General features: G+C 40.4%; 7 protein-coding genes across 13 annotated transcripts; 3 read left to right on the top strand and 4 right to left on the bottom strand.

Annotated features, from left to right (window-relative positions):
- Positions 1-1,929: 1,929 nt before the first annotated feature.
- Positions 1,930-11,851, bottom strand: LOC306976586 (guanine nucleotide-binding protein subunit beta-4). 3 transcript variants are annotated; one of them, XM_079574563.1, is made up of 12 exons: positions 11,716-11,851; positions 8,827-8,891; positions 5,614-5,738; positions 5,468-5,506; positions 5,261-5,367; positions 5,098-5,112; positions 4,148-4,211; positions 3,884-4,046; positions 3,723-3,789; positions 3,430-3,631; positions 3,115-3,331; positions 1,930-2,894 (listed from the first exon to the last, which is right to left on the bottom strand). In XM_079574563.1, exons 3-12 carry the CDS (start codon positions 5,668-5,670, stop codon positions 2,788-2,790), a joined length of 1,038 nt encoding a protein of 345 aa, XP_079430689.1. In that variant the 5' UTR covers positions 5,671-5,738; positions 8,827-8,891; positions 11,716-11,851; the 3' UTR covers positions 1,930-2,787. The 3 variants fall into 3 exon arrangements, with proteins under 3 accessions (XP_079430689.1, XP_079430688.1, XP_079430690.1); XM_079574562.1 differs by lacking the exon at positions 11,716-11,851 and having other exon boundaries at positions 1,931-2,894; positions 8,827-9,040; XM_079574564.1 differs by lacking the exons at positions 5,098-5,112; positions 11,716-11,851 and having other exon boundaries at positions 1,934-2,894; positions 8,827-9,038.
- A 392-nt stretch (positions 11,852-12,243) lies between these two features.
- Positions 12,244-14,732, bottom strand: aldh7a1 (aldehyde dehydrogenase 7 family, member A1). Its single transcript, XM_079574798.1, has 2 exons — positions 14,646-14,732; positions 12,244-14,049 (listed from the first exon to the last, which is right to left on the bottom strand). Exon 2 carries the CDS (start codon positions 14,042-14,044, stop codon positions 12,416-12,418), a length of 1,629 nt encoding a protein of 542 aa, XP_079430924.1. The 5' UTR covers positions 14,045-14,049; positions 14,646-14,732; the 3' UTR covers positions 12,244-12,415.
- A 40-nt stretch (positions 14,733-14,772) lies between these two features.
- On the top strand, positions 14,773-52,454 carry actl6a (actin-like 6A). Its single transcript, XM_079575143.1, has 15 exons — positions 14,773-14,924; positions 15,492-15,568; positions 15,746-15,920; positions 16,467-16,567; positions 16,637-16,734; positions 16,823-16,917; positions 17,027-17,133; positions 17,281-17,370; positions 17,506-17,567; positions 17,664-17,778; positions 17,872-17,952; positions 18,026-18,121; positions 18,204-18,290; positions 18,365-18,451; positions 52,445-52,454. The coding sequence occupies exons 1-14, from the start codon at positions 14,900-14,902 to the stop codon at positions 18,443-18,445; spliced, it is 1,290 nt and encodes a 429-aa protein (XP_079431269.1). The 5' UTR covers positions 14,773-14,899; the 3' UTR covers positions 18,446-18,451; positions 52,445-52,454.
- On the bottom strand, positions 18,613-20,230 carry mrpl47 (mitochondrial ribosomal protein L47; the record flags this gene model as incomplete). The annotated part of the gene is given in 8 exon segments (XM_079575144.1): positions 18,613-18,990; positions 19,061-19,156; positions 19,259-19,389; positions 19,471-19,567; positions 19,632-19,692; positions 19,770-19,915; positions 20,064-20,203; positions 20,207-20,230. Coding segments are annotated over 8 exon segments (807 nt in total). The 3' UTR covers positions 18,613-18,878.
- ndufb5 (NADH:ubiquinone oxidoreductase subunit B5) lies at positions 20,390-26,350 on the top strand. The gene is made up of 6 exons (XM_079575264.1): positions 20,390-20,539; positions 20,791-20,873; positions 20,983-21,049; positions 21,130-21,191; positions 25,975-26,081; positions 26,157-26,350. The coding sequence occupies exons 1-6, from the start codon at positions 20,422-20,424 to the stop codon at positions 26,275-26,277; spliced, it is 558 nt and encodes a 185-aa protein (XP_079431390.1). The 5' UTR covers positions 20,390-20,421; the 3' UTR covers positions 26,278-26,350.
- Positions 27,257-46,028, top strand: usp13 (ubiquitin specific peptidase 13). 3 transcript variants are annotated; one of them, XM_079575099.1, is made up of 21 exons: positions 27,257-27,638; positions 29,115-29,240; positions 30,189-30,249; positions 31,600-31,721; positions 32,049-32,191; positions 32,296-32,480; positions 32,552-32,649; positions 32,755-32,945; positions 33,042-33,113; positions 33,260-33,332; positions 33,821-33,946; positions 34,989-35,142; positions 35,689-35,863; positions 35,954-36,042; positions 36,312-36,434; positions 39,968-39,991; positions 40,877-41,020; positions 41,548-41,717; positions 43,742-43,934; positions 44,123-44,207; positions 44,280-46,028. In XM_079575099.1, the coding sequence occupies exons 1-21, from the start codon at positions 27,528-27,530 to the stop codon at positions 44,374-44,376; spliced, it is 2,562 nt and encodes an 853-aa protein (XP_079431225.1). In that variant the 5' UTR covers positions 27,257-27,527; the 3' UTR covers positions 44,377-46,028. The 3 variants fall into 3 exon arrangements, with proteins under 3 accessions (XP_079431225.1, XP_079431224.1, XP_079431223.1); XM_079575098.1 differs by having other exon boundaries at positions 33,260-33,353; XM_079575097.1 differs by having other exon boundaries at positions 33,260-33,365.
- On the bottom strand, positions 47,441-107,338 carry pex5la (peroxisomal biogenesis factor 5-like a). 3 transcript variants are annotated; one of them, XM_079575140.1, is made up of 15 exons: positions 106,924-107,338; positions 73,445-73,549; positions 66,791-66,902; positions 63,571-63,780; positions 62,866-62,989; positions 62,065-62,158; positions 61,884-61,913; positions 60,528-60,623; positions 54,957-55,073; positions 54,279-54,422; positions 53,464-53,534; positions 52,779-52,994; positions 51,626-51,791; positions 49,372-49,529; positions 47,441-49,121 (listed from the first exon to the last, which is right to left on the bottom strand). In XM_079575140.1, exons 1-15 carry the CDS (start codon positions 106,942-106,944, stop codon positions 48,920-48,922), a joined length of 1,866 nt encoding a protein of 621 aa, XP_079431266.1. In that variant the 5' UTR covers positions 106,945-107,338; the 3' UTR covers positions 47,441-48,919. The 3 variants fall into 3 exon arrangements, with proteins under 3 accessions (XP_079431266.1, XP_079431267.1, XP_079431268.1); XM_079575141.1 differs by lacking the exon at positions 61,884-61,913; XM_079575142.1 differs by lacking the exon at positions 73,445-73,549 and having other exon boundaries at positions 106,924-107,337.
- Between the last annotated feature and the right edge of the window lie 3,809 nt (positions 107,339-111,147).

Genomic DNA, 111,147 nt, shown 5'->3' with positions numbered 1-111,147 from the left:
CAAACTATCTAGTTATCTTAATGGATGGCCTTTTTTTTTAAACCACAACTTAAACTAGACACATATGGTTAGAAGCTTTTTATTGGTTACAATAACTCATGGCAACATATCAGTATCACCAAGCCACTGTACAAATACAAAAAGGGTCTGGTGTGAAAAAGACTATAAAAATTATTCCATAACAAGTGATTACACTTTCACACAATAGCACTGTAAGATTATTATCATGGCATCAAGTCCCTGGTCTTTACTGGCGTAATACATAAAATAAATAAAACACAAAATGTAGACAAAAAAATGGCAGTGCTTTTAATTTTTGTGACGGTGTTAAGGTGGTAAAATATACTGATAATACTTAGTCCTCACACATCAAATCCTAAAAAAACAAACCCCAAAACACTTAGGTGACTACTGACAGAAACAGACCTGAAAAGTGTTTGACTTAATTTAAGCACCTTTCTGCTGTGCATGGTGAAAATGACAGCACAGTTGATAAGTTCTAACAGCTAATACTTGTTTTAATGATAGTACAGTCAAAAGATCAGAGCCACTGTGTGCGTTAAGGACTAGGGTGTACATAATGAGTTTTACAATTGGTAAAGCTATTAGTCTTCCTCCCCCATTTATCTTAAATCTTGGGATAAGCGTTCCAGTATTACTCCTTGACCATGTTCTCAGAATATTGTTCACAATGTAAACAGGGATTTTTGATGCATCTTTGAATTAATATGATTCGTGCTGACTTACAATGTTGATATTGGTATATAAACAATTTTGAAGGTTTATGGCACACTAACACATTTGGTTAGGGATAAGTGCATGTGACAGACCTAGATTTTTTAGTTGCAGATACTCAAGACAATACATGTATTGACTTTAAAACACCGATGTGAAATTAATACTAATTGTTACTATTTGATATTGTGTAAAACAAAATAAAGTCAAGCATACTTTGTTAAAATAACATTTAAAAGTTCACTGCTCAGGTCTGTGGACAGTTTTGGCACAAATGAAAACACCTAGATTTGTTTAAAAACATTGCACACTTAAACACTTGTCAATACATTTGAAGTATTGCATCTCAATCAGGTTGAGGTCAACACAGCATTCTCTCATGGGACTTTATTCTAGGTGAGGCAGGATAAAAACAGGCTCAAAGATTTAAGTTAATTTTAAAGTCTCTGTGCCAACCATTGAGAGCAAATTGTATATATATATTTAAAAAAAAAGTGTAGTATGTTAATCTTTGATGCAGCTCGCACTGCAAACCTTTTCTTCTAGCATATGTTTAGTGTTCATTACTACATGTGCTTCTAAAGAACTTGATAGCACGTTTCTGTCTTATTTCCGTATGGGTTTGTAAGGCAAAATGGAAACACCGCAGTGCCACATCTTAGGAGTACAAAAGCTCCACATACAAGCAAGATCAGATAGGCACCTTAGACAGAGGGTGTTTAGGTCCAACTCACACACAACAGGTATTACAAGATTCATTTAAAAATTTGAATAACTAGAATCAATAATTCTTGAGAAAACGGAAAATCTAAATTCGAAGTAACACAAGTGTTTGATGAATTCCTCTTTCTAGAAAGGAAGAGCATCTCTAGCTCTACCGAGTGTACATTTCTGTCAACTAAGTGATCATCTTTCTGATAAGTAGAAAATAAAAATCCTCCTTCAATGCTTTAGGGAGAATCAAGTGATTTTAGAAGCTAGTATGATAATAACAGTTCATATTTTACTGAAAAGAAATCTTTACGCATCAATACTCTAAAATGACATGACATTTGGCAAGTCCATCTTTCGACTTTATCCTGTTCACAGCTACTGCTTTTACATGCAGTGAGAACTCCTACTTTATTTGTCAATGTATTGAACTAAGAATGTGGATTTGCAAATTACAGCAAATCCGAATAACATTTCTGAAGATGGCACGATGTAATGCACTTTGTGTTACATTTTATGCATGAAAAGCGCTTTATAAATGAACTTTGATCTTATTTGATCCACTTGACCCTCGTTTTTCTGAAAATGTTATGACATAAACCGAGTAGAATTATTCAGCAAAAAATTTTCATGTCTATGTAATAGAAAAATAAAATAAAATAGTTAAACTTAAACAAAAACCATCAAATCAATGTGTGATTCCCAGGTTTGATTATCAACAGTACCAGAACATTAAGTCATCGCTGTGTTAAAGGTTGTTCTGGTACACACACTGATAAATTACTATTTTAGAATCTTTCATAATTATTCATTTCTGAAACAATGCTCTACATTAATGTGAATATATACATTTAAACTAAACCTCCCAAATCATAAAAAATATGGGGGGAAAAACTACAAAAATATATACATACACATTATATATGCATATATGATGCATATATGATGCATATATACACATATAATGCTATATATACTGTCTTTATATATACAAATACATACACTCTGACAGTCAACACATTTGTCGTTAGTCTCCGTAACAAAGGTTTGTTTTGTCCGAGAAAAAAAAAAAAAAAAAAAGATCAAAAGGGCACATTTATGTTTTACTTCTGATTGAGCAAGTTATCAAAATGTTCTAATCTGTGTTGTTTCATAATTGACAGGTGAAAAAGAATGTAATATTTAGAAAGTTAGAGTGAGTTTGTGTCTCACAGGTTGCCAGCAGCAAAGTGAATCTCTGCTGTGGGACAGAGGATGTAAGCTGACACAGTGAATGGCCCAAGAGTCTAGGCCAGAGGTGGAGGAGGGAGGATGCAGTGATTGAGTACATCTGGACAGACACTAGTTCCAGATCCGGAGGAAACTGTCCCAGGAACCAGTGGCTACGGCCATGCCGTCCTCTGTCACCCCTAAGCAGCTTACTCTGTTGTCATGGCCAGCTAACACACCTGCAAGACAAGCCAAAACAGGTCAATTGTTGTTTGTATTAAAGTTCTTATTACTAGTTTGGAACTCCAAATTGAAAGTCCAATGAGAGTATGTTTCAGATACTGATAGAAAGGGCTTGGGATGAGTAAAGAAAGATTATCTTGATTATCAACAACTTTATTAATAGGCGTAGGCAATGGTACATTTTCAATATGCTTTCAGTTGTTTCTTTTGTCATACCTGCGCGCTCTCCTTTCAAGGTGTCCCAGACATTGCAGTTAAAATCATCATAGCCAGCCAATAACAAACGGCCACTTTTGGAAAAAGCCACAGAAGTGATGCCACAGATAATGTTGTCATGACTGTACATCATAAGCTCCTGATCAGCACGGAGATCGAACAGCCTGCAGGTTGCGTCATCTGAGCCTGTCCCAAAGGCGTTTCCATTGGGAAAAAACTGCACAAATAGTTCAATAGCGGCAGTTTAGTCATTAAGTAGGTAAATGAATGTATATGTAGTATATGTAACCATATAGAGAAAGGGCCAGTACTCACAGTGACAGCGTTAATGTCGGACACGTGGCCAGTGAAGGACTGCCTGCACATGCCGTCACGAATGTCCCACAGCTTTGATGTAGCATCACAGGCTCCGGACACAAAGGTTTTATAATCTGGGCTTAAAGACAGACTCATCACATCACCTGTGTGGCCTGTAAATGAGGTGGCCTGTTGGCCCGTTTCAATATCCCACAATGCACTGAAACAAAATAAGTGCTGATCAGAAAAAGGTTTGACAAAATAACTTATGCCGTCAATTCAGTATAATAAATAATGAAACACGTGCTCACCAGGTTGTGTCTCCAGAGCTCGTCAGTATTTGGTTATCATCCAAAAAGCGACAACAGGATAAATAACCTGACCAACAATAACTTATTAGATTTACTCCAACAATAAACATACCTAAAATTCCATTATTCCATTATACATTTTTTTTCCAGTTTTATGTTACCTGTGTGTCCAGGTAACTCTCTGGTGACGCGCACATTTCCCTCACGAGTCTTCAGGCTGTATATGGAGCAGATATTGTCTAGACCTCCACAGGCTACATAGTTCCCAGAAGGGGCATAGGCACACGTCATCACCCAGGAAGAGCGCAGAGGAATGGCATGCATCTGAGGACAGTCAGGTTAATAGAAGTTAGTCTTTGAACAAACTAGTAAATAACGGATGACAACAATTATGTACTTTCATATTGAATTTGGCATCGTCTAACCTTATTTGTTGTGTAGCTGTCCCAAATAATTAGCTTTCCATCTTGGGAGGCACTAACAAGTAACCTGGGTACAATAGATAAAAATGTTAAGTTACATGTTTGAAAAACTGGTGAAAATGTCAAGACTGCATTCACAAAGCAAGTCTAAAGCAGTGACAGCAGGTAGCCTGAATGAGTATAAAGCAGTGAAGTTTTCTCAGTCATGCCGACAGCTGGATGGCACCCACATCAGTCTTTTAATGAACCACTCATGTTATTACCCAGTTTTGTTTAAACTTTTGTTGCTGGGAATGGAGGGAAGAGTCATACTAGTCAAACTACCCAATATTTCACTCTGAGGAACAAAAAAGTCAATACATGTGCTGTGCATTGATCATACATTGCCATGGGTCAGTGGGAGCTTGAAGGTGCACAGATGCAAAAACAGCTGGATTTACTCACACCCACCCTCACAGGTTGTTTCTGTGTCTCTGAGGACAGGAAGTAGTTTGACAGTGTATAATCAAGGGGAGAGCCACCAAACCCAAATGTCAGCGGCTGTATACAAAATAAACACTGACCTCCCGCAGGGTCACCCACACAGTGCTAAGCACTTATTGAAACCATGCAAATTTAATAAATCTGAAGACCGAGACCCCGCATGTCATTAGTGGCACACATTAGTGAACACTCAACAAACAGGTGTTTCACCATACTGTCAAGGAGATGTCTACTTTGAAAACTTTGAACATTGACAGTCCTCATAATGACAATTGTTATGTTACTAAAATACATCTTTTATCTAGAACTTAAGTAAATAAAAAACAAAGTGATATGAAAGATGTAGCAGTGAAAGTGGCAGTAGTAGCAGGTGGCAGTAGTAGCAGTTGTGGCAAGACTGAGGTAGTGGTATTAGTATATTAGTACAAGTAGAATCAAGTGATACTGGTGGAAACGGTATAGTCCCACACCTGGGACTGCCGTCACTGTCCCAGTGCATTGCATTAACAAGGAGGGAGAAGAAAACATTTACATAACACAAAAGCTTTGTGTAGACTAGAAGCTGTATCAAGTTGCTTCTTTTGACAAAATATGCAATTACCCAAGTACATGGAGAAGGATATAGCACAGTACCTGGAGTCGCTGCCCCAGTGCATTGCATAGATTTTGGCCAAGTGTCCCCTGAGAGTGCGTCGTGTCCTCATCTGTATCCGGCCAACGGAGTCCAGACCAGCTGTAATCTGCCAAAACAAAGGAAGAGTATTTGTCTATAAACTTCAGGCAAGATTATTTGCACATTGTTACTACTGTAGCCGTTTTATCCTTTTAAGAAAATTGCACCTGTGACAAAGTGGAATCACTGCAAGCTTTTCTGGCATCCTAGAAACAGAAGACACAATTATTGCACCCCAACTTACTGCATCTTTGCATGTGACAACTTTTGGCCATTATTACATCAGACAACACAATTGTCAAAAGAGCCTCACTCGGATCTGATTACGTAGCTGTTCCGCTTCCTGCCGCAACTGCTCCAGTTCACTCATTGTCACTGTGATATGTCTTGGCCACTCTTGTCCAAATAGTGACTGGGGAAACACGTACCCCCCAACACCTGAAACACAAGCAAAGTGAGTGCACAGGTAGACAGAGACAGAATACAATAAAAAAATAAGTAAAGGAAAATAAAGCTGAAGGATAAAGCCACTTCTATTTAACAAACACTGGCATCCTGTTTGGGATGAGAGCAGACGGAGCACGCAGGGAAGGGTAGGGTGGGGCTTGGGTTGAGGCCTGGAGGGTGGTCCAAGTCTTCAAACAACCCCAGTCTAGTTCAAAAGGCCATCTGAGCCAGACCCTGACATTTCTGAACTCTAACTGCCTTTGTGTTGTTAAACGGCTCCATTGATAGTGCTTCAGATGTACCGCACATACAGTCCCCATCAAAAGTTTTGGACCAGTTGGAAAAATTGCAAAAAATGTACATTTTGCATAGTTGGATCTAAACAAGGTTCCAAGTAGAACTTCAAAATAAAGCTTTTATTGAAAACAACAATGAATTGTAGTTTTCGATAAAAGGTTTATTCAAATTGTTTTTGTCTCACTCTCATTTCTTCTTGCTTGTTTATTGAAGTTGCCATTTTTAACTGGTCTTAAACTTTTGATTGGGACTGTAGGACAATCATGAGAGAGTCCAGACATACGGTTTTAGGCACCACCACTTCATGTGTTTGGGAAGCTAAAATGTGGGTCACAGAGCACTTAACAATTCCCAGTAGGTCATGTTTGGACTATGTCTTCTTCTTTCAGCTGTTGTACAGAAAATCATTCATAAGTCAAGAAAATTGCAAATATTTTTTTTAGCATTGTCTAAATATAAATAATCAACTGAATTCTTGCCTCTAATTATATTTTTTTCTTCTTGTGTCAAGTGTGTCACTGTCTAGCGATGTCACATGGATTTGCGCAGATTGGGCTAATGCAGAATAAAATTAATGGACTGAAAATTACCAGAATGCCGGCGTTTACAGGTATATGGTGGTACACATTTTCTAGTTTCCACTCAGTTGCAAAAATGTAATAACATGAATCAAGCGTATCCTTAACCGTAACTAGGTCTGGGGTTTGTATGTTCTTCCTGCGTCTACGTAGGTTTCCTATGGGTGCTCCATTTCCTCCTACCACTAAAAACATGTACAAAAGGGTCCCTCCTCTGGGCCAGTACTCTCTGAAAAAGACATTCTGAATCTCAGAGGCACTGTCCTGGTTAAATAAATGCAACAAACTATCTGAAAGTGGCAGTGATGTGACAAGACATCATCACAAGGACATTCAGAGGGAGGCAATCAACACTTTTTATACACAACAAGCACTTCATCGTTCTACTATATCTACCACCAAGATTCTGTGAGACAATTAATGGGTTACTGACCAAGTTTGACTCGATATTATTTATTTTCATTTAACCTTAACAGGAAGTCCCTTCACATAAATCCCTTTTTCGAGGGAGACCTGACCAAGAGGCACTGGTGACATATATAAAACAACAAATACACACACAACATGTTTACAATCAGTTCAAGAATAACATGTACAGTGTATGCTCAGACAGTACACATTAAATAAAGGAGCTCAGGGGAACGTGTTCCTGAAGCTGGAGAGAGTTCTGAATATCTAAAGCCAGAAGCCACTCTTTGTGCCAGTGTATAGTGTGTAAAAAACTGTCCACAGCATGGTGGCTCAGGGTGCCCGGATCAATTTTTACACTGACATTATAATCCAGGTACATTGTATTGTGGCTTACAAGCTTTCTCAAAGTCCCGCTGTTGTTATTATTCATTCATTCACTCACTCACTCACTCACTCTCCACGCGCTAGTGGTGGTGAACTACTACTGTAGCCACAGCTGCCATGGGGTCGACTGACAACAAGGCTGCAAATCTGCGGCATCGGCCCCTTCGATTAACACTCACTCACACTGGAAATGTGAGGGCAGCATCTTGTCCAACTCAGACAACAGTCATAGTCATAGAGTCATTCATCCATCAACCTAAAACATGTAGAGCAAGCAAATCCTTCAGCTGGATGTTTTTTTGTTTGTTTTCCTACCATGATTACCCCTGAAAATGTGGACACGTGTCCCTGAAGTCTGCACTGAAATGGCCCGCTGCTCTTAACAGGTCTTAGCCCGGCGGCACAGGTTGAAGGAGGGGTCAATTGTGCAAGACATCTATGCAAGAACAATAAAGTCGAAAAGAGTCAAAGACAAATACAGGGCAGTTTGCCTGAATACAGAAAGAAACCTGACAATGAAACGATGAAATAATGAAATTGACAAGGGAGAAGAAAAACATCGAAGTTCCTTGTTAGTTCGGCTTATTTTCGCTTCCACAGCAGAGCAAACGGGCATTGTTACAAGTGTCAGTGGCTGTTAATATAAGACTGTGACGCTTGCGCATGAATAAAGCTGCTCTACCATGTGTGAACCTGTTGAAGCCTGACTGTTAACTATTACAAATATCTTCAGAATGGAGGAAATACCTGGTAGGTTTCCTTTTGAAGAAACCCAACCTCATTGCGGGTTTTGCACACCACTTACAGTACATAGAAGCAATAAGAATTCCTAACTACAATTATAAATGTGTGTTAACATAGTAATAGGCACAAGACTGAGCGATCGAGACCAGACATCCGACGCTGAGTGTGAAGCCTGTTTAAGGATGCTAGCAGCTCTTCACTGCACACATGCAAAGCCCAGTGCTAAGTAGCTCGCCCTGCACAATAGATAGGGTTTTGGGGAGTCTATAATAAAAATGGAACTTAAGACAGAGACGCGCTGACCAAGAGGAGCCACATAAATCCTCAAAGACACCACGGCGCTGGGAGTCGTGCACATTAAATCTAGAAAGTATGAAAAGCAGACGTGATTTGAGTTTGCAGGTGAACTGGTTTGACCCAAAATGTCACTGTTGTTTGACAGCCCGCCGCGTTTGTAGCTGTAACTTTACATTTTCACCAGCTGGCTCGTCACGCAAAAAAATACTTAACGCTGATTGTAGAGGCTAAAATGTAACGTCAAAGGGTATGGTGCACGATGACGCTGCAAAACACATCATGTGTCTTTGGTCAACACGAACAATCCACAAATGCAACGGGAAACAGCGATAGGAGACCAACATATGAAGACATCTACGCGTCTTTACCTGAATCAGGCTTTCTCCAATCCGTGCCACACCGCTCCGGTTTCACACGACAACCATGACCCCAACTGTGAAGCAAACCGTAGATAAAAGTTCAATGAAATTCAGGGCAATTATGGCAGTTTGAATGTTCCTATTTACGACTAGCCCGGATGGATTTGACTAAATTTTTCACCAAGCAAGCTAATCACCACACCCATGAAAGTGGGAACATGGCAACAGCCTACACAGAGGGGTGCGCGCGACGCTGGGTACGCCAATATTTCTCAGTTCTATGCACATTTCGTGTTTTTGATAAAAACAAAACAAGGTACAGTGCTTTGTATAGTTATGCCCGTACGTGTCTTTAGTGCAATATCATCTGAAAACGTTAAAAAATAGTTTTAAGGCGGCGAAGTCCCCCTGCGAGCAGAATGGTACTGACTGTCAGCCCCCTCAACAAAAAGGAACCGAATAGGACACAGGAAGCTCATAGTACTGTGCCAGTTATTGCAAAAATGAACTGACACATTGTTGTTCTTTTGGGTTGTACACATTTAATCGACCAACAGTATTCATAATTTGCACACATAGAAGTATAGGTCGGCCAGCTTCTTATATAGAGCAAGAGTCAAGTACACTAGACTAAGGAAATTGTATTGGCAAAAATACAGTTTGCATTTGTATTTGTATAAATGTACAAACATCTGGATATCATGGCATGATCAAAATAGTGTAAATCCAAAACCAAGTGTAAAATGGCCTTAATTAATTTAACATGTAGCCTATAAAAAAAAAAGACAGACACACAGGGGCAGCTGTGCATAGATTCACTCCAGCACACCACAGTTGGCTTGCAGTGGGTTCATTGAAAGGGATCTCTCCCCATTAGGACAGGATGAATTTTTAATGTGCCCAATGAAAGGGAGCAGTGGGATAGGCTTTTCCATCTCTCTGCACGAGCCACAATCGATGATGGCAAGATGAAAGTTACCAGGGCCTGGTTTCCTTTCGGGGGATGCATGGGGTCAGATTAAGCCTAATTGAATTCATGCACAGCAGTAGTTTAGGTGTGTCAAACAAACTCATTTTTGCCACAGATACATGAGTGGCAAACACATTAGCCTGTCTCAGTCATATCTTTTATGACATGGGAGGGAAAAGTTATAAACTACAATCAAATATATGTGTCATTATTATCATTATTTGCAACAACAACAACAAAAAGCCATCAGCAGAGAATCAATAGTCCAAAAGCATGATCTCTACCAATCAGGTCCCTCTCCTCATTGCCTGGCAACAAAAGCGAAGGGAGGGAGAAAATTGTCACTGTAAAAATAGCCCATCAATAGCCTGGTGCCTGAAAAAACCAAAGGCACACATTTTTGCGACTATAAATAGCACCTTGGGGCCCGAAAAGTTATCGGTGTTGCCAAATGGGAGAAATATTTGCATGGATGTAAAACAGGTGCAGGTTGCAGTCATGGAGCGGATATTAACCACTTCATGCAAACCAGCTAGAAAAGTTTGTTTCTGCAGTGTTACAGAAGACAACCTAATTCATAATGTATCTTTTAGGCGTAGATTTAATAAAAAAAAGGCTACAGTTTCAGAGGACACGGCTACATTTTTAATTCATGTGAATCCTTGAACCTTTTTGCTCAATATTAATAAAATGATAGGCTTTTACACAGTTGGATATAGCCCATAGGCCTATATTAAAACGTTGAACGCAATTATAGCATATCAAGAATATGGAGAATATTTAAGGACGCATGTGTGGTACATTATGGCCCATAGACGTTTGTGATGTCATCTGAAAGCCGGCAATTGGTGATCTTATGTGATAATAGTTGGATGCCGCTTTGAATCTCCTAATGGTTATTTTATCTTTTTCAGCCCCGTGTTGAGCTCATCATGTGGCAACTCATCCTGATAACCTGTAATACTGTATCAAAGATAATTAAAGTTGTAGCAACAGTACAGCCTTAAAAGGCTTTATCAGGGCCGTCTTATCCACCAGACATCTCCCGGGGAGGCTGGCCGTTGCCTGGGCAACCCTCACAAATGGCAACTGACGTCAAGAAGGTAGGAGAAATACCAGGGAGAGCCAGAGCTTCAGCGCATAATGGATTATTGAAAAGGGGCCCTTTTGGAGGGTCCAAAGTGACTGAGATATCGGTATACAGGACTCGTGCCTTCTGGTTGGTAAAAATCTGCCCTGAGGAATCTGTGTAGATTCAGGGTTTATGTTACAAATTAGGGTTGAATAGTCCAAAAATAGCCTACCAGTTTACCTAATTATGAAATACAATCAATTATTTGATTCCATAATATTCATATCTGAAAGAATGCAATAAGTTTAAAGAATAAAACTTCTACTGAAAATGCAAACTTTGTTAAAAGAAAAATTGTGTCCACCCTTTTCACATGCTCCAGTTTATCATCCCTTATGCTATTGTTGGCTCAGAGACTGGCCTTTCTATGAAAAGCTCTCCTTGTTTCTGTAAAATATCCTTCATGTTGTGGTTAGAGTCACGGTATCACGAGTCACACAATGTAGAGTCAAGTTTGATGATGCCAATTAAGTACAATAGATAGTAAACAAAAAGCAATACATGTATTTTTTCATATCAGAGAAATTAAGACAAAACCATAAGGATTAACACTTGTTTTCTGAGGATATGCAATATTAAGCAGTATTGTTAATAGTTGGGATTTTGTTGTAAATCAGATCAGTTAGAATAAATCTAAAACAAGAATTACCATGCTGTGACCTAATGAAGCTCCAAAAACCCAGATGTGCCAATGCTTTTCTAATTTAGCAGTTGTGACTTTGTAGTAGTGTCTGTATTTGCATCATACCCTTTTAACATACAACTTAAAAAAATATAAACAGGATTGAGAAAGTACCTGACTCAAGTGGTGATGCTTGTAAGAGGAAGTAAAATTTCCCAGTGTACGTCCTGAATGAAAAATGGGTGGTGTAGCAGGCTGTGGTATCCTTTCTCCACTTGAGCGTAAATGCTGCTTGGATAATCACTAAAAAGAGAGGCAGAGCTGGTGTATGAGCAGCAGAATGGGAGGGTGAGCATGTTTTGTACACGAGTAGTATTTCCGTTAAAGAGATAGTGTGCATTTATTTAGACACTATTTAGATTTTGTGTTTGAAATGGGTGAACTTTTTCTATGAAGTAGTATTGGAAGAAAAGGCCACCATATGAATATAAACATGGTCTTTTTATTGATTATAATGTTACACGACACAAAGTTGTGTAAATTCAAACATGCAGCACAGCTTATGCCATGAATCATTGCTGCCCAGTTTGTGGTTTGACATACTATAAACTATGACAAATAGAAAAATAAACTTATTTTCTTTACTATTTATCACTACATATTGCTCAGAAACACTTACAGTTTGACCCTTTTAGAAAATACATCATATTAGATTATTCCCCTTCCACATATTCTTAAAAACTCACAGCCAAAACCAAAGACACAAGAGCCCTTCTTTTTGTTAATTCAATCAAACCATGTTTTGTATTTTTCAGACCTTGAATTTACAGAAATATTGTGTGTTGTCCATTTGATTAAGGTTTACCGTTAATGTTTACTCAAACTTTATTCCCTGGGCGAGAGGAAGATCCTTGCTGTAGTTGATTGTGCACGTTGAGCGCCTCATGTACTGCTTCCAAGAGTCACTGCCTGACTCTCTTCCTCCTCCTGTGTGTTTCTCCCCTCCGAAGGCTCCTCCAATCTCTGCTCCACTGGTAGGAATGTTGACATTCACAATGCCGCAGTCAGATCCTTTGGGTCCCAGCCAACGAAAAACTCGTCCCATGTCTTTGGTAAAGATGCTGCTGGAAAGACCTTGCTTGACCTCATTGTTCCAGGCAAAAGCCTCCTCTTCAGTGTTAAACTTTAGAACATAAAGAATGGGAACAAAGGTTTCTGTGTGGACAATAGGCGCATCATGAGCCAGCCCTGTTATTATAGTAGGCTCCACATAGTTACCAGGACGATCCATCACCTTTCCTCCACAAACCACAGTGCCTCCTTGCTTCTTGGCCTGCTCTACAGCTTGCAGATACTGCTCTACAGCTTGTTTGGTATGTAGAGGCCCATAGAGTGTGCTGGGGTCCCATGGATCTCCAATGCGAACTTGTTTGTAGGCTTTGGCAACTCTTTCAACCACTGTGTCATGAAGACTCTCATGCAGCATTAGTCTTCTGGTTGTGGTGCAGCGCTGTCCAGCAGTTCCAACTGAGGCGAATACAGCAGAGGGAACCACAAGGTTCAGATCGGCATCTTCAAACACTATGATGGCGTTGTTTCCTCCCAGCTCCAGAAGGTTGCGACCAAATCGTTCCTGCACCATCATGGACACGAGTTTGCCCACATGAGTGCTGCCAGTAAATGACAACAGATCCACACGCTCATCCTTGGCCATTGCTGTGCCGATATCAGCTCCTCCACACGTCATGGCGCAGATGGCACCTGGAAGATTGTTCTGCTCCAAAACTTCTGCCACAATCTTGGTAACTGCAACACTGGTTAAAGGGGTGGTTGGGGCTCCTTTCCAAAGGCAGACATTTCCGCAGATCAATGCAATGGCATTGTTCCATCCATATACAGCCACAGGAAAGTTGAAGGCAGTGATGATGCCGACAAGACCAACTGGGTTCCACTGTTCAATTAAAGCATGCCCTGGCCTTTCTGAGGGCAGAATGGGACCTCCAATCATTCTAGATAGACCTACAGCATAATCACAGACATCTACATATTCCTGAACCTCCCCAACCCCTTCAACATAGATTTTTCCCATTTCTAGAGATACCAGACTGCCAAGTGTGTTAATCTTTTTTCTCAAAGCATCACCAATCTGCCTTACAATCTCTCCTCTCTTTGGAGCTGGAATATCTGCCCACATCTTCCAAGCCTCTCTTGTCTTTTGAATGGTTTCTTCATACTCTGCCAAAGTTGCCTGGGTGACTCTTGCAATTGGTTCATTGTTGGCAGGGCAATATGATGTTACGACTTCTCCACTTCCACCCCAGCTGCCATTGTACACTCCAGGGTTGTCCTCTGACAAGCCTAACTCTTTAAGCCAGGCGTATTTTGGCTGATTTATCAGAAGACCTGACATAGCTGCTGAAGACTGGTAGTGGACAGATGCAAATTTGTTTCTGAGAAGAAGCCTGCTGTTACGGGCGATGGTCACTGTGAAGCAGCGCTGCATGAGTGCTGGGGACAAACACAGTTAAAAATTAATTTCACACAAGTTTAAAAGGACACTTTCCCATAAATTGACCGACCATGTAAATAAGGGACTCTGATGTGCTAATCACAATACTAAAGCAATTTCACAAAAGCAAAGATTGATCAAAAAGAACATCGGTCGCTCGAGTACTGAGTGACATAATTCAGAAAGCTGCTCGAGTTTGTTCCGAGTTTGCGCCTGCGCAGGTACAGCTGAAATACAACACGAGGTTGCTCCCCGAACTTGGAAGTAGGTTACCCTGGAAAATTATATCAGCTCCGCGTGCGACACACTAATATCAACACTCAGTTATTCACCGTGAGGGAGACTGTAGTCCCGTGCTACGTACACTGCGCATGGCACGGGGCAAATACAGACACAGGCCTACGCTGAGCGGAGCTGACTGCTGCGACTAGTCTTAAGTTTAATCGACCAGTTTTCAAGGTCCTAGAGTTCAAACTCGTGTATTTTATTGATCCGACATGCACCATGTATTGCAAACTGTGCATCGCCGTAGAAGAGACCAGAGTCGATATTAATGTTGTTTGTAATCATAAAATAATGTGCAAACCCAACTTACGTAGATATCTAGTCCGCAGGCAGGCCCACGTCCACTTGGATCAGGAGGAGAACGAGTTGCTGTCGGTGGTGGGTGCGTCACGGGGGAAGCGGAAATGTAGCGGTGGTGCTACTTTCTGATTGGATAGCTCTCCAGACGCACAGTGGCGCCTGCTTTGTCCAAATATCTATGCTAAAAATATTCCTTGTTGTGATTTGTTCGAGGATATTATTTTGTTCCTTTGGTTCTTGATATCATTAGTCTAGGATAGAAGGATGAGTGGTGGCGTATACGGTGGTGGTGAGTATAATGTGTTTCTTTCAGCTGCAAACTGTCCACGCTCTCTCTTTAGCTTTAGCGGGCTACATAGTTAGCTATAAGCTACAATATAGCTTTTGTAATTGGTCTTACATTATTGTCACTTTGAATTGAAATGCAAAGTCAGACACTTACTCTTCACACTTTCTTGGCCCATTCATGATGCCAAACTTTACACATTGTTTCATTATTTTTCACCGTTTCCGTTTGCCAATAAACAAACAAAAATGAATGGAAGTGGACATTTACGCACCGCTATAACGGATAGGAACCAGGAGACACATATATTTTGATGCTGACCGCAGTGAGTGATAAGAATGAAATAAGTAATGTGGTAACCAAAACACCCTTTTTCTCGATCACTTCTGTGTTCTCAAACGGATTGCCTTCATTCAGAAACGCTCACACCTCTAGATAGATTTCAGTGCATCTCAGTTTTGCTTTACTGCAGTCTGTATAGACTGTATTTCACTTTCAATTTGACCTTATAGTGTGGGATGAATATCCTAATGATGATGATTAAAAGGCAGCACTGTCCTCTTTTTGTAGATGAGGTGGGAGCCTTGGTGTTTGACATTGGTTCATATTCTGTCCGAGCTGGCTATGCTGGAGAAGACTGTCCCAAGGTGAAGTTGTTTTCTGCTTATTTTTGTGCGAATATCACAATTGGAGAAGTATTATCTCTGGATATTGATTAGATCAATGCAGTTTCAGATGATTCAATGTGTGTGTTCTGTGAACTATGCCACAAAAGTAAACATTCACTTTAGACTAAGTGTAAAAAATGCTTTATATAACCACAGGCTGATTTCCCCACTGTTATCGGGATAACACTGGACAGGGAAGATGGCAGCACACCAATGGAGACAGATGGTGACAAAGGGAAGCAGAGTGGCACCACTTACTTCATTGACACAAATCAACTGCGAGTGCCCAGGGAGAATATGGAGGTCATGTCTCCGTTGAAGAATGGAATGAGTATGTTATTTTATGTATTGTTTGACAGTTACCAATGAAAAGGATCAATCATTGCAGACATTTTAAACTTAAACGTTGACCATGTTCAAACCTTCTGATGTAGCTGACCCATTTAATAAATCTCATCAGAACTGGTCTGGTTTAAACTGATGCCAGAGTTATTTCAAGAAACCATCCTTAATTGCCGTGGAAATGCACAATTGGACCAGAGTCCCTAAGTGGCCAGACCTGGAACACTAAGGCCCTTGTCAAATTATTATTTTAAAATAACTCATTATTGCTCTATTTTCTCTCACTATCTGACCCAGCTCTGATAAAATCTGCTCATCATTCATGTGTGTCAAACACAGGCATACATACCCTGAACAAGTAGCAATTGTCACTAACCAGACAAATGGGCTTCTTTTGTGACTTCTACTCTGTATTGCACTTATACTTGTTTGTGGGTGTGAGAATTATGTCAATTTAAAACAATAAAATGCAAATTGCTACTGAACTGATACTAATTACTTGCATACTTCTGAATGTTGTGTGTTTTGTATACAGTTGAAGACTGGGACAGTTTTCAGGCCATTCTGGATCATACCTATAAGATGCACTTCAAGTCCGAACCAAGCATGCACCCAGTGCTCATGTCGGAGGCTTCAGTAAGCTTCTACTTCTTAAAGTTAAATACTAAGTCTCTTAGCATTTAATTTTGCACTTTTTTGTCATAGTGGAACACAAGAGCCAAGAGGGAAAAACTGACAGAGCTGATGTTTGAGCATTACAACATTCCTGCCTTCTTCCTCTGCAAGTCTGCTGTTTTGTCTGCGTATCCTTAAATAAAATGTAGACAATTTTGCACTCGACTTCTACTATTATGTTTTGTCATGTATTTTTTCCTTTAATCAGCAAAATAGTTTTGCAAATGGCCGATCAACAGGCTTGGTTTTAGACAGTGGAGCCACACATACCACAGCGATACCAGTACATGATGGCTATGTTTTACAACAAGGTAAATACAGTGTCAACAATCAAGAAGGATGTAGTTATTAAACTTGCACTTTTATATCTTTTGATATTCCTTATAATATTCATTTGCAATATTCTGCTTTCTCTAACAGGAATTGTTAAATCGCCTCTTGCTGGGGACTTTATGAGCATGCAGTGTCGAGAGCTATTTCAAGAATTAAATGTTGAAATAATTCCTCCTTACATGATATCAACCAAGGTGTGACTCTGCTCAGTCGCAGTCCGATTTTGAAATATTAACATGCGTGCATGCTTGTGTTGGCTTTTTCATTGTTGAACTAATCCACTGTTTTTATATTGATCATTGCTTGCTGAAACATTTATTGATTATTTTTTTTTATCTCAGGAACCAGTTAGGGAGGGAGCTCCAGCTAACTGGAAGAAGAAGGAAAAACTACCTCAAGTCACTCGCTCATGGCACAACTATATGTGCAATGTAAGTTGCAACTTTTCTGTGGAGATACCATTTGTATCAAATATCAACTATTTGATACAAATGGTATCAACTATTTTTTCCTCTGTTGTAGGTGATTTTTTTTTTTTACATCACAGTATGCTTTGTTATTTACAGTGTGTTATCCAAGACTTTCAAGCTTCTGTGCTGCAGGTTTCAGACTCCCCTTATGATGAGCAGTAAGCAAATATATTTTATGTAATATAGTTTATAGTAGTTGTAGTACTATGTATGTAATACAAAGCCTTGTGGCCAATTGCCTTCTTTTCCACTAGGGTTGCAGCCCAAATGCCAACAGTGCACTATGAGCTCCCAAATGGGTACAACTGTGACTTTGGGGCAGAGAGACTTAAGATTCCTGAAGGACTATTTGACCCCTCGAACGCAAAGGTGTGTTGAAATATATTTACATTGATCATGTGTTTTAACATTTTCAAACAGGCTGTTATTTGTTTCATGTCTATATCATGGTTATTTTTTCAGGGCTTGTCTGGAAATACAATGTTGGGAGTTGGTCATGTTGTAACAACCAGTGTAGGAATGTGTGACATTGACATTCGTCCGGTAATGTTTAAAACAATTTTTTCCACTGTATTGATTAATGCGTCATGCGTTTAACAATAATACTGCATTGTAGGGTTTGTATGGCAGTGTTGTTGTTACTGGAGGTAACACATTAATTCAAGGCTTCACAGATAGACTGAACCGAGAACTCTCCCAGAAAACCCCTCCTGTAAGTATTTTTTTATGCTGCCCATTCATAAATGTTTTGACATTTGAAGCTGAACTCCAATGTTTTGTGCTGTGATTGACAGAGCATGAGATTGAAGCTGATTGCCAATAACACTACAGTCGAACGCCGTTTCAGTGCCTGGATAGGAGGCTCCATTTTGGCATCGCTTGTAAGATACTATAGAATCACACTACAAATTGTTACATTTAATTTTAAAACGTCATGTGTTTTTATCTGTGGTAGGGGACCTTCCAGCAGATGTGGATCTCCAAACAAGAGTATGAGGAAGGAGGAAAGCAGTGCGTCGACAGAAAATGCCCATAAATTACTTTACTCTGACACTCATCGCCCCCCCACCCCGGATCTGTCTCAGGGGCATATAGATAGTTTTCTGTGTTCTCAAAAGACAAAAAATACATAACTACAAAAACTCTGGTCGATTACCTTATTTAGATTTTGTGTACTAGTAGTCAGTTCTCATAAACAAAACTATACAACCAATTTTATCTCTAAACTTTTGTATTGAAATATACATTAATTTCCCAATGTTTGTAAAGTCCACAGCCAAACCAGTATTTTCTGGTGTTAGCTCATATACATGTATTTAATTTTGTTGCCATTTTAATAAAGTAACTTAAAAAATAATTTCAGTATGTTGTAACATTTTCCAGCAATGGCATTTTATTATTTTACAGAGAAATCATAATTAAGCCAAGTCATATAAGTGTGATTCTTGAATTCAGAAAAACTGTCTCATTCAAGATGCAGACACCTTCATATGTGGAAACCTTTCTTTGAGTTTTCTTTCAGTTTCTTTATGTAAGTTTATCTTCCTGGCTCTGCCTCTTAGGTGCTTCTCTATACGTAATCTGCAAAAACAGGTCATTTAGGATTAGAAATGGGTTAACAGTTCCTAAACAACCACTGTAGCTCTGTTACCTTATATGCGGCTCAACAAACTTCCGAGTGTAGAACTGCTTCCTCTTATACCGAGTATTCATGTACCAAGGGATTGCATATTCTTTGAAGCGATACCTGAAGGAAGAATTGAAGGTCAAATTTTAATGTGTGCAAATTTGTTTGATGGTCTAACTTTTCCAGGAATTGTTTACTGTCGAGCACTATTTTATTTTTTACCAGTAGATGAATCCAAATCTGCTCTTTCTCCAGTCTCCTGGTCTGCCCTTCTCTTGTCCCGTCTGCAGCAGCCGCAAAGCAGTCTCTCGTTCATTTACCACAGTCTCCAGTCTAATCATTGATCTTTCAACCTGGCACAAAAACAATTACTGACTTAAAACAAAAGGCTTTCTTATGAAAAATGAATAAACACAATTGCGAATGACACAAACCTTTCGTATTCTCTCTGGACTTGGCATTGGAACCCGCTGTCTTTTTGCTTCCTGCTCAAGTGTCAGCAGCATGTTCTTTTCTTTTAGGAGCACATACCTGAGATAAAATGTAGTCGTAAAATGCCAAGCTAAATCAAACAGCACCTCTATAAAGGACTTACCAAAGTTTGTGCAAATCTTCATTGCTCTTTGTTCTCAACTGTTTAGCTGTCCATGGCGCGCCTTCAAGAAGAACAATACGTGAATGAGTCCGACAGACCACTGATTAATCGTTATCTGAGATGGGTAGGGTACTTTACCTGACTTGACAGACGTTTCACCCCTATTTTCAGGAAAGTCAAAGAAATCATCAAGCCCCCTCCTGCTGATGGTTGTGTGTAGAGTGCGGCAGTGCTGAACAGAGCTGGCACGAAGGGACCACAGAGAAGCCAAAGAAAACGTCCCTCTAAAGAAGTGTTAACACAACGCAATACATTAATTCAGAAAGGTCCAAACAAATCTTAAAAGCAGGCGACCTTATTTGTAAGTAGCATGTCACATGTTACATAAAGGTAAGGTCGACAAACGACAACAGTGCAGTGCATATATCATACCCGTAAAGACCAACGCAGTGTTTGTTAAAGGTGAAAACTGAACGCTGTGGATTAGCGGCCGGAGATACCTTCAAAATATTTTGAAAATGTTTGCAAAGATTAAAAATTCGTCCAGCGGCCGAGGACGTCGCCATTTTTACTCAAGTACTTCCCACATTACCCAGCATGCACTACTTGCAAAACTATTTCTTTAAAAAAATATTTCTAGAAATATATTGTTGAAAACAATTTGTTAGAGGAAAAAACAATAATAATTTGTGACTTTTTATATATATATTTGTTTTTATTGTTATTTCCCCCCCTCGTCAGTAACAACATCCAATCAACACACCGCTTGTTGGACTGTCCTCTTGCAGCGATGGTGGGCATGAGCGTTCTCAGGTCTGCTGCTGCGTTAGCAGCTAGACTGAGTCCTCTCAAACCTGGAAATAATGTGGCCAATTTGCTCAGTCGTTCAGTGGCAAGGACGGATAAAGGTTAGACACATTTCGATGGTTGGTTTTGTATAATGCCATAAGGTTAACGTGTCGGTCTTGTCTAGTGACCTTGTGGCGGTCTGTTAGCATGCTAACAACTATGCTAACTTGCTACTGTCAATAAAGCCACTAGTTTTTCTTTGTGGATCTATTTCCCCTCGATATCTACCTGCTAAAACGTTGTAAAATGCACATGGGTTGCTTTTTTAGTAATGCTTTATTAATAACAATTTCCCCTCGCATATTTTTAGTGGCAGTACGTTGGGGTCATGGAAAGAAGATGTTTATTATCAAGCCGACTGATTACTATGACAGGAGGTTTCTGCGCTTGTTGGTAAGCACTAAATTGTGTCAATTGAGTGTACATGCATCAAAAACCTATTAAGAGAAGCATCAAAAGAATTTCCAACCTGACCATTTTCTTGTTGTGTTATTTATTTCAGCAATTTTATATTCTGTTGACGGGCATTCCCGTGGCTGTTATTGTCACATGCGTGAATGTTTTTGTTGGTAAGTTTTCAGGAATATGTGTTATTTTCTTGTTGGCGAGCCTTCATTAGTTAAGTATCTTCACTATTTTGCCCAATTAGGTGATGCAGAACTGGCGGAGATTCCTGAGGGCTATGTACCAGACCACTGGGAGTACCACAAGGTTTGGTGACATCACTCTCTTGTCTCCGAGTTGAAATGCACTTTGAAAAGACGTCATATATGGGCATAGTTATTTACAGTACATTTACATATAGTTGAAGCTGATAGAGATATTTCAAAAAGGCGTCATGTATGATCATGTACATGCAATAATACGACCATCGCGACATCACAATGCCTCAGCAGCGTTCACCCACCCAACTATTTCACAGGGTGACATCATAAAACAAAAAAATACACATACCTACATGGTAATACCATAATAATAATTCAAATCATTATGGGTATTATTATCAGGTGAGAGCATTGGAGTGTTATAGAGTAATATCTTGTTGAACTGCAGTGATGTGAGCTGTATATGACGCTTCTCTTGAAAAATCTATGTCAACCTCAACTATACAGTGCCTCTCGAAAGTACTAATACACCTTGAAGTTTTGCACATTTTGTCATGTTTACAACCATAAACATGAAGATTTTATTCAGATTTTTTTTACTGAATGTTCACACACAAGTAACAGACAACTGTGAAGTGAAAGCAAAATGATACATGATTCTGTTATTTTTTCAAAAAATAGAAAACCGAAAAATCAGGCGTGCACAAGTATTCATACAGCATGAATTAATGCTATGTGGAACCCGCTTTGCAGCAAGTCTTTTGGGGTATGACTCTACAAGATTTGCACATCCAGACACTGACCTCATAGCCCATTCCTCTTTATAAAACAACTCGAGCTCTGTCAAATTACAAGGGGAGCGTTTGTGAACAGCAGTTTTCAGGTCTTTCTACAGATTATCAATAGGATTTAGGTCAGGACTTTGACTGGGCCATTCTAGCACATTAATATGTTTTTGCTTAAACCATTTCATTGTAAATTTAGCTTTGTGTTTAGGGTCATTGTCCTGCTTGACTCCAGCAGGTTTTCAAAATGTCCCTGTATTTGGCTCCATTCATCTTCCCAAATATTCTTCCAACTTCCCAGTCCCTGCCGGGGAAAAGCAGCCCCACAGCATGATGCTCAATTGCTCCCCCCACCATATTTTACACTGGGGATGGTGCACTCAGAACGATGAGCAGTGTTAGGTTTGCGCTAGGGCTGAACGATATGGACAAAATTTCATATCTCAATATTCATGCCAGATATCTCGATATCGATACGATATAACTATGGGTTAGGTGAAAACAAGCATTTTCCAGAAAAAATAAAAACATAATAATAAAGAGTGCAGTTTTATTTATGAAAATTATTGTTTATATCTTGCTTTTTTCGATATTAATATCTTAAATGTTCATATCTCGATATCGATACGATAAAGATATATTTCAGCCCTAGTATGCACCATACATATCGTTTTGCATTTGGGCCAAAAAGTTACATTATTGTCTCACCTGACCACATGGTAGCTGTGTCCTCCATATGACTTCTAGCAAACTTCAAACGGGATTTCTTATGGCCTCCTTTCAATAATGGCTTTCTTCTTCCACTCATCCATGAAGGCCAGATTTGTGTAGATACGACTTATAGTTGTCCAATGTACAGATTCCTCCAGCTCAGCGGCAGTACTTTGCAGCTCCTTCAGAATTATCTTGGGGCATTTGGTTGGATTTCTTACCAGTGCTCTCCTTGTTCTGTTGGTTTAGGTGGAGGTGGGGGGAACTGTACAAAGGACAACTATTAGTCATACACTGCACAAATATGGCCTTAATGGCAGAGTGGCTAGAATAAGCCATTTTTAAAAGAAGTCCTGTTTTCTGTTTGCCAGGAGTCACCATGTGGCCTCCATGTGGCTTCTGGCAAACGGCACTTCTAATGGTTTTCTTTCAAAAATGGCTGGTTCTAGCCACTCTGCCATAAAGGCCATATTTGTGCAGTGTACGACTAATAGTTGTCCTGTGTACAGTTTCCCCCACCTGAGCTGTAGCTCTCTGCAGTTCATCCAGGGTCCTCAAAGGCTTCTTGGTAACAGCTCTGGGGCCTCATTTATCAAACTGTGCGTGAGACTCTGACTTTGAAAGTGCGTAGGAAAGTAACAAAAAAAATCATACGCAAAGTTTGTTTCCGATCTATAAAACCTTGCGTATGCGCCGGTACGCACACCTGACCGCAATCTTTCCTTCGCTGATTCCACCTGGAGCAGAAAGCTGCGGAGCTCACGCCACGCCCTCTGCCCGCCTCCATTTGACCATAAAAGGCAATGCAAAGTGACTTATGAATGAGATTTGCCTAAACATGAGGCGATAATGAGTGGGTTTTACCGAAGGCGAGGGGCAGAGAGGGAGGGGCCTGATGCTGCCGCAGCTCGGGCAGAGACGACACGGGCTCGAGGAGATTTACTGAAGAGTGAACTCTGCTTCTCTGATCACACGTATTGGCATCTTTCTACATAGAAATATCAATAAAACTTTTCAAAACAAATGTTTACAACGTAGAGAAGAGCCTTAAGTGTCGGCTAGATTTGCCAATAGCAAGATTTGGATTTGCCAATAAAACACGATAAACTGTGGAGCATTTCAGTCAAACTCCAAACTGCACACGCTGTACATTAGGTCATGTTCTGTGTAGGATGAAGCAGCGGTTCGGTCCGGGTGGAGTGAGTGAGGAGCGGTCAGTGTCCGGGGTGAGTGAGTGAGGAGCGGTCAGTGTCCGGGGTGAGTGAGTGAGGAGCGGTCAGTGTCCGGGGTGAGTGAGTGAGGAGCGGTCAGTGTCCGGGGTGAGTGAGTGAGGAGCGGTCAGTGTCCGGGGTGAGTGAGTGAGGAGCGGTCAGTGTCCGGGGTGAGTGAGTGAGGAGCGGTCAGTGTCCGGGGTGAGTGAGTGAGGAGCGGTCAGTGTCCGGGGTGAGTGAGTGAGGAGCGGTCAGTGTCCGGGGTGAGTGAGTGAGGAGCGGTCAGTGTCCGGGGTGAGTGAGTGAGGAGCGGTCAGTGTCCGGGGTGAGTGAGTGAGGAGCGGTCAGTGTCCGGGGTGAGTGAGTGAGGAGCGGTCAGTGTCCGGGGTGAGTGAGTGAGGAGAGGTCAGTGTCCGGGGTGAGTGAGTGAGGAGCGGTCAGTGTCCGGGGTGAGTGAGTGAGGAGAGGTCAGTGTCCGGGTGGTGTGAGTGAGGAGAGGTCAGTGGTGGTGTCTCAGGAGGGCGCGCAGTGGAGCCGCGGTGCCCGTGCGCACTGCGTAAAGACGGCCTCGTCTGAAGGTCATGTGACCCGAGCTTTGGACCTAAACCCAGTTGGTCAGACTTATGTCCAGAGATGACTCAACGCACAGGACAGCGGGGTCATTCCTGCTTCCCGTTTAAAAGGCTTTAGCGCCAGTGCGCATACGTGCACGGGTACGAGCGTGCACGTATGTGCGCACCAATATTCACAAACATCGTGATAAGTTGCTTATTTCATTCTAATCTTTGTCATTGCTGAAGAAAGTCAATTCAAACCATTTCAAACCTAACCAAACGAAACCTGACTTCCTCAAACCAGTGTGTCGCTGCTCTCCCGTCTCTCTGCAGTGTTTCTGAAAAGTGCGGACCTCGTACGGGAGCTCTTTAGTTTGCGTGGAGCAGCGCAATGTTTCACGTTCAGTTTGTTTTCTATAAATACCAACTTTGGCGCAGAGGAGCGCAAAGTTTTGGCCTCATTTTGTGCGCAGCAAGCTTGATAAATGAGGCCCCTGGTCAGTGCTGTCCTTGTTCGGTCAGTAAGTTTTAGAAGGACGGCTGGGTCTTGGTAGGTTTGCAGTGATGCTAGACTCTTTCCATTCCTGGATGATGTATTTACTGTACTTTGAGAGATTTTCTAAGCTATGGAAATCTTTTTATAACCTAACCCAGGTTTATACTTCTCAATTTTACTATACACTTTATCCCGGGCCTGTCTGGTGTGTTCTTGGACTTCATGATGCAATCTGCTCCACAATAGTCTCTTGACAGACCTCTGAGACCATCACAGAGTAGCTGTATTTGAACTGACATTAGATTACACACAGGTGGACAATATTTAGTCTTTGGGTCAACATGTGATCATTCAGAAAACATCAGGGAACTTCTGAAGGAAATTTGTTGCACTAAAAGGAAAGAGGCCTGAACTTTTGCACATCACACTTTTCAGTTTATTATTCATAAAAAAATACAAATAAATCATGTATCCATTTCTCTTCACGATTGTGTGTCACTTAGTGTGTGTCTTTCACATAAAATTTCAATTGAATATATTTATGTTTATGGTCCATAGTATGGCAAAATGTTATCATTTATTAACTGCATTTCAAGATTTATTGCATAATGAGTCAGTTAAAAAAAAAAATCAAGACACATTGTTTTGAAAAGACTCAAAAATTAGTCTTTTTTTTTTAGTGCTTTTTTTAAATTATTTTTTTCATTCCTAAAATATTATTGTTATTCATCTTCATGGTTTAATTATACAACTGTGCGAGGTTGCGTCATGAGTAATGTCCCTGGGAGTTTTTTGGTCGCGCCCAGGTGGCCCATTTGAGATTGGTTCCATTCGGCATTACTGACAAAACGGTACATTCATGGGTTTGCTGTTTTTCACTTAAGCACTTTGCAACAACTCATTGGCAGACCAAAGTGCTTTACATAAAACACAGAGGTTGGTAGAGTAGGTGCATTATCCCAAGTCAGTGATGTCACGCTGTTGTGTGACTATGATTGTAATAATTGTTTATTAGCAACCTGTTCATTATTTAAGACTATGAAATGTGCATTCCCCAAAACTTAAACTGCACAAGGCAGTGACGTAATGCATTTTGGATTGTGCCCTAATCATTTCTTTTCTAAATTTACAGCACCCTATCACCAGATGGATTGCCCGGGCAGTGTTTGACCCCCCTGAGAAAGAGTATGAAAAGATGATGGCGCTCATTCAAATTGAGAAAGAGAAGGAAGATTTGAGGTGAGCCACCCTTCAGCTCGGCATCACTCATGTCAGATCTTTTATTATCTTTTAAGTTTTGTTTTTTATTGTTAGATTGATGCAGTCAGAAGTTCGACGGCAGATGAGGCAAAAAGGAGATGGGCCATGGTACTACGTGGGGACACCTGACAAGGGGCTGATTGACTACAGCCACAAATCCAGTCCAGACAATTAAATAACACTGGAGGGCAATCCTTACATGTTCACTGTTTGTACAGTTTCTCGCATAAATAAAGTGTATATATATATATTTGTGTGTGTGTGCATTTATCTTTTTAATGTGGGTAGAGGTGGGTAGAACTCACATTTAGTACTCCCAGTTCACATGTAAAATTTTCTCCAAGTACTTTTTTACTTTTGAAAAAAGCTTGAGGAAGCGCTCACCAGGATCTCAGTTTGTAACAAGACCGGTGCCCATCGAGGTTCCAGAGTGGGTCAAAAATATGTAGAATAGAAAAATGGGGCCGTGGCACATAAAATGTATTAGGCCAACGCGTTTCAAGGTTTCAACTCAAACGTCTTCATTAGGGCACGTGTCCCATTTATGTATTCTCCTTTTTTCCCTTGAGTATATTTTGGCTACTCTACCCACCTTTGGTTACTGAGCTATGTGGGGCAAAATAGTCCTAAGAGCCTATTTTTATTTGGTCATCATTTCAGAGGATTTGATTTGATATTTCTACAAATTAGACCAGGTACATTATCTAATGACTGGATTAAGATACCGATGAAGGTCGTATGTTTGGTTTATGTCGAACTACAATTGCAATGTGTGTTATTGTCCGCCTGATGGCAGAACAGTGCAGTGCAGATTTGCTAAACAAAGGACTTCCTTTTCACCTGCGTAGTCAGTGTGTATTCTTGCGATTAAAAAAGTACTTAATCGTGGTGATATCTCCATTCCATAAGCAAGCATCCTATTGTTCTGTGTTACTCACTTCCGTCCCATTGAAGTGTCCCAACTAATCTTGTTACAAAATTAGCAATCTCACTTAAAAGTCTGGGTGTGCTAGAGTTATAATTTGTATTTGTTTTAATTTTATTTCTGTAGACAGTCGCAATGTAGATGCTTGCGCGCCATTGCTTTATTGGCTTTATGAATCGCCCAAACATAAGTGGGCGGGGCTGGGTGATAACACAGAGCGCGTCTTTACGTGAGGAGAAGGAATGCAATTTCTGCGCAGGTCAAACGATTTTTACAGGAAAAAAACAAAAACAAAAGATCAACATTAGCTTAGCTCTACTGCCAGTGGCACTGCTTTTATACTCCACCCCTTCGCCATTTATTTTTATGTTTTTTCGCGTCACGTCCCCCTGGCTGGAGGAATGTAGAGAGACCGAGCGCTTTAAAAATAGCATCCTCTCCTCTGTCAGCGCTGCTTCGGTGGCTCGCGGCACTGTGGTGGGAGAAGCAGGAATGCGAAGATGGCTACAGACCTCGGAGAGCTTCTTGTCCCGTACATGCCCACTGTCAGGGTCCCCAAAACAGGAGACAGGGTTTTTAAGAGCGAGTGTGCCTTTTCCTTCGACTCCCCCGTAAGTGTCGATGTGTGCTGATCTCTAACACGGCGAGGCATGAGCGCGTTGTTTGCGGTTTCAATGTGCGTGTGTCTGACAAAACACGTGAATAATACACTGTCATGCGGTGTGTGCATCCTCACAGTGCCAGGCGTCCAGTCCACATGCCTCCTGTTACAGGGAGGAAAATAACACATTAATCGCTGCTTAATTAAAGATGTTCTATATGGGAGAAATGTAGGATAATACACGTGGTTTGGGGGTTAAAATGAAATCTGTTTTTAGGAGTGAAATATTCTGATGCTATTTAAAATATTGCCTCTGGAGCTAATGCAGTATTGCTCTGTTTGTTGTATAGAGGTTAGGCCTACAAAATGTTATCAGCTGACATAGGGCTAGGTTTTAATTGGCAAGTAATTCCACTTCCATATTTATAAATCTGACAAGAGAAACATTTTCTTAGATAAATTGCCTCCCCATTATTTATCCTAGCATATACCTATTGTAAATTAGGCTACCAGGCCACATTGTTGCTTTGTAAAGCTATATTTTCAGGCCCTGTTGACTAACTGGTCCATACACACCTGCTCCAAGTCTTTATCAGCTCTGTCATTATAAACAGCTGCTGTTTGTGACTTTACTGTAAGCTTCTATTTGTCTATTTGTGTTGTGATAAACACTCAGTATCTACTTTATTGTTCCAAATAATGTGTTTAACCATAAATATTGTGAAGATGCAGCAGTAATGTGTTTCAAATGGCTCTTCGTTGCCTTTTCTCAGCACTACGTAGTTTTTTCATATTTACATGATCATATTATTGTGTTTACCACTCTTATAAACGGCCCTAAACCAGTTGGAATCAAAGACATTTCTCCACTGAAACTGTTTAAAGGTGACTCAGCTGTCTGGAGTCCATCTTTTTGGCCTGAGGTCCGGCTTATTTTTATCTCTGCACTGTTGAAGCTCAAATGACACTTTGGGCCACTTAAGTTTATCACGTGGCTTTATAGAGTTTGTGTGGTCCATGCTAATTGCAAATTTCGTGTGCCGTTTATTTATTTGACCTATTCACACTAGTTCATTTGGAAATAAAATGCTAAACCATTTCCCCAATATTACGTTGATTTTATTCCTTTATTGTAAATTACTCTCAAGCAGTCCAATATTTTCAATAAAGGCTATGCATGTGAAGTCAAAACATAGCAACAGCATGGCAGTTAGAATGCCATACTAACTGAGTATAAAAACACCACTAGCTATTTAAATGACTGGTACTAGGTTGTTTTGATTGTAATTTCATCTTTATAGGTTTTTTAATGCTTAAACCAACAAGACGAAGGATCTGTAGGAAAATAGATTAGATTAGATTTTTCCACAGTATTTTACACAAACAAATACGATTATTATTTGGGTCTTGCCATGTCAAATCTAAGGTGATGGTGGGTTTAAATCTCAGGTTGATCTGATTGTCTTCTTGTTTGTTTTGGTGGCAGGAGTCAGAGGGAGGTCTGTATGTGTGTATGAACACGTTCCTGGGCTTCGGGCGTGAGCATGTGGAGAGGCATTATCGCAAAACAGGGCAGAGTGTGTACATGCACCTCAAGCGGCACGTCAAAGAGGTGAGTGCTGCCTGTACACTGCACTGAGTTACTTATTTACATAATGTAGATGTGTTTTTCTTCACTATTATGCTTTATATTTGACCTGCCGGTTAATCTCGCCTCTAAATGGGAGACTTGTCATATCATACTTACCTGCATTTCACCTTAACTTGGGGAAAGAACAGAGGGTATGCAGGTGATGTCACAACGTGGCAAAAGCACTGCAACAGAAGCCAAATAAGTGTAAATTCTGCATTTTTCTGTCACTCCAGAATGCTAGTAAGTAAGTTCACCCCCTTTTATAGACTTTCCTTGTTTCCTTTATAAAACAAAAATGTTCTCAATGTATTTGTAAGGATATGTAATTTGATGTCATAAAATAAGTCGACTTCATAGTTATTTGGGGGAACTTATGGTGAAGATTGGTGTTCGGCTGCGGAGAAATGTGACTTTCTTTTTTCTAAACAGCAACTTGTCTTCACATTGATTCTAACAGACCTAATAGCTCTGTCTGCTATTTCAATTACTGGATCTGCTCAAATTCAGCTGTCACTTTCTGCTGTCTCCTGTGTCTACTGCCTTTTAACCTGGGGGTCCCCACAGTCCCTCAAGTGTCTGCAAACATCCTTTTTCCCCCATTTGTGTCAACTTTAAGGCCTTCTATGTCCAAAACTGTCCACATTTCATTAAGATAAATGGGAACACACAAAGATTATACAATATTACTTTGCTATTTCTATACAATTACTAAGACATTTTGGATACTTGCTCTCAGCCAAGTCTGATGATCTAATGGTTATCTATGGCAGGGGTTTTCCCAATGCCCTGTAATCTGACCTGTGACATAGCAAGTTCGGCAGATATTTTCAAAAATACCAGTCACTTGTAAGATTGATCCATTGATTTGTTGATGTATGTGTTATATTAATCTCTTTCCCATTCTTTTCATGTTAATTGTTTACCCAGAAAGCCACAGGAGCTGCTGGAGGTGCCATCCCTAGAAGAAGAAATGGAAAAGTCTTTCTAGGTAGGTTCCTTTTTTAGGTCCTCTTTTTATCAGATATATCAGTCTACTACTGAATTTTTTTTTTTTTATCAAAGTGAGTTTAGTTTCTGTTTTTATTTATCAGATGTAGTTGTATGTCTTGAATCTGCCTCTGTTATTGTTTTGAAGACAGTAGCTCCCCACCAGTTGTTCTGGTCTTTACCCAAAGTGCCAGATATTTCCCATGACAAGACCTCTTCACCCCTTGTGCTCTAAATATAGCCCATTTATTTGTATGTGTGGTTAGTAACTGTTCTAAATCAAAGTTGGCACATTCGTGGCCCAGCCTATGCACTGGTGTTTGGGGCGGTAGGGGCGCATTCTGTCACTCGCCGGTCTCACAGCTGCCACCACCTGTCAGCCTCCATGAAGGGGCGACACACTTCTACAGGCTGTGACGCTACTGTGGGCACACCAGGTGCCTCTCTCTCACACTGCTCAGGAGAGGACTTTCTTCCACTCATTTTGAATATGAGTGAGTGAGTTTTATCTATTTACATGACACAATTTGTCCTTAAATAAAATCTGGTTCAATCATACTAAGTCCTTTTCTTTTATTGACGGGAATCTCTTCTTATGTGATATGATCTATGATGCAGTGACGTGTTTGTTTGATCTATGTGCATCTCTATTAAAGCCCTCTGATCTAAGTGCTACATCAGATGTCACTGCGAAACAAAGGGACATAGTAACACCATCAGAGATAGTCCTGAGTCATAGTACAACTTTAGGCTGGTAACTTGGTACAAGCCACTCTCTCGACTTTTTGTGTCAAAGCTCTTGTATTACTCTCACTCAAGCATTTTTTATTTGACCTTTACTTAACCAGGAAAGTTCCACTGAGTTTAAGAATCTCTTTTTCAGGAGAGTCCTGGACCCAGTGTGGAACCTATTGTACATATTTTTAGTGGTAGGAGAGCGCTAACCACTGTGCCACTGTGCCGCCCAATATTAAAGTTATTTCTTATATTGGGGGAAAAAGTCTTTACAGCTGTGTGGCTGTTGCAATCCATGATACATTTCTATATATAGCTAAACTATTTGTGTCACCAGAAGCAATGCTGTCAACACCAACACACATTTTCTCATTAAATGATAACAGAATGTTTCACTATAAATCCAGAAATTATTTTCTGAATAAAAGTCAAATAAACTGCTTCAAAAAATGTAAAAAAGCAGTAATCTGGACTGGGTTATTTCTTAACCAAGTTCAGATTACTTTTTAAATATATATATATATTTATTTATTTCAAATTTCAAACAGGTCTGAAGCTTACACAAATAAATTGGTCATGATTTGGTCCACCTGACTCTGTGTGTTTCCTCTCCCAGATTTAGAACTAAATCGTGATTTTAACGGGGAGGACTATGAATATGAAGATGAGGCCAAACTTGTCATTTTCCCAGACCACTTCGAAATCCCTTTACCAAATATTGAGGAGTTGCCTGCTCTGGTCAGTGAGTTGGTGGCATGGGGGGGTCTGTGTGTTCATTTGCATGACAATAAAAAGGCTTGTAGCATTTTAAATTTCTGTAATTATTCAAGGGGGGGAAATCCTGTCTGGATGTCTTTTTTTTCCTGCATGTTTTTGGCTTGTACTCTGTGTATCCATAAACTCAGAATAGTGATTGTTATAAAAAGCCTATTTTTCAGCACTATTTTGCTTTTTCTTGATCAGTCTAGTGTGTTTTTTTTATTTTTTATTAATCTTTATTATTAATTATCTTCTTTATGTACTGTTACATATTCTGATTTTATTTTTAATTCTAATTTTGTGTAGGTAACCATTGCATGCGATGCAGTGCTAAATGCATCATCACCTTACAAGAAACAGGAGCCTGAGTCCTGGGATGAAGAGATCCAAGTTTCGAGACATGCCAGAAGCCTCAGACAGCTGGACAACGGAGTTAAAATCCCACCAAGGTACGACAGACACGATCGATTGTTCCTTTTTCCTGTTAAGTCTGCAGTTCTGTCTCCTGGACCTCAGATGTCTTGTTTAATCTGTCCTGTGCTCTTGCTTCTAGCGGGTGGAAATGTCAAAGATGCGAGATGAGAGAAAACTTGTGGCTGAACCTCACGGATGGAGCCATTTTCTGTGGAAAGTGGTTCTTTGACGGCAGCGGAGGGAACGGACATGCTCTGGACCACTACAAACAGACCAAACACCCCCTGGCGGTCAAACTCGATACCATCACCCCCGATGGAGCAGGTGTGACAGAAGCTCTTAGGATAAACATTATAACATGAAGTAATCTATTTCTGTGACTATTTTTGATTTAGATATATATTCATTTGAAGAAGAGGAAGCCGTGTTGGATCCTCATATATCGGAGCATTTATCACATTTTGGTATAGATATGCTTCAAATGCAGCAACGGGTATGTTGATATGCTCTTTTCTTACCTCTCTTACCTTTGGATTTCATTTATAAACAGTATCTGTTACCCAAAGTTGGTTGATATTTTACTCTTTTGCTTGCGCAGACAGAAAATGGGCATCACACAGACAACAATCCTAGGCCGCGGGTTAGTGAATGGGAGGTGATCCAGGAGTCGGGCATGAAGCTGAAGGCAGTCTATGGTCCAGGTTACACAGGCATCAAAAACCTGGGCAACACCTGCTACATGGGCTCTGTGCTGCAGGTCCTCTTCAGCATCCCAGACTTTCAGAGAATGTGCGGTTTGTTTTTACTTGTCTCGTACTATGGTTATTAGTAATTATGTTCATCATCCTTTGTCTGCTTCACAACCACTTGTATTTTGATCTTTAGGTATGTGGGAAATCTTCAGAGGATATTCGACTACTCACCTCTTGACCCAACACAGGACTTTGCTACACAAATGTAAGTACCTGTGTTGTGTAACGCGATGTTACACGTTTTAAAAAAGTAGTTTAGGACATGTTTATCACAATGTTATCAGAAACAGGATTTGTCAAAACATTAGAACAAGCATGAAAACAACCTTTTTTTTCGTTTTTGTCTGCAAGGGCTAAGCTGGGACATGGGCTCCTCTCAGGCCAGTACTCCAAACCGCCAATGAAATCTGAGCTCATTGAACAGGTGATGAAAGAAGAATACAAGGTATTAAACTGGGTATGTCCTGCGCCTGCCTGGGGGTCATTGTCAAACAAAATGTTTGATGCAAATAGAGTTGTTACATGCAGTGCTTTTACAGTATGCTCTCTCCATCTCACTTCTGATTTTTCCATTTTTTCAGCACTGCTCTCTTTGATTTCTGTAAAGCCACAAAAAAACTGCTAAGAAAAGGTTTAACCAACACGTTTTTTAAGCTCTAAACCAACTAAAGTAACTGATAGAGATGTGATTCTGCCTTAAGACACAATAGCATTAAGACATGGTGTTGGTCTCTTCCGCAGGGTCGCTGTGTCCCATTTGCAAGTTCTCATTTAAAATGCTTACACAGTGTATCCTCTCCTTAAGATTGTGTGTGATTCACGTACATTGATATCTCTTGGTTTGTGCTTGGGAATTTTGTGTGAACTTAACATGCTTTGGCCATATTATTGTGATCTCATCTTTTATCACAGCAACAGCAGAAAGGCGTCTCACCCCGGATGCTCAAATCACTGGTCAGTCGGGGTCATCCAGAGTTCTCCTCCAACAGGCAACAAGATGCGCATGAGCTCTTTGTGCACCTCATCAATATTGTAGAGGTCAGTGAAGCTGCTGTATCTTAATTTAAAAACAGAGCTGCATCAACTCATAATCAATCATTTAAATAAGTATGACAGATAAAGTTTCATTCAGACACAGCAATCCAAACGTTACCTTAATCTAGTTAAAATGTTGATATAGAATAGACCAGTATATATATCAAATTCATCTTGCCCAGGCACAGGTGGCTGGGAAGGGAAGTTCTCCTTGTCCACTGTGCTATCTTTCCGAATGTATTTTTAGCTCAGTGCTATCTGTTACACAGCGAGACCAGATAATGCTTCCTCTTCTGTTTGAGCCGCAACAGTCATGCACTGACCCCAACTGCCACTGGAAATCATCCACAAATCTTTATATTTCCCGTGGATTCACTTTCACAGCTTTATTCTTGGTGGTGGAAACTACAAATCCCCCAAAACACAGTGTAATACTTCTGTTTACTTGCGCCTCTCTGCAGCTGTCTTCAGTCTCACATATTTAGTAATGCTGTTAAAGACTGAGCATGTCTGAAGCCAGAAGCATCAGCAACATTTTCGTCTGTCTGTGTCAGCGTGCATACTTTTCAGAGTAAAATTATAACTTGTGTATATTTGTGTCACCGCTTAGAATAGAAAGTCGGGTAGCAGAGGGGCTGAGGGGCATAGCAGTCTAATGACAGCACTAAATAGACACAGACAATGTTTTGTTGATTTTGTTGATAATCTGTAAACAAACAAAGAAATATATATATATTTTTTAAATGTATTTTTTACCTTTAATTAACCAGGAAAGTACCATTGAGATTAGGAATCTCATTTCCAGGGGAGCCTGGCCCCAGAGGGAGACCTATTGTACATGTTTTAGCGGTAGGGGAAACCGGAGTACCCGGAGGAAACCTACACAGACACGGGGAGAACAAACTGCACACAGAAATGCCCCGTGCGGCCGGGATTTGAACTGTTGTCTTATTTTACTCAAACTATATGTAATTTCTCTTAAACAAAGGCCAAAATGTATTGCAAATTACTGAACTCTCTACGTTTAATCTTTCGATCTCTACAGAGAAATAGCGGTGGCTCAGAGAATCCCAGTGACGTCTTCCGTTTCCTGGTTGAGGACCGTGTCCAATGTTGCCAAACGCGGCGTGTGCGTTACACTCAGCGGGTCGACTACTGCATCCAGCTGCCGGCCCCGATCGAAGCTGCCACAAACCGAGGTAACAAGCCAACTGTCACAGAGGAGGCAGAAAGAGCCACAGCTGCCACAGGGGTGTGCAGCTGGCAGCACACAGGTCTCAGGTGGTCGCCTCAGGGAGAACCAGTGGGGTCTGAACATCCTGAGGCTCCAGGCTGAGAACAGAGAGGAACAAGAGAAACTCCCGCTGATCTCAGATACAGTATGACGTCAGTGTGTGACATTTATCTTAGTCAATTATAATCATCATCATTTTTGATCAATTAAATAATAACAATGACAGAAATATCACATGTTAAAATCTGTTTAAACCCACAAAATATTGCCAGTACAATTTTTATAAACCAAATAGGATTTATTTTTGTGTGACTCATGTTGACTGCGTCAGTTGCCGAAATAAAACCACCTCTCTATTACTAAATTAATCAGGAGATTATTAGAGTTGATTTTACTTATTTTGCTTCACTTTCACAGCTTCATTCTTGGTGGTGAAACTACAAATCCCCCAAAACACAGTGTAATACTTCTGTTTACTTACACCTACTTTATGTTTTATGTCCATTTCCAGAGGAGCTGTTAGCTTATGAAGCCAAGCGAAAGGAAGCAGAGGAAAATACACGTGCTCCTCCTGAGCCAGTGCGAGCGCGGATCCCCTTCACGGCCTGTCTGCAGGCTTTCACAGAACCAGAGAATGTCCCAGACTTCTGGAGCTCAGCACTGCAGGCCAAGTCAGCTGGTGTCAAGTAGGAAATGTTTATAGATTCATGTTGGCAAGAAATAAAGCATGCAAGTCTGTCCTGTTCATGCTAAATTTTTGTTCATTTTCTTTTCAGAACCTCTCGCTTTGCTTCTTTCCCAGAGTATTTGGTTGTTCAAATTAAGAAGTTCACATTCGGTGTCGACTGGGTACCGAAGAAGCTAGGTACAGTATCCACAATCTAGTCCCTGTGCATGAAGAAGTCCCATCTGAAATCTGAAATAACGAGCATGTGTCCCTGTAGTACCAGAAATGTCCATAGGAGGGCAACATTCACCCACAGCTTACTTGCATGCTGACTGCCCTTACTGTACGTATGATGCTTTGTTTGCTGCTGAGTCAGTTTTTCTTGCCTTGCAGAGGTTTTTCCCTTTATTTTACTTGTCACAGGTATTTGATCAGTGTGTTTACAGTTTGGTTTGTATTGTGTGTAGACTTGGCCATAGACGTACCTGATTTCTTGGACTTGAGTCGACTGCGGGCCTCAGGGCTACAGGCCGGAGAGGAGGAGCTTCCTGACCTCATGCCTCCCATCGTTCTTCCAGAAGACACTAGAGGTTTGTCAGGAGGCTGATGTTGTATGTGCTTTGTGTTATGCATTGAATCGGTTGGACTTTGACGAGAAAAAAAAGTGTTTGCTCCTCTATACTTGTTAATTGAACAAGCAAGATAATGAAACACTGGCCCTTTTGTCTGCACCACTGAAATTAAATTGGCTGTTATAGTGGGTTCACAAAATTGTCAACTCTCTTTTAATTATTTCTATTCATTGTGAAGCAGGCTGTTTCCAAAAATAATTAAAATACTCTATTAATAAGAATTCTACACTGATAACCCTATGATAATGTAATAGAAATAGACTTCTGAAATGTTTTGGACAAAAAGGAAAGAAAGAAGGATGATCTATTCCCTTGCTCTCAATCATAGTGTGATTTTTAAAGCATTTATAAAGCTTTAGATCTGTGATAAAATCCTTTCATTGCCCATAAGAATTAGCACAGAATATTTGTACATTTATGGTGAGACTGGAGAGCGCTGTATCCGGTCTCAGCAATGACTCACCTGCAGTCGCCCATAGGAATGTTTGCATCCATGCACAGTGGAAGAAACCATGAACTGGCATTTGTGGGGGATTTTTGGACCTTCATTTAGGAGCGCAGGTCTGTAATTACATTTAAAGGTCAATGGCTACCTCAAGCTCCAGACATGACTTTATATCATGCATTTCAATTAACAATTTGAAACGTGCGTCACAATATGATTATGGCATTATTCATTTTGCACTGCAGCAAAGCTTGTTATAGATAGAAATGTGCGTTTTTAAAGCAGTTATCATCGGTAGGTGTAGTGGTTTGTGAGTGTTAAATGGTCTGTGAAATTGTCTCTAGTATGATATCAGGCTCACAGACGTCACACTTTTCTCTTAAAACCACATCGGATCAGAGCTCAGTACAAAGACAGTCTCACTCACTTACCGAAAACAGTATTACACAGTATTTAGGCAACAATCAACAAAGTGCCTTGTTAGTTGGTTTAGGCTGGTAACCTCAGTTGGACCCAAATGGGAGAGAGTTTTGCGGTAATTCAAGGGTTCCCTGTCTCACGTTACCCTTTGGTTTTTCGTTAATACTTCAAGCCCCTCCGACATTGTGGGTGTTGCCAATTATATCGAAAGTGATCAAATTTAAGTAATTGTGTTATGCTTTCAAATCAAAGCTAAAATACTGAAAAACATATGTTCCACCGTCTTGATATTTCTTTATCTACAACACAATATTTGTTTTTTCTTCTTTTTAAATCTTAAATGATTTGTGTTGTTGATATGAAGTATGTAAACAGTAGCTTGGTGGGATGAGCTGCAACTACAGCTCATTTAAGTGACGTTTTAGATCAGATTATACATTTCAGGATGAATTAAGTCAGGGGTGTCAAACATACGGCCCGCGGGCCTGATCCGGCCCGCGAGATGATTTAATCCGGCCCCTGCCCTGTAGAGCATAAATTCCAGAGTATGTAAAGTCTCTAGCCCATTCCTGTGCGGAGTTATGAATTTTTAAAGAATAACCAGAATACTCATTCTAGCCACTAGGGGGGATTAAATTTAAAAAAAGGATAGAGTTCCACACGTGTCCAGCAGAGGGCACTGACATAATAAGAGCTCAGCATATGAACAACACATTATATAGCCATGTGGTAAATGGACAGTCTGCCCCAGGGCGGCTGTGGCTTCAATAACAGTTTACCACCACCAAGTGAATGAATAATGACTACTGCACTTTCAGGAACTTGTGACACAGGCTTGTAAAGTGCAATACAAGTGTAAGCCGTTGTTATTAATGAAGCTACAGTCAAGTTGGGGCTTTGATCAAATCACAGCTTATTATTATTCATTTATTGGAAACATTTTCTCTATTATATGTGGCCCGCGACCCGCCGTGGGAGCTGAATTTCGGCCCGCGACCCAAAATGAGTTTGACACCCCTGAATTAAGTGAACTTCATGGCCAAAATCCAGAGTTCTCTTTGTTCAACTCAATAACGTCCTCAGATGAACCTTGACCAAAACAATATTAAAAAAGTAAACAAAACGGCAACAACTCGATAAAGGATCAGGTCATGAGTGATAGAAGCATTTAACCCACAAATGCACCAGAATACTTTATTTTAAACACTGAATTGACTGTTTTACATTTCAAACGTAAATCAATCAAAATTGCATTATTGATGCTCACAATTAGTAAGTCGCCGTTATTCAGGTAAATGATGTAATGTGCTCTGTCTCTACTTGGATGTATTATGCACCATGGCGACAATCATGAATGATGTGTGTACATGTACAGGTGAAACTCGGAAAATTAGAATATCGTTAAAAAGTGCATTCATTTTTGATATTCAACTTAAACTGTCAAACTAATATATGATAGCCTCATTACATGCAAAGTGAGATATTTATTTGTTATAATTTTGATTGTTATGGCTCAGCTTGTACAAAATCCAAATAAGGAGTTCAGCTTCCCCATGGCCTTGTGTATGAAACTGTTCTTCAGTCAACTGGAACTGGCCCGTAGTTTCCGCAGTCTCCTCCCTAAAGGCATTACCTTGAAGAGACTGTGTGATGGGTGTAAAGGGTCCCTGATGATTCTGATGGCTTTGCGGGTGAGACGGGTGGAGTACATGTCCTTAATAGAGGGGAGAGGGGCTCCGCAGATCTTCTCCGCTGCTCTCACGAGGCGCTGGAGGCTCCCTTGGCAGGAGGCAGTGCCACACTGTGATGGAGCTGGTCAGGATGCTCTCTATAGTCCCTCTGTAGAAGTTGCACATAACGGAGGCTGGGACTCTGGCTCTTCTCAACTTGCGGAGAAAGTAGAGACGCTGATTACTTTGAACAATATTCAAATTTTCCAAGTTTCACCTGTATGTGTGTGTTCATTAACATGAACTGTCCTGAACAGATACACAAAGAAAGAAATTCAATTTTAATATGTCTTACCATTGAATTTGCTCGAATAATGTCTCTTTTGACCTGACCCTCTGACCAGACAACCAGACAAGGCTCCAGGGACCCCCTTCCAATCTCAGGTGCCGCCCCAAGGGAATCCATCCCCCAGAGTGGGGACCTTCGACCTTTGAGTCTTGTATTATTCGTTTTGCAGTTCTTATTCCAACTATTCAGAACTGATTTTAAAATGATTGCATTCATAGTTAGTGTAAGTGTTTTTTCTAAAAATAGTGCAGCCCTACATTATATTAAATGTTATATTGACATCAAAGTGAACTGCACTGACTTAAGGTCCCCCGTTCTGCCCTACCCAGTGATATCCAGTGATTTGTACCCACACTGTGCTGCTTTCTGATGCCACATTTTACTTTTCGAAGCTTGATGAGTTGTTCTTTTGGCGTGAGTGTTCAGGTTTACAAGTTTAAAAAATCAGGCCTGCTGGTTCAAACAGAAGTGTGGTTGTGATTGCTGAACAGCGAGGACCACTTGTGTCGCAGCAGGGTGGTGACGAGGCACCAGCAATTTGTTTTCCTCTGCAGAAAGAGAGAGACTTCTGTACAAGTGGGTGACGCTCATATTTCTTCTTTTTCAGATAACTCCATGAGCTCCTCCGACTGTAAGTGCATTTCTATGTTATGTTTTGTCTTAGTTTTTAACTTGTGCAAACAGAGCATTCATAAAGTTTTCTGAATACTTTCATTTAGTTTTCTGGCATGTTTCGACTGTGTCAGTGCAGTATTAAAATTCTATTGATTTATTTTCTATTTTTGATGAATAAAAAAGTTAGTCTATTAAAACATTTTTAGTATTAGACTTCAACATGATAGCAAAGGAATAAATGGTACATTTTAGAACTTGCGCTTAAAGGGACTATACAGAGTTTAAAAATTGTATTTTCCGCCCCCTATATGTTCCAGCCATGTCCTTATGAGCTCAGACCTGTTCACCACAACTGCCTCTAAAATCCTGCACTGTCACTCAAAAAGGTGTTAATTCAAGTCTGAAGTGTCGTCAAAGGTTTATCTTATCTTATCTTATGCACGAGCTTAATGTGGAAGGTGCAGTTACACATATGACCTGAGGGGGCAGTAGTGAGTAAAAATTAGCAAACTTGCATCCAGCCCCTTTAAATGACAAAGCAGAAGCGTATTTCAGATACATGGGAGAGTTAATGAATGCAGCAGACCGAGGCCCCCTGACTGTGTGTTCGTACTTGAGCAGGTGCTGCAGCTGCTCTCCAATTTCAAGATGCCTACTTCCAAACAAACTTTACTTTTCCGTGCAGCTCCGCTTGTTTTCCCCGCACTCATTTCTCTCCTTGATAAATCATGCCTCGGTAAAGTAAAGCTCCCCAGGGTTCATCCTTGTGCCAGCCTCTCTGTCTAATGAGGCCCAAAGCGGGACAGATACAGTAAAGTCTAGTGGCTGTGTTAAGCGGAGGTATTGGTGGAGCTGTATCAGCGCGATTTCTCTTATTGATGTCGGTTTGTTACATCCCCAGCTCCTGAAATAGATGAAGCGGCGGCAATGCAGCTGGCAGAAATGGGTTTTCCACTGGAGGCCTGCAGAAAGGCTGTCTACTATACCGGGAACATGGGACCGGAGATGGCGTTTAACTGGATCATAGCCCACATGGAAGAGCCTGGTAACCGTACACGGAAACAACAAATAATATACAAACTAGAAAAACTTTGGTAACACATTTTTCAAAGTTTTACATATTGTTGCCCTACTACCTGCAACATCCCTCGACCTCATATGACCTCTTTGAAGTGGAGTTGTTCCCCTGAGGCCTTTATTTTGTCACACTTCCCCTGCTTTTCGGTGAAGTGCCGCTACAGTACAAGAAAAGTAGAGGAGCACCTTGCCTCTCGATTTCAGAGGGCTCCCAACACCTCCGCTAAATGGGTTGCCTTCAGCTGTGATCGCATCAAGAACAGTCTGTGCCTAAAGTGACACACACTTATTTTTCAATTATATACCGTCCATTATTGTCAAAGCTCACAGCCCTCTCGTGCCAACCTTTTTGAGCCACGGCACATATTTTACAGTCAAGGCACAGCACACAACTAGTCTCAATATTAACACTAAAGACTGCTCTAGCCGACTGCGTATCCATAACCTTTGCATGCTTAATGTTTGTTGCAATCAGTAATGTTTCATGTTTTTCAGATTTTGCTGAGCCGCTGACGTTGCCCTCAATGATAGACCCCAGTCCCTCCACCAGTGACAGTCCCATGGGCGCTACACCGCTGGACAACTCGCCCCCTGAGGAGAGCGTCTCTATCCTCACGTCTATGGGCTTCCCTCGAGCACACAGTATCCGAGCGCTGAAAAACACGGTGCGCTTCAGACTATCTTCTCTTGATTACATTTTCTTCCCTGTGAAATCCTTGCAAATTATATATTGATTTGAAGAAGGAACAACTTTCTTTAGTTAGTTATTTTTGTCTGTAAAGAGACTTAACTCCTAATATGTTGAACTTTTCTGAACCAAAAGCTCTGTAAGCACTCATCATCATCATCCAACTTTTATTACAGACAAGATGTCCAATTTAAAAACAAACTTACTATTGTGTGGGAATAAATTGAAAAGAGGTCTGAAAACTTTCTGAACCCACTGTAGACAAATGAAAATGACTGAACAAAATGGATTAGTTAAAGTGCATATGACAGGATTTAATGCTTTTGAAAATATGACTTATGGATAGCATCAGTTGCAAGTTCATCAGTTGTATAATTATCATTTTATTTAAGTGAAACTGCTATTTTTTACTTAAGAAAAGTTGGGCAGAAAAGTTATTTTTAATTGATTTTTTAAGCTGTTGACAGGAAGTGGCATAGATAAAGTTCCATAGCAGTTTGACTCATTTCCCATTGACTTAAAGCCGTACTGAAGTAGCTTGTTTACCTTAATAAATCCTTTTCGTAGCCCCTGTGGGGTAATACAAGTGTTAATGGGATGATCGGGGGTACTTTCATCTCCCCCTGGTGTCTCAGAAAGAGAAAACCACAATTGCAACTTTCCTGCCTCCGGGTCGGAGCCACCAATACACACTCATGGAATCACAACGAAGAAGATAACAGGCTAGCAGGCAAAGCTAACTGTGGGCTAGCGCCACCTAAAAAGTATTTACAGCCAAGTTTGAGTGAAAAAAATGATCTCCATTGTGTAACTGGATGTACAATATCCCTCTCTCTCTTTGTCTTTTCTGTCAGTGTAGTATTTACTCTCTCGGACAATTAATGAGTAAAAAGCGCAACATGTTACGACACCTGCAGTGGCGCTTATGGCCTCAAGGGGCATGAGTTACTTAGAACTGCTTTAACATGGTTGCACGGGAACAGTTTAAAATTTAATGTCCTTCGTCTGTGTCGGTGTCCAATAAGTAAGTGAATCTAAAGAAACCTGGGTTCAATCTTCAGCAAAATCTTAAACATAATTGTGTCAACTATGTTTTAGCAAAAAATGTGTCTAATGTGTCGTATGCACTTAAAAGTTTGATTGAAACAGATTTATCAGATGACTCTTGGCCGTGGCTGCGTTTTCGTCCATACATCTGAATCATACCTGCGTCAGTACTGGATTCGCTGGCCCACTTGTATGCGTTCCAAAACCCATATGTCAGGGTGATTAAGGATGTCCGTTCAAGACGCTGTTTACAAATAGTCCTTACAGTACATACATACACACACACACATACACACACACACACACACACACACACACACTGCTGAACTACGGCAGCTCGAGTGACACATTGACTATCCAACAAATTGCCTCTGAATTGTGCTGTAAACATCTTGCTTTTTTTTTATGTGTTAGCTTCGTGTTTTTTTAAATGGCCGGCGATTCTTATCTTCCCACCTGACACTCTGTCAAAATAGCCGTCTGAACTGTTGGTAAGACACCAAAATAGACTTCAGACCTCCTTGTTTATTAGCCATCTCCCTGGCAACTGTGATATTGTTAGACTGAAGAAAAAATTGACACACATATATCTCATGGCGGGGAGGGGGGGAGGTGAATGTGTGAAGCACACAGGGGTCTTGAGGCCAGTTTATTTTAGGTTCAAAATTAAGAACTTTTCAACCTCACTGACCTGACATGAAGAGACAGCATCCTGTAGCTCAAGTGCTGTGTTCTCCACAAATCACATGTTTTGGCATGAAAAGGAGTAATGAAGCACATGTTGCCTCCAATATCGATATAGAACAATAATAACTGTTCCCCATTTTTTCGTTTGACGTTTCTTTGTGCATTTTTTCTTTCTTCTTTCCGTGTTAACGCTCCATTTTACCCCAGAACATGTGTCATTGCTAATCCTTCCTCACTCGTAAATTACGTTTTCTGATTATGTTTCAGAACAATAATCTGGAGCGAGCACTCGACTGGATATTCACCCACCCCGAGGAGGAGGAGGAGAGTGACGCCCTCTCAGACATGGCCGACACAGAGCCTAATGACAATGCCTTCTCCAATGCCAACTCTCACAGTGACTCCACACTCTCCCCAGACCGAGACGCCACCGGCCCCCGGGTCAAAGATGGGCCAGGACGTGAGTCTAGGTTTTATCACTGCTGCAGTCTTATAGGAAACCATATACAGAGATTATTTTATGAAGCACAAAACCCGGGCTCCAAGCTGCTTCAAATGGAAAGAGCATGTTTTAAATTATTGTGCACTCGGAGCCAAATAATTAGATATAGTTTTACAGCTGTTGAATGACTGTGTGTTTGTTTTAAGGGTATGAGCTCTTTGCCTTCATCAGCCACATGGGAGCATCAACAATGTCCGGACATTACATTTGTCACATCAAAAAAGAAGGACGGTGAGCAGCAAGGTTTTGTAAGTTTAAAGAATTTCTTAGTAATGTGTACTCACTGTGGTTTTATTGTTTTAGGTGGGTTATGTACAATGACCACAAAGTGTGTTTGTCAGAAAGGCCGCCAAAAGACTTGGGTTACATCTACTTTTACCGTCGACTGTCGAGCAGTTAAAGAACCTTGATCTTCATGTCTGAGACTGGTGGACGCCTGTAGCAGTGGAAGCAAAGTACAAACAAATTCAACCTGCTCATCTTGATGTCTTTCTGGACAACAGTAACCCTGATCAGAAAGGGAAAGCTATGTGCTTTTTGTGCATTTACGTTTGCTTTAAATGTAAATTTGAGTTTTATGTCAGAACGAAAAGCTACAGAGGGACTTGTGCAATCAATACTGCTGGACAAACCACATATCAACGGTCACTGTTCCTTATATGCCTTGAGCAACTGTGCCCAGGTTTTTTACGATACTTTTTGTAATTTCAATACTGAAAATTGCTTAACTGCCAGTCCTTAAATGGAAACAAAATAATCAATGCAGCTCGTGCTTCATTGTGGGGAATGTTTTTGCATTATACTGGTACATTGGTGTGTTTAGTCACCTGTGAACATATGCAAGGTTTGTCTGAAGGAGAGCACCAGAAGTCCATAAATAGATGTTAAATATACCGATGTAGAGTATACAGTATTACCGCCTGACTAATGGCTATGACCTGCCCCACTTTCAGCTGGCCGTGACGCAAGTAAGAAAAGATTTATTTAGAAATCTTTACAAAGTTATATTTTCATGCAAATCTTTGAGAGCTAAAGCAGCTGAAATCAAGCAGATCCTTCACATAGAAGCAAAGCTTTTGTTGGAAATAATGGACACACTTTGTACCCGAACAAAGTGGACCCCAGTCACCAGCTGTAAGCATATGAATGTGCTTCTGAAACTTAATTACTCTTTAAACAGGGGTGACATTTAAAGTTAGAAAGTTTTTCACTTGCATTGCAAAATGTCACACTATTTTTCAGTCTTTCACAGGTTGCCTTCCTTTTTGCCTCTTCAGTTTTGAAGCCCATTGGCACAATAGAAACCCTTTTATTTTACAATACAGGGCACTTTTAATATAAATGAAACTGCACAGTCATTTTATTTAGTATTATTACCAAGTAAACAAAATCATTCTGAATGTATTTAGAATATGGTGCTCTCTGCAACAAATCCTCCCTCTTGCCTTCAGTCAATACTGAACATTATAACACTTCTGTATAACCTCATGAGTCTGTATCATATTGTGTCATGTACTCAAGTTTATTAGTCCTCCAAATATAACAACACTGTGTAGTTGTCATCCATTAATACCGGCTGCAGACATACTATATCTCTATGCAAGTTTTGTGTTCCAATTCTTCTTCTGACTCAGAAACCAAATGTCCCATTGTTCAGCACCTCAATAACTCTCATGGAATTGTTTATATTGGATATTGAGCTGTTGTCTTTTTGTCCGTGTATTGTCACTCTTTGTAATTCTGTGCAATAGTTCCTGCTTCTCAGCACCTTTTTATTTTTCTCTATTCTCTGAATGTGTCCTTCCTTTGATCTACTCTTTTCCTTCTCAGCTGTTAAATTTGTCAAGCTTCTCACTGTTGGCCCGTGCACTAAACAGACATTTAGATTGTACAATTGTACTGTGTACTATTTGTTTCTTTTTCAATTGACAAAATGTCAGGAAGGTTCTTTCTGTTTTTACTCTGTTGCCTTTTTGCCAAGAAGTTTGTGCCATTTTAGTTTTGATGACCGACAAAGAAATATTTAAGTTGACTTTTGTAATGTACCTGTTTATCTTGTGTTTGTGAATAGAGTCATAAGATGTAATCTATGGCACTGTTTACTTTGTTTGGATAAATAAACAAAAACACTTGTTGGGAATTGTCATTGATTTCAGTTAAAATTTTCACCAAAGCAGAAAATAGAAACAAGAGTTTATTTCAAAAGATTACTTTCTTTAAGTGGATTTAAAGGTGCTAATGCTTTCATAGTGATTACAGACATTATATAATCATTTCATAAATATTTCATCATACAGTATAAAGGGTATCATTAGCCAAAATATTGTTTGTACATAAACAACTTCAATAACCAGTCCACACTTACTTTGATCACATGGCTTGACCAAAAAGAAAAGAAGAAAAAAAATCTGCATCTAAAAAGTTCAGTTGTGGCTGAAAGAATGACAAAAGAAATGCCATTAAAACATACAGCTTATTGAACTCCACCTGTTTATGACCAAAGTACATGGGCGGAAAAAAAGGTTTTGAAATGGGTTTTACCCAAAAGAAAAGTAAAAATGTAAATTCTATTGACCAATAGTAAACGGATAAACAGTAGGTTAATCTCTTTAGCCAGTATATTGTGAAAGTAAAAAATACAACTTTTATAGGCATAATTACAGTTATACAAGGAGATTATGATTTTGCTGTTTGAAAAGCTTGTAACTATTATTTTCTTTTGATCAACAATGTCTCTGTCTGAGAAATATTGCCATTCTTTAAAGCATATGATCAGAGGAAAGAAAACACTTCCATGTTTTTCGTGCACAACTCAAAAACAAGCGTATCGAGCATGCAGTCTGCTTCATTTCTTGGAGCATGCATTTCACCAAGTCTCCTGAGAAGGTTATAGCTACTACAAAAACATCTTTACTGGCCGCCTTGTCTCAAAGTATGTGCCCACTGAGCTCAACATTAAGAGGCCATTTTAAAGGTTTCTTTAAAAAAATAGCTTTTTGTTTGAAACTTTATAGCACTGTAATGTAAATTGCCAAAGGCCCACAGTTGCATATGAACAAAAAAAACAATAAACAAATTATTGTAGACATCAAACTTTCTTTTGAGATGTTGACACAAAGCAAATAAACTATAAGAGTTAATAATAGTAAAAAGTCTCTGTGTAACAGCAGCATTCATCAGCATAATATGGCCGGCCTCAGCAAGTGTAGGTGTGGGATGACATTTGCAGTTGTGGCATTACCATAGACATTCTCGTATTTAGGCTATATGAGTATAATATCTAACTCGGCCGTGGTATATATTGCTGTATATGTTGTTGTAAGTGCAGCATGTCCAATTAAATACAGTAACTTGAGCCAATTAATCTCTATTCATTAAAACATTATAAACTCGTCAATGCCATGAACTGACCTCTATTGGACTCTATGTTTATTGATGTACTTCAGCGAATATTTTATCTTATTTTTTTTTTTACTATTTTAATTTGAAAAAAGTCACTTTTCCCTGCTCTCCCAGTTTCTTTAGAATCATTTGTGTTCAGCTGAACATTCAGGAAGATGAATGGCTCTCGTGCCGGCCTCTGGTTTCACCTGATAGCATTCTTCAAAGCTCTGAAACACCACTTCTATTCGGGCCTTTGAGGCAGACACGAGCACACTGACAATTGGGGATAGCAACAGAATACATGACCTTTGCATAGGTTCAGAGAGAAAGCCTAGTTTCCACGACAGACTCAGGCTGAGTGAATGCCTGTAAAACGCTGAGGTGGAGCAGTGTGGTGGAGATGATCCATCATTTCTCTGCTGCAGAGTGAAGAATAGCCTGTTTACAGCAGAAACCAAAAGCTGATATGTTTCTGCATATATTGCTCATCTCCGTATGTATGTTTACCAACATTAATAATCATAATGCTTTATCAATGAGGCTAGAGCATAAAATAATTGATCGAGCTCTTGTTGCCGTATTGAAATGACACGAATGATTACTTTATCCAGGACCAGCCGCCAGCTGCTTCCTTGGCGAGCAGTTTTATATCACTGACCTGCTGCTGTCGTTCCAAACAAACCAAAACTACAATTAACACAGTTGTGGATCTGAATAAATATTTACTCAAAGTAGATAAAGTAGGCTATATTATAGGATGTACTGTATATTTCTACTGGTTATACAGAGTCATTTAAGAGTGAGGTTAATTCTACAACCGACTTTGTAAAGGGTGCAAAGAGTCAAGGCTAGGATACAAATACAGTAGAAAATAACCCACCAATGTGACAGTTCAAAAGTACCTAAAACATTTGCTAATGGCTCTTTGTGCCATTTCTTATTTTTTCCCATCAAAAACACTTTGTAAGGCTGAACACCAGGCACATTCCATTTGGGAATGATAAAATCATCTTTTTGTCAAAAGTGCAAAATGAAAGAAATCTCCATCCCATTGTAGAGTTAATGGAAATGCTTATAGGTGCAGGTTGTTATGAGCAGGCTTTGAAGCTCCAGATCTTCTCGCACATTGCTTGATGGTTTGGTGATGACAGAAGCCATTCTACAGATTGCTGAGCGTTTTGAGCATTTAGAAATGTTATTGCAGGCCTTTACTCAGCAGCCACTTTAAACCAACAGTGAGGTTTTTCAGTGTCTTCAGTACATGGCGTGTCTGTCAGTCTCTTCTGCTTCAGCTCTGTGCCACTGGATGAGTGGTTTTTAATTGCAGTGTTCTCTAAGGCATTGTTCAATCTGTGCCCATCCTTGTGCTCTTCAGGGAAATTGCAATTTGCAGTGCAAATTCATCATAAAGCAGCCATACAATAATCTTGGAAGAACCTTACATCTGAATATTCATGTTCATACACACTCTGCCTGGAATAGGCCACTCTTCACTGAAGGGTTTTGGACTTTTGGCTGCTGGCTGTTAAGTTCACAAGTAGGTTATCGCCCAATGTCTTTTAAATTTCTAAGTTGAATGCCCGCATGAGAAGATCCAGATCTCCAATGTTAGCTGCCTGGAACAACTCAGGCTGGTCCATCATAGAAAGAGCTATCCTCAGAGCGGCCCATATGTTTCCTGACATCACCTGGTGGGACTGCTGTTGACTTTGACTCTTCCTCTGAAGGCTTAAGGCAGTTAGAAAGTTACTGGCTGCCTCTCTAGGAAAATAAAACAGACATGCACATTAATTGTACTGTAGTCACAAACAGCAGCAGGATTTCATACAAGTCTAGTATAGTTTGTGTTAGTAAATGTGTAACGTAAGACAGAGATAGCGTCGTTTTAGCAACTTTCTGCTAAAGGTGATCTTAAATATGGTATCTTCTATTTTTGTGGATTAAAATACCATCAAGCTAATCAAGTTATTGAACAATTTATTAAACAGAAGAGCTATTTCTGTGTCCTGACCTGTGCGCTCCTAGGTTGATGCAGCTGATGCCCAGGTTGTAGCGGGACCGGATGAAGCCCGGCTGCAGCTCCAGGGCTCGGGTGTAGGCCTCCACCGCCTCCTCGCTACGATCTCCATTTGCCAAAGTCGCACCAAGGCGGTTCCAAAGTAAGTAGTCCTGCCATGTGGTGGTAAGATGATCACAATTATTAGGGTAAACTGCATTCTGTTCAGTACCATGGTTGTTAGAGAGGATTTCAAAGTTGTCAACTAGTTGCGTTTACACAATGATGAAAAAAATCCCGGACGACTGAGGGCATACACAAACATACTGTGTAGTAATTACCCTAAATATCTTTATCCTGAAGGCAACATTGACGTGCTGCTGGAGCCTGACTCAGTAAATTTGTGTCTCCATCGATGCACGGTGGGTATTGCAGACTCAGAGCTGACAGTGAGGGGAAGAACCAGCAGATACCAATACAAGTAAATACTTAGATAGTGTTGGCTGAGGATCATGGCATGATTTGTGATAGTCCTCCTGACTTAGTTTTATACAAGTGACATGCACGCGTTCTCCTTCAAAATGCGGGTTATTTGAGGAGAGTTGATTCATATAGGATATGCGTCCTTGTCAGTGTTACCCACCTGCAGGCAGGGAGACACACACAGAGGTCGCAGTCGGCTGTAGAGTCCTTTCATCTTTGACTAAACCAAGCAGAGGGGTATAATTATCTCCTCTTGTGTTGTTTCCATATTACCAAGTCAAATGTGGAGGGTTGGATCCACCCATGTGAAATGCCGGGTGGCCAGGGACATTGTAGGGAGGACACGCTGACGATTTGCATGAAGGATATATGAATGTTTGTGTTTTGTATAATAGAAAGTACCATGCAGTCATTTTTTGTTGTCAGTTTTACAGTGTATGTTTAGGACCGATTTCAGCTTACTAGATTGACGCAGTGTTTAGTGCGGAGCTGTGACAATTTGTTGCGCTTCAATGTTTCTTTTGCATGAGTTCTCCCTTGACATTTCGTGCTCCACGTCTTCCTGAAAGTGCACATTGAAACCGATTGTTTGCTGCATATGCGTGCACCGATGACTCCCAGATTCCATTATTTAGTCAGTCATGCCTTATTTACACAACCCCTGATACATTGTACTACCCAAAAGTAGTGTAATGTGCTTTGTAAGTAATAATGTGTAATAGCGCACCTATAACATTATGCTTTGTCTTATTGCAGTATGTACCTCCATACTCCCAATGCACATTATAACATTGTGTATGTAATTCATAGGTACAACTTATTGCACATAGTTACATCGCATATTACATTGTTCTAGATACGGTCCTTGATATATCAAGGATAGTGTTACCATTTAGTTCTACATTTAAGATAAGATAGATAAGATAATCCTTTATTGATCTCACAACAGAGAAATTCACTTGCTACTGTGTTTTATTTTATTCTATTGTGTTTTCCAGTTTGAGTTTTTTTAAACCACTGTAATGATCTCTGTATTGCTACATGTCATAATAATGGTTGAATTACATGGCGTAGTATTGTAGCTACTCATTTGACTTATAGGGCTGAAACAACTAATCGATTAATTGACAACTAATCGATTACTAAAATAGTTGTCAACTATTTCAGTAATCGATTAATCGTTTTTTAGCAAACACAGACTAAAATAGAGCAAAAAAGACATGACAATTATGTATTTTGGATGAAAACCTACTTTGTTTGTAAAGTTAGGGTCTGCAGTGTTTTGTACATTATAAATTTCATAAATATCTGTCTTTGTCTTGTCCAATCAGAAAGCAGAATTAGCACAAAGAGCCTCCTACAAACGTTTACTGTAAGTTTACTCCATCAACATGTCCTCAAGCGGCGCCACTTTAGTTCTATGTGATAAAAAAAAAATTCACAGCCAAGCGATTAATCGATTAATCGTAAAAATAATCGGTAGTTTAATCGATTACCAAAATAATCGTTAGTTGCAGCCCTATTTGACTTACTGCTGGTCTGCACTGATTCTTAGATAGTTGCACATTTGATCTCTTTATCTAGTCTTCTCTTAAACGTCAATGCTTCTGGACACATTTCATGCAGCCCAAATGATTTACTAACACTTCATAGAAAAGTCTTTTTGGCAGCACCCGCTCTATATTTCTTAAATGACAGAAAATAGTCCTGAAACATCCATTAAGATAAGATAAGACAAATGCCTCCTGACATGTCTCTCCTTGTCTTGACTGGGTAGAAAAGTTACCTCGGGCCGCACCGACAGCGCCGTGTTGAAGGCATCTACTGCTTTGTTAAACTCTCCGCTGAGGTTAAAGAGCACCCCTAGGCCCGTCTGCAGGTCCGGGTCGATGCTGTCAGAGTTGTGTTGAGCGGCTTCCAGGAACAGCTCCTTCACGTCTGGTAACAAGGCGCTGCAGATACACGCACGCACACAGATAGAGGTTAGAATCATATGTGACTGCACGTGTCTTTTTTTTAATTTTATTTTTTAACCAAAATCGGTACATTCGGGTTAGAGGAGATAAAATGCTAACGGCGCAGCAGCTACACTAACCCCGGAAGTAGTAACTTTAGTAAATATTGCTTTTTTTTGCAGTAGGTGCAGCATTTCTGGCTAATGAATCTGAGAAATACGTAGGTTCAGTAACTCTCCATTGAGTTTCAGAAATATTGATTGTTGTTTTTAAGAGTTTTTTATGTTTTTTTCTCGCATAATTTGCCCATCTGCTAGTACCCGGAAGCGGAAGTCGTAACATATATTTTAAAGGACTGGAGGGTGTAGAGCGGGGAGTCGGAAGAACAGTGTTTCAACATACAGGTATGCAGCAGCCTAACTCATTCCCCTAGAGGCCCTTAAGCGCCATTTGTGTCCGTGAGAGTAAATACTACGTTGACAGAAAACACAATGGGAGAGAGGGATATTGTACATCCAATAACACAACGGAGATCTTTTTTTTTCACTCAAACTTGGCTGTAAATACTGTTTAAGTGGCGCTAGCCCGCAGTTAGCTTTGCCTGTTAGCCTGTTAGCTGCTTCTTCGTGAATCTATTAGTGTGTATTGGTGACTCCGACCCATAGACAGGAAAGTTGCAATTGTGGTTTTCTGGCCAGAGACACCAGGGGGGATAAAAGACCCCCCAATCATCCCATTAACATTTGTATTACCCCCAGAGGGACTACAAAATGGATTTATTAAGGTAAACAAGTTACTTAGTACTGCTTTAACCACAAGAATAGTAGCTGGCTGCAGATGGTCATATCAATTTTGAGTAGAATTTGCCATTTTAATTAACCCAGATTTCCAGAAGCTGTTATTAGAGACTGAACCTCATGATGTTGAGGAAGTTTGTTGTTAGTGGACAATCAACCACTGACCGCAATCTTTAAACGTCCTCACCTTTCATTGCGACCCATGTTGGGGACATGGGAGAGCCTCCGATGAGAGTTTGGAGAGCCCAGGTGGCTCTTTCCCTTGATAAGTTGTTTGTACTTTGGGTTGTGTCGCAGCCAGCGCAGCAGGGTTTCACATGCGTCGTGGCGCATCCCAGTGTTGGTGAGACTCACGGCCAAGGCCATGAGGGCTGTTAGGTTGTTCGGGTGGAGCTCCAAACACCTGGATGGAGAAAGCACGTATGTCAGTGGAGAGACTTTATGTCAGGTATGCACTTACGTGGCTGTGGTCAACGTACAATTAAAAAGTATTTACACAAAATAACCACAAGACAGATGCGCACTACAGCTTCAAGATTAACTTGTGCCAGACGTTTTACATTTGCACAAAAACCTGTAATTTTTTTTTTTTTTCAACCTTTCACGTGTTCTATAAGTCTGACATATGGCGAAAGGTGTAATCAGTGCCTTCAATGTGATGAATGAAAGTAGGTCATCCCTAACTGTGACTGTTCTTAATAATGTGATAATGTGATTTTTATTTTAATATACAGTCAGTGTACATAAAACTGGTCTTGTTCAAACCAGATTTGAACTTTGACTTTTCTCTTCTTTCTAAATTAAGACTAGTCATCACTCGCTAGAAGATGGACATTTTTGATGACACTTCCATATTACAACTTTTTGCCTACCTTTGGAGGGAGACAATTGCTGCCTGTTCGTTCTCATTTTCAGCCTGGGTGGTCCCCAGCACTTGCCAAGCCTGCGGGAGGATAGAGGAGAGGTAACTGTGAGCAGGGCACTTTGGCATCATCTCTGCTGTTCTCTGGGACAGAGTGCATGCAGATGTTGGTAAAAGACTTAATAAATGAATTACAGCAGAATTCAGTATTCTCTCTCCCTGAGGATTTCACGTACCTAGAATAAAACCACAATGTTTTGTTCCAAAACTAATATGTTGACTTTTGTTCTACAGATCAGAAATAAGGGACAGTATTATTTATAAACTGTACAGAGGTCTTTGCAGTCGGGCAATAAGCCTCTAAGCACCCTGCAAGAATTTCTGAATCATATTAGTTCCACACACCGCAGGATAATCCTCTCCTTGGAATAACTGGCACATTTCTGTATATTCCAGGGGATTCTCAGTACTTTGTATGGGGGCTTTGCTCTTTCAGCCTGCAAAGAGGTCACTCTTTTTGAGATGGCAAAAACCTGCCGAATGACTTATTATTCAGCTCAGTGGCTAAATGGAAAAACGCAAAAGTTTGGGATTTTACCACAACAAACATCTCTGTAGGCACAAAAAAGCATTTCAGTCTTTTGCTGCTGTGGATGCAAACCATTGACATTCACTTTTACTGACTAGACCAGTTTTTTATAGTCCTTTGTATGTGAACTTTTACCACCAAACAACTTTAAACTCCTTCAAATATAGAAGTAAAATGGCATCCACAATTGTACATTACAGTTTAAGTACATAACTTTACTAAGTCGACTGATTCACCTCTGAGTCATGGGGGTCTTGCAGCACAGCTGCTTCCAGCAAAAGGACAGCGTTTTGTAGGTCTCCTTCTCGAGACTTCTTCTGTCCCTCATCAAATGCATTCGGCATGTCCTTATAGGGATTATCTGTGTGGAAGTAGTACCCCTGTCAGCAGAAACAGATCAATGTCAGTTAAACTTTTACCCAGATTAAAATGCAGTGTCCTGAGCTTTAGGGTTTCATTAAAGCTCCAGCAGCGGGAATCGATCTTTTATGATGAACATCAAACCTACTCTCAGCTCCCCGAGGTTCGTCTGTTCTTCATAAATGTTAAACTTTGCATTTCAAACCCTCAGAGCACTATGAAGCTAAAAACAGTTTTCTTGAGAGACGTCTCGTTCACAGCTCAGAGTATCTCCTTATTGCCCTGCCGGTAACTGCATGTACAGTAAATAAAATGCGTCCAGTTGTTAAAGATGTTGTTTCAACATTTGTATCTTGTCCTGATTTTGTAGAATGGCTTTATAAATGCCATCAGCTTAGACCGTGTTGTAAAGACCGGGGTGGGGTTACAGGGTACAAATATAAGAACAAACTGTAGGAAATAGATGATATTGACAGTGAATGCCCTTTTCTGGTTCGAAGCACAAAGTAATATAAATAAATAATCCCACAAAGTGATGACAGGTGAACACTGACCTTCTCATGGGGAGACACAGAGGGGGGGATCTGCGCTTGCTCGTTCTCTGTCAGCCAGTTCCGCCGCGCAAGCTCCTCCCACTCAGCCTGCATCTTATCCCAGAACTCCGTGTCCGACTGCAGCAAACAGTACAGAAACACAGAGCATGGTTAGAGGGATGAATGCAGCTGTAAAGCCCCATAGGCTTTATTAGACAGGACGGGCCAGTGTAAGGGGGTGAAGAGTGAGGAGAGACATTCAGCTAATTGTTGGGGCCTGAAGGCAAACTCACAACACTGAGGCTGAGGGAATATCCAGCAAGTGTAACAGCCTTATGTGCTGATGAAGTTAGACTCTCCATTTCTTCAGAGCACAGTGAACACAGTTATATTTTTACATTAACATGAACATTTTTAATTGTACAAGGTTTTCCCTTAACATCTTTGTTTGTGTTTTGTTTGTGTTATTTAACTCCTGCATTGAAATGGGCACAGGATGTGACGTAATGAAAGTGATCATTCTGTAGCTGATGCTTCCATACTTTACAAGTGTTGGTGAGTCCTAATTCTATCCTATGAACAAATTAAACTTTTCTTTGTAATATTGCCACTTGATGACTAATAATTGCTACCAGTATGATCTAATCAAACAAAGTAGAAATTATCAAATGTTTTTTCCCATTAGGCTGATGAATGTAAACCTCTGGTCATATAATTAATGTAAAACTGCTGTTTCTATATAGAGCGGATATCGCATACTGCAGTCTGGAGTGTAAGATAAGGCCTTCACCTTTTCATTAGCCTGACATTTCTGCTGCTGTTTGCTGGCATTTTAATTAACTGACAGATTCTTTGAAGGTTATCATGAATGGATCAACCAAATGTGCCAGTCCATCTGCTGGAACAGCGTGTCACATTCTACAACAGGTTCCTGTTATGATACGTTAAAGTGTGATACTTATTGGGTAATTGATTTTTTTATTCTTAAAATAAGCTGCACGAATACAAAGGATGTATAATTCTGTTCTATAAGGAATTAATGTTTAACGTTTATGAAAGCTCAAAAGTCACATAACAGAGCAGTGGAACGGTTCTGCAGCTGAACACTGACATCACTATGACACCTAAATTCTTCATATTGTCTCAGCATGTTAAAAAGTGTCAGGTATTATTGTAGAGTAGTCGGAGGAGAATTTATACCAACAACGATAGAAAAGATTGATATTTATTGTTTTTCTCATGGCATCCTTATGTGTATGTGTGCACAGCGTGTCCTGGTGTGAAAAGTGAAAGAGTGGTGGAGGAAGGGGTCAGGAATGCCAAAGGTGCCTGAATCCCAGGTGTCTTTATGGCTTGTGATTGACATAGCACCGCTTCAGGAGGTGGCAGGTGACTGAAAGACACTGAAGTCATACTGCAATGTATAGGGTTATGTCAGAAATGGCAACAATCTGATACCTGTGTTCTACTGTCTGGCTGGACAACACGGCAAAGATGTCAACTACAATTGTCCACACTGAACAATCTTTTACTAATATGGACAAGATATGCAAGTCTCAGCTTACACAACAAATTCATGTTTTGCATTGCAGTACCATGTAGCAAAATAGCGTATATTTTATTCTTCTTACAAAGTCAAAACTTTACTCCAAACATACTGCCACACGATTGACTGCAGACCTCTTCATAATTGAGATTGGCCATAGTTGAGATTCAATTTAAATCCCATTAAATGTTGACTGTAAGTAAATAATTGCTTGAAATGTTTTGGCTTGCGTGTGCAATTTACCGCAGCGTATCTGTTTGTCTCAGTGTGTCCATAAACAGGGTGAGTCATTTTGTCTTACATTGCCCAATGCCCACCTATTTGCACTTTGGCTGCTACAATTATTGGCTGTATGAAAATGAAGCGGTTCCATTTCCAAATGACAAAATATGTTGACTAAAACCCGCTTGTAAAACTTCAAATGGAGCTGTTTGATTTGTACAGAGTGGCACTTTAATTATGTGGGATGAGGCAACGATACAAGCGCCGTAATATTAGCGAGAAGCTCGAGCTGTGAGTCTATTTTTTACACCTCTGACAAAGTGTTACGTGAAAGGATGGCGAGCGGATGGAGCATATTTTTGAGTTACGCTGTTATTTACTATGTGCAAGACACAATCAACACCCTCTCCTGACGACGTTTCACAGCGTAATTACAATTCTTATCTCTAAGTTTGCTGGAGTTTCTCAGATAAACCAAGTGGCAGGTGGTTTAGTTTAGCCTGCTTTACAATACAGAGATTAGTTCAACTTTTCAGAGCATGTTGCTGACATAATTTGTTTTAGAAAAAGTTGACTGTGTGCTACCAGATATGAATAACACTTGTTTTATCTCAACTTGAGGAAATAGCTCTGGGTTGGTCGACCTAAAGGGCTCATGACCCAAGAACGGTACTTTTGAGTCAGTGTGAACGCAACCACAGCACATTGGGCAGGTGTTCTCGGAGCGGCTTCTGTCGCACTCTGGAGCGGAGCGGGTGTGGTGTGAGGGCTGACCTTAATCCCAGATAGTTTCACTTTCATTCCTCTTTTTTGAGCGAGGAAAGGACTTATTTTTAATGAACGCGCGCTGCATGACAGGACGTTTGGAATGGCTACACTTTGACACTTTATTTCAGTGAGATATTTTTTTTTTCTGCCCCCTGTCTCTCTCCTGCCTGCTGCGCAGAAAAGCTTTTCTCTCCATGTGCCCATTTAAGTGCATTTGTCCTTGGTCTTGCATATCAGCCTCACTGCATGTTTTCTGATCGTTGTCATGTGACTGATGATGCGGCTTTTGGAGCGAGAGCACAACACTACAGACTGAACTATCCACAAGCCCTCCGACGTGTGCAACATTGTCAACAAAAGTACTACCTCACTATTATTGGGCTTTTTCAGCAGTAAACTGATACTCTGATACTTTTTAACCTCCCTAAACGCTACGTCGTGGTGTGACTGTACAAACATGCACAAGGTTAACTCATCCACTTTGCCTGGAAGTCTTACATTACCAGTCTCCTTATTTACCAGTGACACAGATCATGCTCTTGCCTCATCTGTTGAGCAGGGCTGTCCTGGCCTTTAATGTTAATGAGCCTCCCGCTGCTGAGCTGCGTGGGCCTCCTCCTCGGTCAGTCAGACTAAAATAGGCCAGAGTCAGGGAACAAACTGATAAAATGCTAAACAGATGCTGGCCACCATAATTTACCTCTTCTTGCAGCGATGTCACAAAGGCACTAAGCAACAATAATACTCTTCTCGATGTGTGATTACAAGAGCAAGCCGGCGCTGGTTAATCTGGCAATTAATTTATGCTGTTGATTAGTTTAGGCTTGAAGTGGACCCCATAGTTTGGAGTCCGGTTACACAATGGATACTTATTTTATCAAATTGTACCTTCTATAAAATGCTTTTTATTTCGTCTTCTTAACCATATTTTCAAGGCTCTTTAAGCTACCTCTTACATTTTCAGCTGGACGATGTCTGTTACAAATAATTTGCCTATTATACCTAATAATAATTTTAACACTGTCAAACTGTGACGTCTGACATCTTTCTATGAAAATCTCTTCCCTCTATACGTGTCCTCTTCAACAATTTAGGCGACCATCATGTGGTCAAATTACTGTATTTTCCGGACTATAAGTCGCTCCGGAGTATAAGTAGCAAAAAATGTAAAATGAAGAAGAAAAAAACAAATATAAGTTTCACCAGCCTTAACAACTACCTGGGCATGGAGGCATAACTGCAAGGTTGACAAGCCTCTCCCGGCAGCACGTTGTTCATGCACCCATTTGCGAACCTGTTCTTCTTCCTGTGGTCATCTAGTTTAAAGCCCACGATTAGCTTTTTTTGTGTTCTTCATTGCAGTAAGAGTAACCTCCACTGCCAGTGCCTCACAAGTTTCTCGCTCACTCCAAACTTTCTTTCTGCTGCTCGATTACCGTTTTTTATATCTTCAGTGGTACAGCAGTAGCAGATACTGGTACACAAGCCTAGAGTGCCCTGTAGCGACTTTTGGTGTGAAAATAACAAACATTGTGGGATTAAATATTTTGATATATAAGTCGCACCTGAGTATAAGTCGCACCCCAAGCCAAACTATGAAAAACGTGCAACTTATAGTCTCGTTTACTCTGTCTTTTCTATGCAAGATCACCTGTTCATGCAAAAAGTATGAATAGACTAGGACATAGAACACCAAGTTTCATTTATTTCTTGTAAACATCATACTAAAAATAAAAAGCTTCTGTAATGTCATAAACACCCTTAATTTAATGTTCTTGGCTGTTTTAATCAAACTAGAAGCCAATTCCACTGCGTGAATCCTCTACTGCCACCGAGAGAGTGATTTTCTGTAAAAACACGGCTCCTTCTTCAAGCCGCATTATTACCTTTAACTGTCCCCGGAGCCTTCTGCCTAATAACATTGAGACTGTCACTGGCTTGGAGTAATTGATGTTGTACTCATTTGCTGCAGATGCTACCTACGCGGACCATACACGTACGTTTCAATCCAATCAGTACACGTAACAGAATGGCAACTCTTCAGAATCAATCCCATTAAAATGGTCTCCTTCGTCTGTGTTCCATTTTGTAATGTAGCTCGCTCGGCCAAACGGGTGCTGATTCAATATTCCTTGTGCCATTTCTTCCCACATTTCTGGCGCTAAGTGTGAAAGAATATGCATATGCACTCCTCCTTTAATGGATCTGATCTTGTTGTGAGATGTGATGTCAGCACTAACTTGGTGGCACCATGCATTAGGAGAAGTTTGGCTCTTGGGGTGGATGGGAATACTGGTCATGTATCATCGGTATTGTCAAAGCTTAAAGTTTTTAGTTCTTTTCGGTTTTCTTCCATCCCCTCCTTTCACTCTTGAATTATTCATTGACAATTTCAAAAAGTCAATAGTTTAGGGCTAAAAAAAGAGAGGAGCAAAAATGGTTGAGCTTTTATTTTTCTTTCTTTCTGGAGCAAACCTAAAACTTAAGATGAAATGTGTTTTCTACTTTGGCTACTGACTAACTTTTCAGAGTTTGTGATAATTCTTTCACTTTTTGGTTTAATTACATTTGCCTTATAATTTATCAAGAAGTAAACGGAATAAAAAAAGACATGAAAAAAAGCTTTTCTTTTGTCACACAGGAGTCAGGTCTTGTGGTTAGCACATGAGTATAGGGACAATTTCACAACTCAACTCATGTTGATAAAGAAAGCCCTATCTAGTTACAGTAAGGGTGCGTTCCCCTCTGAAATTGGATATGTCTGACTGTTGTGCCCTGCTGTCTCTTTGTAATCTGATGGAAAGTCTTCAGCTCTATTTTTCTAGGTCAGTCACTCTGTGAACTCCAGTGTGCATATTTGACATGGGGTTTTTAAGTGTCAGCCGGCACCAAAGAATGAACACTTTGTTCAAAGTAGTTAGCGTAATATGCCTATTATGAGTCTCCCATTGAAATAATGGCTGACTTAATATTTCTTTTTCTTCAAGTGACAGCTTGCTGCACGCTTTTGTGCTGATGATGATGGATTTGAGATTTGTTAGCAGCATTTTGTTTACCTCAACCGCAGCCTTGGCTCTCTCAAACTCCTCCTCCAGGGACTGGTGTCTGGACAAGAGGGCGCTGCCCCATCGCTGCTCCTTAGCAAGTCGAGCCTGCCACACCGGAACAGTTCATAACATATATGCACAAAGAAACAGATAACAGACAGATACACTTATGAATGCACATGTGCCACATGACATCAGCCATACACAGCTAGGCAGGGAGAGCTGCCGGGTTAGCGGTCTCTGCTTTCTCAGAAATATCCTCGGCTTCACAAAGCCCTGACATCCTTAGGAAGCCCAGCAGATACACCACTGTCAGCAACTAGCTCCCCTTTAGCCTAAAACCATGCTTTTCAGACTCTCCCATTCATCCCATGCATCGGCACATGCAATTACAGGCTCCACCATGAGAGACTCATACCTACCACCCCTCTCCTGTATTAAAGTGGCACGGTGCGGATGGTGCGTCAGAATGGACCGTGGTGATGTTAACGTGATTGTGCATTATGCCTGCATAGGGCTGTGAGGAGTAAATGGTTCAAATAACCTCTGCACAGATGTGAGTTTTGATACAGGACTGACTGTAGTAATATCTATATGTATCCTAGGGCAAGCATAGCCATTACAGGGACTGGCAATCGACTGTCTGTGAGTTGAGTCAGTGACTTCCTCCTGTGAGAGCTGCTATTACCCACAACGATTCCCATCTCCACAGCATGCCATTATGCAAGATTAATTGAGGTTACCTAATCTCTCTATTAACGGGCACTCTTTTCACTTCTTTTAGAAAATCACATAACCTGTCATTTCTATTTCAGCAAGTACAAAGTCTACACAGTTGGTCATTTCTTGAACTTAATGTTGGCACTGCTTCTGCTTTTGAAGCTCCTGTTGGTCAGGAAAACAGACCCACTCCTTATGTCCATGAACTGTGTTGTAAGTCTTTAGCGAAACAAAATTTGTGTTTGTTTGTCAATAAATTGCTTTCATCCTGACCAGCTATGTTTAATCCCAAATCTATTATTAATACAGGGGCTGAAAAGGGGATGTGGGACCAACACTAATGGGCTCAGAGTAAAGCTGCTGAATAATTTACACCCTATTAATCTAATAATGGCATCAGGAAACAAGACCCCTAATGTGCACCTACACAGACATCAACTCGGGAGGAAAGCGCTTGACATTTGGACCTTGTAGCACCACAAAGGAGAAGCCAACAGGGTGCCAAAACTTCCTGTTTGTGTTTTGTTTTGGCTTCTAGCAATTTTGGAAAAAAAATAGATTGAGATAATGTGATGCTGTTTTCCTGGTGCAAATGTAGAAGTCTTTTGATATACTGTATGAAAGGATGCACATAGAGAGGCTTACATGTCGTCCACTAATATACTGCCTGTTGAGCTGAAATGGAAGAATTACATGTGTTAGGACAAAATGGTGATTACTGGCACATAACGGATTGTTAGCCTTTACATGCAAACATTTTAACACCCCCATGTAAACATTTTCAACAATTACATCTCACAAACACAATTTCAAAATAAAAACTTACTTGACTTGCGAGGGCCGAGTCTGCATCTGCTTTGGTGTTTAATTCCAGAGCATTTTTATTCAGCGGCTCGATGTGACTTTTACAGTCTGTCGACCTAAAGCAGAAAACAGAATTTACAGGATTAGAACGGCATCAGCAGATGCCTGCAAGCTGTATTTGTGAGTTCACAAACACACAAAGATCCATCTTATGCTGTTCGCGCTGGTTTATTTGAATCTGCACCGTTCGTGGTTTGAGACAATCACATGGCAGTATTGCAATGAGAAGGAGGATTTAGCAATAGCTGACAACAACAAGCACTTTTATCGATACTTTTTAACAGGAGGATGGCCAGAAAAAACGCAAGGTTTGATGCTACACACTCAATATTGAACAGATTTGCTCTAGTGGTCGTTTGTTGTTTTGAGACTTTGCTAACGCTCGGCAAAAACAAGGTGCGCTTCATCCAATCAGCTGTAAATGCTGCATCCTTTTCAAAAAATTTGAGTGATTCCCGATTGATATTACTGTGCTGATATTTTGTTATAGTATTGTTAATTGACACCGATTAGAAAAACAAAGATTTTAGATTTGTAGTAATATCTTTGAACATGGACAGTAGATAGACCTCCCATATGTAAAATTCACAATCAACAAAGTACAGTAAAAGAAAATAATCATGACAAGAAGAGTCTCCTGTGAGTTTACTCTTGATTAGAGTTCACAATCACAATATGATCGCCAAGACTGTTCCAGTGGACCACCACGGCGAAGTCCTATCGACAGTCTACATGCATCACCACTCTTAGGAACAAAACTTACCACAGAAACTCATTGGAGGAGTTTTTAGACGAACGCCGTCTCTCCAGTTTCCACTTCTTGTTGCCATTTCTTTCCACATTCGGGTTCAGGTCCTCCCATTTGTCGAGCTGTGACCCAATGGTAACTAATAAAATATGGAAACAAAGTTCTAATTGTTAGTTTTTTCATTTTCACCTTAGTTGGCGTGTGCATGTTCCTGTTGTAATATTAGCAGTGGAGTTATCTTTCATTTTTGTTTACATTTCATTATACGAAATTTCTCATGCAATTTCAATAAATGCTAAAGCAATCATTTTGCACTTAGCTTTTCAAAACCTCATTTAAATCTCTTCGTACAAAACAATGAGAAAAGCCAGTGGGTACTAAATGATCTGGCCCCTTTTGTGCAACTCATTCATCACATCTCCATGAATTATTCATCCTATCTGTCTCCTGGCTGTGCATACTTACTGATCATAGAAGACTTTGACCTTTCAACTTGCTAATACAAACATAATTAACTGTTACACCATTTTCTTACTTGTGCATTAGCTTAAGTAACGATAGCCCTGTTTTAACATGTATGAGGCCAGTCCTGTCGGGAGTGATGGGAACTGTAGTTGCTGTGGACCGCGGGGATCTCATGCAGGGAGATTGATGACTGAGAGTCAATTGTGAAAGAGGAGGACATTGTGTCATATATAGGACATGTAAACATGTTTGAACCTGAGTCTAGCGACACTCTCTCAGGGGTCCGAGCGTCCACCGCTGTTGTCTCCACCTCCACCTGAATGAGCTCCGTCTCGTCGGTTTTCTTTCGGTGTGAGCTGTTCTTGTGACTGTCGCGGCGAGATATCAAGGGGATCTTCTTGTCCTTGCTGTGCCTCCGCTCTCCTGGTTCACTCAGGTCGAGGAGGTCCAGGGTAGACGACAAAACTATTGGAAAGACCACAGTCTCTTTAGACCAAAGCAGATGCAACGGCACTGAATAAAATGTATTGTGTGGATCAGTATTGTTAACAGTTTGCATCGAATAAGCAATTTGTCAAGTTGCCAGCTGTGCAACGCCATTGTTTACTGTTACTCTATGTTACTCTAATCATTATCTGCAAGAAAGAGCATAACACATAGAGACGGATCCTTCTTAAAGTGGATTTTGGAACAGTTCCAAGTAAAGGAAAACACACATAAAGCAACTTTTTGTGGCATAAGTTTTTGCTACTTTCCAAAGTCCCTTGCTGTTTTTGGTGCAACGAGAGCTTCAAACTAGTGAATGACTGCATAATTGGCGCTCTGCTGTTTCATGACAACCAACTGAGAGCATTTGTTGACTGAAATCTCCGAGTAATTAGAGAATGCGCTTGCTTTCCATGCCTGGTACTCTTTAGATGACAAGCACAATTGCAAATCAAGGGATGCACACCCTTGGGAAGGTGCCTGAAGAGTCTTAGCATAGAAAAGTCTTGCGGATTGATCATAAAAGGGAAAGTGATGTTGATTTTGTCAGCGCCCTTAAGTCTCCCTGAATTTGCAGAAAAGAGGCTGATGAGGTGGATGGCAAAAGAAAAAAAGTCACTTCTGTTTCAGAGTAGAACAGTCTGGCCTTGAGAAGTCACTCACTTCCCACCTTGTTCTTTTTTTTTGTCCCTGGAGCAGTGGGAAACTGCAGAGCGTGATGTCCCATCTCAAGACCTTGATCTATAGGTCTGGTCAGGAGCACCTTGCCGGAATGCTTAGCCTGTTGTGCATGTTTTGTGTTGATGAAGGAATCCAAAGAAACCGAACAAACCTAGGATTCTTATGTGGCATTTTAATTGTATGTGTGTAATGTTTATGTTATTCTTGGTATTATGTGTTTTAAATGTTTGACTCATTTTTCTTTGCAAGACAAATTTACCTACGGTTAGAAATAAAGCCTAACCTAACCTGGGAATCAAACCAGTGACCTTCATCTGCAACTTAAAGGAATAGGCCACCGTTTTTACATACTAAAATATGTTCTTACCTCACTTTAGTCGAGTTAATATATCCCCGTCTGGTCTTTGTCCGCGCGCTCCGTCACGCAAACGGAGCACATACGCAGCCTCTCCCACATGTCACATAGCTCCGAAAAAGCTCACGATAGAAGCTACCAAGCTCTTCCACGTGTTCCCTATTTAAATAAAGTTACGTGAAGTGTTTTCATGCGAAGTATATTTACACAGAAATGTAACATGTCGATTTTATAAGCAAATAAAAAGGGGGACTATATTGTGAGGCGTAATGATACGAGGAGTAAAACGTCCGCGCAGTAACTCCTAAAGGTTATTGACGGAAGTGAGCGGGGGAAGTCTTTAGGAGTTACTACGCGGACGCTGTGCTCCTCGTATCATTACGCCTCACAATATAGTCCCCTTTTTTATTTGCTTATAAAATTGACATGTTACATTTCTGTGTAAATATACTTCGCATGAAAACACTTCACGTAACTTTATTTAAATAGGGAACACGTGAGCTTTTTTGGAGCTATGTGACATGTGGGAGAGGCTGCGTATGTGCTCCGTTTGCCTGGCAGAGCGCACGGACAAAGACCATACGGGGATATATTAACACGTCTAAAGTGAGGTAAGAACATATCTTAGTATGTAAAAACGGTGGCCTATTCCTTTAAGCCCTGACAGAGACTGGAAAGGCTTATTGAGTGGTTATTGACTGGCCAGTTTAAAAGCTCCATGAACATAATAATGAAGCCAAAGTTCTTCTGGAACAGAAAACTACAAGCCAATGAATCGACTGCTGCTAAATAATCATGTAAGAGTTTTAAACAATTGCAAAACATTGGCTTAAAAAAGCTCCTCTGTGTTTTTGTTTTATACAAGCCTGATTAGGAGTAGCGCTGCTGGAAACCATTTTGCAAACAGGCATGAGGAAGGTAGCTGAAAAATGACACAGAATATTGCAGTAAAGCAGGTGAAATACCCGGCTGTGTTCAGTATTTAGTAACAATTTGACAATTGATTGACCCTGCACATGAGCTGATATAAATCAACATTTTATGTTTATGTACATTCTATGAATTGATTTCAGAAAAAAAGCAAAGATATGACAGAGAAACAAGCTTACAGAGAGGGAGGACAATATGGAAATTGAAGCTGTAAATATTATGATGTGAAGTTGCCTCGGTTGATTCTCTTGGTTGATCAATCACTTGTGTATCAGTGAGTTAAGTAAGAGAAGAGTGCCTATGCCTCTTGCATAATCTGGGAATCGCTGACAATAAGAAAAAAGTAAAGCGCCGTGTGAAGCCTGTAGGGTGTAGTGGATAATGAGGTTAAACCCACGTCACTGTGTTGACTGGAAAAGCCTTGTTGCTATGTACAGTATATATAATCGTTTTTCTGAACTGCTTTCCCCATCCCCCCAAAAACGTGACACTTAAAAGGAGTAAATCTGCCTGTAATAATTAATGCACATGCATAATTTTTGCTAAAGGCTGTAACATGTTTTACACCTAATCAGTCCTTTCCAGCTCTATCACAACCATTGATTTTCCGGCTAATTCCTGGTCGTCGAATCCGTCAATTGCTCTTCACACGGTAACCAGAATCATACATGATCTTTATCCTGCCCTGCTTTTGTTATGAATGTACATTTTTATTATGTATTTTGTAATTACTACTTGGAGAGCCCAACAGCTTTGTGGAGGCAGAAGATAGGAGAGACATTTCGCATCATTGGTCGACACTTTGCCGCCTGAATCGACACAGTTAGTGGCCAGTTTGAAGATGATTAATCCCATCAGAAGCAATCTGTTTCACAAAATCACCCCATGAAAGATGGTCCAACTCATGTGGAAAAGTCAAGATGTCAAGTTGAACTCAAACACTCATCAGTAGAATTCAAAGATGGATTTCTTTTCTTTTTTTTTTAAGTTGGATACAAATGTGTGGTTTTTTTGGTTCTTTACCGGCGGTGTTGGAGGTTACCGGTCGGGAAACCCCATCGCACTTGGTCTCACACAGGAAATCATCAATAGAGGGGCTCAGGAGTGGACGGCTCTCTTGTTGCTCGCTCACCAGCTGCAAGGGAAAAAAAGACATGACTTCTGAGTCTCTCATATTACCTGATTACACGGTGTGGGATGTGCAGTTTGTTATATAAAAAAAAAAACATGCAACAAAACCAAAGTTACAACAGTCATCAATCCTGAGCAGGACCAGCAGAAACTCAATCAGTCCGAGTGGGGTCAGCATTGTGACTAGCACGATTTGTCTACACAGTCATTTCTCAAAGACACGCACATATGTGGAGATTTGGCGATGTTAGTGGGCCCTTGTAAATAAATGTTAGTGAATCCAATTAGCTCTACGACAAAACAGACCGTGCTCCCACCTGAGTCTGTAGTTGCTGGGCCAAAAACAACTAGATGTCTTATCAATAAAACACTTTTTGCGCACTCTCTTCTTTTGTGATCTATGAATATGCTTCTCGCCATGCCTGTGGTGCATTCAGAAAAGGTTACATCCAAGTCATTACCGAGGGCCTGAAGCTTTATAGTACAGGTGCTGCTGGTGTCTATTTAGCCCTACATGACTTATCATTGAAAAGAGCCCCTGCTGTTGTCTGTGCAGTGCGTATCTAGCATTGGCAGAAAATAGGCCTGGCATTTGCTGGTGTTGCTCTCCGGGCATGTACACACAAGCAGAATATTAATGCAGGGAAAGCTTTTATTAGCAGGTTCAGACATTTCACTGTATTTTTTCACAGGTCAAGGTCCTATTTAACCCTGGATTCTCATGCCCAACTCCAGTGACACCTTAAAGGGATATTTCAGGATTTTTGACATAGGGCCTAATTTCCTAGTTATCCAGAGTGTTGTTGATTTCTGGAGGTATACAGTGGGGAAGAAGCATGTTAACACTTTGGAGTTTCTTCCTCCCACTGCATATATATTTATAATTCATGTAGTTCAAAGGACAAAAAAAAGACAGAAAGGAGCATTACTCACAGATGGAGGTCCTCTACAAAAAACGCTAGCACGTCGCAAGTAATTAGTTTTCGAGTTTGTGCTCATAATAAAGAAACAGCTCCAGTTCAATACTTGAAACAGCTCTGGTTCAATACTTGAAACAGCTCTGGTTCAATACTTGCAGTAAAACCACCAGATTTCACTTGCTCTGTACATTCTCGTCTCCCCAAAGACGCCGTGGCCAGTCGTGTTGTTGTTTTCTGGGAAGCTCAGATTTATTGGCTGATGTATTACTCTGTCATGCCCTTAGTAAATGGCATTATTGGAAGCTATAAATTGGCTTTGGCTTCTGGCTTATAGGACCACATACTGTAAAATTACTTTCTGTATCACAAATTATCTTGATATAATTATTTTAATTCTGCAAAACAAATCATTTTTGTGACCTTTATGTTTTACTGACAATGAACCGAAAGCTTTTGTAATTTTGCTTGGTCAACAAATGCTTGAAAAGTTATTGCCAAAGAATAAAAAATGTACTTCTCACATTTTGTGAATGCAAATTTAGGTGTCAAGCTTTCACCCTTTTGTGATAGCTCTCATTGACAGACTGGCTAAAGGTCATATCTGTCAAAATCTCTGCACATGAGCCGCATAGTTATCATCCTGTTCATTAAACCTATTTTGATGGAACAAAAATATGTAGATTAGGCAGAGTCTAATGTGTGTCTACTTGCTTCGTGCTTCATCACACATTGTACTGTATGCCTTATGTTTTAATGACTTGCAGTGGATCATAGTGATAGTTTTAGCCTGGGGCTACATGCTGGATTCCGGTCCCTGCAATTTTTATGTTACATAGAGGCAGATCTGAAATGATCTGTGTCACGTCTAGGTTTTTAGTGTGCTTGGCTTAAGAACAAGAAAGCCCTTGGTTTGATTGGGATGGGAGGGGTCTTTTTGTATAGAGTTGGCATGTTCTCCCTCACCCTGCAAGGCCAGAATGATGCCCCTCTGTACTTTTTATACACAGGGATATCAGTCTGGGCAGGACGCCCTCGTTCACTGCTCATGCCAAACTCACGCAATGAGATTTGTTAATTTTGCCGCTCTTGAGGCGTGGTGGTTCCCTCAATAACAATCTACAGACGGCGCACGGGAGAGAGCGCTTTTTTATTGGTGGTAAATGACTGAGAGCACATCGACAGTAGATGACTTTTGTGATTCATGATCCTGTTTGAATATTAACCACTAATGAACCACTAATATGAACCACTAATAACCCGGCAACAACAACACATGTCCGCCCTTCGCTGATTGGTTTACTCCGCTTCCTGTTTGCTTTCTTATATTGTATATTCCGCTCTCTGACCAAACTCGTCGCTGGTACATGTTCTCCCCATGCTCCTATGGGTTCTTTCCATCTGGGACGAGGCTTCCCTAAAAAGATTCTGAAATCTCATGGAAACTAGCTACCATTTCAACACTAGGACTAGTGCCCTATCAGAAGCTTTTTTTTGTAATGAATCCTCAGATTACTTGCAGTGGCATCATGTGTATGTGCTGTAATTACTGCCATTGAACTGAACGAGTAAGGCCAACACAAGGACTAAAAACCAGACAAACAATTCTTTGCCCTTGCAGAGAATTGCAGACCTTGCAAACCTGGTTTTAGCTCAGTTTTACATCCAGGTGACATAAAGTAATGAAACAAGGCCTAGACGTAGTTGAACCCGGTGTGCCTACATGGAAAATAAAAGGTTAATTGATGCCTCAACACAGAAGGTTAAGTAAAAATGAACAGATATACACTGTGTTGCTAACAGGATGTAAAATCTCTAGGGACACTGTAGTTCCACTTAATGTAAACGGGGAAAAAGCTCCCCCTATGATTGCCACAAGGGCCAATTTTAAATAATGGGTTTGAGAGTCGAAGATGCGATTTACCACTCATCCAGTAAATGAGGATGAGAGAGCTTCCCACATCCATCTGGGGACATGCACCAGCCACTTTGCTTGATTGCTAACACCAATTACTGGTTCACTATTAGCAGCCCATTATTAGACATGGCCTCTTGACACATAAAGGTAGAGCTCTCCACCGAAAATGAGTTTTCTAGGTTTTTGCTTGGTCTGGTTTTTGCTCATAACTTTAAAATGATGTGGCAATTTGTTTATGCGATTAAAATGAAGTCATGGAAAAACTTCAGCTAATTACGCCACTTGGGCCTAACTCCTGGAGGTGTTCTGTTTTGGGAACCGCGAACCACTGAAAATAGAGCATAGAGGATCATGGGAGTTGGAGAAAACACGATTGGAGGAGTCGTAAACAGTACTTTAAATAACGGCCTCTGGTTGGTTATACATTTGCATCAACTTTTTTTTTTACTTCCTCATCAAAACACATAGTGAGGTTTTGTTTTAACCTCTTATTCTCACCTGAACCTTATCTTATTCTCTCCAGTTTGGCTTTACCCAAATCTAAAAGCTTCTTGAAACAAGTGTCAAAATAGCGACAAAAATGAGAGGAAAAAGAGGATGAAGATGCAACAAAAAGTGGCAAAAATGAGATGAAAAAGAACATTTAAAAAGGTGACATGACGTTTGTAGCATTTCTAGGTCTTAGCTTTCAAATGAGGGCAGCGCCTTTAGATTTGGGTAAAGCTGAACTGAAGAAAATGCACTTGGCTAAGTGATCACACATTTTTTTTGTAATTCTACATATTTAGTCCTCCCTCTTTTGCACTCTAAACGCCAGCCCACACTCCGATAACTGTCAGAGTGTCTGGACCTACGTTTTTATGGTCCAGACACTTTGATCAAGCTTGTTCGTGATCAGTCTCTTTCTTTCGCAGAATAGCATTTTGCTGGTAACAAATGATTTCCACAAGAGGCATAACTGCACCCCCTGCTGGTTTTTTGTATAACTACATCTAAGTAGGGGTATTTTCTAATCTAGACTCAGGCATTTTTTTTGTAAGTAACACAAAAAGGCAAAGGCTCTGTTGTGTGTTGTTCCTAAAGCCTGAATAACGCATCAAACAAGAAAATGTTCTGACTTTGAGCAATGTTTGGACTAGCAGCGAGCATCTGTTTTATATTTACAGATGTCCTTGTTCTTGTGTGCATCGGTGACCGTGATGGACCTACTCCCACAGGTCTCCATAGCTGTAAGTTGTGTGAGTCACGCAGCAGCTCGTGCCTTAGGCAGAACGACAACTGTGTGTCTTTAGGACTGTCTAGTTTTAATACATTTACAATGGACTCAAAAGTTTTCCGCTTAAGTACAGGGTTTCTGCAGGGAATAAAAAAATGAATTGTGCCAAAATCAAGGCCTTAAAAGGTATTAAAAAGCAGTGAATTTAAACTGGCATTAAATCTAAATTTCTTGGAAAATTATGACATTGCTCAACATTTTTACTGGATTCATTAAAATTATGGTCTAATTTCATATTCATATTCACTTGCAGTTTTGGTTGAAATTAAGCACATTTATTTTGCTCAAAAGTTGCCTGTTTGGTTCATTTCTCTTTCCTCTGTTGGATGAAATGTTTGCAAATCTTAAGAAATTAAATGTGCAGCCTTTTTATTCTCTGTTTGTGGCATTAAATTATAGTATTTGGGCTTTAAAATGGCTTTATTAAAAAAGTAAAATAAAAAATACAGATTCTGGATAAAATTTGTGTCAGAGTTAAGTGTTCAGACCCTAAACGACTGCTGAGACATTTCATCTCTTATTACATCATTGTTGAGCTGTTTAGGTGAATGTAGATATTTTTAAGAATAAGAGAGGGTAATACTGAACCCACTGTATATTGTGATAAATAATACAGAAGCCTGAGCTATACAATGTAAGTCATACAAAAGGCATTGTTCATTGTGTCACCTGAGGACGCTGCTTTTTTCTAATTTTGTAAAGACATCCTCCTTCTCCAGTTTCCTCTTATTTCCTGTTGAATTGGCAGATCTGGTTGCTCTTGTTATTAATAGTGTCTCTTTGTCCTTACAGTATGTCACCAGTCTCATCCAGACGTAAGCCTTGCCTCGTCATCTTTAAGCCCACTCCTCTGACGCTCAGGTCCACAGAGAGTATATAAGTGGACAAATGGAGCTGAGCCGACTTGACATGTGGCGTAAGGAGCCGTAGCCTGTCACTTAGCCTCTGTCATTGGCATCAAGCTGGGATCACGGCACCTGCGATAGCCAAAGCCCTGTCTGACCATGAAGAAATGACAAAGCAAATGGCCAGTTTGCCATAGTACCTTTGTTTTTCATTTTTCTCAGTTTTACCGCCCATTCTCCAGTGGTTTGAGAAGGGACAAAACACTTACATAACAGCCTCCATAGTGTCTAATGCTTTCTCTCAGAAAAGGCATGAAAAATGTATGTACTACTCTCTGAAAACAATGTTGACCTTAGACATCTGCTTATGCGAGCTCTGCTATAATTCTCTGCTATAATTTAATTCAAGTAAGTGATTAAAAAAAAAAAGTTAACAGAAGTAAATTTATTGCAAAGATAAAATACTATTGTGCAATATTCATGATACGTGATTTTAATAATTTAGCTCTTTTCAGGCAAAGAAAGGATCACTTTTGTCTGTTTGATCTTAACCTTCTTCCCATCGGTTTTAAATGTTTGTACCTGTTTTCACCCCTGCATTGACATGATTTTGAAGGTGAGCTCTGTCTAAACCTAAGCCTCGTAATCGAGGTTTTTGCGGCTTTATATGAACTTTGAGAACAGTTATTTAACAGTAAAAGTTACTGTCGAAGTGCCAAGTCATGCTGTAACTTTCCCTCTTGTGTGATGAGTCAGCATGGTACAGTTATGTCTGCTCCATATGGCCTAGTACATTAACAGCTTATTAGGCCTAGACAGAAAATGCTGTACTATTAAAGATCCTAGAGCATGCTTTAAAACACAGACACATTAAGGAGAGGACACACACACACACACACACACACACACAGCAGTGCACACACTCTTCTATACAAAAGCAATCAGGACAGAGCACAAAACTCGTGCTGGCATCTGGCTCTGACTTCATCAGCTTACACTTGGAGAGCCGCAGAGAAGTGAAAAGCTCAGCACAGGCCACAGTAGCTGCTGCTCCACAGTGTATGTATACAGACAGCAGTCTGAGCCCAATGCCATGCTGTGGAGCATGGCATTTTGGAAACAACATTCACACTATGTTTACGCCAAGGATTAGCTGCTTATGAGGTGTAAAATTTACATGGGGCAAGTTTTTTTGACCCGATTAAATGCATAAATTTGTTTTGACCCTGCGGTTAATCCCACTCCTCCCTTTGCGCCGCTGCTACGTATATGCACAATCAATGTGAACTGAGTGAGTGAATCCAGAGGTTAATTTGAAAGCATAAGCTGTGTTTCTGCACTAATTGTATTCTCTCATTTTATAAACGAGGGGGCGTTATGTGCTTTGGACTTGTATTGATTATAAGATTATTGTGGTGATAGTATTGAGGTTTCATACCCCATAGAGCAGCTTTAAAGACAGAGATACGGAGGCTAAATTTAGTACACAGTTCAGAGCAGTTGTAGCATCCTAAAGCATAGGTGCTAACTGAAGAGAGAGAAGTGGAGCCACTGATGGCAAGGGAGAGGGTGCTGAAATGCTGTGCCCACCTTGGTAGTCACTGTGAGGAGGGGCTTTCCTTCTGATGACGCCTTACTGGGTATCTCCTTCAGGACCATGGCAACGGTCTTATCTGCAGACCTAGAGTCTTTCCCCTACAACAGTGAAATCAACAACGTCTCTGTCAGGAAAGTTGGACAAACCAGAGATTAGCCCTGGTCCAGGGCATTAATAAAACACTTTAGTTGATGGAAGCACTGTTTAACTGTCTAAAGTAACAGACATTTGCACAAGACTATGGCAATGAGACGAGGGTCACCGCACGATGTGGAGGTGTGTACAACGTGATGACAGCAGTGTGTTTACAGTGTGACAGGTCTGGACACTTTGCACAGACCTGTCACATGTGTTCAGTGCATGAACAATGTGGGACAGTTGGTGAGAGTTTATGATTTGGGCAAAATTTCCATTTACTGTACACATTTCTGTCTATTATTATTACATGTTATTTAAAAGCTTTAAAGGAACAGGCCACCGTTTTTTCATACTGAGATATGTTCTTACCTGAGCTTATAGACGATGATTGATGACTGATGCGTACCTGTCTGGTCTTTGTGTGTGCGCTCAGTAATGCACAAAGACCAAAGATGTTGCTAGCATTTAGCCTCTCTTCCTCTCCTATGGGGCCAAACGGGGGTGAAGTTAGAACCGACCAAGCTCTTCCACGTTTGTCCTATTTTAATACGGTTATGTGAGTAGTTACGCGATCCAAGTATAGTTACACAAACTTAAACATGTCGATTTTCTAAGCGGATAAAAAGGGGAACTATATTGTAAGGCGTAATAATACATAAGGAGCATTTCGACGTCGAAGTGCTCCTTAGGTGTTGTTAGAAAATTGACATGTGTAATTTTGTGCAACCTTACATGGATCATGCAACTGCTCACGTAACCGTATTTAAATAGTGATAACATGGAAGAGCTTGGTCGCTTCTATCTTCCCCTCCGTTTGGCCCCATGGTAGAGAAGAGGAGAGGCTAAATGCATGTTCGGTCTTGTTGCGTGACTGAGCACACGCACAAAGACCAGACAGTTACGCATCAACTCATCTAAGCTCAAGTAAGAACATATCTCAGTATGGAAAAATGGTGACCTGTTCCTTTAAGAGAACGTTTTTCACATACATTGAGATTATGTTGACAGAATACAAAATCCTCTACTGTAATTTCTCCCATTGAACATTTGACAGTTTTTTTTACTCCAAAGATTTAATTCTTATATGAAATAACATTGTGCTCTGCAGTTTGACCCATATTGCAGTACACAACAGAGATCAGACATGCCCTTTTTGTCTACTGTAAGATGCATCAGGAAGGGCATCTACGTAGAGCTAAATATGTTCTGATTAATTACTCCACTGTGGTTGATTGTATATTATTGTTGCGGCCCCAGAAATACCACGCGCTGTCTTTGTTTCAAATGAATTAAGATGTGCTCAAAACCCCCTTAGCTCAATCTTGTGAGCAGATTTCACAGCGACCATTATCTATTTCCTCACCTGATCGTGTCCGAGGTGTGCCGTACCTTCAGGGAGGCCGGCCTAGGAAACCTAATGCCGCTAATACAGTCTCTACCGCCACCTGCGCCCACTTATTCTGCTCCCTCTATTTAAATGAACATCCATCTCTGAGTGACGTTTACTCGGCCAGGGATATGTCAGGACTGCTGCCAATAAACCACTACATAAGTTTTTTTTTTCTTCTCAATGACAGATGATGCTACTTCCAATGTGTCTGTGGTGCCAATAGTGTTGATGATATCTCCCTCCCACCAGCCAGTTTGTGTTGGCTTACACTTTTGGATGGCCTTGATGCTTTTTCAGCGTTTGTGACACTGGCTTCTGTTTCTCTGTAAATTAGCTTGGAGTCAGTGTCCGGGCTTTGGTGACTGCTTTTACTGTTAAGAATTTATTCTGTCTGGAGCTAAACATAGTCAGCATTGTAAGGTCAGAAAACACAGTCTTTATCACATTCTATTCTTATCTCTTTATTTCATTTTACATTGTGTGCATTCGTTGTTCAAGTCATTCACACACTATGAATGAGACCACTATTTTTTACTGATGATGTAAACTAAACTATTACATTTTCAAAAGTACTCTGCATTCAAAACACTGTACCAACACACAGTGTGGGAGTAGAAAACACATTGGATAAAGAGACCCTGAGAAGTCTTGCATAAGCAGTTCATAATATTGTTTGCAAAGAATAGTCACAAAACTCATGCGATTCTGAGTCACTGGTGTTTGTTGAAAGTAGTGTGAAAAGAATTCACAGAAATTGCATTAAAGCATTACTAACTAAGTAACCCTTCCCCCTAGAGGCCATAAGCGGCACTGCACTTGCCGTAGCATGTTACGTTATTTTTACTCATTAAATACTACGCTGACAGCAAAGACAAAGGGAGAGGGGGATATTGTACATCCAATTACACAATGGAGATAATTTTTTCCACTCAAATTTGGCTGTAAATACTGCTCAAATGGTGCTAGCCCGCGGTTAGCTTTGCCCCGTTAGCCTGCTAGCTTCTTCTTCCTGATTCCATTAGTGTGTATTGGTGACTCCGACTTGTCGACAGGAAAGTTGCAATTGTGGTTTTCTGGCCAGAGACACCAGGGGGAGATGAAAGACTCCCCAATCATCCCATTAACACTTGTATTACCCCCCCGTAGGGACTACGGAAAGGATTTATTAAGGTAGACAAGTTACTGCTTTAAAGACATTAAAAAAGTTAGAACAAACAATACTATTCATAGTCCTATTCGACTGAACAGGTTGTTTTGACTGGCGTTTGTGTTGCACGGGCATATTATATCTGGGACACATGGCCCAGCATATCTGCAAAGAATCATTTGATATAATTGTGAATTCTTGGAATGCTTTCTCAAAGTTGATTTTTTTTATAACCATACATAACACCAGTGCATCACTGCCAAACAGGTACTGTCACTATTTTATCAGACATACAATATAATAATGATATCTGGAGCCTCTCATTTTATTGCACTAAAAATGCATAACTACCAACCGAATAGGCCAACCACGTCCCATTGCATTTTTATTAAAATGTAGATTGAATTTTAAGCTTCACAGTCTAGTACCTCCGTTATGGGATTGTGCACAATTCCCAAATAAGCCTAATACCGGGGATAAACCGAACTAATACTTTTAAAAGTAACACTGCAAAATCATCATTAATGTGAGCATTTATGTGTAAACGCGGTGCATCTTCTATTCTTGATCTCTTCTACTTATTATAACAATCTTTTTACTTTGATTACACACTATTCTGTTTCTGTCTGCTACATAATGACATAGATTGAGCTATTTTAGTCAACTGATGTGCTTCAGGACATGACAACACTAATCATACCTTGAAGCACATCTCTGAACAAATAAATGCCCCTCTTCCTTTGAGAACGCATTATCAGCCACGTTCGTTCTGAGGGACTTTAAAAAATGAGGCCTTAAAGTTTAATAAATATGTCTGGACATGATCTAACTCCCCCATCCAAGCAACCAAAGGCACTTTCAAGAATACTATTGTCCTAAGAAACACTTTACACTGCATTTATTCATCCCAAAACACAACTTTTTCTTTCCTTAATGACAGTAAAGAGTTCTTTAGGCTGCCATAATGAATGAGAGGTTTACGAATTGAAAACTTTAGTCTTATTCAGTTTATCTTCTCATAATGACGCATGAGATATTAATCTTAAGGTAACTTTATTGTCACTTATCATTTCATTCATCCAAAACAACAATATTTCGAGTATGAAAAAGCACCAGAAAGCGATCCCTCTATAAGCTATGCCAAATGTAGTCTGTTCTTATCCTCAAAGTCTTGTTTTGTTGTGCTGTATTTTGTCTGACCTATGCTTTCTTGGACTAAATGGGTCTAACTGTGTTTGCTCATCTGCTACTGTACCCGTCATCACACGGTCGCCAGCAGCGCGTTATGGATTTAAGCTCTGGAGAAGCCGTAAATCCCCGAGTCAACAAAAGGAGTGTGAGGCGATTTTGCTCAAAGCCGCCCTGGGGCTGTTTTTTCTGCACCTGTAGCAGTTATCAGCCACAAGGCACGTTGCCTCAGCTCCTGCAGACACACATTTCCCCTAAGGTTGGATTCTGCACGCTCTGGTGTCGCAACGGAGAAATTGCTTCAATGGACCAAGGCGCAGTTTTACCAAGTTAGACATCTCACCAATTAACCTTTGACATACAATAGGTTTACACGATTAATCAAGGGCCTCGCTCGAATCAAAGTCTGTTCTGTTTGCAATGAGCTCAAGGCAAAGGCTGCATTTTTTTTCTAATTATGTGTAAAACTTGCAACTTAAAGCAGTGCTAAGTAGCTTGTTTACCTTAACAAATCCTTTTCGTAGTCCCTGTGGGGGTAATACAAGTGTTGATGGAATGATTAGGGGGTCATCTTGGTTCATCTCCCCCTGGTGTCTCTGGCCAGAAAACCACAAGTGCAACTTCCCTGCACCGGGTCGGAGTCACCAATACACACTAATGGAATCACGAGGAAGAAGCTAACAGGCTAACGGGCAAAGCTAACTGCAGGCTAGCGCCACTTTAACAGTATTTACAGCCAAGTATGAGTGAAAAAAAAAAGAAGATCTCCATTGTGTAATTGGATTTACAATATCCCTCTCTCCCTCTGTAGTATTTACTCTCACGGACAATTAATGAGTCAGAAAACGCAACATGCTTATAGCCTCTAGGGGCATGAGTTACTTAGTAGTGCTTTAAACTCTTCTGCTCTTTATGTATTATGTCTAAATTCACAACACCCTTGCACAAAATTATATGTTCAACAACCTCATCTACATCTGGATTTGCCAAAACAGAAATACAACCATAAAACAAACACCATGTATATATGACGTATACAGTGTCTTGGGACCACTGTCTATACATGGCTCTTAAAGGCCAAATACAACAGAATGTTAGTGCTTTTTATATCCAAACGCAGCACTTTAAATGTCACAGAGATGTGCATTTAGCACGTCTACTGCTACAAAATATGACAAGCCACTGAGCCACTTCCATTCTTATGGTAACCTCAGACACATATTTCATACATTGATGAAACTGCAATTTCCACAAACACAATCACAATCAAATCACGCCTATTAGATACAGGGAAATAATTGTCCCCTCTTTCTTTGTAAATCTAATTTTGTGGCTCTGTTGCAAAGTATATTTCATTACAGAGGATGTGTTGTGGCAGCGCTTTTTAAATGAAGTGACACTCTCAGGGGGAAAAAACACAGCACTGAAATGCCTTATGATGGGGATAGATGTGGTAAAATGGTCTTTTAGGGTTCACTGCCTGTCGCGCTCCAGGACAGCTGAGCCTGTACGGCTTAAGAAGGAATCACTCCAAAGGGCTGACAGTTACGATGCACCCAGACTTCACTATTAAAGAAGACCACCTCACAGTGTTGTACTGTATCAGTTTCCACAAACGACAAGTATCTGCAGGCCTGATATTGATGCAAACACACACACACACATACATTTACATATAGGTACGGGATTGTAAGATGTATTTATTTTTGTTGTGTAAAATACCTTACCTACAACTCTCATAGTTTGATAATTCAGGTAGGGCAGCTTTAACCTCTTAACCTTCACTTTAAGGGAGCACATTTTTTTTCAGTTCGGCTTTACCCAAATCTTAAAGCTTGTTACAGCCTATGGGCCAGTGTAACCTACAAAACAAAAAATTTCCTCGTGTTTTCATGCATTATGTCCACATTGTCATCATTTTTTCATTGCTTAATTGTCACGTTTATGTTTTATTTTTTGCAGTCTATTTTGTTTCTTTCTCATTTTGTGGTCTTGTTTGTTACATTTTAGTAGCTTTAACACCATTTTGTCATGTTTCTGTCTCGTTTTCGCCACTAATTTGACGCTCTTTTCAACAAGCTTTAAGATTTGGGTAATTCGTGGATATCTGGATAATAACTGGAGAAAATGTGCTTGGTTAAGGAGGGGGTTAAAAGGTTAATGACAAGACTTTTATCAGGTACGGAACTAAATCAAGATGGATCTTTATTTGTTGACTGTCTGGTCTGACATAAACCCTTTTTAATTAAAGCATGCGATCATGTACGTCAATGATTATGAAGGGATTCAATGACCTTTAAAATATCAACCACTAAAAGAGGCCTCTTCTCTTTTGGATTTTAACAATCAGCATTCATCAATATTTTTTTTTATTGCAGGCCTACATTTTAATAATACTTTTCTTTGTTCAAGTTACAAATTATCTAATTATTTGGAGAAATAAACTAAAGACATGCCATCAGATAATCAGATAATCTCTCTGTGCACGGATTGTTGCATAGCAACATGATGCAACTCGAGAAAATGTTTTCCCCCATCAGAAAATCGAAAAAAACACTCGATCAGCTGAGGAAAACAACTAGGGAACTCAGGTCAAAACAAGCGTCCCGACTTTCACACCTGACTGTTTCCATGGTTGGACAAAGTTTACCTCTGAAATCCAAATTTCATGGCTGATTGGAGGTAAAAGGACGATTGGCACAAACTAAGCTCACGTCATGAATCTCAACGATGCTACAGCAGAGGGTGAACGAGTTTTTCTAGAAGCCAAACAACCACCAGAGCCCACTCCGGTAAGTTAACCCAGCTACTTAACGTTACTTACTGATGCTTAGTATTTTCATACTAGCCCGTACATTATATTTTTTAAATGATATTGTCAGGGACAGTTTTATGAAGATACCTGGCTGGTAAAGGTACTCAGGCAGCAGCTGACAGAGGCGAGGGTGAGCTACAGCTGCAGATTCTGTTGAACAAGGCTCTTCAACAGAAGCTCTCATGGGACCAGACACTGGCCCAGGTCAGAGATCTCAAAGTCAGAATAAACAAGACCAGGAAACTCCTCCATGAGACGCAGTGTGACGTTCAGAGTCATACCCAGTGCAATCAAGAACTTTCTAGGAAGCTGTCCAGGACTTTTGGGAAGATCCAGAGGAGGCAAAGGCTACGTACAAACTCTGACGCTGGTATTGAAGAGCACCTGACCATCTTTACGTGACAGATACGTGATCAGCATGCGTCTGGTCTGGAGCTAAACGTGGATAGGGCACTTCCCGTTCGCGGCAAAGTCTAGTCTATACAGCCAGCGTTTGGAAACACAAGAATAGATTTTTAATGAAAAATGCTACATGATACTATGAACGCACTCAAAAGCTGTACCTGCCACATTGGAAGCAGTAAAGCTTTATCTTACATTGAGGGCAGGGTCAAAAGTCGGGAGGTCGGTGTGAGAGGATTACAGACACAAAGCAAATGGAATCCCCACTGCGCTACAACAGAGCACACGGGTGAAAAAGCAGCCACCCGCTGGAGACAACAGAAGATATTGGAGCGTACAGTGTGGATGATGTCTGCTCCCTGTGGGCAACAGCGGCTCGTGCTCGAATGTGAACATGAAACGAGGCTGACGCTTATTAATGATTAACGCGGGATCACAGAGCATGTAAAACGCATGTCAATTTCAACTTAGGCTACACAAGCACCTGCGCTGTGGGGCAACTGGCACCCTACACCAGGAAGTATGTTTTTCCTCATTAATACAGAAGCACTTCGGACACTGTACACCAGCACTTGTGCGAGAGGGACCGCTCCAGAAGTGTCAGGATGCGTGTAAAAAGGGGCTTGCGGTGTTCATTACAGACCACTTTGGTTCTCTCCAGGCTGGATTAGTCACAAGGGATGTTTTGGCAGATGGATGTTTCATTAACTACAATATGATTTGGCAAGGAAAAAAACAACAGGAAAAACAAAACCTTGCTGAGGTTGTTGCTTATGTGCCCGGTTTAGGACTCGGAGTACTGGCTAATGCGTTCCCATTTCTCATTATTTTCGCATACATTACCATAGCATTATTTATATTCTATTACAGGAGCAGATTTAACTCTGTTGGTGTATGGTTTATGTAGGGCAGTATAATAGGCTTTCCTGTCAAACTAATTAAACAGCCAGCTTATGTGTCTTTTGTTTCTCGAGATGATTCTTTTCATTTGTGCTCATTGATGGCAACATATTATCCCCATCTTTTTAATGATTTAATAAACGCATTGCCAACATAAGGACATTTATGTAATCCATCTGTCTCATATATTTGTAATTGTAACACTTGCATAACTCCGGCGCCATTGATGTTCACACGAATGCCTTAATACACAGTACTTTCTCACGATGAGTTGCCCAGTTTTTCCCCCTGAGATGTCAGGTACAGTGGCACCACCAAATAATAGGCTTTTGTTTTGACATCCACTTTCCCCCGCAGGAGAAGATTGATTCTGTTAGAGCTGACAGGGCAAACTATAAAGCTTTCATTCCCGCTCTCCGCGGCATGATTATTCTCCCTCCTGTTTTAGGTTGAACTTAGGGGGGGGGGCGGGGCTTTATGGACGTGACAGACTCAAGGACGACTGTGCCAAAGGTGTTCATGGGTAGAGAGCCTTGACCTTCGGATAAGCTCACAGGCGCATCCTTATAAAACTCCCTGTCAGCGCTAAATCACCAAAGTCATTCTAAAGATTCAAAGGAAAATGTGTGTTGGGCAATATATAATTTTCTGCTTGCACAACATGATATTCCAACAGCTGTTGGTATATTTTTTAAAGGAGGCAATTCTTAGTTAGGCTTGTCAGTGGCTGATAAATATTTTTTTTTATGAGGCAAACACATCTGATTAGTATGTAGCATGTAATTTTACAGAGAGAGATTTTCAGCTGCAGAACAGGGTTCTTAGTTCTATGTTTAGGGTGATAAGAAGTGAAGATGTGATGTGACTTTTATTATTTTTACTCATGGTTTTACTGTTTATCGTTTTACAGTAAAGCACTTTGGGCTGTTTGTGTTATAAATGTCCTAGAATAAAAATTGACATTGACATTGATATGAGATTGCATTAAGTTGCCTTGTGTACGAAATGTGTGGTATAAATAAAATGCCGTGCCTTGTCACTTTTGGCCAGATCGTTAGTTTGGAAATGAGATATTTTACTACCCATGAATGTATCAAGTCAAGTAGATCAAACGAAAAAAAAAAAAAAAAGTCTGTGACGGTTGTTCATGTAAGTCTATCATTTGGCGATAAAAAAGACTTCAAGTGCATTTCAAATATGAAATATCATATCAATATTGTTAAGATTCAGCATGAAATAGTTACCTACTCTGTTTCTCTGTCAATGCAGGCTCAGGGACTGATGGATTCATTCTCATGTCGACCATATTCATCAGACAAAGTGTCCGGAAAGCTGTTTTTTTCTCCAAAACAACTGAGGAAACAAGTGTAGCACAGGCTGGACCTCTTACATCAGTGCAGCTGCATGAGGCGTTGCATCAGCTCTGCAGGTGTACTGTTTGTACACAACACTGATTTATAGTTTGTTCTTCCTGCTCCATCTGGAGGTTTCGCTCAAATATTTTTAACCTGACCCTCCGCTGTCACTGTTATGTCACTGTGCTTCATCTCACCTGTTTGCTCTCACTCGTCAAACTGTCAAGCTCACGGTCACACACAGTAAAGCCATATTTCTATTAGTAGTAAATAACGTGTTTTGTCATTGAATAAATACATTTCCATCAACCCCATCTGTGAATGGGTGGCAGCCTCAGCATTTTTAACGCCTGTTAGCTTCTGACAGCAAACTGTGAGTTGATTTCCTGGAACTTTCTTCTAATATAAGCTGCGTGTGACATCGTTTTCATCATAATACAGAACAGCTTTTGTCTGTACTAAAAAGCCACAAAATAAATGTGTTAATTTAATTTTACCAATGCAGATTTTCAAAGGAAATTACAAAACCCCAATAAAAGTAAATATCTCTATTTCTTAAATATTCAAACCTGTAAATATTGGAAAAAGCTGCTTTATATAAGGTTTGTGTGAATATAAAGTTTTTCATTCTTATCTTATTCATTCCAAAGAAACCTTCTGGACTCGCGCTCTCACTTCCTGACCCCAATTTGTCTGTATCCCTATAAAACCCGCAGGGGTTCAGCTAATGCTTTACCTGTGTAGGTAATTCCTCAAAGAGCAGCAAAGTGCACGGCTGGAGCCCCATAAAGGAAACTGCCATTACTGTAAAAGTGCCTCCTATTTTTAGCTTTAAAATGACACATTTCATCATTTCACATCTGCATGAAATTGTTTTGTTGAGCAGAAGTTTGTAATTAAATTACCAGCGTTTTTCATGCTACATTCCAGACTACACTTGTGGATGCAAAAGTCAAGAAGTTTGACATATAGCCATAGTATAATAAACGAGAAATTGCTCAGAGGAGAAGAGTAGATGAAGGAGTATAGATTGGGAGAACCTATCATGATTGTGGATAGTTCACAGTAAAAACATATCCTATTTTAAATTACGTAAATAAATAGATTAAAGTTGTACATATTTATTTAATTATTAGTACTCGATTATTAGTGTTAGTGCTAGTATTAGTATCAGGGTTAGCAGAGCCCAACTCAAACCCCAAAACACTGGCATCTGTTCAAGTAAGTACCAAGTCCTATGCTTTGAATTTGAAATACTTATATATTTTGATTGATTCAAGCAGGCAGCATGTCTCTGCAACACAGGGAGCTTGTTATTGTGAATGTGAGTTAAATAGTTTGCTGAAAACAAGGCCCAAGTTCAAATCAAGTCCCAAGTCACTGGTTTTCAAGTTCAAGTCGTGTCACAAGTCTATTTTATTAAGTCAAGTCTCCTGTCATCCAATTAGTGACTCAAGTCAGTCCACACCTATGGCATTTATGGTTAAAAAAAAAGAGAGAGAAATGATTGAACTTTTCATTTTCAAATATGATTATCAAGCAAATTTGGTGAATCCACTAGGATCCCTTATGAGACAAATCAAATGTGGAGTCTCCAATAAGTGAGGTAAAGTGCACTGAGATAGAACAACTCTTTCACAGTGGCCCCAACTGCCCTAGTGGCACATTCTGACTTCAGTGTGACGGTTGTTATAATAATGTCTGGGCTGTAATACACACCCCGAGGTCTAGCTCTCTCCTTCTCCTTCTCTTCCACTTTCTCTGTGCTCTTCACCTCACACTTTGGCAGAACAAAGGCCCCCGTCGAGCTCCAGTGGCCAATTTCCTCCCCGCCCATTACCTGGCCATTAAAGACAAAGTATGGGCAAAGAAGGAGCCAGCCCGTGTCATTACTTACTCTATGCCTGCGTCTGTAGCTGCTAATGATGAGGGATGGCAGCAGTAGGAGGAGGAGGATCCCCTTAGTGCATTGTGCCGCGGAGTACAGTAACCTGATTACTGGGAAATGGCATTACATTCTCACTGCAGACTGCCCTAGATCGGAGCGCCAGCGACGTCTTCCTACCCATCTGTCTGTCAGCCCTATCTGCTTTGTCGGCAGAATGGTTGCAGAGAGTATCTATACATTACAATGAAAAGTATAGCAGTTAATTTAATCTCCAGTTTATAATAAAGGGCTATCTTCTATTGCATCATCATTTTGCTGATAATGTTATGCCAGAGAGTTAAGATGATTTGTTGGCAGCTAGAATAAAAAGATTACATGTAAGCAACCTTTTAATGAGGCGATTAGGAACTGTACATTGCCTTTTTCATTTGAATACTTGTAATAAAATGTGCAGGAATGATAAATCAATGTCTGCTCCTTATTGATTTGTGTTAAGTAGATTTCACAAGTTCTCTTCACTTTCACTGCTCTTGTATAGTAGCAAGTAATATCCCAGTAGTACTGATTCATAGCTCACAATACATAATTCGGCAACATGAGAAAATATGCTGCAATACGATCATGATGCAGGAGAATACAGAGACAATGCTCATGAATGCTGTGTAAAGGCTGTGAGGATCATGTCCAAATATAAACAACACTAACCACATGCTTTACAAGATTTAGAAGACTTTTGACGTGTTAAAATAAGGTCTTGCTGTCAATGCATTCAGGAGAGTTTTGTACATTAGAGCAGTACTAAGTAACTTGTTTACCTTAATAAATCCTTTCCATAGTCCCTCTGGGGATAATGCAAGTGTTAATGGGATGATTGAGGGGTCTTTCATCTCCCTCTCATGTCGTCTTGGTTCATCTCCCTCTGGTGTCTCTGGCCAGAAAACCACAATTGCAACTTTCCTGCCTCTAGGTCGGAGTCACCAATACACACTAATGGAATCACGAAGAAGAAGCTAGCAGGCTAGCGGGAAAAGCTAACTGCGGGCTAGCACCACTTAAACAGTATTTACAGCCAAGTTTGAGTAAAACAAAATATCTCCATTGTGTAACTGGATGTACAATATCCCTCTCTCCCTTTGTCTTTTCTGTCAGCGCAGTATTTACTCTCACAGACAATTAATGAGTAAAAAACACAACATTCTATCACATCTGCAGTGGTACTTATGGCCTCTAGGGGCATGAGTTACTTAGTTCTGCTTAAAAGGGGCTGGATCAATGGCCGCTGGCTGCCCTGCTTTTTGACCACGAACGTGGGGGCTGCCATTGCTCCGCCATTGCTGTAGCACCTCCATATCGCCACTAGGCCCCCATTGAAAAGCATTGGAGTTTAGACACCTTAAAAACAACTTTAACGCCTAACACTAGACTAGGCTAGATATTCCTCCTGAGATAACGCTGGGTTAATCACAATATATGAAACCAGGCTGGTTTTCGTAATATGAATTTTTGAAATCTCGTACTTAATGAGGGTCGGATTGTTAGCATTGGAGCAGCGCGAGCTACACGTCACGCAAGGGCCGAGTCTACGGTGAAAATCCCGCCCGTATGTCCTTTTTAGGAACATGCTTCGTCAGAGCTGGGGAGGGGGAGTCTGTAAATCCGCCATCAATTCCCCCACGGCCGTGGTCATTATGGCAAACGGGGAGGAGTGAGCATAAGACGTCCATTTTTTTTTACAGTCTATGGGCTGGATGCAAGTTCGCTATTTTATACTCACTACTGCCACCTCAGGTCATACTTGTAACTGCACCTTCTATATTAAAGGGGGGGTATTATGCAAAATCGACTTTTTCAAGTTTTTCAAGCTTTACATCATGTTCTTATGTCATTCCCTCATTGCCATGGCACATTCACGTATTTTTGAGTAATCTGTAAAAACTCTGGTTTGCCTGAGTCCTCCTAGGAATGCCTCCACCTACTGGAGACGCCTCCGACCTTTCGTCACCAGCCGAGTAACCAACCACTGCTCCTCAGCAGAACCCCCTCCCTGCAGTGTCCAGCCCTAAGATGTAAACAGTCAGTGTCATCATGGAGGATTAGCTTCATGTGTTGTGAACCAGAGCTACAGCAGCTATGAGACTTTTACAAAGACACACATCAGTGTTTCTGTTACCTAAACACCCAGGATTAAAACCGGTGACCGGTGACTTTTCATCAACAATGAGCTGTAGTTGATTATAACAAGCTAACGGGGGTAACCTCGAATAACCATTGTCCACCTGCACGGATAACGTCCGTCTTTCGAGGCGTATGGGCTCCTGCAGATCCTGGTGTAATCCATGGGGGTATAGTTAGAGATCCATAGAGCATGGCAGTAGCAAAGAGGGACTAGATAGCCTCCAAACAGCAGTTATTTTTCAGGCAAGAGCCCCTTCCAAGCGTGCACATCGTCTCCAAAGTCACTTTCTGGGTCAGATGCTGGATCAAATCATATCCTGTGTGGCCATTGTTCACAAAGTGATAACGATCCTTTCCAACAATAAAAATTAAAATGCACTGAAAATCGATTGTAGTTTTGTACGTGTGGAGACAACGAGGAGAGTGTTGTGATGATGCCACAGACAGCGTGTGGAGGGGGCGTGTCGGAAAGGGTCAGAGGTCAGAGACAGAGGCCTATTTCAAAACGTTCGCTACTGCCATTTTGAGAGAGCAATTTTATATTTTAAATTGTTATTTTAATTTACTGCATTTACAGACCAACAGAAGGTTTCATCATCATTGTAGTGTGCTATAGACTGGTGCTATGTGATTGAAAAAGCATAATACCCCCTCTTTAAGCTCGTGCCTAACGGCACTTCGGACCCGAAGTAACAACTTTTTGAGTGACAGTGCAGGATTTTAGAGGCAGTTGTGCTGAACAGGTCTGGGCTCATTCTACACATTAGGACATTGCTGGAACATGTATGGGGATGAAAATACATAGTTTAAACATTTTTAAACTTCATATAGTCCCTTTAAAGATGGAAGGAAAAAACGGTATCGTAAAAGTACAACATATCATGATACGTATTACGAGTTTTAAAAACTATAAGGCTTTTGATAAATGAACGTGTCATTTTTAAACCCACTTGTGTAAAGCCAGAGCTTTATTATCTGTTGTGTCCTTGGAAAACAACAAAAGCTAAACACAAATCTTGTCTTGAAGCAGTTCTCATTATGCAGTAAATCACTGAAGACCTTGCAGGTTCAAAACTGATGGGTGGCAACTTGAAAAATCACCCTCTGCTCCTGTTCCCCTTAAAGTCTGCATTAAAGACCAAAAGGTATCCTTGTTTAAGTTACACTGTAGTCAATGGGTCATAAATGAGTATGTGGGGGGATGAATTCTACTAAGCCATATTGGATAATTAGTTTTCCTCAGATACAAGGGCCTGATTAATCTTACAAGGCCCTGATTAATCTTGAAGAAATAAAGCACCTCTGTTCATTTGACTGTTCTATCTCAAGTATCTCTGGGAATAAAATAGACATATAGCTATTTATAGATCATGAGTGAGCTGAAAAGGATGAGAGATAGAGACTGACAGTTCCCTGGCAGTGAAAATAATCCTATCTGTCACATATCATAAATTCCTTTTTTCTTTTTTTCCTTCATTGAACTCGTTCTGACCAGGGTCTCGGCTTTTTTTTTTTGTTACCATAGTTGATGTGTCAATTAATCTCACTACAACCTGTTAATCCCATTGGACTGGCAGCAGCTCTTTCATGCCATGTTTGTTGACAGCGGTGGTGCCTCTGCTGTAACCAGCCACTGTGCACGTTGCCCAGACACAGACCCACGAGGCCCTTGTTACCTTGACTGACTTTGGCCAATTAAAGCCTTTGAAAAACATCCGCTCCAGGAATAAAGAGTGGTGTAGAGGGAAGAGGGGAGGTCATTATATGCGGACCTCAGCATCACAACAACAGCGAGCTTTGCTGATGATGACATTTTGAACTTTATTTTCATGTTAATAGCACGCCCGTTGGCTTTGATGAAATTGTTCAAAGTGTTGTCTTATAGCAAGGTTGTCTCTGGCTTCTTACGGTGAAGTTATTTTTACTTCCCCAGTGAAAGTTACTGAGTCTTATTATATCCTTGGTGTGACACGATCAGGTGCAGCATTAAGAGCGTTCTTTTTTTTGTAGTTGGTCATACTGTAAAGGTTTTTTCAGGCCTGAAACCGATGTTTTAGTGCTAAAGCTTGTATACTATGTGCCTGAACATATTGCAGTTGTCACATACATTTGGCTTATTGAGCTTAGTGTAAATTAAGTCAAGATGGTCTGATCAGTTCTCTGGAGAAATCAGTCCCTTCACACACCCACGTGACTCACGTTGGTGCTTTAACCTGGCATCCATCTTCAAATAGTTTCAGTCTTTACACATACCCATTTCTCCTCCTATCCTGTCACATATAGCCAATGAACTATGTCGCTTACAGAACAGACGACATAATTCTGTCTGCCTTTTATTGCATTGTCTGACTTGCTGTAATATAGTCAACAACAGACTGTATGCAGTGCATTGGTGCAGTAGACATTTTATTGGGAGACTGTTTGCTCCTCCTGTGCTGTTATTACAACCCGAAGCTCCCGGGCTTACAGTCTGTGTTTGTATCGCATTATTACTACATAAAGCAGATGATTATTTTCTGCTTGTAATATTGTCTGCGTTATTTTATCCCAAAGATAAGAAAAGATAAGACAGATAAGATAGCCTTTATTGATCTCACAATAGCGAAACTTACTTGTTACATTCAGCTCTAAGAAACACTCAGGGTGTGCAAATAGACAGGAAATTAAATAATATATAGTGGTATCTTATATACAATGACTACCAAGGACTTTGTGGGGACAAAAAGTATAAACAGTAAATAACAAAGTAAACAGACTATAACAAAAATGTTATTGTCTAAATGTTGCCAGACATTTGTCATGATGAGTTGTTCCCATATGTTGGCAAAGGTGTGACCACAGTGTCAGTGCAGGTCAAATGCATGAAGCAAGAACTCATAACCTTGACGACTACAGTGTCCCGTTGGCTGCAAAAGAGCTGAAGGCTTTTAGGAGCTTGTCAACTTGTCTTTTTTTAAGTGCAATACAACTGTAAGGCATCAACACCATTATGAAAAGGTTCTCTGTCACTGCCTGCCTCTCTGTCACTGATTCTTGAATGATCAAGGGCCACTGTGAAAGCAAGACAGGCTGCCACTAATGTCTGATTGTCTGAGGATGCGCACTCCCGCTGAGAGGATATAAATGCCACTTTGAAGCATCAATTTACATATCAAGAGGACTGGCCAGCATTTATGCGATCATCTTTCTTTGAGTCTTCATCATGCACATTGAATCAATATTCAGTGGCAAGACATCCAGTATACAGTACATTTTGTGCAAAGGGCTGGCTCAGTATTTGGCTTGATTCTTTTATCAGCATGAGCCAGGAAGCTGTTGGACTTCTACTACACTTAGAGATCCAAGTGATTAAGCAAAAGTTTCAAAAAGCTCTTAAGCAGAAGGAGAGAAATTAAGAGAAATTACAGTCAAAAGATGGCCAAACTCAGCTGGATACATTGCGTGTATTTTAGTCTGTAATGGTATTGCCCATGCTCGAGTGCTCCATCAATGTGATTTGATTTCTTCAGTGCTTCTGTTCAAGCCTCGCTTATTCTGGCACCTCACATGTTGTGATGCAATAGGAGACAGACTGTGTTTACTAATATTTAGCCGAGTCAAGCCAAGTGAGATTTGCTGACTTTGACTTCCCTGGAATAATCTTATAGTAGTACTTGCTCAGACAGGAACCACACAGCTGTCTGTCTGCATTGTCATCATGGGAACAAGTAAAATGCATTTTTTATGCCACGTTATAAAGATACACCTGGGGCACCATGAGCAAACTTAAAGTGAACTTGCGGTTGCTGATGCTAACAACAATGTTCATGAGCTTTGCTTTTTATTGGACTGCAGGCTTTACATGACAGGAAAGTTCAGTGTGGGAAGGGGTGAAGAGTCGGGAGAGACATTCAGCATCATGGGAGCCAGAAGGTATACTCAAAATGCTGTGGCCTGCAAAGTGCCAAGCATAAGTGCTGCGGCCTCAGCCCTTATGCCACTGCACAGGTTCATCACATTTAAAAGCAAAAACCTAAATGCACAGAATGGGAGGTCAGTACTGATTGCAATGGCCAACAAATTGCCACGGGGGTGGTTTGCTCTCGTAAATGATTGCTCTAAAAACTTAATTATCTTTGCTGCTCCTGTGCAGTTGATGTGTGAGGAGAACAAAGTAAGACAGATTTCTCTGGGCAGCTCATTGCACTCCAGTACAATGAGGAGGAATCTGTCCGGAGATAAATGCCCTCTCCAGTATCATTGATCTGAGTGGAGCCCAGATACCATCGGACTCGAAATGGCAACACATCACAGTTGAGTAACACATACTTGCAATACATGGTTACAAATCTCTGTTGACGAGGACAATTCAAGGTAATGCGTCTCACTTTTCAGGTTAAATGTTTTTAGCGCTGACGCTTTTATTAAATATGGCGGCTAATCTCTCCAAAGGTCAGTGGACTTGAGCCATCTATTGCAAGTCAATGCAATAATAGAAAAACTGCGCCGGTGTCTCGGAGGCTAAGCTCAAACCAGGTCGGATTTTCCCCTTGAGCTCTTTATAAATCTGTTATAATAGTGCTCGGCCAAACCCAGGGCCATGCAAATTCATGCAGAGCGACTGTGCAAGGCGAGATGCCGTACAGTGCATCAGTGATTCTCAAACCAGAAAAGATTTGACCTTACATCAACCACTAATTAAAACAAATATTTAAGAGCTAAACCAGGATAAATAACTCTGGAAGAACAGGGATCTTAACCAGGGCAAAATGTCAAACTGCAGCACAAATAAAAGTCTGTATTCAAACTCTAGGGGAAAAAAACCCCAAAGCAACTTCTGCATGCAACCAGAAGAAGATTGTACCTGCTCTACAGTTTGAGAACCACTGAGAGAAGTTATATTTTTTTGACCGGCTCAATCTTATTGCCTTTTGTTTTTTGGGCATTCTTGTCTTCCCCCGGGCAGCAAGCTGAAAATCCGTTCTTATTTCATTCTTCGCCGAACAATGTTTCCGAACGCAAGGCAGCCCATTGGCATCACATGTAATTAAGCTTATCTGATGCGATCCTCACCCTTTGGCAAACACACAGACACTTCAACCCATCCATGCCAGATTATTGAAGACGGTGACATGCAGCTTTTTTTGTTTTTTGTTTTTTACAAACTGATAACATCAACTTGCTATTCCAAGTCCTTCCGCAATGGCTGCTGTGGAGAAGAGGAACAGCATAGAAGAAGCAACGTTAATCGTTCTGTTCATAATCTTTTTAATTGCTTTGTGTTATTGCAGTGAAAGTGGCAATTAGTTAGGGTCAAGGAAGGTGTGAGGATGTCGACACACATGAATTTTGATGCAGGGGCTTTTAACAAAATATGCTGTCTGGTAGCCTTTCAAAATCCATCTGCATAGTGTATTAAAATGTTCAACTGATTTTCAATATGCTCTATAGTATATACTGCAAAATTAGAGATAGTGCTGTGAAGAAATCCATTGTGAAAAAAAAAGCAAAGAAGCAATGCTGTATTGAAAGTAGTGTAGTAATGTTAGCTTTGAACGTGGCATGCTGTGAAAGTGGCGGGTTATGAATAAGGGCAGTAATCTAGACATAGCACAGGAACAAAGGCACATCTCAAAGCAGAGGTCCTTTTAAAGCTGCCTTTCACTGCTACAACCTTCATCTCCTGCGGCCGATATGTAGCTCCATTGTATTCTCTGATTCCTGCCTGAGAGTAATTTATCACTGACAGTCAAAGGGGAGTGTCTCGGCCGGTGCCACCGTGCCTTTATGTTGAAGAAATGGCAAGGGCCGCATCAGATAATTCATCTTGACATAGAAAATCAGAGAAAGAAAAGGACTTTTGTGACAATTGTCCTTGATTAGACTTGGACTTCAGTTTGCAGAGGCTTCATGGAAAAGAGGGAAAGAATGACCTTTTATACAGTGTTTTTATCATATTGTTATGTTCAAGTCTAACACCAAAGACTAATCATTATTATAAATTTATTCTTAAAACATCTACAATCAGGCAGGGCCACCAGACTCCACACTTTTCCTATTCTTTACAAAGATGTGTTCAACTTCTGAACTGAAACAAAAAGCCGGAGTGGCTGCCTGGCAACCACAGACCTTAAAGAAAAAAGAAAAAAAGTTGTTATCTGTGTGTATTTGACCTTGAAGTGACCCAGTGGCTTTACTTTCAATCAGAGTGGCCTCTGGAACGCTCCAGGGTCAATTGTTTTGAAGTTTTTCTGGTGAGAGGGTCCGTCAGCAGTGAAGAAAATTCATCCTGGAGCGTTGCAGAGACCACTGTGATGGAAAGTAAAGGCGCCATGCTGACCACTCACACAGCCGCTGAGTCACTTCAAGGTCAAATACGCACAAACAGAAACGTTTTTCACATAAAAAGTTGCATAAGGCACCTGTAAGTTTTATACCAAAAGTGCAACGGAAAGGGTCTTGCAATTGAGAAAGTTCTATTTCTATGCTCCATTGTAGGGCAATTTGTCTATTTTCCAGGAGAAAAGAAATGTATTAGTATGTTGCATAATTACTACAAACTCTCTGGTCCCACTGTAGGTTAAGAATATCATTTGCGTATTAAAATTGTATTATGTTTATTAGCCCCACATTCACAAGGGAGGCCCTGAGTTCTGCGCTGGTCACATGACCAACCGTCCTGCAAGGTGAATACCACCTCGCTTCACCTTGATGAGAAAGTTTGGATGGAAGAGAGCTTTATTTAGTTCTCCTCCACATAACTTCACTGTCCAGGTCTGAAACAAATGCTTATGTCATAAAGGTGTGTCCAAATGAACTGATGAACTTGACTTGCAGTTGATCAAAAATAAATGTGCTAATGAGAAAGAGCCACAGCCATAAAATCTGAAATTGCTGAATAGACACAAATGAATCCTGTTAGATGGAGATCAAGCTGGGTCAGTGATTTTATTAATGGCCTTTGGTGAAACACCCTTTATCAAATTCTGCTTTCTGTTGCATACTGGGATTCCATCAGAGAAGGAAAGCTTGTGTACTTTCACTCATGAATGTTTAGTTCAGGAACAAGATAACTTCATTGACAGTGGAGAACATATAGAAACAGTGTTGCAATGCACAGAAGATAAGCAAGCACTTAAGATAAAATGCTTGGCATATTTAAAGCAAACTCAAGTACTGTCCCTGGCTTGGTGTTTTGATAAGACATTTAAAAAAGAAAGAATACAATAGTATTAAATAAAGGTTTGTCAAGATGCTGAATTGCTTATCAGACTATGCACATACACACAATGCAGTGAATGCACAGCACAAACCTTGCAGCATCTTATAAGTCAGCATAATATTCACCCTTCATGAGTGCCACCTTTCTACTTTCCACATATATAGTACCTTCTCTGACTCAACAAAACCAAGGATAGTCCATCAACTAAAGCAGGCCTTGTTCCTCAGGGTGAAAAATGAAGTGCCACAAAGAGGACACAAACAGCAACACAAGAAGACGTGTTCTTTCAGTAGAGGGAGTTAGTTGAAGGGTAAATGTCACTAAATACCGTACATTACTCCTAAGAGATTCTTCTGCTGATGTTCATTTGTGTTTTAATATTAAGAGTGGGAATAAAATTACCTTACTCCACATGACAGATAGTCGTAAGATCTGATCAATCTCAATTGCTTTATTGTTATGCTATAGTGAATAGCTAAAAAAAATCCAGTCAGCAAAATATTCTCTGATGTGAGTCCATCTAGAGATCAGAAAAGGAAGAAACTCCCAACACAAGGGGTCGTTAAAGAGGGGGTATTATGATTTTTTCAATCACATAGCACCAGTCTATAGCACACTACAATGATGACGAAACCTTCTGTTGGTCTGTAAATGCAGTAAATTAGAATAACTGCCTTGTATGAAATTGCTCTCTCAAAATGGCTGTAGTGAATGTCTTGAAATAGGCCTCTGTCTCTTTAAGAGAATGACATAATAACATGATGTAAAGCTTGAAAAAGTCGATTTTGCATAATACCCCCCCTTTAAAGAAGCAGTTTGGTTTAATATTTAGATTAAACCAAACTGCCTGTTTAATCTTTAGACTAATAACAATGATCATGGTTCACTTTTTTGGATTTTCCTTTTGAATAGATCTGAGAGACTACGATAGAGCAGGTGTCACCACCTTATGCCCGCGGGCACCTGGGTGCCCTTTGAGGTTTCCTCAGTCGCCCCTGGGACCTGTTTCAAAAAAATAAAACAGCTCTCTCTCTCTCACTATTTGTCTAAAAGAGGAAATTTGTGCCCTGATTTTATTAATGCAATTTAATATATATGTCTTTTGGATTTTTCAAGTGGCCCTTGGTTCTAAAAAGGTCAATGACCTTTTCCCCAGAGGCTATTCAAGAGAAGTGGCTACAGATGCTTTTCTGAGAACATGACATCACAATCAGAAATCTGAAAACAAGCGCTAGATGCTCCCAAGCTCGGTCTTGCAGTTCCCGGTTAGGTACAGCAGATGAATAAACTAAGTAGTAGTGCAAGTCATTATTTTGTGATTTCATAAGGTAGACTTGGAGCTCATTACCGTATATGATTTGCTTTTTAAATGTAAATCAGTCTTCCACCAGAACTTGAAACTGAAAGTGCGTCTTGCTTTGAAGAGGAAGATATTGGATAATATCACAATCGCTTGTTTTATTCAAACACACATTGTGAGACTGTAAGAGGAAAAACACTTGCCAGATTCACAACAGCTGCCTCTCCAGTATTGTTCCACAGCACAAAGTTTGAATAAATCAATCTGTGAGGTGGAAACTCTTCGGCAGGCCGAGGCCACAAGGCGCTAACCCACACTTAGCCGTATGACGTCAGTGCGAGGCTCTTGTGTAATCAGCGCCCATGCCCACATATAATCTTGTGTGAAGAGCGGTTGTCCAAACCTACCAATCCCCCTGCACACACTTCCTGAAGGGCCATCAATATGAAAGGAAAAATAAACTACCACATATATAAAAACAATCCCTGGCGATTTGTCTTACAAGCTTAACACAGGAAAATCAAAATAACTTTTTTGGTGAATCACTGGAGATCTTGTGTTTACTGGACATATTGTGCTTCTATGTATTCACTAAAACATTATGTTTATTATTATTATTACATTGCCAATCAAACATGTTAATATTGACATTCATTTTAACCTAATAAAAAGAAGAGTAGTTAAGGGATACTTTATTATAGTTTTCATACAACCCATGGTTCAGTATTTCAATATTGTCTGCAACTGTGTGCTGTGTATTTCTGTGATTTCTATGATCAAAAGTCTGTTTGGGGAAGTTAAAATGAACTCAACAACTGAATTCTCCAGGCTCAGAGCTTGAGGTGAGATACAGCATGTCCATAATCACCGAGATTTAGTTGAAAGCTGTGTTTTTGAAATGTTGAAAATCCAAATTGGTCAGTCTTGTGTATTTACATTACTGTCGTTTACCAGTATCGGATCGGTGCATCCTTAGACTGAAAACAAACACAAAAGGCAATTTCTAAATCCCCCTCCTCCAAGGTCAAACAGAGTTAGACAGTCTTTAACAAATGCTGATAAAGCTATAAAGATACAGCGGCCCAGACTTGTATGTGCTCATTCCATAAGCTCTGATTGCCATTTTGAAATCAACAGGACACTATCTAATGGCATTGCCTTAATCTACAAGTGAAATGAGATATTCTGGTGGTGCAGCAGTTAGTGTTCGCGCCTCACAGTAAGAAGGTCATGGGTTCGATTCCCACCTGGATGGGGCTTTTCTGTGTGGAGTTTACAAGTTCTCTTTGTTTCCTCTGGGTACTCCATTTTCCCCTATAAACACATGTGTTACATGTATACATGTTATGTGTATATGTGAGGTCGGAGGGACAGATGGTGCAGATTGGCAGCCTCGCTATTGCCCCTAGGCAATGGTAGCTTACCACCACTGAGTATGGAGTGAATGTAAATTGTCCCATGTAAAGCGCTTTGTAACTACCTCTGTAAAAGGCGCTCTACAAATAAAGTCCTTTCCTTTTCCTTGTGCCTCCATTCCTAGTAACAAAGCTGCTAATTTTGACCACTCCTGTGCTGCATTGTTGAACAGCAGACAGTGGACTGGGGCTTTATAATCTTTGACCTTGCGTGTCATGTGCACCCATACAGTATGAATCACATGCCCGTGTCTTGCCTCATTACCTACACTCGTGTGGAGAGGCCAGAGTGCCCGCGGGCTCAAACACACTCAAACACGCCGCATGTTTTGGGAACAGGGTTATGGTTTTCTTATAAAAACCTCCTGTCTACAGATCCTTTGCTGTTGTGCCCTTGAACCATACACACAGTCCATCTGCACAGCCAGATCGTCTCCAAAAGCCCAGCCCCAACTTCTGCCAATAACTGTATTTATAGAAACGCTTGCCTGTTCCCTTTGACCTGGCAAACATCGGGGAAGTCATGCAGCAGCATCATCATATCAAGATAAAGAAACATAACATTGTAATGTTTACCATTTATTTTTGTCCAGCGTATTCCAGCCAAATGAGTTTTGGGATGCTGGCCAAAACTCATTTGGCTGGAGTTCATGCATATGAGGTAAGGAAGTGGCTTGAATCATAACTTATCTACTGCTACTTTTTTATCCTTTTCCCCAATCATGTCTCCTATTGGTATAAGTTTAATCATGTTCAAGTCAGTGGTTCCTGGGGGACGAGCCTCCCGGGAGGTTTACTTAATTATTAATATATTCAAATATGACTGAAAAAGAACAAGTGCATAAAATACTTATATATATAGATAAATATTTGTTTGAAATAATTACCCTCTAAGTGACAGGTCAATTCAACAAATGACTATGGCGCGTGGATTTTCAAAAGCAGCCGATGGCCCTATAGTTTACCTCTTAAAAGCAACACATAAATAAACAAGCAATTACAATGAATAATATAAGCAATCTTAGAATGATCCATAAAAGCGAAATTGTAATCTGGGCTGGTGTGATGTGGATTTCTGAGCAGACAAAACTATATATCCACACCAACGTCATATTGAAAAGGATGAAATCGTTCTTAACCTATGACTAGACTAACCTCTGCAAAAAAAAAAATAATAATTGCAAAACGACACTTTACTTTAAAACCAATCCAGTTTATAAATCACTATTGAAAACACCAAAGTTGACCAAAGTACTGTACAAAAATGACAACATAAAAATACAATTGCAAATACATGTACATTCGCACATAAAGACAATTTTAATCAGTAAAAGTCAACTTCAAAAACTAGGAGAGCACGGCATGATTTAAAAACACACTTGTCTCGTGAACAGGGGCAGCTCATTCCACAGTCTGGGATCAACAAAAGATAAGTCTCGGTCTCCTTTGTTTTGTGTTGGGTCTGAGGAATCAAGCAGATTGACGATGGTCTAACTAAAAAAAAGCCATACTGTTTGTTCAAGTGTATTAGTGTCACTATGTTGCACAGTTTATTCACAGTTCGGTGATTGAAGCTTTTCTCTTCTGCTATTGAGTCATTTTAAGACGAATTGTCAGGACATCATCAAAGGTAACATAACTTACTTCTGTGAGAGAGCAGTTTGTAGGTTTGTACTAATTGCAAAAAAAAAAAATCACCGGGGCATTTCTTTTATGCAAGGCGCTATCCTGCTATCATGACAGGCCCACAATGGCCATGAGAAAGAGAAAGGCGACGAGTGAAGATAGAGCCGCTAAGGCTGAGATCTGGCGGCACATGTCGAGAGTGTGTAAGTCAGAAGATGAGTATCTGCGCTTGAGGCGTGCAAAACGGATTCTCTGAGCTGAACTGCGCCGGGGAAGTGCGGTGATAGAGGCAATGATTCATCTGTTAACTGCATACCACCAATTCTCTATTTCACTTAACCCACATAGAATGGTCTCCTAGTATTAAGAGCCTTGTTTCTACCATAGCTCAAACAAACTGAAGGCGTTTTTCCATAGGGGCCATTTGCAGTTCTTAGTGCTTTTTAAATACCAGCCCCCCTTTTAATAGCTTTCCGACAGGGGACAACTGGGCCACTTTACGAGGAACTTTTTCCGCTCCTACTCTAGTATCATGTAAAGCAGCGATACAACGTGAATCTGTGAATCCTTGTTCTCCTGTAAACTCTGAAAGCTGCTCATTGCACGCTATATTTTCCGCGCAGGTATGAATTTTCCGCAGTAAAAAGCGGCCTTCGGACACATGCTACAAAGTTTGTTTTGCCAAGCTGCGCACAGAGGCACGCATGCTGCTGATGTCACTGAAGCCCTGTCCTGCTGCTTTTCTGTAGCGCGAACCCAAGCAGAGGCGACATAATTATATTGTTTTCCAGCTTGCACTCGCTATTTAGCTATTTTTTGTATTTCTCAAGCACACAATTGGATGTTGTAGAAGCATCAGCTAGCCCAATGGAAATCAATACAAGCCTGGAGACATTGCAACAGTCAACGAACAAACATTGAATGTCCAAGTCTGATTATGCTTCCACCAGAAGAGATATAAATATGAGCCGACAATAAGACTCCAGTCTCGGGCAATGTTATGTGAGGGAGTATGTTAAGGACCCAGTGCGACTACGGGAGACAACATTAGTCCATGAGAGAATCAGTATACCTTAAGGGCAAGTTCTCTCAATTCTCTAACAATTACTCAGATGCCAGTAAGACTCAAGGGAGACAGCATTAGAGAGAACTGTTATGTAGTAAGTTCAGGACACATTCTCTACCACTGGAGAATCAGCATTACACAATCCTCTTGCAAACTCTTCGAAGCATAAAAACAAAAAAGTGCTTTGCTTTCATGTGATGCTGTTGTAGAAGACAGAGAAGTGCAGATGAATGATATAGCACCCATTCCCTATTTAGAGTTCACTGGAAGTGGAACTCACATCTGCCACGGTGAAGTGCACATTTGTTTATCAACAGCTCTCATCCGCGATCTATCTCCCCAGACGATCGGACTCTCTCCCCCCACTGCAGCCGGGAGAGACGCCTGCTTTCTGGAGCAAATTAATTCCCAGTTGGAGAATGACTGCTATGAATGGCTCGGGAGAGTGAGATGGATGGGCTCCCTGCTCCCCTGCGCGCCCCTCTACTCCCGGTAACAAAGAAGCTGGGGCTTGTCCTACTTTTGAGGAGGGGGAAAAGGTGGCTGGGTACAGTAACTCACGGGACTCTCCATGTGGGGCTAAGAGAGCTGCTGCGTTAACACACTCGGAGTGGATTGATGCCCAAAGGAAATCTACTGAGTCCTTAACACTGATGCTTTTGGGAAGCATTATTTGAGAAAGCTGTCAATGCAGCGGCAACGTTTGGCCCGTGAGTCAAGAGTTCAGACCAAAGCCCCCACATAATAATGACTCTAAGAAAGAGATTGTTCTGTCTGCGGTGAAGGCGACACACACTGTTATGTCATCCTACTGCGCTGTGCTGCATTAGTCTAACCAAGCTCAAACTGGGAGCTTCAGAGACACGACGATATGGTTATTGTGTGGAATTTAGTCGAAAGTGCAAGATAGTTCTAGACCATTAATATTTTACACTAAACAGTAACAATAACTGCTTATGTCTTTATTTATTTTATTTTTTATAACAAACAAAAAAGCAACAGCCTTGAACTGAATAAGAGCATGCCATCCTGCCAAATTTCATCTGTAATTCGTAACTCCAGTTCTTCTTGCCATGGATGCCATTGTCAGAAGGTGGACTTCGTATCTAAAGTCTAAAAAAATATAGAATTTGTAAGATTATATGTTGCTTGCAATTGTCGAAAAGATACAAGACGTCCATCAATGTAAAACATCTTTTTAATAAGGAGGAAATGCCCAACTCACGCCATGTAGCAAATGTTACACCCTCCTACCCCAGTCTAATGATTATTGCATATTGTACATTTTAGGAGCCTTGACCTATGTCTTTTACATTGGCTATGGGACCTACTATACACAAATGCTATGACAAAGGTTTTTGATTAGTTTTAATAGTTTCCAGCAAACTAACAGAAAGTAATCCCTTTTGCGCTATCCTGAAAAACTGGGACCTACAAAAGCATACACCATGCACATCATATAACATCCACAGATCACTGGCCGCAACCCAAATGATGATATGTGAAATTAAACTGAAAAAAAAAGTTTGCATTTTGTGCCAATACCGCATTACGTAATAACTGTTCGAAACTTCATTGTGTGATAAAATTGAATTTGGTTACAATGTGCCGCATATTGTTATTAACTGTCAATGTATTTCTTGTTTTTTGTATTGTTTACTCCACTACGACCTTTACTCAGTTTTACTAAGTATTAATAACATTAATAAGCATTGAAACAGATACCACTGGCAGCACTATGATTAGGGTTAGTCGGGGGTGGTTAAGTTTAGGAAAAGGTTTTGGGCATGTTTCGTTATAGGGACTAAACTTATTTAACAGCAAAGCTAATCCTTACTTATGTGCTTATAAATGATAAAACAAATGAAAAAAGGAAAGCTTTGTAAGTGTCTTAGATAGAAGTTGCCTTGTGTATGAAATGCATATTCATGATTAAAGTTGCCGAGAAATGATGTTGCATTCATCATAAATTGTATTGGATTATATAAGTTAGAACAAGGGGGTGGGACTAAACAAGGTCACACTTCAGCCCACTCCTTTTCGAACAAATCCTTTGTATTGTTATGCACTACATTATTGTTATTATTTCTAAATGGTTCAAAATAAATAAAGTGAGGAGATTATTCCAAATGTGGCATATAGTCAAAAAAAAATGGGGTCATCATCTAAGAGGAAATGCTTCATCACAAGCCTATCTTTTAGCACCATTTCTCGTGTCTTGTTTTCCTGCTCTCCTGCCCGCTCATTGGTTGGAGTTTGTAACTATTGTCTTAGCTCTTTGTTGGGTGTATATAGTAATCATAAATCACTTCCATGAAAATCCATACTCTGACAAAAGCCATTACAATCACTAATAGGATGAATTTGCTCAAGGGTGCGAGGGAGTTTCCTATAGGAACTGGACTGAAGCGACCACATAGCATAAATAATCCATTGTTGCAGGATGCATCAAGATTAAACATTGTTTTTCAGTTTTTGTGATTTCCACTCCCATGACTGCCCTCAATGGGTTTTTTTTCCATTATGTTCAGTAATGCCGATAAAACAAGGGCACAGCCTAAGAAAATCTGTCAGTTCTCACAGAGCTCGAACAAATGCTCAATCAGCTTATGGCCCAAATGTGGCACGGATGTGGTCGAAATCCTCCTTAGCCGCCCCATTGTCCGCTTTAGCGATCCAAGCTGGTCTCTATAGCGCATCAACTACCATTTGGAGAAGCCTAAACTGCCATCAGCCACTGGAAACGGGATACAGATACCACAGCACACACTAGAGAGTAGTTTGTTGGCTTTCCCTGTTCAATTTTACTCTCCATCAAGGCTATATCATAATATAATCTGACCAGCCATACTCTCTCACTCTCTGTCTATCTTTATCTATTTCATCAACAGCTGATAACGTTTGTAATCTCCTGTAACACTCTGCATATACAGTATAAGTTTGTTCCTGCCTCCACCTGATTTGACTGATTAGAGCGGACTGTGAAAGAGGCAGGCCCGCTAAATCATCATTAATCAGGAGGTCACGTCTTTAATCAGAGCGGCATTAAAACTCCCGCAGTGGAAACACTTGGACGACCTCCCTTGTTGAGACTTAACACTGCAACATGTGGACACTCTCAGTACAAAAGGTCAGCAGTCAAAGAAGCAGCATATTTAGTGACCTGCCAGATAACCAATCACAAGAGACGGTGTACACGTCACTAAGCCTTTGCAAGGCCATGGTTTTATTGTTGGTTCTGCTCTGTTTACTAAACCAGATGATGATGTACCATTTCCTACAGCTTTATTGAGCTTTGACTGGCACATTTAGCATCTCTTCACGAATTACACCACCCAAAGAGACTTTCACAAAACACACTGGGTGTTGAATTAAATATGAATGCTGAATGCTTTTTTGTGTCATTTTACTAATTTCAGAAAGGCGTTTCAAATGAAAGGGGGATTTTAATTGGCAGAGGCTGTAATATTATTGGGTGCATAATTGGATGCTCAAACACTATTTTCTGGCTGCCATGAGTAGTTTGTTGATGGTGTCATTCTGTTTCTTGCAATTGAGTTTATTGGACACTTTGTGGCTTAGGGATATTACCAATCAGATAACACAATATCTATAGTATGCCTTCATATTTTTGCTCCAAGCAACCTGTCATCTCACGTCAGCCTGCGGGCGATCTATAACCCGCCTGTCCAAGGAAGTTGAATCTCTCCTTCATATGTGGTTCTCCTTAAGGTTGTTCATTTCTCCCACTGGGTTTTTGAGTTTTCCCTTGCTGTGAGGGAGGGTCTAAGCACGGGCAACTGTTGATTTGAACATTACATATGTCTGTTTCACTGTTTGATGTCTGTGTCATTACTGGTTTCCAAACTGTTCCGGTTTGTTAATCAGTAAAATTTGTTCAGCCCTCTAAGGCAATTTCTGTTGTGATTTTGAACTATACAAAAACAACTTGATTTGACTTGATGGCTCTGCTCTGTTTACTTACCAAGACCAGGAGACACTATGATGTTCCTGCTTTGCGAACATATGTCTGCTTAGGTTAACTTGAGTAATGAGTTTTTACACACCTGGCTGTGCAAAATAGACCCACAGGGCAATTAAATCAAAATTCCTTAAACTCATTCTAGTGCTTTCCACATGCTCATGTGTGGAATAGGGTTTGCATGGAGGAAAATCCATGAAACATTTAGAGACATTTTCCAGAAACTTTCAATGGGAACCTTGATGTTTTATCACATTGTGATTGGTTAAATTCATTAAGATTGGTTTAATTGTTCCATCTCTAACTCCAATCCTGACAGACACTGATCAATACTGTACGAGGAGTGGGCGAGGCCTGTGTCCGACCAGCTGCATTAAACAGAAAAGACCGCAATGATAGAACTACTGTATCTTTGCAGACATTATGGCACTGACTCTGACAATATATCATTGTAACAATGCACACACTTGGTGAAACACGGTCCTCTTCAAACCCTCTCTCTTAGAGTTATCTGTCTAACTTTCAAATCAGGTTCTTATGCTGCAGTTCATGTCTGTCCTTCAGTTGTGTTAATTCCCTGTTTATTCCCTTTATTTTCCATGAAAAATTACTGGTGTTGAGATTTCCCAGAATGTTGCAACCCTCGTTTGGAATAGGTATAAACAAACTGCCAGTGATGCAAATATAAATCCCAAACAATAATGAAAGATAGTGTTTGAGAAGGAAGCTTCTCTATCCACTCCTAATCATCATTACATTCATCTAAGATTTACCCTCAGGGCTTCTCTCCATATGCTAATAAAATTATGTAACCGTGTTGTGCTTAAGTGAGTAAATATCCAAAGGCCTTTGCGCATCATTTAACCAAGAAATGTTTTACTCTTAGTACGAGCAGTGACTAATTAGATTTACTGTAAACAGGGAGAGTGGAGCAGGGAGCTTCTCAGTCTGATTTAAAATGTCACAGCAGTAACAGGGAAGCACCATACAGGCCGTGTACTATGCATAAGCTGCATGGTGCATGATTAGAGCTATATCTCATGTACTGGTCTTTGTGCAGGAGTGTGCTGAGTCAGCTGCTCCTCCTGGAGAGGCATCTTCAATTGCACCTTCAGCAGCACAGTTTGCCGAAGAGCAATGGGCCTGATATCTACACCTCTCAATTACTTTTTATTGCACATTGCTCTTCTCCATTACTGGATATAGTAACACAATCTCCAGCTGGTAAATTAAAATACTGATTAATCAGCAAGACCCCTGAACCATGTTATAGAGACAAGACTCTGATGTTGTTTAAAAAAAAACAAAAAAACAATCCTAAACAAAATGAAAATAAATATTTGTTTTTAACATTTGTTTATGACCTGACCTAACCACACAATAGCCCTGCTTCTGTCACAGCCAAGAGGGCAAGTTTTGTGACCACTTTGAAATCCAACTCACTATTAGCTATTTGATCCACCCGATATTGTGCGCACATTCACAGCATACATGTTCAAGGAAATTAGACACAGTTAGCTCGGGTTCATTATAAAAGTTAAATGAATGAGTTGTTGCAGGACAAAAGAAGTTGTCTTTCTTATTCTCAGCTATTTTTTGAGAACTATAGGTGATAGTGTTTGATATATGTCGCTCATAGACTACGTTTTGAATTTATTTTGTGCCGAGACTCACGAGTTTAAGTTAAGTGCAAAGGTCCCAAAACAAAAATGTGCATATATGAAAAGTAAAAAAAGCCTAAAAAATATAGGCTTTGTTTGTGTGTAGCTGGAAATAGTGAACTGCCACGATAGGTCTAGAATAGATGCAATGCAGAGGAAATGTGTTTTATTTTCTTATTGTACGTATTTATGTGTGACTCAAGCAGAAGCCAATATTCTGACGATTTTGACTATTTTCAGATCTGTGCCGAATAAACAAGTGGTTAGTGCAGAGTAAAAGAGTTACAGACCAGTGTTTGAACAGTTAATTAGTGTTAATGTCCTGATTTTGATCACACATATGCAACCCCATACCTGACTGACGTTTAATTAATAAACCTGAATTATCTTCCAAATAAAGGCAAACAGTACAGATTCACCTCTGACCACGGGAAGGCATGAGGACACTGCAGCAGTTTGGTAAATGTTCTGATTGGCCACGTGTCATATTTAGTCCCTACACTGCTCAGGACAAAATGTTCTCTTGTAGTTCGATACCGTAAACCCACCCAGATGCCAGCCCTATCTACAGACACAATGTTATGGCTACATTTACGCTAAAATTAAGCACTTCTTCCATGCTGCTGTACGTGCTGTATCACTTTGCAGCTTTAAACCTCAGACAACTCTCTCTCTCTCACACACACACACACACGCACCCACACACACACACACACACACACACACACACACACGCACACACACGCACACACACGCACACACACACACACACGCTTGCACTTTGTTGTTGACTGGAGAGAAAGTGTTACAAACAGCAAGATAAATGCTTTTGTTACACAAGGCATGCGTCACGGCCAGATCTATTACCATCAGTTACAGCATTTACTGGACCTTTGCTGCTAAATCCAGCCCATGCATGTATGCAGTGGTTAGGCTTCTTAATCGTCTGGAGGAAAACAGTGCACAGTGTGACGGCAGAGGTGTGATCATGAACATAAAATGGGATGAGAATGAGCATTATATATAGACATATTCATCTGACTTCATAAAACAGCCTTTCCGCTGACCCCTCACTAATAGAACATGGGTAAAACTATCAAGAACACGCAACTGCTTATTCATGCATTCTCAATGAATGGTGTTGCTGGAGAAGTGTACTATGAAATATTAACTTTTGGTCCTAATGCTCTCCACAAAAGCCCTGAGTCAGGACTGCTCTTTTATTACATAATCAACTGTCTGGAGCTCAGGCGTCTCCATCAGCTGACAGCACTGCTCCGAAACAGAGGGAAACTGAAGATGACAGCATCTGTTGTAAAGGCTCCTGGCACATGGGCTACAGTATGCCTCATGTCGGAAATACATGGCTATAGTTCAGTAACTATTCCTTCTTCTGTTGTTGCTTTGACGAGTCGATCGCTACCACAGATAAACATATTAAGTTAGGATGGCACGTCTAAGCATGTCAATACAATGCTCTGCCTCCAGTGTTATTATTTGTTGGTGCACGTGGGACGCAGCCGAGCCTGACGCTGATTGTTTGAAAACGTAGCCTGACTGAACATTGACAACGATCGCTCCCATTAACCGCATTAAACTAACCACCAACGCGAAGCCCTTTGCTGAAATGTGACATTAGTGGATTAAATGCTGCCGTTTTCAGCCAGAGAGCGCAGTGCTGTCAGCTGCTAGTCCCCCTCGCCCCGACTCGCTGACTGTCACTGTTTTTGTCAATGAGAAGGAGGGGGGAAAAGCCCTTGCCTTGACACAAACAGAGTCAAAGTGCGCCTCGCTGCCTCCACTAACAGCACTCATGAACATACCTGTAAATGCCCCTGGTACATATTGAGCTCGCAGTGCGTCGGGACCTCTCCTTTAGCGTGGACTCGCACCAGACTTGAGCCAAACCGGTCGTGCTTGCATCGGGAGCGGCGTTTTGGGGAGCAGGGTCCGGGCTCGCTCCGCGGAGCTGTCCCGCTTTCAGTGCTGAAGTCCGGAGCTCATCCGGGGACGGGGCGCGCCGGACAGACTTTTTGGTTCACTCACCAGACTCGGACTTGATGGTGTTGTTTTGAAGGTGTGTTTAGTCCGTGAAAAAACAAACCTCTAAGTCGCGCTGCTGGCCGCTGACCACATCTCCCCCGCTCCCCCGCTGTCCGCTGTGTTTTGACGCTGCCCCCGTTCATTCTCTTCTTATAGCGCGCTCCTCTTCCCTGTGTGTTGTGGCTGAGAGCACACCCTCTGGTGCCTCCTCCACTGCTGACGTATATTCACGAGTAGCCACAAGATCATACAGTCACATTTCACTGCGGATGCCTTGGCTTTGACCATATATATATAGTTTTTTTTTCTCCTTTTTTTGAGAAATGCCAGCAACTCTTGTGCTAAACACTGCGTTCCAAATTATTATGCAAATGACATTTTTCTAAGATTTTATAAATTGTCAACTCAAATGAGAGTCAGCATAATTTTCAAGTCTTTAACTGGTAGAGGATCAATTAAATGTGGTTGAACAAATCTCCCAGTGATTTAAAATATATATATATAGGCTATAGGCCTATAGTAAAAACTTCAAAATCCACTATTCCAAATTATTATGCAACTCATGTTTCAATACATTTTAAAGCTTGTAATTAACTGAAAGGTCATACTTACTGAAATCAAAAGATATTTCAATCAACAACAAACAATTAACAGGTCGAGTTATATTTTTCCATAGGAGCCCTTGTGTGATAGCAGCTTCAAAATTCTTAAATCCATCAAACTTGTGAGTTTTTGCTTGGATTTCTTTGCAGGATGTCAGAATAGCCTCCCAGAGCTGCCGTTTGGATGAAAACTGCCTCCCACCCTCAGAGAAGTTTTTTTTGTTGAGGCTCCAAAGGTTCTCAATAGGGTTGAAGTCAGGGGAGGAGGGGGTCCATGAGTTTCTCTCCTTTTATGCCCATAGCAGCCAGTGATGCAGAGGTATTCTTTACAGCAGGACATGGTGCGTTGTCATGCATGAAGAGGATTTTGTTTGGGAAAGCACGGCTCTTCTTTTTGTAGCATAGAAGACAGTTGTCAGTCAGAAACTTCACATATTTTTCATTTTCACACCTTCAGGGAGCCTAAAAGGGCCTAATGGGGCCGACCAGCTCTCTCACCATGATTCTGGCCCAAAACATGACTCCGCCACCTCTTTACTGACGTCACAGCCAATCACCAACTACTCCATTGATCTGACCATCCAGGGCTACACGGCGCTCATCAGTGAACAAGACAGTTTGAAAATGATTCCTCATGTATTTCTGAGCCACTGCAGCCGTTTCTGTTCTTCAGCTTCAATGAACCGTTTAGGGGAGGCCCGGATAGAAGGTTTATGCACAACTGCAGCCTCTGGAGGGTCCTACACCTTGATGTTTGGGAGACTCCAGAGGCACCTAACAGCTTCAAATACCTGTGTGCTGCTTTGTAGCATCTGTTCTCTTAATCTGATGTGTTTGTCTGGCAGAAACCGTCCATATTGTGCCTTTATCTGCACAAACCGGAGTGTGCTCTGAATCATCCACAAATCTCTCATCAGTACGATGATTACACTTAATCTTTCATGAAATATCGAAGGTTTTCAAACCTAGACCAAGGCATTCAACTATTTCATGCTTTTCATCAGCAGAAAGTCCCTTTTTCTTTACCATATTGCTTGAAAATGATGATCTGCATAATAAAGTTGAATACCCTTTTTCAGTAGTTTTTGGGCTTAACCTGACAACTAATCATCCCAGGTCTCTGAGATTAATGTCAGTGATTTATAGAGCCCCGAGACACCTTTACCTTTTTGACACCAAAATACAATTTGCATAATAATTTGGAACGCAGTGTAGGCTATTTCATGCAATGATTAAGTACTTTTTCCCCCCATTCTTATTATGATTATTTTGCAATAGCCTAATAACTCATTGAAGACTGTTGGTATAGAAGAATGTTCATAGGCTATGAAATGTATTTTGAATGTTAATGTGATCCATCTTTATTTAAAGGTGCCTCGCATGTTCCCATTATTCTATCACTGCATGTATTACTGTTGATGTGGGAGCTCATGTTTATTTTTTCATGAATGCAATGTTTTCAATTATTGTGTTTAGGCTTAGTGCATTAAGAGAAGATTAGACAGTTCACTGAGCCGCTTTAGGCCCAGCACATACAGTATGTTGTTCTACACACAATTAACACGGCAGCAACTCTGAACAGGAGCAGCTTTCACAGTGTCTTGATATGGCAATGAACTCTTTCTTGTGTAACATGACATCCATATGGTTTTTGGTCCTGAGGTAATGATTGTAGTATTTATTAGGCTTACATGTTATAGCACACAGCTAAATCCTCAGACACAATAGTGGTTTTGTTTTGAAAGTCTTATTCCCCATCAGAGACTGGAATTGCATCACAACCTCACAGCAGGTTTTCGAGTGGGTAGAATCATGCACTTTGGGGATGTTTTTCCCAGTCACAGACTGACATTAAATATATTACATTTTGCTGTTCAAGTTTGGGTCAGTGCACTTTAACAACGCCCTTTTGTTTGATATAAGTGGCTCAATCACAAGTTAAATGCGGCCCCAACGTTCAGCTGAAAGGCAGAACAAAGTGGTTCAATCTAATGTTACAAAGTAAACCGTGTTTCAGCTTGTCCAACACTTGATACCTGATATGTCACATTTAATATATTTTAGACAATGCATCTAGAGGACAGGTGTCTGACCACTGGGATTGATTTTGACAGACATTAAGTCCATATGAGGTCGTTGTGTTGTCTATAACATACTTGAGGTGCATTTAAACCTGTCATCCAGCCTGGCTCCAACTTCAAACCCTGTAGTGTTTGTGGAACTTTCACTCAGATGTCCAGGAATCCATGTCTGTGTGTGTTTTACCTTAACTGACTCAAAACAAAACCTGCCCTGAATCTCCTTTTGTTGTGTTTACAATATGACACATTCTATCTTCTACGCCAATGCGTCTCAATATTTTATATCACCTCCAGCATAATTCATCTGTGAATAATGATGCCTTTGATGTCTGTGTGTTTGACAGACAAGCAGGCCAGTGTGTATCTATTTTTAGATGACATAAGATTTCTGTCTGTGCCATCAATCATTTGTTTTTGACAGACACAAGCAGGATATGACACAGAAGAGGATCATTACTTCATACAAGAGTCCAGGCGCCAGTCTCCGACAAATAATTTCTGACATATTGAAGTATTTTCCTCTTCTTCTAAAATGAGCCGGTGGAGAAAGACTGAGGGAAAAGGTTTGGTACAGGCTTCATTATTTTTAAATATTACAAATGGTTCATAGTTACGAGAATAGGAGCACCTCCTTTCCCAGCCTACCATTAGGAATATTCTGACAAATGTTCTGATTAAAAATTAATATCTCATTATGTCTCATGTATCATAGGTGTGTCAAGTACGAACATGATGCATTTAAACCTGGTCTAAAATAGCATTTATAAGAATGCTATGTGACATGAAACCCCCATACCTCCACATGGACACAATGACATCAATATCTTACATATGCAATACCACATGCATGAATGAATGAATGAATTAAACTTTATTGTTCTGGGTACATCAGATGCAGCTGACAAAGAACATATAAGACAGAGACGGACAAAAACAACAATTAGTGCAATATTGATAATAAAGTGAGTAGTGCAGACTTGCACAATGCAATAAATAAAAACATTTAAAAGCAAAAAAACATGAGCGGAACAAAAGGAATATTGTGATTACAGAGCAGCAGATGAAATTATACATTTCCTTTCTTGTATCCAACCATCATTTCTTTCACTGTAATCAACACACCTATATTTCATGACTGAATACTTTTTTTTATGTTTAAGATATTTCTTCTTGGGTTTACAGACAGTTCAGTGGGCAGGAACACGGGGAGACTGAGGGGAATGACATACAGCAAATTCAACACCATTCATTATATGTCAAGCTGATGTGTCATTTCAAAAAGTATAGATATATTTGACCCATGCTTCAATAACGCTTGGAT

The sequence above is a fragment of the Gobius niger genome (assembly GCF_951799975.1).
Source record: "Gobius niger genome assembly, chromosome: 17".
Taxonomy (NCBI): Eukaryota; Metazoa; Chordata; class Actinopteri; order Gobiiformes; family Gobiidae; genus Gobius; species Gobius niger.
This window is presented reverse-complemented; position numbering and strand designations above follow the sequence as displayed.

Excerpts from the sequence above, each read along its gene's own strand:
- pex5la (XM_079575140.1), bottom strand. The coding sequence starts at position 106,944 with ATGTACCAGGGGCATTTACAG. Across the intron at positions 55,074-60,527 it reads GAGCCAAGGCTGCGGTTGAG|TCGGACACGGAGTTCTGGGA; the intron begins GTAAACAAAATG and ends TGTTTGCTGCAG. Across the intron at positions 53,535-54,278 it reads AAGACCCCCATGACTCAGAG|GCTTGGCAAGTGCTGGGGAC; the intron begins GTGAATCAGTCG and ends ATCCTCCCGCAG.
- actl6a (XM_079575143.1), top strand. The coding sequence starts at position 14,900 with ATGAGTGGTGGCGTATACGGTGGTG. Across the intron at positions 14,925-15,491 it reads TGGTGGCGTATACGGTGGTG|ATGAGGTGGGAGCCTTGGTG; the intron begins GTGAGTATAATG and ends CTCTTTTTGTAG. Across the intron at positions 16,918-17,026 it reads TGGCTATGTTTTACAACAAG|GAATTGTTAAATCGCCTCTT; the intron begins GTAAATACAGTG and ends TTTCTCTAACAG.
- usp13 (XM_079575097.1), top strand. The coding sequence starts at position 27,528 with ATGGCTACAGACCTCGGAGAGCTTCTTGTCCCGTACATGCCCACTGTC. Across the intron at positions 33,947-34,988 it reads ACCTCATCAATATTGTAGAG|AGAAATAGCGGTGGCTCAGA; the intron begins GTCAGTGAAGCT and ends CGATCTCTACAG. Across the intron at positions 41,021-41,547 it reads AGCCCACATGGAAGAGCCTG|ATTTTGCTGAGCCGCTGACG; the intron begins GTAACCGTACAC and ends CATGTTTTTCAG.
- LOC306976586 (XM_079574563.1), bottom strand. The coding sequence starts at position 5,670 with ATGAGTGAACTGGAGCAGTTGCGGCAGGAAGCGGAACAGCTACGTAAT. Across the intron at positions 5,507-5,613 it reads AGCTACGTAATCAGATCCGA|GATGCCAGAAAAGCTTGCAG; the intron begins GTGAGGCTCTTT and ends TTCTGTTTCTAG. Across the intron at positions 3,790-3,883 it reads AGAGTTACCTGGACACACAG|GTTATTTATCCTGTTGTCGC; the intron begins GTAACATAAAAC and ends ATTGTTGGTCAG.
- aldh7a1 (XM_079574798.1), bottom strand. The coding sequence starts at position 14,044 with ATGCAGCGCTGCTTCACAGTGACCATCGCCCGTAACAGCAGGCTTCTT.
- ndufb5 (XM_079575264.1), top strand. The coding sequence starts at position 20,422 with ATGGTGGGCATGAGCGTTCTCAGGTCTGCTGCTGCGTTAGCAGCTAGA. Across the intron at positions 20,540-20,790 it reads AGTGGCAAGGACGGATAAAG|TGGCAGTACGTTGGGGTCAT; the intron begins GTTAGACACATT and ends GCATATTTTTAG. Across the intron at positions 21,050-21,129 it reads ATGCGTGAATGTTTTTGTTG|GTGATGCAGAACTGGCGGAG; the intron begins GTAAGTTTTCAG and ends TTGCCCAATTAG.